Source organism: Strix aluco, chromosome 10, assembly GCF_031877795.1.
Source record: "Strix aluco isolate bStrAlu1 chromosome 10, bStrAlu1.hap1, whole genome shotgun sequence".
In the NCBI taxonomy this organism is placed as follows: domain Eukaryota; kingdom Metazoa; phylum Chordata; class Aves; order Strigiformes; family Strigidae; genus Strix; species Strix aluco.
In genome coordinates this window covers 19,376,661-19,510,097 of record NC_133940.1, presented here as the reverse complement: position 1 = coordinate 19,510,097, position 133,437 = coordinate 19,376,661, and the positions used below count along the sequence as shown (strand labels likewise).

Here is a 133,437-nt window from a genome sequence, read left to right as displayed (position 1 = left end):
TTGGCTCCTAACTCCGCAGGGTGTTGCTGGGCTCTGCAGAGCCTTGCCAGGGCTGGCTGCTGTTATCTTTGCTGTTTGTAGAGATCATCAAGAGGGCAATTGGGTGTAACAGGGACAAAGTTTCCAGAGATAGAAGATAAAGGTTATAATTAGTGTTTACAAATGACCAGGGTGGTTTTGTCCCCAGGACTGGCACAGCTCTTTCCCAGGCTGCAGGCGAGGATGCGCACCGGGTGGCAGTGAGCTCTGGCAAGGGCTCATCTCGCCTTGCCATGCTTCCATGGCACTGGGGGCTGCAATGGCCAGCTGTGTAAGGACTGGGCTGTTAAATCCTCAGACTTATACCCAATATTGCTCCTGGGCCAGTTGTCCCGAAAGCTAAACACATATGAAGAAGAATCGGAGATCGTAGGTAAAAATACTTATGAATGGCAGACTCTGGCATAGTGGATAGTACATTTGCTAGGATTTTCTAACATAAAATCATACACAATTGAATTACTTGAATTACTTTCTGGCTTTTATTTACTGCTCAACAGATAGTCTTATGCTTCCCCAGTACCCCGTGGCTGAGCCCTGTGCCCAGTTGCTGAAGGTCCCACATGCTCACGCTGCTCCTGACTAGGTGATGATAATTTTATCTTCTGTGACTTAGATGCAAACTTCCCCCAAGGACACCCATGAATCAGAGCTCACATGTCAGCTTGTCCCGAGCACCCTGTGGTGTCAGCAGGACAATTGTACCAAAATCACTGCTGATGTGTGGAAGTTTCCCAGTCTTTTGCCACTGCCAGGCTGACTTCTAGCATAAAGGGCTGTGTCTGCTTAAGTGAGTGTGCTGCTGCTTTTCTAGTTCAGAGGCCTAGAAAGCACTGGAGTCCCTCTCAGTTGTTTGCTAGCTCATATGCTAACAGTGCTGATGTTGGCAGATAGGTCTTGCTCCCACTAAATCTTAATATACTCACCGCAGACAGATATAGGGTAGATTTGCAGGCTCTGCAAAATATTACCAGTCTCCTAATTCATCTGGTCACCTAGGGACATAAGCTCTTAAAGAAAAATTATTTTTTATCATTGCATTGGAAAAATAAGGGCAAGAAATATGTTTAGAGAGAACTTGGAGCTGGTTCTCTCCTGCAGCATAGCCAGCGGAGCAGCCCTGGGCGCAGGGACAGGCAAGGGGTAGATGTGCTGGAAAAACTGCTGGTTCTGCATCACCCATGGGGAAAGGAGGGTCACAGTCAAGCCCCAAAGATGTGACTGAACCAAGAATGGATCCAAGGTCTCCTGCATCTCATCCCAGGGCTTGGAGGTGCTTATCTGTGTGACCATGCTCCCCTGGGATACTGAGTTTGCTGAGAGACAAAGATGATCAGAGGTGAAACTATTTGGAGCTGTGATGTGGCTTGGGAGTGGAATCAGTGGTCAGATAAAAAGAGAGTGATTCCCTCTGATTTAAAGTCCTAAGCACCAAGCCTATGCTGGTCTAAAAAGAGCAGGAAAACAGGAAAAACTGCATACCTTGAGCACTCACGCAGGAGCATCTATCTTTGCCAACTCCTTTGACAGCCCATTGATGTAAATCATGATTTCTGGTTCTCTTTGCAAGAACTGCTCCTTCCCAGCACTACAAACCATTGCTGACTCACCATTGCTGCTCGGACAGCTTCCCCCAGCACCCACTGCTGAAACCATCACGCGGTGGCACCCTGCACCTTCCAAGGAAGAGGGGTCACTGGGAGGTTTGGCCAGGTCAGGACTGTCTTGCACAGGCAGCTTTGTGCAAACAGCGGTCACACAGGGTAAGGTTTAACTGTGCACCAAGCTTACAACAGCCTGATCCTGTCCTTAGAGGTGTCCTGTGGCTTCTGCTGCAGCAAATTAGCATCTTGTACCTGTGTGTGTGCACATGCGTAGGGGCAAACACAGACATACACATGCGTAGGTACGCAGACACACACACACACATGCAGCATGCTGTTATAGCTGCCATGCCAGGAATTAATGCCAGGGAGGAAGGCAGCATGATGCAGGGTGCAGCAGGGGCTGAGCAGACCATGAGGAGCTGTGGCCCAGCTATGACCATCCAACCACTGTTTGTGCACAGCTTGGACAGTCGTACAGTGCTCATGTTCAGAGTTGCTTGTGTGTTTTGGTCTGGATTTCCATCACTTATATCTCCTTTTGCTTTCCCTTTCTTTCTCCCCTGCCTTGGTCCCAGATGGAGGCCCAGCAGGTATTCTGCTCCCTGGCGTTATCCCAGCATGCTGATATACCCTGTTGCTGCAGGCTGTTACAGAGCCTCCAGAAATTGCCACCACTCAAAATGGTGCAGGAGCACCAGGAGGGTCGCAGGAGGATGAGGAGGGGAGAGCAGCTTCAGGAGAGTATTGGCAGTGAAAGAAATCAGGGGAAACTGGAGGAGGGAGAGAGGATCCCTGCTATCAGGGAGCCAAACGCTATGAGGGAGCTCGAATCATCCTGCAAGGGGCTGAAGAAATGTGCTGAGAAATGCAAACACAGGGACAACCGGTGGAATGTGGTTCAGCACCCACCTCCAGGCACGGAGAAGTGGAAAAGGGAAGTGCTGGGAGATGGTTCATACCCAGCTGAGGGTTCCCACACAGCCCTCCCCAGGAGTCCAGATAACAACAGTGACAAAAGCCCCATAAATACCAAATCAGATCACTGCAAACATAGTGACAAAAATATATCAAGCAAAATGTTTCCTCAAGAAGGTGTGACAAGAGAAAGAGACATGACAATGTTGGCTGTGGCTGCTACTCTGTGGCAGGTGTGGAAACAGAGACGCTGGCATTTGCTGGCTGTTGATCACTATGTCATGGTGCAAGATGTGTGCCTGGGCTGTTTACACCAGCAGCGATGAAACAGGTTCGTATTCATGCAGCTTATGAGGCTGGCAGAGAGCACACGGTGCTATAACACATCTTTCCTTTCTGGGAGCATAGGAAGTACTCAGCACCAGGCATGCTGTAGGAAAGAAAATATCCCACATAGCTGTGAAATGTAGATGTGGAAAATAATTTCCCCGAATGGGCTGGATAGTCTTTTCCTGCTGTGATTAAGAAGACAAGGTGTTCTGACATAAAGAGACTTTGTAGAATTGTTTATGTTGGAGGGTTCAGGCTCTTGCTGACCTGTGTGAGCAAGACAGGCTGCAGCATCCTTCTTTAGTGCTGGTTTTCTTCTGTTTGCAGCCCTGATGAAGTAGTAGGTCTTCAGGAAAGTCAGATTTCCCTTTATTCCTGAGATGACAGGCCGGAGGAGTCATGTCTCAGAAGGACATAACCTGAGGTATAGATGACTATAGATGGGTGTTGAGACTTTCCCGTAATACAACTTTTCTGGTCCTTCAGCAGTCCCAGCACAGCCCTGCAGCCATGAGGAGAGGAGCAGTCAGACAGGGCTGCAGCCTCCTTCCTTACGGAGCTGCCCGGAGGTGCTCAACAGGGTATATTTTATGCAGCTGAAATTATTGGCTGGATTTTTTTTTTTTGCAAAGGCCAGTCCCACTCTGGGAAAATGCAGCAGGGAGGCTCCTTCCCGTGGCCCAAGAGGTGGAATGAAGAGGGGTTAATGTCCACTGGGAGATTGGTGCCCTTTTGCTCCCAGCACAGGGTGAGCCCAGACTGGACCCTGCCTCCATCCCTGCCTCCATCCCTGCCTCCATCCCTGCCTCCATCCCTGCCTCCATCCCGCAGGCACAGGGACATGATGCCTGGAGCTGAGCAGCCATGGCTGGTCCCTCGCAAGGAGGAGCCAGGATGGGCTGAGCAAAACTGTCAATGTCTGGGGGTTTTCCCTGCTTCTAGAACCAGAGCATCAAACAGGTTTGTTGGAAGTGAAATAGCCTTGGTATTTTTGTGGGGAGCTACCCAAAGTGTGAAACAGAATGGAGTGCAGCTACTAAAATGAAGGTGAGGTGCAGATTTGGTGCCTGCTGAATGGAGTAAGAAATGGCTGAGAAAGCCCTGTCTGTACCTCAAGGTGCCGTCCCCAAACTCAGACTGCGCATGGATTTGTATTCAAAGAATTCTCCTGCTGCTCTGATTTGCACTACATCATCTGCTCTAACAAATAAACCAATTTAATTACACAGACATGCTCTTTATTCATTCTTCCTGGCATACTGACAATTTCTGCATGTGCAGATGAGTTGTGTCTCAGCCTTTGCCAATGCAAATGCTCTGTCCTCTAAATTTCCATACTTTATTTTTGTCTGAAGATGCTCAGTGGATGTGTATGCTTTCATATACAATTGTTACATTTTTGTTTTCTCTATGCTCTGTCTCTAAATGCCTACAAGTGTACTGGTAGTTTCTGAATCAGAGTTGTATCTACTGTCTAGCGGAGCTGTGAGTTACGCTTTCCTCTGGAGATCTACTTTTGTTCTTCATTGCAGCTCATCAAAAGTCATGATCAAAGCAATGCACGTTTGCTGTTCTTGTAAGGAAGAATTGTAAGCAGCTTGCTTTGAACTGAATTTTGTCAGGTTTGAAAAGGTAATTTACTACTTGTGAAGATTAAAAAAAATCCAAAATTAATGTAAGTGTTGAATGAGAAACAAATATGTAGCTTTTACTAACATGGTTCTACAGAACACTTATATTTGAAAGGAAAGTAGAAATAGAAAAGAAAATAACATTACAGTGAAGGAATTACATTGCATACATTTTCTGTATTGGACCCAAATTCACACCAAAGTGGCTGCATTCTAAAAATGCTCACAGAAATCAGTTAGATGTCTAAAGATATAATAACACCACAAAGTACAGTGGTGTCTGGAAGTTATAACTTTATATATGCCATTAACACAAAGCCAGTTAATACTAAGAAAGCTTATTCTCCTGCTCCTGGCCATCACACATGTATTTAATAACCCGTAGCCGCTTCGCTGGACGCTGCCTCTCTGATGTGGCTCAGAGAGAACCCAGACTCTCTTGGGCTACAACCAGCAGGTCAAACTGTTTTGAACAGATTTTATCGGATATCAGTCTCTGGCTTATATTCCATTCATCCACAGAACAATTGCAGAGAGGACTCAGTTGGATGAAGAGAAGAATGAGTGTAAGGAATTTTACTTGGAGAAAAATAAAGCTGTTTTGTTGCACAGAGGTATCTGCTGGGTAGAGCAGGAGCTGGAAGTTAGTAGCTCTGTAGGCAGGACCCATGCTGGAGCTGGCTCTGATTTAGGGCTTGCAGCTGGGATTTCAGTATTCTAAATTTCACTACTAAAACTTTTGCTTTCCTGACCAGCTTCTAGTGGTCCCATGGCTTGCTGGGGCTGTGGGCTCAGGAGTTCATGGGCGACCTCACTTGTGAGCCCAGATTTACTGGTGCATGTATTTGCACCCTCCAGGACTGGGTTTCCAGATCTTCCCTCAAAACTTGCATCCTTTGCCACAAATGCACCATCTGCTTTCTCCAGCAGCTCTGTTACCTGCCCATAAAATGCACATAAAATGCTGAGCAAACACTGGCATTTGCTGGGAGGTCCCAGGGAAATGCTGTAATGCCCAACCACTCCGATGTGAGTCAGCGTTGCCATGGCAGTCACAGCTTTGAATGCTCCTGCTTTCATGGTTTTTTGCCTCAACCTTAGTATTAGTTTAACCCAAGTTTATATATATATCTGTGCTTTTGATGATAATTACTATTTACTTCTAGTGCCTTGTTCTGCTGCTTTTTCTCTTGATGGACTCTGGGTCCCAGACTCTTCATGGACTCTGGGACCCAGAGGAAATTAAATAGTCCATTGCTGTTCTCTCCAGTGCCCAGAAACATCATGTGGTGAATATTTGTGAACCTGGCTGGCCAGATGTGGGAGAACAGTCTGAAATGGGCCTTCCGAGCTTTTATGGAAAGAATCTAGCAAAAAACCCACTCATTGAATCACCTGCCCCATTCCTGGAGATGTGCTGTACTCTCTCATGCAAGAAGTGATGTTGGCAGAGGACAGAGACAGGCAGAGAAAACCAGATGGTAGCAGAGAGGAGTCCATGAGGGTGGCAGTAAAAGCTGGAATAATGGCAGTGGAAAGCAGAAGTGCTGGGTCACATGAGCCAGAGCCCTCCCAGATTGGTGAAGTATTTGCTGTGGTGACTCCAGGGCACCCCAGAGACTGCACTGCAGCTTGTCTGTTTAATCTCATTCTCTTTTCTGCTTTTACCTTGCCAGCAGGGAGTGTGTCTTATTCTGCCATCATGCTCTATTTGAAGGATAACACAGGGTGCAGCAACTTCCTGATGTACACTTCCATTTGTGCCCCTTTGCTGCTGAATATATTTCTTTAATTATAGCCAGCAGAAGCAACTTATTTGTTTAATAGTGTCCAGAAAACATAGCCGAGGGAGATCTCTGAAAACAGCCACAAAGCTGATAAGGATTAATGTTAGATGAGAGAACATTGGATAAGGCTATTCCCACATTTGGGTCAATATCTGCTATTAATAGCATGAGCATTAAGTAAATGAATATCATGTTATTATATGTTATCATATTTAATGAGAATCAGTATTTACTTTTCCTCTAGAGACTGCTGAAGACCACATTAATATCACTGTATGCTCTGGCAGCCAGGAGAGCAGCCTGCCTATCTCAGGGGCAGTGAGTTTAGCACAGCCATCACATCTGAGCTTTAAAAGGGCACTATGTGACCTATATGTTTTATTCTTAGACAAAGCTAACGGTATTTGACTTAGTCTCCACTGCTAGCAGAGAATACATTATCAGTGGGGATGAATCTCTTTCCTTCTACAGGTGTTGCTATCTGCTGTGGAAGCTAATAGAGACATCAGTAGTAATTTGTAAAAGCAGCTCCACAACTCAAATGTTGATATTGTTGTAGCTTATCCAGCATCTCTGGACCCCTGCTGTGCTCTGGGTGAGAAATAATAAAGCACCTCCTTAGCTGACACCTACACTTTCATTCTTACCTCCCTTAATTTCCTACATTAATTAAAAAAAATAATAATCCCAGAAATATTTAGGAAGTGCAGAAAGCCACCTGCATCCTGCACGTGGTGGACCAGTGTGCATGTGTAAACCCAAGCCAGAATGCTCCTTTCCCCCCTGAACAGCTGCCTTCACAGGGCTGCTTCCAAACTGTTGCAGCCTGGCAGGATTTCTTCCTTTATCCCTTTGCTGTTCATCAACTCTCCCCTACTCACCCACCACTCCAGCCCACCTGACACCTGCTCTGTGGGATCTCCAGGGCCAGGACTGCCCCTCTGCTTCCCCTGCAACGCCCTGCTCAGAGGGAATAAGCCAGAGGCTGGAGATGACCACCATGGAAATGAAGCCAAATCATATCCAGCAATAACTTTTGTGTAGAAACAGGAGTTTACTGAAAAAGTCTGGTTTTCTGTTTGCCACTTTGAGTCATGCTGTGGGTCTGGGGGAGCTAAAACTGCTCTGGGAATTCTTGAGGCTGTGCTAAAAAGAGCCTGATTTATTGTGCTTACTTTATAGGGGAGCAAAAACCTCTCTGGCAGTGGGCAATAAACAACCATCTATGGGGATGCAGAAAGCAGCAATGTTAAAGAATGTAAAATTGAAGATATTTCTTTCTTAATGATGCAGTTATTCAAGAAAGCCACTGAGCACTGGACATACCGCAGCACAGCAATGCCAAGCTCTAGATGAGCAAACTTGCTGGACTGACATTTGCACCAGCATGGGACAAGGAGTAACACCCTGCCCTAGGGAACTCACAGCCCCACTGAAGACTAAGAGAGGACCTATAGATACCAGCAGACAAAGCCAAAGCAGGGAACAACAAGCCTATGTTCTTTGTGTGAGAAGCAAAACTACCGGCGTGTTGTTTATCCCATTATTTTATGGACTGCTAGGCTGAAAACCAGCACACCTGGCCCTCCGCAGCGATGGGAACAAACCCGAGTCGTTTCCTGTATTGCTGCACTGAACCCCTGGGGATGAGGAACATCTGCGTGCTCCAGACAAGGACCAGCATCCCACAGAAATGGTTTTCCCATCTTGGGGAAATTTCCAATATTTTAGACTTTTCTGTTCCTTGTCAGCCAAAAATTCAAAACAAGGGAGAAATGGAAATTTTGTTTTGAACAGAGCTCCTTAAATCATGCAGCCTAACAGGCAAAAGGGGTCTTTGTTTAGATCTTTGTTCTAAATGTACAGCTTTTACCAGCTTTAAATAGCATCCTTGTAGTTGGTTATATACAACATTTTTCCTTCTCTCGGTTTAATTTTGGATGTGTACAGCTAAATGTTAAATATGCTTTACTAAGTAATTGAAATGTCATAGTCCTAGATTAAACTCCTCTAGTGGAATTAAATTAAAGGTTTCTGCTCCTGGTTTAGAAGAGCACAGTGTGAATGTTTTATAGCAGCAGCAAAGCCAGAATTACAGGTTAGCCTCCCAATCTGTGTGCATGACTAACACCAGGAAAAACAAAACCAGTTTGAACTTTTAAGGGCTGGAGCCAAGAAACAATGAAGGAGATGTAACTTATTTTAGATCCAGCTTTCTGCTGGAGGGAAGCAGCTCCTGCTACAGACCTGGGCTCTGGTGGCTTGGAGCTGGAGGTGCACCCTAGGAAGGACGCCTGGACCCTGTGTGGATGTGCTGTGTTCATCCCAGACATCCCGTGGTACTTGATTTGGTGGGACTGGCCTTGCTACTGCTCGCAGCAAAGCCTCTGAAGCTGTGCAATCACTTCTCTATTTCTTGCTGTAAGCAATTTAGGAGCTCACCCCATAGTGATCACTGCCCTGCCAAGGGCATTTCAGGGCCAGAGTTTTGGCAAATGGTCATTGGCTATAAGGGAAAGAAATCCCACATAAATACCTGTTGTGACTGTGCATCGTGTCCTCTGCACAGAGCCAGCTTGGAGACAAGGCATGCTCTCAGGTAAGTGTTTGGAGGAAGCCATAGGGTGTTGAAGGCCAGCCTTCCCCGTCACACCGGCTCTGGACCTGCTGGTGGCGAGAGGGAAGTGGCAGGGAGCAGAGGCTAAGGAAAAGCCTCCTCCAGACTTCCCTGTGCCCCAGCCGATCCTGGGAAGAACAAGAGGGTTACTTATGTCTGCTGCTGTATTTAGTATGTGAGGGAAATGCCCTCTCCAGCAGGAAGGCTGCATGCTTGACCCTCCTTGTCCCAGTGTGCAGGACAGCAGTGACCTTCACTGGAGGGGTGAGGGCCACATTACTGCTGGCTTTTGGGGACAGCATGGTGCATTTATCACCATCAGTCTGAAGCAACTGGGAGCCTGCCACCATCTTCAGTTCCGCAGTGGGATCCTCCATCCAAGCTCATGGCTGGGCAAGGGCTGGTGGCTATGGAAGGAAGGAGCAGAAATGCTCCCCACTGTGCTGATTTGGTTTTAAACTTTCATCTGAGGAATGCTGAGTCTTTCAATAGCTACCTCACTCCTCAGATGGGCCAAAACCACCCTGAGGGATTCGTCTGGAAGGTGCTGTTCTTAGCTGCCTCCCTTTCATTTCCTCCTCAGCATCTCAGCCACCTTTGTGACATGCCAGCAAGTACAATTTCCCATTTCCTTCCTCAGCTAATCCTGAAAGGGTCAATAAATAACAGGAGGAATCTTTTATAAACAGATATAAAGTACTCACATCTGTGGCATGTTATGAAAGTTATATGGTAATTTGTTCTCAGAGTATCTATTGGTATGAACAACATTTGGATAGGTCTGTGCTACAGGATGTCTCTCTTCTCTTTCAAGGTTTCCTCTGCAGCAGCGTCCTTCCTCCTGGAGGTGATTCCCTTGAGCTGGAGCTGATCAGAAAACAAACAAACAAAAAACTATTTTATATGAAAAGAGATCAAGCTGAATAAAATTATAGAGTTTTTTAGAAAAAGCCTTAAAAGGGTTAAGATTCTTCACCTAAAAGAACAGAAGACTTAAGAATCTTTGTAAATACACCTTTTTTTAACAGCTTCTTTCTAACAGGTATTTTGGATAAATGGCAACTATTTGGCCCGATCCAAATGTGTGCCAGCTCCTGTGTGCTTTGTGCTCATTGCATTTTCAGCAGTTAGACCAAAGGCCCACGACATGCGGAGCACCTGGTCCTGGCAGGGGCTGGCACCGGCACTGCCAGCAGCCACTGCAGAAGGCCTGGAGATGTCAGGAGCATCCCTGAGAACAGAGCAGAACTGGGGGAGGCAGATGAATGTGGTGCAGGAAAAAATCCAGTGCTGAGTATTAGTGATCACCTGGCAGAGTGGGGTGGGAGTCTTGGACAGTCTTGGGCCAGAGGATGTGGGAGAAGGAGGCCAGAGGAGGAAGGGGTCAATAGGGACCAAGGTCGGAGGGGTTTGAGAGAGGGCTGGTCCCAGCAAAGAGTGAGAGGAGGAAAGACTGGAGGCATCAGGTCCCCAGGCAGGCAATACAGGGAAAGGTGCAGCAATATGGGGGTTAATTCCAGGTGTGTAGCGGTTGCAGATATTGCTTCTCTTGGGCTTTCATGGGGTATCACAGCAGCTGGCTCTGCAATGACCAATAAATATCCTCTTTCCACAGCAGAAAAGGCAGCACAGATGTGCAAAGGGTCAATCCCCCAGCTGTGGGAAGCAGGACCTCTTTGTGGAGCCATAGCACATGAGCCAGGAGAGCCAGCCCAAACTTATAGTCCCTGCCTGGGTGTAGTAGCTCCAACTCTGAACCCTGCAGTGCAGAGCCTGGATGCATGTCGCAGGGCTGCTCTGAGTTACGCTGGAGCAGCTTATGCTAGCTGCTCGCAATGCCCTTTAATGGAAAAGTGCCTGCATCCCGCTCTCATGGAGCCCTGCTTATCTAGACTGGGAAATCAGGGCACAAAGCAAGGTCCTGTATTGCTGGTGCAGCTCCTGGGGTAGAAGTCACACTGGGAAACAAATCTTGCACTTGTTCACGGGCACAGTCTCACTCCATAGAAAGAATATAACCTGTGTCTACAATATTTTGCTGACCACACATGATTGCATAGCAGTCAGTAAAGACACTCCAGGCTAAATGCTGTATACTGGCTGATGGTGTCCCCTTACTGGGGCCGAGGTGCATGTCAGGACGGGCTGTTGCTCTGCCCGAGAGCATCAGCAGTGGAAAGAATGGCCAAGAGCAATGGCCAGCGGATGGGCTTGTGGGCTACGGTGGCATACTTGATGTATGCCAGAAGGGCCAGGCTGCTTTGCAGCAGCAACGTGCCAGCGCACGGCCAGCCTGACCTGGCTCTGCTCTAGCAGAAGTGTCTTGGGGACAGTGTGGTTGTGATTAAACGCACGATGGTCCTCACCACCCCTGTGCCTGTCGCTGGACCAGCACTGCGCACGTGGCCGTGAGAGGGGCAGTAACAAGCAAAGCCCAGGGACCGCTGAGCAAACAGGTCAGCTCTGGGCATGGCCAGGCCGTCAGCAAACCTGGGCGTTTTCAGCAGGGCACGGGGGCAGGCTGGGAGCCAGCGCTGCCGGGAAGCCAAGGCTTGGCCAGAGCCCATCCCGCGCCGGAGCCCATCTCCCGGCGGCGCGGCACATCCCCGGCAGCTGGCCGCTTCGCACAGGGCTGAGCCCCAAAATGCAGAGATGAGGGATGCTGAAAAGGGAAGCAAAGGCCCACTTGGGGGGGGGGTCAGCCGGAGAAGGGGGGTCAGCCAGGGAGGGCAGCGGCGGGGGGGCAGCCGGGGCCGGGGCGGCTCCGGGCTTGTCCCAGACGGTGGCGCTGGGTCCCCGTCGAGGCGCAGCCGGCAGCCGGCCGGGCTCCGCCGCCCTCCGCGCAGCGGGGCTTAACGCGGGCAGCCAAACGGCCAAACCGGCTCTGCGCTGCCCTGGGGTTTCTTCAGCAGCCCGTAAACTCCCGGTGAGCAACGGGCTGCGGGGGATTCCCCAGAGCAAGGGCATCTCGGAGAGGCAATAAGTTATCTGCGTTGTGGTGAAAAAAAGCAGAGGGTCATGGCTACAGACGCAAAAATACGGGAGAAGTGTTTTGTCTGGCTGAAATTACCGTGGTTTTGCTTCAAAGCAGTGCACTGCACTGAAGCCGCAGACAGCAGCTGCCTGCTGTGGGGTTCAGAGGCAGCTCCCAGCAAGGTGCCACATGGAGGACACGGTCCTGCCCATGGGGTGGGTGGGCAGGGTGCTGGGCGCTGGGGCGGGAGCATGAAGCCCCTGCACCCACACCAGGGCCTCTGCCCTTCAAACCTGGCCAGCCCTTCCTCAGCTGGGCTGCACAGTGGAGCCCCACTTTCAAACCCCGCTGGAGGCTTCGGGGCCACTAGTTCCCCTGGGTCAGCATGGGTTTGATGCTCCAAGGAGAGGGACCATGTCCTGCCTCTGGTATCTGATAGCTAAAGCTGTCCTCCCTCCAGGGGATGGCAAAAAGCACTAACTCAAAGCTGTTTCTTTGCCTCCACATGAGAGCTGAGCTTGAGCATGCTCACTCCCTGGGACCTTTCCACTTGCTTGTCTTTGCAGCAACTCTTGGATTGTTTTTGATCTTCCCTGAAAGAAGGAAGACCCTGGTAGCTTTTCCCAGCTCATTTCCAGCAGTTTGGTTCTTGGGTATCAGTTGAAATACTGGATGCAGCATGTCTGCAGTAAAGCAAGCTGAGGGCTGCCCCTGCCCCACGCACGGTTTGGCTTGGCTGGTCTCTTTGAGAAATGCAGAAGGCCCATGGGCTCTCCTGCACAGATATTTCAGAAAGACTGAAAGGCAAAATCTATTTTAATTGGATTAACTCTTATGAGTGTACCTCTGTTTTCTTGAATATATATATCACAGAGTAGTTTAAATAGATTAACTCGTGCAAGTTTAGGTCTGTATCCTGAATACTGTGGAATTAAGGAAATCTTGTTTTGTAAGATCTCTGGGAAGGACACTGATTCATTGCACAAAGCCCAGTTCTCAGCACAGGCTAGGGTCTGTTGGAAAGAGCTTGCTGTATTGCTTAGGTTGCTGGTTGGTGCTTATCTGCCCTCACAGTATCTTAAAGCAGAGCAAACAACATTTCACTACACCCTTCCTCAGGCAGGAGTGAAAGGTAATTCTGATGTGACAGAAAAGCAGCACTGCTTCTGCAGTAATGGCTTGGAAAAACTTAATGCTGTGGGGGCAGAAATGCAATTTGATGCAGTGGAAATGGAGCACCCCCCTTCCTTGGCGCTGGGACAGAGCAGCCCCTTGGTAGCAGGGGCAGGAGGGGGTCTGGCACTGGGTGCTGTGCTGAGGATGGCACCCATGGGTTTCTCTCCCACTCCTGCCACCTGGGTTTGGGTGTTTCCACAGTGCCACGACACTGCCATGTGCAGATGGCACCGCTGTGGGGGACCATGTGTACATGAACGCAAGAGTCACGCTGCAGGCAGGGGGGATATTTGCTGCCAGATCCCCTGCAGAGTCATTCTGCCTCTAGAGCCAAAGCAGCATCAGACCCCCAAGCATTTGGCATGCAGGCTGCTGGAGTTTTGTCTGAATACCTGATTTGGAAAGGCAGTTTTCAAGGCTGTGGTGGGCTGCTCCTCCCTGGCATCACCCTCCTCACAGGGTGATGTTGGCATCAGGAGAATGGGCACTGCTGCAGTGCAGTAAATCCTGCAAGGATTGCCAGGGCTAAGGGTGAGTGGGCTACACCCTTGGAACACTCTGTGATGTCTTGTGTGAATAACCACATTTTTATCAACTGCTGTCATTAATGTTAGGAAAATACCGCAAATGCAGTTAAAATCCTAGCAAACACTCTTGCTTGCAAACAACACGCCAGCCTCTAGATCTCCCAAATAATGTTGCAGAACTCAACAGAGGCCCACCCATGGTATGCTTGTCAGTGCTAAATCCACTGTCTGCCCTCAGCACAGGGTATATGGGAGAAAGCCTTAACACTGACGTCTAGAGTCTGTCTGGTGTCCTACAGCAGGATGGAGTCATGTAAATGGATTAACTCCTGCGAGTTTAAGGCAATTCCCTGTAACCAAAGGACCTCTGTACATTGTAATTGAGACTGGTGTGCACAAAGAGACCACATAACCTGTGTCGTGGAAAATCACATTCTTTATGGTTTTTATCTCTCTCCGTCAAATGCTTCTCTGCAAGAGATTTTACCATTGTTTCTCAGGTGTCACAGCTGTCACTGCTTTTAGATGTAAAACCTTGCAGCATAAGCAGAATGGATGAAAGCTCACAGAGCACTGCTCCAACTGTGCCATTTGTCAGGGTAAGCCATGCACCCATCTCTGCTTGTGCTGGCCTGGATCTGGCAGCTGCTGCAGGCAGGGACCTGCTTTACCCTCGCTTCTCCCTCTGGCTGTCAGGGCCATCACCTCCAATACGGTCCTGTTCCTTCAGTGCAGGCTGTGCATGCCCCACATGGTGCTTGGAAACACAAGATAGGATATTCCTGCCTTGCAGATTTTAACCCCTCATTTGTTTTTACAACAGCAAAATGAGCAGCTAATTCTACAAAGCCCATAAAGCAAGACTTGTCCTTTCTGGGACCGAGTGTATGTCCCAAGGCAGATAAGCTCCATGCATGCAGCACGAAGAAATACATCAAGAAACAGAAGAAAACACTTTAAGAGATAGTATCTGTGTATAAAAAGCCCAGTGAGTAACAACTAGTATGAACTTTGAAGTAAAGAAGCCAGAGCCTTCCCAGAGGAGCTGCAGCTGGATGTGTGGGGGGCAGCTCCCCAGGGCACGAGGTCTCAGAAAACCTCTTCTGGGGGCTCAGGAACACTGGCTGGCAGCTGAGCACATGCAATTTGCAGTGCTGTTCAGCAACAACCCTGAGGTGCCCTGCCAGTCTGCAGTAAAAGCAAATATTGACATTTTGGTGAGAAGGGAAGAGAAACTTGTAAATAGCATCTGGGATAAAACTTTATTTAAGCAGACAGAACCTTTATGCTCACAAGCAATGGGAAATCCAGCAAAGACCAAATGTCAGACTGTAGCCTTTAAAGAACAAGACAAATGACCACAGTAAAGGACACATTACAATAAGTAAAGCTGAAATTGTCAGCAGCCCTCAGAGCATTTGGAGGAAATAGAAGCTGCTTCTGCAGAACTCCAGTAGCAGCAGCCCCCCCATCATGGTACGAGGCACAGTACGTGCAGCAGAAGCCAATTTCTAGCTCATGCTACCGAGGATGACCCTGAGACAAAGGCGCATGATTTCTCCTCCTTCTCCAGTGCACGGTGATGTCGGCAATGTGCTGCTTCACAGCACAGACCAGCTGCACCAGGGGGATTTTCAACTGAGCTATTGCAAGGCAGAAAAGCAGTGTTTCTCCAGGGGCAAAACTATGGGGGCACACACACCAGTACCCCAATGCTAACACAGCAATGTTAACCCCTGGCACTGGTGAAGCAAGACAGGCACCCACCTACCTGGGGTGGGGTCTGAGCTGGAAGAAGCTTCTTTTTGTGAAATAGGCACTGCAGAGCACACTCTAAATAAAAACAGGCAAGGCTGAGCATGGCTGCATAACAGCATTGAGGCTTGTGGCATCCTTCGTGCCTGGGCAGTGCAGGTCCCGGCTGGATGTGCTGGCAGGGCAGGGAAACATGCTCCACGCTTTGCCAGCCATTCGCTTGTGCCTCTAGCTAGTACTAAAAATAGCTTACTTTCATCAACCTCAAGTTCATCACAGATTTAATTCATTTGAACAGAGCTTCGTCTAGTCTTCAAGGGGAAAATTCAAGCCTGGCTTATTGCATTTATTATTTATACAGGATGGAAATGCTTGAGGTGCAGGGACAGAGGCAGGCAGAGACTTCTCCTGATGGCAACTGTGGCAGTCTGTCCTTATTCCTGCAAATGAGGGTCGGGCCAGATCCAATCCTGTCTGTGGCAGCAGCTCTGCTGAACCCTGGGATTACAACAATGCTCAAATTACTTCCCATTAGTCAAGGAATGAATAAAGCAAGCTCAGTGAGGCATAACGCCCGTGCAAAACCCCTGCACAGCACATTGAACTGTGCACACTCACATGCAGAAATGACTTGTTCACCTCTGCGTAGGTGATGGCCAAGAGAATTTCACAGGGGGTGGCTATCGCAGAGCCATGGTCTCATGGATGCAGTGGAAAGTGTAGCTCAGTCTGTGTTTAACTCACGTGGGTGGTGGGAAGAGCAGCTTGTTAGGAAACACGATGTTCGTACTCTTCTTGGATGCATCTGGCCCTCAGCATATTGAAATTTAGACTCCAGTGTCATCTCAGTCATTTGCATTTGATTTACTCCTCAGTCAGGAATGATTTCTATATTTCTGCCTACTGTAGTTCATCAGATCTAAAGAATAACCGTATTGCTTCAACCTGAGGACTCATCCAGTTTTTTATGCTGATGTACACTGACACAAAACCAGTCAGGAATGTGGAACTATGGCAATATTTGCATTGTGCCCACTAATCTGAAGTACTTTGGGACTGAACTGTACCTGGATGCCCACCCCCAGGCTCCCCGGTGCAGTGGTGACGCGCTGTGCCGTGCCGAGCACAGGCACGCCTGGTACAGCACCACGGTCCTTATCAAAGGGAACATCAGGGCTCTGGCTCAGGGACTGCTGCTGCTCTGATGCAGATAACACCATAGTCCTGGCTCGCAAGGAGACTATTGTGGGAAAATGCTAATGTGACTTTTGCCACTTACTTGCTGTGGGCCAACACTAACAATAAGAAACCACAAATTATACCTGGCTGTAGAAAAGACAAAGGCAACTCTGCAGAGTGACTTCAGAAATCAAGGAATGTGACCCATAGACTTTCTGTAACGTAACAGTGTACAAATGTACCTGTACCCTCTGCCAAATGTCCTTCCAAAAGTCCTGGAGAGCCAACACCAATCTGTCCCCACTGCCACTGTAGCCTGTGCTGCACTGTCCATCAGCCAAGCCCCATGATGCTCGGGCAGCTCTTTGTTCAGCAAAGGTCAGCAGTGATGGGGAGGGGCCTGTGGAGAGGCTGGCAGATTGATATATTATTGTGCCCCAGATCAAGTCACTGTGCATGTATCATGCCTTTGTTAAATGGAAAATTAAAGGGGAAAAAAAAAAAAGTAAACTGAGAAACACCAAAACTGCAGTGGGACTACCTGCCCTGCTACAATGCCCAGGGAAGTGTCATGTAAGGACTCAACCTCCAACTTCTCCTGGGATGCCAGGCACCTCCTCAGCCATGAGCAAATCTGAAAGTATATCCTTGCCCCATAGATATGGCTGGATGTTTGCTCAGTGTGTCACATACCTGCTCACGCTTGTGGAGAGGCAGTTCAGGGCCTTCTGCCTGCATTCTCCTCATGGGACACAGCCCCTGGCTGGGTCAGGACCATGCTTTTCTCAACACAATGGTGTCTCAGACAGTGGGAGGATAGAGAAGGTTTTGATTTGATACTGCAGTGTGGCAGGCATCTGACCTTGAAGAGCTGGCTCAAAATGAAATATTTAGTTTCTTGGTGGGAAAGAAGTGTTTCAGCACAACCAGAATGTTCCAGTGGAAAACACTGAGTTAGTAGATACCACGTTATCTGCTAAGAAGGTTCAACTACAAAATACTGAGCTGACTCCTGCTGGCAATGCGCAGATGCAGTGGCTTTTCAGGGTTTGCTCAGAGTGAAGTTGCACCATCTTCTCACATGTGTGTAGATTCGTTTTGTGCTCTTTCGATTGTAACTTTTAAGATCAAGCAAAAAAATCGACATTGTTGAAAAAAAAATAATCCTGCCTGCCTGGTAGTTTGGAAGATGCTGCTTTCGAGGGCAGTGACTCATCTTTATCTACAGAGCAACAGCTTGTTCGAGCACTCGCTGTAGGGATTACAGATAGCCCAGCAGTGCTCAGGTGAATGAACCTGCCCTTTGGGTCTGTGTGCCAGGAGTGGGTCAGCCCTGGGGGCTGGAGTCTTCCTCCCGGTTTGGCCCCATGTACATCCTCGTGCCACCGGCTGCAAGGCTCCAGAGAGGCCCTCACGCACCCGTCACCAGCCCTTACACCTTTTTTTTCTCACCCACAGCAACGAGCAGACCTGGCCTTAGACCACAGCCATGTTGGGGGTCTGCAGTGTCCACCCCATGGAGCTTGGGGTGGGGAAAACCCTGGGCCAAGCTGCTTTCCCCAAGCCCTGAAACACCCAGCAACCAAGAGAAGCAGGCGGCATTGCTGAAAGGAGGACCTTGCATACTGCTGCCTGAACCCCTCCCACTCCCAGGGGTAACACTGGTGCTGATAAAAGACAATTTCCCACACATTCTGTAGTTTACATAGTGATTAGCTTCTATGCTAATTCCCAAGGGGGGTAGCTGAATTATAATTGGATATATGACGTAGCAAGGGTGTAACTTAACTCCTCAGAAGCCTTTTCTGAAGCAGATGGGTATCTTGATTACGCTGTCTGCGTTTCTAGTTTCTAGTCAAATGTTTGTTGAACATGGCATATTTGTGATCTGGATCCAAAGCACCCCCCTCCTGCAGCCGGGTGCTGAGGCAGCAGCTCTGAGCCGATGGGAAAAGCCACGTATATGCAGGAGGGTTCAGGAGTGGTGCAACAGCCCCAGGCGTGCTCCTTGTGGACGCGGGGCAACGCACAGGGACACGCACAGGCACAGCTCCACTCCTTGCTTCTTGGTCACAGGCACTGAGGTTTGAAATATTAACAGCCTTTTTTTTTTTTTTTAACGTGTTTTTCTAAAAACCTTACACAATAGCTGGGTTTTTTTAATTGACATTTTTCTGATCAGGTGATTAAAATTTTTTTGAAACTATATACAATTTCAATCATCCTTTGCATATGTTCTTAAGGAAATGTAGGAAAAAGGGGAAGGGAAAGACTTGAGGTTCACTTTCCCAGCTGGCAACTGCAGAGCTGTTTGGCTAGTGAGTGATGTTGGGGCCACAACTGTCAGGCAGGCACAAAGCAAGGGCAGTCTGGGAACATCCCCATAGTTCTCCTGGCCATAACTGCCTTCCTTCAGGCCCAAGGAGACCTGAAAGGACATCCCAGGCAGCTCATCTGATCCAGAGGAGATACCTCTCAAAACAAAACCCAGAGAAGACGGCGTCATGGCTGTGCTCAAAGCATGGCCCCACCTGCCCAGAGCATTTAGGGCAGCATCTCCCTGCAACCAGGGAGAGATTAATGTGGGATGGAGCACTGAACTGCGGTGGCGAACTCAAGCAGCTGTTTCAGTGATGGGTTACACGATAAAAGCTTTAATCATTGAAGAAAACAGAGAGGGATAAAAATAGCACTGAATGCGTGTAACGCTGTGGCACATCTGGTTATATGAGTCACTTCTAAGCACAGAAAGTTTTTTGAAGGAGCGGGACCTCTGATGTTACATTTGTGAAACTTTAGCAGACGAACTTAATAGCAGGGGAAACAACTAGAAAATCATCTGAATACAAGTTGGCACAAGGAACTATATATATGCTACAAATACTATATTGTCAGCAGAGATTTAAGGGAATAGCATTCACATCTGATTTCCAAAGAATCACTAACTTATTTTTGTCAAGCCAGTTTATCCTTAGGGAATAATTAAGGGAAAAACATCCCAGGGGCAGCAAAGCAGTATCTCAACAAACTCCTGAAAAGACAAGCTGTGATTTTAAAGTTAGAGGAAGCATTTAAAAAGGCATAATAAGTACCTGGCGAGTGCTTTAGGTGTGGCTGGATTTCCAGGGGGCTGTTTTCCCTTTGCTCCTTTGGGAATCTCTCCCCAGCAAGTGGCTTCACACCCACCCAGGGACTTGGACATGTCCAACCCAGAGCGGCCCCACGCAGCAAGAGCTGCAATCAAAGGCAGAGTTGGGGTGTTATCTGACTGACCAGTGCTGACAATAGCTACCTCTGATTTTCCCAGCATTTAGAGTCTCTTAAAAGGTTTATTGTCACTGGCCTCTTGGAGGTGTCAGCGTGTCTAGTGATGAATGTTGGACTGATGTCCCCAGAGACATGGACTCTTTTTGCTTTGAATTAAGCTTAAATAGATAGAATTCAAGAACATCTACCTGAGAAATTACAGGGGAGAAATCCAGCAGAGAATACAAAAGCAAGGTAGTAATGTTTGTGACAGCTTTTGAGCAGAAAGGCCTGGAGATTGCGTCTTTTTCCTAATTTTACGCTCTTGGTTTCATACCTTTCCTTGTATCCTGAGGAGTGTTATTACAAGATATAAATAGCTGGCACTGAGAACAGAGGAATAGCTTTGTCTCTTCTACAGCAGAGACAATATGTACAGAGCGTTAAGCAAGCAAAAACCCCTTGAAACTGATGAGATTCATTCATGCTTGTAAACACAATTACATTCTGTGATGGTACGTCTATGTTCAAATAATCTCAATCCCAGGCTGATGGGTGGATGAAAAGGGACTACTCTTCCCTTCAGGTTCCTGTGAGCCCCAGGAAGATGCTCGAAGCAGGCAGAGTCCAGCCTCAGCAATGCCCCATCCTCCTTGAAGTGGGGCAAAAGCTTTGAACAGAGAGTTGTGAGGATATGAGAGTCACATGAAGCACTTCAAATTAATGCAAAAAACCATCATGGATGCAGCTCAGAGCTGCTGGATGGCTGCAGCGAGGGAGCATGTTAATGCCCATGGCCATTGGCGTAGCCGTGCCTGAGATGAGCTGGACAGAGGTAGCAGCAGCATGTTTCAGTGAGGCCAAGGCATATTTCAAAGCACAAGCTCAAGCCTGACACACTGCACATGTTTCTGCCTCCATTTACCTCCCTGTAGCCTTCTCCCTGCTTCTGTTGGCCATGTCTGTCCTACTTGTTTGACTATGCACTTTATCTCCATTTTCTTTAAAGAAATGAAAAGAATTCCTATTTGAGAGCATTTCCCCAAAGAGTGAAGCTGTGGCATAGAAAGTAAAAAGCTTTTGCAAAAATAATTTTTAAGTGTCCTTTTACAGGTCATGGCTACTTGTAGTAGCAGCAGCAAGAATGATGGAGGCCTCAGTGTAGTCTGTGAAGTTTCTCAATGATTCAGTGGAAATCATCTCAGATGATCATCTCAGACCCACATCTCCCTTCGAATGTTCACTGGTAGAGGCAGGGATCTGTGCTGTGCTGGGCATCATCTCTGTGTGCACATATTCAACCTGCATTTTCTCTCTGCGTATTTCCTTGCCTGGCATTTCAACATCTTGTTTCTGATCTTCAGTGTTTTATGTTGTAGATTTTATTGTTTAGTAGCCTCCAGAAGCTGTCACAGGTCAGCAGTTGACCTCTTTCAGCTACATTTTGTCTATCTCTTCCTAGAGATTTCCTTTCCCCAGCCAGCCATGTTTTCTCCCCTATCAGGATACTTGGTCTCTTTTTATTTATTTTATGACTTTTCCAGTAAGATACAGTATTGCAGTGAGCAGGCTTTTGCAGTTCTCCAGCACTCAAGTGCAGGTAGTAACACCTCTTCTGTGGGGATGATTTTCTTGGCTGAATTTGAGAGTCAGCTGTTACTCCTGTGGCTTGCAAATGCTCACAAGGGCCAAAGGCAACATGCAGGACACTGGCACGGGTCCCCAGGACAGCAGAGCTCAGTCTTCTGGGACCTCCCAAAGTCTGAAATGGCTCCTGTGGGTAGAGGGAACCTGGAGCATCACTTGTCCTCTGCTCCCACCGAATGGAGCAAGTGCTGGGAGCCCTTTGGGATAATTAACACAAATGCCCCCATTTGCCCTGCAGTGACCAGTGTCTTTGCATTTTTGCTTTGTGCATTTGCTATGCTCAATATTAATTGCTGCAATAAAATGCTGCTCTACCATTATTAAAGATTTATAAAATTATGCCTGTTTTATCTTGGGGCTCCCAGGAAGGAGCTGGGGCTCTCCTGGCTGTTCCCTGTTTCCCTTCACAGCATTCCCACCCTGGCCTTGGAGATACCCTGTGCTGGGGTCCCTGCACAGAGCTTGGGTGAGCCAGGACCATGTCTGAGCCTTGTCCTGCCATCGCTGCTTGCAGAAGCCCCCTGAGCACCAGAGAGGTGGGGAAGTGAGCTCGGGCCAGCCTTCAAACACTGGTCCAGGAGGGTGAGCAATTTCTACTCCAATGCCACTGGCTGGAAGTGGCAGAAGGGCTTAAATCCCTCCTCACCACCTCAAGGAGTGGAGCCAGCTGTGAGCCAGTTGTCACTGCCATGGTGCAAAGCTCCTCAGTGGCCTTGCAAGTGACTGGGAGTGCAGGAGAGAGGCCTTCTCCTCCCACTGAAGCTCACAGGGACAGGGATGGAGCGGGGATGGACGTGGTGCAGAGACTGCAATTATGCCTTGTGGGAAGCAGCTTCTGCAAAATCCAAATGTCTCCTGCTGCTCCTGGCGAGAAGCAGGTTCATATCAGCTGGGAAGCGTGATGTGAACCTCTCCTCTCAAATATTAGAGAAATCTCCTCTGGAAACAGGATACTGTCCTTTTGAAAAACAAAAGCTAGGGACTATTTTTAGCATTTTGATTTCAGAGGTCAGTATATTCAAATATTTATTGGATCTCCACTCTTGCAAGGGTGTGTCCATTTTATAGCTGCTCTGTGTTTCTGATTGTGGTTTTTCTCGTACTTTTGTTGAGTTCCAACTAAACCAGCAACTTTTACAACCCTCCTCTGCACATTTTCCATGTTCATGTTACATGTAGAGTAACTGAGAACAATAGTACTTGCAGTGAGAACTAAATCATGCTTAGAAGAGAAGAAGTTGCTGCAGTAGAAGTAGGTTATATTAAATTGCTGCTCAGGAGAGGTCAGAGCCTCCACTGACCACCACACTCACCACTGCCAGCACCTCAAGCACATCAGCAAGCTGTCAGGGGTGCTCTGGGGACCAGGTATAGTGGCCACACTTGTCTTTGGGGTGATACATGCCCAAAAACTCCAGGCATGGGGATAAGTGTATCTAATACCTTTTGGTTTCTGACACCTACTTTGTATTGTGCAGCACCGGGATCTAGACATGCTGTAAAACGCAGGCAGGATGAATTAAGTGGTCCAACATATATTCAAATCAAATAAATTTGCAGCTGCCACTGAATCATACTCAAAGAGTAATTGATTTGGGGAGCTACAAAGTGCACAATGACTCATGTTTTTGAAAGTGTCTGTGCTATTTATTTATTATGCTTTTTAGCATATATAATATTTATTTTTTGCTTTGGTTTCTGCAGGAGCTTTCTGCACCCGCAGTGTGTATATGCGTCTGCCTGTGGTTCATGGTCCCCGGCTACCTTGGATGTGCCAGCCTGGAGACTGCCTGCCATCTGCAGCACCAGGAGGGGAGTGGGGGGGGGTGTGGCTCCTTGAAAAAATCTTTTCTGCTGACACTTTGCAGCGGGACTGATGACACACATCCACTGTTGCTGACCAGATCCCTTCCCCTGAAGTGATGCTGATTTCTGTCCTGCTTTGGCTAAGTAGGGGCTCCACGCTGGTGGAGGCTTCTAGCTGGGAAGTGATGGGGGAGAGATGATTCCTTAGAATTCTTTAGCTGGAAAAAAAGAAGGCACATTTTTGGCATAGCTACCCTTCTCTTCTGAAACAAAAGCAGTGAGCTGAAGTGCCTAAAACCTCCCACCTAAAGGGGTTTTGCTGTTCATTTAGACAACCTCCTTAGAGAGGTGTCTTTCTTTTAGATTCAGATTATGCAGTCACTATCCCTCTTTATACTGAAGGATTATCTGTAAAACCTTGCCCTTACAACAGTCCTCATTAAAATATAGTTTACACAGAAAATACGTGCGGTCCAGCACATCAGGCAGTGCTTTGAGTGGTGTCACTTGGACACGGTCCACATTTCTGTGACCTGCCCAGGAAGTTGTACCAGGCTGCTGGAAGTGGCTCGCAGAGCCATGGGTAAAGAAAGAGACAATATATATAGAGGGATGATCAATTATTTCAGAGGTATGGTGGAACATCAACCATACAGTGAAACACTGAAGTTTGGTTTTAATGTCTTTCCACCTAGCTGCAGGCTACAATTCAATTAAAATTCAGATGCACTCTATTAAAGTGCAATTCCTTACCGCCCCTCAGGAGCTGCATAAGAAAAAGCAGGCAGCATCCAGGACACCTGCGTGCATTTCCGAGCATCAGCAACACCATGGGCAAGCATGAAGGATGCAGTGAGGCAGGAGTAGTAATTTCTCTTTTCAGGCTTCCTTGCTAATAATATGTTGGGACCAGTGAAAGTTTCTGCTGTCAGAAATGTGTGTTTTAACGATAGGTCTGTCGATGAAAAAAAAAATCACTGGAAGTACCTCAATGTCCTTTTTTCTCCTGAAAAGACCAGGGCCTTTAGGAGCTGCCTCTGGGGCACTACATACAAATGGCTCATGCAAGGAGAGTGAAGAGAGGTTTAAGCAGCTCAGAGCAGCTCTGAGAATTGGCATGATTTTTCTAATTTAATGAGAATCTTTATTTCATTTTGGAATAAACTGACTCTCTGCCAGGTGGAGTCACAGAGGAGTCACATCACCCCACCGGGAGTCACAGGCTGGCTAGGAAATGGAGTTGGATATAAAAAATACAAAAGGGATATTTAAAAAAGATGCTCCAAATTCCACCCTGAATAAAAAAAGGAATAAAGTCATCAATATTTTCAGGCAGCCCTGCATGGCCCAGCATGGCTCTGAGCATCCCAGCAGGCTGGAAACTGCACACAGCAGCAGCTGATGCCCCTCTGGGTTCACATCTGCCCACACAATGGATGCGGTTGGAAAGGAACAGCAAGAGCTCCTCCACCAGATAGTGGCAACTGTGCCAAGACAAGGAGGGGAGGCAGAGGTTAATGATAAATTTAACCCTGTTAAAATACACCTAGGCGCAACAGGGTGGTCAGCATCCTTGGGAGGTCACCTGCAATGTCAAGGGATCGTGCTCAGCTGTGAAATGGCAAAGGGTCATTAAAAGCACGGACTCGACAGGGTTGCCTGCAAGGCACAGGCCATGGACTGAGCACGTTGCAACCTCTGCTCCTGAAGGGAAATACAGAACAGTTTTCTTTTCCCTTCTCTGCTTGACCACCTGGAGTAGAGCTTCCCTAAGGATCCCTCCCTGGCGCTGAAGAGATTGCTAGAGAGTAGACATCCAGGATGTCTGAAAGAATAAAGAGTATCTGCTTCAAAGACCCCCCTGAATTCCCAGCTGTGCAGGCTCCAATCGTCACATAAAAAGCACTGTCATGGAGCCCAGACAACTAAACGCTGGAGAAAAGGCAATCAGGGCTTACTTCTGCACCTCTGGTTTTAATGGCACAAAGAGGAGCCCTAGCTGTGCTCACTCATCAGGTGCTCACAACTATTTCCAGGAGCCTTTCAAGGATATTTTGAAAATGCTTGCTAAGTAGTTTAATGGAAATTATTTTCAATGATGTGTTGAACTAAATGAAGTGCAGCTTCACTGACATAGACACCCTATATATTTGTATTACTTTCGATACTGCATTTCACTGTTTTGTGTATAGGTTTGCCTCTATACCCTATGTACAGACGTTCCATGTGATCCCTGTCTCATTATTCAAGAGTGATGTTTACAGCCATCACAACCCTGCAGCTGGAGCCAGCAGTAAATATGGAGTTTCGAAAGCAATTGGCTGGGTTCACCTCCAGTATTTATCGTGCTGCCGAGCACCTATAATTTCCCTGCCAATACTGAGGACCTGTAATTTACAACCCCCACTTTATGCTAATTCATTTTGTCTCATTGAAGGGAGGATTGCATGCTACTGAGAACTTCTGCCAAAACACAGAGAATCAAATTTTAAAATTAAAATAATATCTCCCCCCCTCGGCAACAAAACAAGCGGGGTTTTACAGCCGCTGGGGCACAGCGAGGAGGGCCTGTGGTGATCAAGGTTTCTGTCAGCATGGACCCTCTTTGCTGTGCCCCCTCTTTCTCATACGTAAAATTTGGGATGACCTATGGACAGGTACAGAGCAGGAGCTTTTGCTCATGCAGCCTCTACATGGCAGTACACTGTATGGGAGATGGACTAGAACTAGCGAAACTATGATACTATGGTCTGATTGCTTTTGTTTACGGCCAAATGTGCCTCCCTAAATGAAGACCATGTTAGAAAGCTCGTAAAGAGGGTATATCTCTGTGGTCAGAACAGACGTCTCTGGGCAGACCTTGCATAGCAGTCAATCTATTCAGGAGCTAGGCTGTGAACCTTGCAAGGAGCTCAGGTTGTTTCTCTTCCGATGTGTGTTGTGTTGTATCTTTGTGAATTTTACCTTCCTTGTGCCATTTACTCAATGGGAGTCTCTAAAATTCGCCTCTGTCCTCTCTGGTCTTACAGATCTTGGTCTTACCAATTAATTCAGTGTGCAAGTAGATGAAATGTTCCCCTATTGCTAAAGTATGGGACTGAATGGCTTCTTTGTTTTCCTTCCACGGTCAATATCCTTGTGCTGGACAGAAAGATAAGGGCACAGACTTTTAGTGCAGTCACAACTCAAAACTGAGGATTTATACCCGTACAGCTTCTGCAGTAAAATACCCTGTAATGAGATAGCTGGTTTCATTAGATTCTGCTGATACTGTGCACACTGCAGTATCTCAGTGGTGCAAGCACATTTCACGATGATTTGTTTATCTCTGAAGAAATAACTTAGCAAATAAACCCTTCGCTGTTGCTCCTGCAGTGCTGTTTAGCTTTAGTAGATGTGCCTAAATCTGCCTCAAGGCAGGCGAGCATGTGAGTTTGACATGTGCTCCCTTGCTTTTGGGAATATCATGATGAGGCACTACATTTTATCTGTGTCAACTAGAAACTTCTTTTTGAAGCATTACTTTTGGAAATGTCCACTGGATGGTCTTGAATTGTTCCCCTGACTGGGTTTAGGAGTAGCTCAGAGGGTACTAAGATTCTTTACTACTGGGTGAGCTCAGCTGATGAATGGAGTACTTCCACATCACTGACAGTTACTAAATTTGCTCCACTTGGAACCATTGAGCTGTTCTTGCTTGGAGACAGAGTTGTTAATGTGTTTCCTGACAGCAATCAATAATTTATTTTATATTCATTGTGATCTCTAATTGGGAGTGAACCTAAAGATGGATTGCTTGGATATAAGAACTATTGATTGCTGCAGAAAGCCCACTTAGCACCTTATGCTTTGGAGAACAAGAGTATACAGTTGCTTGCACTGCTTTTGTGATGTTAGGGGAGGTAAGAGGCAGCTCTGCCAGGACATAGCTAGCTTATGTCATAACCAACTTCGGTCAGATCTTACGATTTTCACATAAGCAGTGCTCCAGAGATCAGCATGAGTTTGCAAAAGGCAAACAAAATCTGTTTTATAATACTTTTTTCATGGTAGTAAAAACAATATATGACAGAAGTTGGTATCTCGTTTAGATATTGTAGTGATAAATGATAATTTATTAAGACATACAGGGGTTGTTAGAGTTCCAAAGTTTCTATCCTTAGTGCTAATTCTAAGGAAACAAAGGTGTGTTGCTTTTTTTTATATGGAAAGAAATTCGCAGGTAGCAAGCTAGCATATGGATAATGCCATGTGCCTTGAGCGAAAGAGCAGTGCAGTGCTGTACTGCAATGCTATATCGCCTCATCAAAAGCCACTGCTCTCCCTATTGCTCCAGGGGAAGTTATATACATAAGCCCTCCATCTGGCACAGATCACTTTTCCTGGTTGAACTGTATTGGCTGCAGCAGTTTCCTCCACTGGTATTTGTTCCTTGTCCATCCCCACCTGTGGGAACAGGAAGGAAGATGAAAGTGATATTCTTTACCCTGCCATGTTCCTGGCAAGATGAGGAGTGTTGAGCTCCCTGTTTCCTCTTTGTGATAAGAAAGACCTGTATCACCAGTTTTAGGATTAAAATTAAAATTTTAAATTAAAAAAAAAATTTTTAAAATTCCTGTCATGTTCTTGAAGCTGACCTGCGGCCATATGAGAGGATTTAGTACCATTTGCCAGCGGGGTACAAAAGCATGTAAGTGTGCAATGATAAATTGTTTAGCCTGGAGAATATACAGTCTACAAAGGTGGAAGTAGTTATCTGCAGTGACTAGTAATCCTGTGCAAAAAGCATTGCTGCAGTCATTGCCCAAACTAGAAGAACAGTGAGGACTTGCAGAAGACATTGATCAACCCAGCATTTCTGTTGGCTGCTAGAACTTGTATATGGTAAATGAGAACATAATTATTTCATAAATCATAAAGCATCCCCATGCTGGCACATCAAAGCTCAGTGTTGGTACATTCTGCTGTACAGACATTAAAAAAAAAAAAAAGATTGATGGGAGTGATATTAAAAGCCCTGTTGTAGTGCATTTTGGAAACGTGTAGAGCTGAAGCTGAGTATTGTATTTTGCTTTTTTCCTCTGACATTTGTTGTAAGCATTTTTTACTTGCACTATTTCACTTACTGTCTAACAGTGAAAAAGAATTAGGTCTGGCTATTTTTTTTCCAAGATAGTAAAAGCTAGAAAACAAAACAAACCCTGGAAAAGAGACAATGAAGATACAAAACTAGCTTAAAACACCACAAGATAACAAAGACTTTGGACTTTCTGAAAATCTTTAAATTCCCACCCCTCTCTGGACTGTCTCAAAACATGTATAAGAAGTCAAGAAAAAGAGTAATGTAAAGAAATAGTACAACTAAAATATTATGTTGCCTCACTCCTCTATAAATATATATCTCAAAACAGCAAGCAAGGAAAGACTTTACAAGAAAATTCCTGTACAACTTATAGATGAAGGCTGATGTGGAAGAACACCTGAATTACCAAAGAAATGGCTTGACTGAGTCCTGCACCAAGTTCTCGGGCACAACCTGCAGCCTTTCCCAGCTCCCCTGATGGCTCTCTACCATGACTAAGGAGGAGCACTCACTGGGTGTTTGATAGTGATATTTTATTGTAATATTTTATAGCATAAAGAAACCTATTTTTAAAATAGCTATTCCTCCAAATCTAAAATTCTTCTTCACCGATATTAGCTGTAGGAAAACATGCTAAACTCCAAAATGACATTGCAGGAAATGACAAGTTCCACAGCTATTTATTTTCTTTGAGTGAAATCCTTTGAGGTAAGGGAAGACTTGGGGCTGGGACTGGCATACTGCAGTTGGTAAAGGCTTGTTATTTGTCGGTGTTATGTTCCCAAGGAAGGTTTCCAAAACAATTTAGTCAATTGAAGATGAGGAAGTCCTTGTCACAAATTTAAATGTTGCAATCATATAAGAATTTGTAAGACAAAGCGGGTAAAACATTTGTGTGCCCACCATGATAAGTTATACCCTGGGCAATGGACCTCCAGCAATGAAAGGGAGAGATGGACTGTCTGATCCTTGCTTCACCCATTTATACAAAGCTGGCATGATACATCAGGTAAGATCTATTGGTATTTCTTAAAAGAATAACTCAATCAGCAATCTTATGAGTTAAAAAAAAAAAGGATTAAAATGTCAGTGTTACTTTTATTTTACTCCTTCATGTTCTCAAACTATAAAGGTTATTGTAGCACTGGACAATGTAAGGATGTAAGTGGCGTATTTAGGTCAGATACTGTCTTTGTAGTTGCTATGTTAAATTTTGCAACCACTCCAAATTCCTGAGGCACTTAAACCTCCACTTGGACTGGATGGCCTCCTTTCTGCCTGAATGTTAGTTACACGCTGTACTCCCTGCAGTAGTCATCTCTGATTTCCCCATCTTTCCTTCCACTCCTCTCACATTTCATTTATCTTCCCGAACTCCTAAGGTTTGGATCAATTGTACCCTGAATGTTTTCTGCTTTTTTTTTCCCCACATATGATGAATTTTAATGCTCAGTGGCCAAAATAATTCCCCTTTCCTACATATTTTAATATTTTGACTGTGTCTCTCCAGTGAGATGCTCCATTTACATTGGAAATGTTTCTCTGAGAATAGCAATGATGTTTATGTTGATTTCTTCCCTGTTCTGCTGCAGTTTTGCCTGTTAGAGAAGGGCAGGTTGTCAAAACAGCCTGTGATTCTCTGCTGCCCCATAATTATAATTTCCATGGTGGGAGACTGTATGGAGGGCAAAGAGAGATGAGACATTAAGAGGGTAAAGAGAGATGAGACATTAAAAGTGGTACCAGCAAAAATTAGTCTTTAGGTTGGTGTTTCACCCTCATTTTTACATTTGTGAAAATGTCTGTGGATGGTGAAAGAAGGTTGAAAATCAAGGCTTGCACATGCAGGGTATGATAATTGTAATTTAAAATGCTATTGCCTGTCAGCACATACCAGGCAGTTACTTCCTCTTCCAAGCACAGGGAAAAACTCTGATATCTGGTAGGTTTGTAATGTAAAGGCACTGACTCTGCAAGGAAAAACATTTCAAATATCTTTTTCACCCAGCTTTAATATATGTCTAGTGTCATTTTCTTTTGAGGGCTGCCCGCAGGTATCTGGGCAGGCACAGCCATGGCTCAGTGAGCTTCAGCTGGCTCTGATCCTACCAGTGCTGAGATGGTGAAGAAAATACTACTATCTTCCTGCCCTAAAGCATGAGGCTGGAAGCTGGCATTTCCATTTTCCACTGTGGGCACCTAGGGTGTCTGGTGCTTGCACCTCTGTGCAGAGAGGCCGCGAGGCTATCTTTCCTTGCAGGAAATACCTGGGAAATTTGAAAGGCTTTCCTTGCTGGTGTTCTTGGAAAGTGGCTGGTGCCTCCTGGGTGCTGCTGAAAGCAGAGATGGAGTAGGACGACATGGTAGAGCACTGCTGGAACAGTGAACCTCCCTCTAGGGACTGTTATTTGGGTAACCTCCTTGGGGAAATTTCCAATTCACACTATGGGAAAACAGCAAGAATAGGACATAGGTACGCTCCGCTCTGAAAAGATTTTTTATGAGGCTTCGCCAGCCTCAGCAAACATGATTTATTGCTGCTCAAATCCCTTTCTCCCTCTCGAAGGTTGGAGTAATACTCACGGAGCTGCTCCAGATGGTCGGCTGCCGAGCAGCTTCCATTTGCACATCCCGGCCTTCAGGATGGGATGCCAGCCTGTGGGAACAGCCATGAACAGGCTTCCTGCACCCAGCAGATGTTACTTTTTACTCCAGGTTAATAAAATGACTTGGAAAAACCAGCTCCATAGGATTTGTTGTGCATTAGCGAGGACAAGAGTAGTCGGTGAACTTTGGATATTTACTGTCTATGGCTGGAATCAAGCTGTCTATAGCTGGGCATGAGGGGGAAAGTTGAGGGCTATAAAAATACTTAAAGTGAATTATTTTTTATCACAAAATATTTTCCCTTTTATTGCTTGACAAATATGCACCTCGCCTCTCATTTTAGAATGATTTTAATTTTGTGAGGCTCTTATTGTGTCATGAATATACAGATCTATCCAACACAGAACATTTTCAGTATAGAGAAAGTATAAATCCTGAAAGAACTGTTTTCTAAACTGCAGAATGCAAAAGGTAAGAGGAAATAAGAAGTGCTCATGCAGCAGATGAGCTCGCTTCAAGAGCTGGAGGCAGATAGATGCTCCTCCGTCTACAGCATTGCACTTGGAGAAGGGGTCATGGATGGTACAGTTCACTTTGGCAGGCGATGCTAGTTGAAGCAGCTGGAGAAATGCTGCCTTAAATACACGTGTATGGGTATTCCCACTGCAGCTCCTCACAGGCTCAAATTAAGTTCACCACTAACTATCTGCAGAACTGCAAATAGTGATTCTACCTCGTCACAAGCAATTGAAGCTTAATAGAGCTTAGTTCCTCTTCTACCCAAGTTCTGCATTTGGCTTCATAATAGATTCTGTTATAATTTATGGCAAATGTTGAGAGTGAATTGCTTCAAGCTCAGGTGCTGGTGGGTATGTGCTATCTTTTCTTTTTAGATAAAATCTAGTTGTAAAATTTCTGAACAGGAAATACTGTTGCTAATGGATATTGTTCTCTCTTTATAATCTGTAATATCAGTGCAAAATGATTGCGAGGTGGATATAAACATGCTCTGTCTGAACTGGTAATTTTTTTTCATTCTTTATACTGCTGTTAAATGCCGAAAACATAAATTGCCACAGCAAACTGTCTTCAGTATAGTTATCAGATGTCAGATTTATGAGCATAAATACTTAGAATGATGTTTTGAAAGGAACTATGCTATAAGTAGACTTTAATAGGAAATGTTTGTGATTACAGTCTTGCGGTTAAGTTATGTATAAAAACTTACTTTGTAAATAGCTTTATATTAGTAATTTTTTTTATTTGTCTTGTGTTTATACTTTGAGATGTCTGACAGAGAGTCTACAGCAAATTTAATGTGGATTTCTTGCAGAGAAAAACAGAACAGGAACATCAAAGCTTTGTAGAAAACTTGCCTGGTTTTCAGGGTGGAACTGTTAGAAGAACACTGGAGTGCTATTAACACTAGATTAGTCTGCCAAGTCCTTAGCAGAAAAAGTGGGCATATTCAACTGTGAAATGAGATGGAACCTGGGCTGTAAAAAAAATACTTTCTGCCATGTAAGTAAGCAAAGAGGGTCAGAAGGTTTCTGTGTGGTTAGAATTGTGGGTTTGAAACTTGGACAACAGCTGATGTTAAATGTGCATTGGAGACGTTACCTTGCCCTGGGAGCAAAAAGAGCTGCAAGAGCATTATATCTAGAGAGATACATGTTTTATAGCTAAAGTCTATTGAAATGGCAAATTTAACTTTCTTTCTAATGGAAAGAAATAAGCAAAAAGATAAAATTCTCACTATTACAACCAGCCTTTTGTATAACATTGTGTGTGAGCACATTCCAAGACTGGAGTTACTCTGTTTGGGAACATTTGTGATATATCTAGTGTGTCACTATGTCCATGTCTCTTCTCAGCAGATGTGTTCCTTGCAAAGTTTTGTAAAGATAAGTTGAGATTGGTGCTGGCTCATGCAAGAGGTCATTTTCAAGGACAGATGTAGGAAAAATATACACAAAAAATTCTTTCTTCTGCAAATGAGATACTGAATTTCTTGTCAGCTTGAGTGTAGTTATGAGTTAGTTCTCAGTAGCTGAATTTGCTTCAGTTAATGATGTGAAGAGAGCAGAATTGAACCTGAAACTGCCCATAGCAAAATCTGTTAGAGAGTTCCTTAACCAGAATCTCTTTCACTCTGAGATAGATTATGCACTGGCTTTGATAAGCCAATTTCCAGATAAAAGACAACTTTAAAAGCACGCAGTGTTGGAGGTACACAACTCTCAAATGGGGTTGTATGGTCTCAAATGTTGTTTAAACTTTCCTTTAGGGTTAAAGCTGGCATCTTTCAAGACAAGGACTTCTACCAAGCTGAAGTTACAGAGCTGCTATGAGAAGTTGGTTGCAGCCTTCACTGAAAGGCTACCTATGACTTCATAATTAGTTTTGCGTCAAGTTCTGCCCTGAATCGCATTGCTGAAATTCCTGTAACTTCATTAGGGTTGACTGGGTTTAACTAAGGCATTATTTGCCCTGGGATTACCTACAGTCAAAAATTTGCTGAATGTTTGGGGTTCAGTAATTAAAGGTGTGTTTACAGGAAACAATACAGGCAAACAGCAGAAGAAGAACAGTTTCCAAATAAAAACTGCAGCCACATGAAAGAGAGAAGAGGACTGTGAAGAAACTTCAGGGTTACCATCCTGCAGTGCTACAGGAGCAGGTGAAGCAATTCTGAGTTTTCCAGTAACAAATGCTATGGTCAGGAGAGCAACTTGGGGTTGGCCTTTCACTTGCTAATAATGCTGGTCCCAAATTAATCCCCTGGAGAGCACAAGAAGATCCTCGAATTATAGAATGGTTTGGGTTGGAAGGGACCTTAAAGACCATCTAGTTCCAACCCCCCTGCCATGGGCAGGGACACCTTCCACTAGCCCAGGTTGCCCAAAGCCCTGTCCAACCTGGCCTTGAACACTGCCAGGGAGGGGGCAGCCACAGCTTCTCTGGGCAGCCTGTGCCAGTGCCTCATGACTCACAGTAAAGAATTTCTTCTTTACATCTCATCTAAATCTACCCTCTTTCAGTTTAAAGCCATTACCCCTTGTCCTATCACTACATGACCTTGTCAAGAGTCCCTCCCCAGCTTTCCTGTAGTCCCCTTTAGGTACTGGAAGGCCGCTCTAAAGTCTCTCCAGAGCCTTCTCTTCTTCAGGCTGAACAGCCCCAACTCTCCCAGCCTGTCCTCATAGGAGAGGTACTCCTGCCCCATGATCATCTTCGTGGCCCCCCCCTGGACCCGCTCGAGCAGGTCCATGTCCTTTTTATGTTGGGGGCCCCAGAGCTGGACACAGCATTGCAGGGGGGGGTCGCATGAGAGCAGAGTAGAGGGGGAGAATCATCTTCCTTGACCTGCTGGCCACGCTTCTCTTGATGCAGCCCAGGACACAGTTGGTTTTCTGGGTTGCGAGTGCACATTGCTGGCTCATAGTCAGTTTTCCATCCACTAATACCCCCAAGTCCTTCTTCACAGGGCTACTCTCAGTCCACTCATCATCCAGCCTGTATTTGTGCTTGGGATTGCACTGACCCATGTGCAGGACCTTGCACTTGCCGTTGTTGAACTCCATGAGGTTTGCACAGGCCCACCTCTCCAGCCTGTCCAGGTCCCTCTGGATGGCACATCCCTTCCCTCCAGTGTGTCGACCGTACCACACAGCTTGGTGTCATCAGCCACCTTGCTGAGGGTGTACTTGATCCCGTTGTCCATGTTGTCAACAAAGATGTTAAACAGCACTGGTCCCAACACCGACCCATGAGGAATGGCACTTGTCATTGATCTCCACTTGGATATCGAGCCGTTGACTGCAACTCTTTGAGTGTGACCATCCAGCCAATTCCTTACCCACTGAGTGGTCCATCTGTCAAATCCATGTCTCTCCAATTTAGAGACAAGGATGTCATGTGGGACAATGTCAAATGCTTTGCACAATTCCAGCTAGATGACGTCAGTTGCTCTTCCCTCTTAACCACCAGCACTGTAACCCCATCATAGGTGGCCACCAAATTTGTCAGGCACAGTTTGCCCTTAGTGAAGCCATGTTGGCTGTCACCAATCACCTCCTTAATTTCCATGTGCCCTAGCCTAGTTTTCAGGAGGATCCACTCCATGATCTTGCCAGGCACAGTGGTGAGACTGACTGGCCTGTAGTTCCTCAGGTCTTCTTTTTTTCCCTTTTTAAAAACGGGGGTTATGTTTCTTGTTTGCCAGTCAGTGGGAACTTCACTGGAGTGCCACAACTTCTCAAATATGATGGATAGTGGCTTTGCCACTTCATCCGCCAGTTCCCTCAGGACCTGCAGATGCATCTCATCAGGTCCCATGGACTTGTGCACCTTCATGTTCCTTAGGTGGTCTCGAACCTGATCTTCTCTTACAGTGGGTGGTTCTTCCTTTGCCTTCCACATCTTGGATGGTGTGGCTGGAGCCCTTGCTGCTGAAGACTGAGGCAAAAAAGTCACTGAGTACCTCAAATCTTTGCCATATTCCACATAACCAAGTCTCCTGTTTCCTACTGGAGAGGTCCCCTAGTCCTTAGATGTTCCCCCTTCTATTTCCCTAGGTGTTTTTGTACATTTATCACTCGCCTTCACTAAGTCACCAAGGATGGTTGCTGCCTCTTGCTGTCCTCCCCGCTCTTCCAGCAGCTCTCCTGATATGACATGCTCCCGGAGTCAGCCCCTGCTGGCAGAGCTCTTGTCCCTGTGTACCCCAGCCCGCTCATCCATCCATCCATCCATCCATCCATCCATCCATCCATCCATCCATCCATCCATCCATCCATCCATCCATCCATCCATCCATCCATCCATCCATCCATCCCTCCATCTCGCCGCTGCCCCGCGGGCACTGAGGCCACGCCCCTTTCCTGTCCCCGCGCTCCTTTCGCCCCGCCCCAGACCCGCCCCCTTATCTGGCCCCACCTGCCGCGCGTCGCCCCCCGCCCCCGCCGCTGTCTCTGAGCGCATGCGCACAGCGCTTGCCCGCCATGTTGGCGCGGGCGGTGACGCGCGGTGCCGGGAGGCGGGGCCAGGCGGCGGCGGGCGGGCGGGCGCGGGCAGCGGGGCCGCGCTCCCGGGCCGCGCTCGGGACTTTGGGAACGCTCCGGAGCGGGGCCCGCGGCCGGGGCCGGGCGGGCAGCCGCAGTCCGCAGGTGAGGGGGGTGCGCCGGGACGCTCTCCGGTTCTGCCCCGCTCGGGGTCCCGCTGGGGCCGGGGGCCCTGTGTCCTGCGGGGCCTGTGCAGCCGGGGGTCGCGGGCCGGCCGGGGCAGGGAGCCGGGCCGCTCTCTGTGAGCAGTGCGGGGCCGGGGCTCCCTTTCTGCCGGGGGGGCTGCCCTGAGGGCAGAGAGGAGGCAGCGCTGTTTGCAACGGCGGGCTCCCAGCGTGCGGGAGGGTTCGGGGGTGCCCCGGTTGCACTTGGGGGGGGTGGGGTAACCTCTGTGCAAGGGGAGGGCCAGCGTGTTGCCATGGGGGGAGACCCGGTTTGTGAGGGAGGAAAAGAGGGGGAGCCCTCTTTGCAGTCGGGACGAGGGGGAAGAAGGAGGGGTGCTCCGTGTGCAAGGGGGAGAGCAAAAGTGTGCGGTGTCTCCGGGGGGTGTCAGGTGGTTGGGGAGGAGGAGGTTAGCGAGGACAGGCACGGGGGTCTGGCAGGGCGGGGGTCCGGGGTAGGAATGGCAGGAACAAAGCAGGGCCTGACCCGGCTGGGGGTCACAGCTGGCGGTTTGCTCCGGGACGGGGCTGGTGTGCTTGCTGCCTTTCTGAAAAAGTGTCTTCAACTCTCCTTTTCCAGGCATTGTTTTGCAGTCATTGTATTCGGTTTTTTCCTTCCCCCGACCCTTTCTGCTCGTCAGGGTTTATTGTTCCCTGGTCTTTAAATAGGCTGGTCGAGGTCTGGGTGCAGGAAGGAGTTTTGGAGATTAGTTCTGAGATGCAGCCATTAGAAATGGGGATGTACCTGTAGGTTATAATTAACTTGACGGTTTCCTCTTCTCCCTGTTCCTCCTGCATAAAATTTAGGCCAAGCTCTGTTTTTACTAGGTACTGTTCAGGACTTTTCGCCTCTGTATGAAAAGTGCGATATTAGCTTGAGAGCCCTTGGAGTCTTTGCTTGGGTCCTCTGCGTAATTCAGGGTACACAAGGTGCACTTCTGTTTCAGTTTTGTACGGCAAAGGGCTTTTTAGCTTGGATGTTCTGACTGTTAATGAAACTGATGCTGACTTGGACCTGCTGTGAAGTCTGCAGCAGAAATATGTTCCTTACCCATTTAAATATGGCTCATACATTTGAATAGAATGCCACAGAGGAGTCTTCCTTATTCTTTCCCCAGTGAGCTACACATAGAGATAATGCTAATGACGAACCTTCAGGGCACTCTCCCCACTTCTCTGATTTCATCGTAAAGCCTGTTCTGCAATCCCGTTTAATACTAGAATACGCTGCAGAGTGTTGATAGTAAAAAAAGTTTGCGTAGTAACTAGGATTAAATCCTATCCTGAATGCACTGTGATTCTGTGATTTTCAAAATTGAGCTTTTAAACATTTTCTTCTGCTTCTGAAGTTCAAAAAAATTGTAGTGAGCTGCCAGCAAAAATTAGCATGCTGCTCTGCTTCAGAGAAGCAAGACTGTTTCTAGTGAGCCTTGGCTTGACACCAGGTGTCAAAAATGAATTAAAGTGACTTTACCCCAGCTAGCATTTTTTACATTATTTTAAAGAGTTTCTTCTCCTCTTCTGTAAAAGATTGACTAAACTGGAAGTCATCTGAGGCTGTAGTTCAACTGTACCTAATCTGTGGCAGTAATAGTGGCTTGGGGACTTCTGTGACTTGTGGTATCACTGATGCAACTTCTGGTGATGCCGGGCATGAAGCAGATCAGCTAACTTACCCAGCCAGAAAAAAAAGGGTCACGCACAGACTCCCTGATCCAGTTTGCAGTGCAGTCCTGCAAATGATAGCAGGGCATGTCTGGGGAGATGATGAGCTCTGGGATCATCTTAAACAGCCTGTGAGGATTTGGCTCACTCAAATCGGGGCTGAGCGGGGTGAAGCAGAGAAGGGAGTATGTCCAGCTGATATCGCTACAGAGGCAGTGTGTGGGATTGATGATGAATCCTTCATTAAGCTCTAAGGGGGCTCAGAGGGGAAGTGAAATACAGCTGCTGCAGAAAGGGCTCCTGTGCTGGCACGTGAACTGGCTAGAAGCACGGTGAGATTGAGTGTACAAAGTAAAATCTTGCTTTTTCCCCCCTGAATTGTAGTAACCTTAAATGTGTTTTTTTTTCTTTTGCTACAAGCTGAGAAAAATGTTGAAACTTCTTAAAAATCAACCAACTATCTTATGTTGAGTGTATCTCGGTGTAACATGGTACTTGTATATGTTTCTTTGACAGTGGTGATCAAGGCCAGGATGTCTGGATTTAAAGGCATAACCTCTGCTGTCTGAATTAAAAGTTCCAATGATGTTACCTCAGGGGCTATATGTTCTATTAGAAAGGGGCAATTCGTTCACAATGCAAAGAAACATCTTGGTAGAGACTCCAAATTAATTTGCAATGTGTTCTGCTAGGAGTGTTTCTTCTGTCACTACTATATCACCTCCACAAACACCACAAGCAAAGCTGTCAAAAAATGCTATTTCGTGGTTGTTATCATGCTGAAGTAGCTGTGAGGCTTAGCACATGGCTTTTTTTTCTTTACTCTTTTAGTTGATATATCTGTGCTGGCAAAACTTTCTGAGAAACTGCACTATGGCAAAAATGGAACAATTATGAAGCATTTGTTTTAGGAGCTAGCAGCCTCAGAGTATTCCGTGTTTGTCTGTTTCACTGTATCAATAGTACAAAACTTTTCTAATGACTCAATAGCTTATGAAAGCTGACTTCGATGGCCTTGGGCTAGGTTCACAGGGATGGATAGATGCCTTTATCATAGATCTGGCATTGTGTATATGGGTGTCAGTGTGAGTGGGAGGTAAAAGCTTAAATAGATGGGGCAACATATGTTCTGCTTTCCTTTCAAGGGTCTCTGAGCTTTTTTTAATTCTCACAGCTGTATTGCATTGTCAGAGTACTGGATGGAAACATTTTTATGGTTTTCTTTTTAACTGTTTGTGATGCAACAGGTTTCTTAAAATTGAGAGGTTAGAGCTTTATGGATAAATTAAAAATGCTAGTGTAGAAGAAACTTTTCTTCATGTATTTGCTATCCCTAGGCACAGTGTCTTTGCTTAATTACTTCCTAGTTTTTCAATGTTAGATAGTAGTCTCTGGAAGAAAAGGCGTGCTTTCAGTAGTCATTCAGGGCAATTGGTAAATTTACTGGTTTAATCTGAATTATTTTCATAGAACTTTGTCTCTAAGGGGTTCACACAGCAGTAAGTGTTTTGGGGTGCAAGCACATCTCCGCTATATAGTGCAGATAGCCCGTGTCCTGTGTCAGAAGGATCCAGCAAGGGAACTAAGCTGTAAGTGCCTTGAGATGGGAGATACAGGGAATTGCAATGTGTGACTTGGTGTTCGTGACAAGAGTGTGTCAGAAGTGGATTTCTTGAAGATATCTTTAGGATTATGAGGTAAGGTGGCATCTGTTTGAACCCAAGAGGAGCTTGCAAGCTGGGACAAAATTGAAGTCTGATTCCTTTAATTGACCTGTGTGTTTCAGAAGACTAACACTAAGAAAATTCAAAAGATTTTCCATGTTCAGTGTCCAGTAGTGAATTTGATGTCTTCTATGCCTATTTTGAGAAGCTGTTTTCAAGGGAATCAGGTGTAATAATTTTTTGAAGAATACACCAGCTACTGATTTATGTTGTCAGTGTTTTTGCTTTAAACTTGGTGTGGGAAATACGTCATTTTGCTTCCTTTTGTGGAAACAGTGCTTTGTTGTAAATACTAATGACACTGGTCATATGATTTCTTGGGGCTTTTGTTTTAACTTCTTTGTGACTGATGCAGCTGCTTGGTGGTGTGTTCTATAGTTGTGAAATGTGTGAGATTTGTTTGGCAATGCCAACAGACTCTCCATTTTTAAAGCTATTCTGCTTGGTTTCTTTAGTACAAAATATTTATAATATGAGAAAGCTTGTGTACAGGTGAAAGTAGAAATGAAAATAGATTGTGAACAGAAGTTTTGCTTTCAAAGAAGTTCTCAGAGCCCTGACTTGCAGTTGCTTAAATTTTGGGAAAAACTTAAAACCTTTTTCTGTTTCCATATTAAAGAGCATCAGTCTTACCAGGTGCCCCATGTCTATTTGAACTGTCAGGTTATGTGTTCTGCTGTTCCTTTCCGAGGGACCCTGCTGTGGAGGAGTACCCAGGCAGTGGTGCACGTGGAAGGCTATCAACAGGGCAAAACTGCTGATGTGTTTTTGTGCAGGTGTGGATGGGACCAGAAGCGGAACTGAATGTCAGTAGTCTCAAAGCAGGAGGACTATTTATGCATGATGTCAGACACCTTCCTTTGGCTCCTGCCTACTGGTGTATGTACTTGTTTGTCCTGCCTCTCGGAAGTCTCTTCATTTGCCTTAAGGTGGGAGGTATGAGCTGCTTTAGGATGGAGGTCCTGTCCAGGCTGTTCCACCTTAATAGTAGAAAAACAGTTGGTGCAAAGCATGTGGGAATGTGTTGCACAGGCTTCCTGGTTAAAACCAGGGATGGAATGATTTTAGTGCCTGTCCTAACTTTGAGGACCTAAAAGTAAATGTTTGAACAGGTATTGCAGTGCTCACCATCTCAATGTGTTAGTCCTGTTATGAATGTAAATTTTCAGCTTTGCAGGAAGGTGAGGGAAGAACTTTGTTCCTTTATTCTTGGAGAGAAAAATAAACTGAAAGGGCAGTTTTATCAGTCTGTATCATTCAGAAACTGCAGACCAGCGTTTAGCAATATGACAAATGAAAACTGATGCGTTGTAATTGAGCTTGATTACACCTCCATCTGGTCATGTGCAAACTGTTCTTATGAGGAAGGTGAGGTTCCATGTCACAAAAAAAAAGCAGAATGAGATGTACAAGTGATAATGATTAAATATTAGAGAATTGTGTAGGTTGAAGAAAGCAAGGATAAACATGTGAATTTCAACTAGTTCCTTTTTCCTGATTATTTTTTGGGATTTCCATGTGAGTGGTCTGTTCTAGTGTCAAGTTGAATGTGTTCCACGCACGTTTCATTTAGCATCGTGGGAACTTTGATTCTTTTGAATAACTGACCTTATCAGATAATGCTAATGTGAAATAACCATCAGTAGGTGAAGATGATGATCTGAAATATCCAGCAGCTTTTTGCTGTGCTGGCACAAAACCCAGCTCTCTAAAGTTGAAGCTCTGCTTGCGTTATACATTATTGTAGAACATTTTCTATGTATTTAGATAATTCTGTAAGAAATGCGAAACATTTCTTTTAAAATTTAAACTTATTCATAAACCTGTTATGGATTGAACATTAACCAGAAGATTTGCACTTGGAGGACAAGATCTGATGCTAGAGGCTTTGGAGGCAGTTTGATGCTGCAGGTACCGATGCATCTCTGGGTGGTCCTGCCTTGTGCCCTGACTTCCTGCTGGAGCTCCCTTGGCAGAGCTAACGCTTGTGTTACTTCTTTCATGCTGCTTATCTCATGGGAAACTAACCCACTCAGTAATGTTTTTATCAGTTTGCAAACTCACCCTGTGGCTACACCTTGCTATTGCTCTCACAGGTGGAGACAGGAATGATGTGGCTGGAGGTGAGTGGAGGGAAAGCAGGACTGCTTCTCCCAGCGGATGCTGGGAATGGAGCATCGAACTCAACGCTGCAGGACTGGGACAGTGCTCTCACTTGAGATTAGTCATGTTTCCAGATGCCTTTAAAGATACATTCCTGGGACTGTTGTTCTTCCACTAGCTTTCCACCTGTGTAGGAGCTGAATGATCCACGTAAATTCATGCTTTCAGTAAAATCTTTACATGAAAACATGAATTCTGCACTACAGTAAGGTAGGGGGAAAGCTTTTGTCTCTGCTCTGGAGGAATCAAAGCACTGGCATGCATCCTGGTCACCGATGTTATTTGGCTTCTGAAGGAAGTCAAGAGGGAGAAGTGGGCTGCTCTTTTGCCATGTCAACTTTGGTTTCTCAGTGCCTGACTCTCAAGTAGCTTCAGTGTTACGAAACAGTCATGGTTCTGGGCAAGTTTATGGCTGCCCACAGATTTTGAATAGAACAGAGGAAGTGAGTAGCACATCTGTTATTTAAAGAAAGCCATGAGTGGCACTAGAATCCTACAGACGTTGGCATGTATTCTGTATATATGTATTTTTTTAGAAGCTGATTATCCACCACGGGGCCAGAGTCATAGAAGACTTGTATTAATAGTTTATCCCCCCCACCCTCCCTCCCTGATCATCCTTCTGCTCACTGCTAGCAAGTAACTTTAAGTATTAGCAACTAGAAGTTACAAAATACATATGTGGTTGTATTGCTGTCACTTAACAGCTATATTTTATTGCCTGTTTATGTTGGAAGCTTTTAACAGGAACAGAATGTAACCAGTTTTGTTCTCTTTAATGTTGAATTTGTAATTTAGCAGTGATGTTGTTATATCTAGAAATTTAAGATGGGCTCTTGTGTTTGCTGTTCTAAGCTTATTTTTATACAGTGGAATTAAATATTTCCATCAGGTGTGAGATATATAAACTAAAGCCTTCACAAGCTTATACCTTCAAATTGGAAATCATGAATTAAACACTTGAGCTACAAAAGAATCAAAGAATCAACCTCGATAATTTGATAATATTGAATCTGAATTTACTAGATTGCTTGAGTTGCCTTACACTGAGTTGCTCCCTCAGTGGCTATGCAAATCAGACCAGTCTCTTGTGGCTGCTTACATTTGTCACGGAGGAGTAACGGTAAATGCATAAGCATTCGCTGTCTCTGTTCTTCATTGGACTTGGGCAATATAAAACACTGACATCTTTAATGGTAGAAGGGCTAATGTGGGGAGTTTTGTAATCCAGGTGAGACTTGGTACCACACCTGAGTGTGAAAATTTTGTCCTTAATGTCCAAACAGGGAGTTTTGTTATTTAAAGGAGAGCAGTAATGGAATGATTATGTTATTGGCTATCTTGGAGTTGATGGAAGTGTCAGTAACTCAACTAGTTGCCTTAGTGATGGTGGTGGTATCACTTGCTATGAGACAGCCTGGCCCGTGTCTTTGCAAGTTGGCTAATCTTTTCTGGGAATGGTTTAGTAGCTTATCTTAATGTAAGGCTGAATACATGGTGGAGTTTGTAGTGGGGCTCTAAATGGGCCACAGTACAACTCCCCTAGCATCTTCTTTTAGCAAGAGACTCAGAGGTTGTTTGTGTTTAGACCTTTTTTCCCTACCACGATTCCTTAATTTTATTTTTTTTCTTTATTAATCCAATGGTCTTGCTGATCTATATACCTGATGGCATGCACTTCTAGAGAGTTTGCTATTTTTAGCTGATAGTAAATTTCAGGATTTCATACTTTTTTTTTAAAAGAAAATTTTAATCATTAGTAAGAAACTATACTGTATAGCCTTTAATGAGTACATTTAACTTATGTTAATACTATTCTATCTAGTCTATTGTCATAATTTTTTTTCCCCCTCTAAAATTGATGGTACTATTTAAGAGCCACAGTAATAGACCAAGATCTTGGTGTGATAGTGCTTCGCGTGCACAGACCAAATAGGCAGTTTCTGTTCCCAAAATTTGTTACGCTGCTATACTCTTTCACCTGTTATTTTCATGGGGTTTGTGTGTGGTGGGTGGGGTAACAGAATAACAAAACATGGTAGGCAACATTTTAGCATGCGTGTAGTCTAACTTTAGCTTTTTCAGCATTTAACATTTTAGCATTTTTCGCCTTCAAAACTTGTAGCCCTGAGGCAACTTGATAGATTTTACCAGCATCTCTTGCCTTTCTTCAAGGGCAGAGGCTTGCACGCAGTGTTGCTGTCAGTGCTCACGTGGCTGACTCGGCTCGAGGAGCTCTGCAAGTTGTATCTTCTCTGAGAGCTAGGGGAAATTACTTGCCTGGAAAGGGCTGAGCACATGAAAGCAAAACTTGCCCTCACACTTGTGTGATAAGTGTGCCAAGAGCCCTAGTTTCTTTTGGGATGCCAACAGGGGTTTCTTGTCTGGTTTTGCTGTTGGCCATCATTCCTGGTTTGTAGAAGGAGTAAGTATTTCAGTGAGGGGGCTGTAAACCTGTACCTCTGACAGCTGAGACAATTATGTGAGCTCTTTTGCAGAGTGCCAACCAAAATAAGCCGGGGTGGTTTAAACAGCCTAAATAATCACTCTTTGTATCAGTTGATCCTGAGTAAATAGGTTAGAAAGTACTTAAGAGCAGCTCAGTTGGTAGCCTTCTGGCAGAGAGCAGGGACAAGCAGCTGAGGGTGCTGAGTTCTTCCATGGCACAGCTGTATCTAGAGGAGATCCAAACCCAGGGCAGAGGTTCACAAGCTAAAAGGCTGCTTGACAGAAATGCAGCTTCTCCCCTGCAAGTAATCCTGCGATTACAAGTGAAGTGGGAGAATCCCAGTTCATTGTCCTTATAGGGAAGGATTGTGTTTTGTGGTTAGGCCGTTGTGATCTGCTGGTGTGGAGTGAAAGAAGTAGTGGTTAAATTTAGACATGGTTTATGGGGATGCAGGGGCTGGCTGTAGTGCTATCCTTGTTCTGCCATTGCTGCCAGGCTGGTGGGTGCTGTGGGACGTGGCGTGGGGCTGCTCTGCAGCAGTGTCCTGTCTTCCTCATGCACGTACAGAAAAGTCCAACCTGTGGTTATAACCAGCTCCCATTACTAGTTCAGATTGTTTATTCATTAATAAAATTAATGGTAGGAGGGAGTTGGGCTGGAAATGTGAATGTACAAGAGAAGAGGTTGCGTGGCAACACTTTACAGTCCCAAACATGGAGTCAAGAATAAATAATGGTGGAAAAAGAAAATGGAGGAGGAAAAAATGAGTGGGTTGGAGGAAAAACGCTATCTTTGTATTGAATTTATTGTTTCAGTGCCATCCCAGATGTGTCTAACAAGTCTGACATTGTTTGAGGTTTCCATTACTGAGAGCCTTTCATGAAGCTCTCCACTGTAATGCTTGTGTGTGTCACTGGAGTAGCCTGACACGGCTTTGCAGAGATGCAGGTTATGCAAAATGCTCTGATAGGGGATGGTGGGAAGCCTGGATCCTACTCCCAGTTTTAGAGGGCTTCTTGTCCCCACAAACTACTTTCTAACTTACTGTTTTTCTGGCTTTCTTCACCAAAATGTCATAAGAGGCTTCCTGATGACTTGTCTGTGTCATCACTGACACGTTAATATTCTTGTAATTCTGGAACATGCGTCTTGCTGATGGCTGGCATACATAGATATGCATCTGTAAAAAGCAAAATAATTTGAACCATTTTAAGGAGGAATATCAAAAAAAGCCAAGCTTCATGAAATAAGACTGCAATAACCTCTCTAATCTTCAGGTAACTCCTTTGTTTTGGTTAAGAAGTTTGAATGTCTCCTAGTGTTTCATTTCTTATCTGTTACTATTGGTTAACTTGCGGTTTCCTATGTGATTTTGTTGCCAGTATTGTTTCATTGTTTTAACTGGATGAATAACTTCAGGTCAGTAAGGGCTTGTAATTGAAAAAAGTATTCCTTCATTGAATTGTAGAAGTGACCCTCACTTATTGGTGCTAACTGAATGTGAGAATACGAGTTGCCAAGTGTAATGTTTAATTTTTCTTCTTTTCTGAGAGGAAATGCAGAGGAAGCAAAAGCTGGCAGTGTTGTTGCCGACGTTTCCTTACTCCGCTTTACACTAGAATGAATAAAAAAAAAATGACTGCCATTACAAATGACAATACTGTTAATTGCTCTTTGCATTTTGGGGGAACTTGCTGCTTTTTTCCTTTTCACTTGGGATTGCTATCGTTACAGGATTAAAAAGAAAAGCAGTGTCTCCAACTCCTGCTCTTCAGTTGTTCATTCTGGCCAGTAAGGTGACTTCCAAAGGGCTGTGAAACTTTTTGCTGCGACTTTGTGGTATTTCAACCCCATTATGACCAGTGTTCTTTTTGCCAGCCCAGCCAGATAATTTCCTGCTGTGATAGCAACTGTGGGATGAATTTATGAAAAGCATGCTCGACTTAGTATCATGATGCAAGGTGTTACTTATGTTAGGACTTCTGTACCTCCTGTGACTTGTATGCGTTTAGTGATTTACATAAAATGGTGGCTCTACTTCTGAGATATACAGAGAGACTGTCTGACTAGTTTAAAAGCAAAAATTAGCTCTGGTTCTTTTTCTTCTGCACTATTGTTGAAATTGATTTTTATTTGAAGCTGTGGTCTTGCAGTATAAAATACTTTGTATACATGGAAAAAGACTAGGACGCTGCAGATTTGTAGTGAGTGATGTGAACTTTCGCTCCAGGCAAGAAGTGGGCCTATCCAATTTTCCATTCACAGTGGAGATAGAGCTAAAAGAGCTGCAGAAGCCAATAGTTAACTCTGTTGGAGATGCTGTACCCTGCAGTTCTTTAAAATAACATCTACAGTGAATAATAGTGTGCAAACGTGTGTGACAATTTTTTTTCTCTTCCTGAACCTTGTTCTAGATGTCAAAATTAACCTGGACTACTTGGGAATGGCGAAACATAGCCCTGGGATCCTGCCATGAACAGTAAGAAAGTTGAGATGCTTTGTGTATGCAAATAATTATTTTTTTTTAATGGCTAAACCCCAGTGAAACTGTTCCTGTTCAATTAACATAACTAGGCAACACACTGTGTAGTTCAATATGGATGTGCTGCCAGCTTTTTGTGCAGTTAAAGAGACAGTACAGTAATTCAGAGGGGTGGCTCAGTAGGGAAGCACTCTTTGGGAAATGGCTCTGGGGAAGTCTGCAGCCAGTATGACACTGGAGGTGGGAAGGCTACTAGGGGTGGTGCGTTATGAAATGATTGAGGTGGTAGCTGCAGAATGCTTTCCTGCAATGTGAAATTATACTGTGAGACTCCATTGTTATCTAGCGTATGATTGTATCGAGACTATTGTCATGGGGTATCTTAAACACAAATTATTTTGAAATGTGATTAGACAAATTAGTGGAAGGAAAAAAGTGAATTGCGGAGTGGTAAAGACTATGTTCTGAATGCAGTTTGTGGGAAGGCACTAAAACGCTGGCTGAGGAACGCTGCTGGAGTGCAGTGTCGTGTTACTGGCATCACTCCTGAATTGGCTGCTGTTAGACAGGTAGCTGGGCTAAATAGGTCTTCAGTCTGACCTTTCATATCTGGCTCATGTGTTGTGTTTTCCTTATATGAAACTTAGCATTTAATAGATGTTGATTAAATGGTTTATGCATCCAAGAAAGCAGGCACCTTTAAAGATATTCTTGTGTTGATCAAAATACTCAGATACTTTTGTGTTGTTGGTAGCCTGAAACTTTCTAATTTGAAGGATACATAAATATTTGTGTATGTACATGCTCTGTATTCTTTATATAGCTTTTTCCAGATGTTGCAGTAGGCATCCTTAAATTGATGCATTGAAAATTATTCTGATGAATTTTCCCAGTACAAAATAGATGACTTATGAGAGACTGTGTGGGTGAGTAGCATGCTTGTAAAGTGTAAATTTTCAGCAGACGCTATTGATGCTATTTGTCAGCCTTCACTGGGACAGAAATTAGAAGGCTTTTGTATTGTTAAATATCATGATTTGGATATAGTCAATTGGAAATGAACAGCTCTTGGAAACTCTTGTATCTAAATTCTTCACAGCAGTTTAAATGTTTAACATGCAAATGTTCAAATGAAAAATATTTTATTTTCTTTTGTAGACCTCTGACCATGTCATGTTTAATTCTTCCATAGGAGCAGCGTTTTACCCAGGGCTTTCAAAAGCTGGTTGATATGCTTGAAATGTTAGGCACTGTTAATATCTTGAAAATCTTAGAACTCTCCTTTGATGAAAATACTGTAATTATTAAATTGTTGTGGATAAATTACTTAGTAGCCTTAAGTCATTTATTAGAACAATTGATAAAGACACAGGAAGCTGTTTAGTTCTTTGTACAAAACAGTGTATGTAACACAAGGAGATACTGTTAAGACTGATTGCTTTCAGCTTAGCTGAAAGAGATAAATGTATATATTTGTAGATTATGAAATAGTTTTGACATCTTAGCAGAATGCAGCTAAAGCTTCAGCTTACTTTTTCTGATCATGGATAGACTGAGCCAACAATTTAAGCTGTGCTGCTTGGAAGTAACACATTCATTCATTTTAAACTGTCCTATTTAACAAGCTTCACTGTTTGAAAGGTAAGGCAGGGAACTTTCCTGTTCGCAGGTTTGCTCTGACAAAACCTTATGATTTCTTGTGGAGTTGAGAGCAAATGTATGTAATATCAAAATAATTATGCATGTACAGTGTAGTTAAGAGGAATTTTAATGATTCTTGAGACAAATTGGGACATCTAGAATGGTCTTGGGTTTTTTGTTCCCTGCCAATCAGTTATCTAAAAGTTGTGTGGCTTCTCTGTCTCTTCTTTTGAGGTGGTTATTGGAGCCAAAAGAGATGGACTGTTGTACTGGTGTTCAAGGTCCTTGTGTTTGGGAGGTTCTTAATGTCCATTTCTAGGACAAGTAGCATTAGAAATCCAAATCTCATCTTGGCTGTTAATCCTATAGTGTTAGAAAATGTCCACATGCTACTAAGTAATAAGCTAAATTACCAACATGTGAAATGCATCTTATTCAACACTCATGTCATTTGTTTGGCTTATGATAAGCCACTGAGTGGTGTGTGCTATGTTGTGCTCTGGCTAGCCTTATGACCTAGCGTTCCCTGAATTATCAGTTCAGTGGTTGTGTCTTTTTAAGGTATGTTCAAAATAGCTGTTAGAAAACAGAGGAAAAGTAATGCCTTTAAGTTCATCTGCAACTTGGTGTTCCCTTAGCTTCCATCTTCACCCATTAACAGCACTCCAAAATTAGTAAGCTTGCTGATAGTGATTGGTGTTTGACATCATGCTGACTAACTTGATATAGAAGCATTTTTCTCAGGCCTTTATTTGCATATGTAGATTTTTTTTTCCCAAGGATGTGGTTTAGATGAAGCCTGCAGGTAAAGGATGTGGCTGAGGAAAGTAACAGCAGGTGTGAAGGCTCAGAGTTTAGTGGAAAGTGATTCCAAGGTGGCTTGTCACATGGTGACACAATGAATGGTGGCTTAAGAAATACCATGGGTTTAATTTCTCAGTGAAGGAGGTGGCTCTGATATTCTGGTGTGTGATATAGGAGAGGGGTACCTAAAGGTTTTTATAGCAGGAAATGGGGAAGTAGGCTTTAATGTTCTGGGCTTTTTTGCTATTATTGTCAGATAATGTATGCTGTCTATCCAAAAGTCACTTCTGAAGACTGGAACATTTCAGTCTACTGAAGTGTACATTATTTTACTAGGAAGCTCCACAGGATTTCACCTCCTATTGTTATCACTTATTTTCAGTCTGATGTGAACTGGCCTTTTCATTAACCTTTCTAGAGCAGTATTTAGTTGATTGCCTCTAAATCTGTGACATACACTCCCCACAATGGAGCTCCTGGTAAATGAAAGCAATCCATGTAGGGTAAGAGTTGTAACTGTACTTTCAGAGCTCTTGAGAGATAGTGATTAAAAACCTTCCTCCAGTTGTAACCACAGAGGCAGAAGCCCACATTGACTTTAACAGAGGAGTGGCTTGGAAAATGCTTGTAGTCTGGACATGGACAAACAGAAGTGTGGGCATTGTCATCTTTAGGGACCTGCTCTGGATTGTGAGTGTGGGGATAGCAGTGGGAGGGCAACAGTATTTTAAGCAGCTGCCGCTGCCAGACCATCTGGGTGCTGCGCACAGCTCTGAAGGATGCTTGGAGCTGCAGCTGTGGATGAAGAAGAGGTAGTGCAGATGTTTGGGCCAAGGGCAGAGGAGACAGAGCAGCTGGAGCTGCTATCCAAGCAACAAAGCTGATGTGAAGCCAGGAGAGTTACTAACCTGTCAGGTCTGCATGGCTCTGCCTGGGAGCTGGCTTGTCTCACCGGTGCTTTCCTATGTTTTGGGACACTGGTCCCTGCTGCCTCCTTGTCCCCTCCCTGTGCTGGCGCCTTAAAATCACTGTCACTACAGTGTGTTTTCTGCTGCCGCCTCCTCCTTGTCCCCTTCTCCCTTGTCTCAGGCTGGGATTGCTGTGTGTGGAGCTGGTCTTGTTAGGGTTCAACCTATTTAGAGAAAAGTCCATTCATTTCAGGGAGTTGGATTGCTGAAGCTCCTGATTTTGAGAGCATAACATAAGGGCATCCAATATGGCATAGCATCTTCCCGTTGCCTATGGTGCCATTTTAAACTGCAGGTGTTTTACTTGGATGTGATTTATAAGCAGTGTATTAATGGTTCGATCTTCTTGAGAGAACTGTTTTCTCTTGCTATATGATTGGAATACTATACTGAGAAGCTTCATTTTTATACGTGAAATGTTGCTGAAGACTACTAAGCTTGTGTGAACACGCTGAAGCTTGGTTTATTTTGTGTACTTAAAATAGGTTGAATAAAATTTTTATTTAACATTTTTAAAGTACATTAACAAAGGACATTATGTACTTGCCGTTAATGAGCATGGTAGCATTGCTTTTGGTGGGTAAAACTTATTTACTTAATACAATTACTAAATTTCTGTTAGGATAAGATCTGTTCTGCTACATAGAGTTGTATTTCAACAGTTTATTTGCTTCCTTCATGACACTGAGTTTCTCAAAATGCAGTATCTCACCTGACTGAAGCAAATTGGTAGCTTCAGTTGTATCTTCTGTAGTCTAAGATACGGGGTTTCTTTTGTGCATGGACTTGATCTTTATTGAAAATGTTTAAATACTTATATAATACTAGTTTGTAGGTGGAAAATAGTAATGACTCTACTTGTTAATTATTGATTATCAGGTGATATTTGATATGTGCTAATGCTGCTCTCAGGTAATGCAACACGGGTGCCTGTTATAAAAACTGGGAAGCTATGCTAATGTCTAGAAACGCGTACAAAGTTCACACTGAAAACTGCCTACATCAAGCTATTCTACATCCTACTTTTAAGATAGGAACTCATTTTTAGGCATATACTTCTCTGTATTTGGAGAGAGATTCTCTTATTATTACTTCTTATTTAGAGGTTAAAGCAGTTCTTTGAAGAGTACAGTTCAATGTCAGATTTAATCAGCTGCCGCTAAAAGGAACAATGCTGCTTCCTTCCGCTCTTTGCGCGGTTGCTCAGTGGGTGCCGGGGACGTGTGGCTGCCACCAGGTGAGTGGGATCACCTTGCTTGTCTGATGGGAGGCAGTGAGTGGTAGCTACGCTGGGTGCTGCTTGCCTTCCAACAGCTATTTTCTGCTGAATTGTGCAACTGCTTGGTTTGTTAGGTTCAGCAGAAGGTAGGCAAGTGGTAGTTAGGTTGAACTAAGTGTAATGTGGAACTGTATCCTTCATTAATGTTCCCAGGCTAGAATTTAGCCTCTTGCTCCCTGTGGATTTAGTCAACAGTCTGTTTTTCAGCAGTTCTGTTTTGTTATGGTTTTAATTTTCATTGGCTACTGTGCTAGAGAAAGGACTGCATTAATGTTGTAGGTCAGGCTAAATCACAGCATCATCCGGCTTTGTGATTTCTGAGCATCGTTTGAAAACAAATTGCTTCCTGTAGAAATGTGTTTGCTGAGGTCTGTCATCTGATCTGACAAGTCTATTTTTCATGTTCGCTGTATGCTCATATGTTTGCCACTGAGGATGAGTGGGCTTGTTCATTTAATGGCTTCCTAGACTGTGCCCCACACACCTTATTGTACAGTCTTTGACATGTCTTGTGTCACTTATTTGATGTTGTTCCTAAAGACCTGACTAACTGATACAAGTAACGTACGTAAGCCATGTGCATAGTCTATCAACTCTGAAAAATCTGGAGTGTTCTGATAAAAGATGAAATACAGGCATAAAAATAAAACAAGTTACTTTCACAGGGTGTCTGCTAAGTGAGTTGTGTGCACTGGCATATGACCAACACATGTAATGTTTTTATTTATTTTATAGAGTTGGAATTAGAAATAGTTTAATTTCTCTCTGAAATGCTAATCAATTTTACATGAGTCTGAACCACACCCCTTTTAAATTGTTTTCTTAAATTCATCCTGAAGGTTAAAACAAATATAATAGGTTATAAAGGAAATGAATCGTTATTCATAAATATATGTACTTGCTTTTGCATATCTGAAATAATGACTGCAAAATATAACAGCAGCAACAAGAGCAAACACCACAAACCAGAGATCTGAGGAACTTGCACACCAGTGAGAAATTCAGTCCCCAGGTCCTGGCAGGGGGAGCAAGTTAGTGCTGGTGATGAGATTTGTCCTTTCTGTGGATGTAGTTAGTAGCTGCAAAGTTGTAAGTGGAGGTGTGAATTTTTCATATTTGTGTGTTGAGCATGTAAAGTCAATAGTGAGGATGGAGAAGTTATAGCAGCTCTGTTGTTACAGTTGGAAGTTAACTAAAACTCTTCTGAGTATGAAAAATTTTATTTTTAACATGGAATTTGAACGATCTGAATTTCTCTGGTATTGAGACTTGATAAGTATTCCTCATACACTTACTGAGTTTTGTAGTTTATTGGAAGAAAATCCATCAGTTGTTTTAGAACTTGTGTTCATCAGCTTGCCCACCCTATACTATTTGTTTTTATAACCTTTAGTTTTCTCCTGTGTACAGGAAAAAAAAAAAATGCCTGTAGCATTTCTCATGATTTTCTACTGCAAGCCAGCCAGGCAGCTCCGCAGAGGTAGTTTCTTTTGTCCCATCAGCAGTGGTTTTAAAAAAAAAATGCCCCAAATGTAATAAAAAGAAAAATTCAGCTTTCACCTTGCAGTATAATTGGCTCAGCTTCCTTTCACAAGCAGAGTAATGTGAGCGGATAACATAAGCTGTTTTGCTAAAACCTCGTCCCAGAGAAACCTTCAGGGAGGAGTTACACAGATAGAAGGGATTTAATTTTTGAAGTCACTCTTAATAGCTTTTTATTTGAAGCCAGGCAGCAGGGTTAAAGTTATTAAAAGTAGTACTGACTGTATATAAACAGTTTGGCCAGTCTAATGTGTTAAACAGTCTCTGGAAGAAGTTGAAACTGATCTTTTCAGGAATTCAGGTCTAGTTTAGTCAGGAACAGCAAAAATTTACTGTATGCTACTAACACTTTTTTCTTCAAAAACTTTAAGAAACTTGCGGCTAAGTTGACCTGGAGTGACCTGTTTAGGGAAATTATGTAAAATGGGAGGATTAAAAAAAATTATTTTTATTTGTCATCAATAATTGAAAGGTTTATCTTCCCAATTTTTAAGTAAGCTGTAGTGAACAGTATAGTTGATACATACAGATAAGCAACCCTATTAAGACCACATCAAAGGAATGTGGTTTTGACCTCAATGAGCAGGTGTATGGAAAGAAGATGCTTAACTATATACGCAAACCCATCTGTAGTGTATGCTTGCCCAAGAGCAGGCCAACTTCATTTATTTCTTAGCATTAATTTAATCCCAAACTTGAAGTTTTGTGAAGTTAAGGACCACCTGTCTTTTGATCCCTTCATATTGTGATGTAGTGTATTTGCCTCATCAGAGGAGCTTGTGGAAGGCCCACAGGATGGTAAAACAAGGAATGAGGCTGCAGTATCCATCCTAATTACATTAACCACACTGCTCATCACGTAGGACTTTGCAGATAACTATTTCTGAGAATGATGGTAGGAAAGCAGTTCACATGTACATGTACTCTTTGAACATGTTTTATGATGGAGGACCGATAAAACATATCCTGTTTACTCAGCAGACTTCTTTGAGAGGAAAACCTGAAGTTTATTTGAAACAAGAGGATGTCCCGAGGTGCAGCAACACCAGGAGTTAAGAACCACCTTATTCTACCAGCTGCTCTAGCATCAGTGGAAGGGAGTGGGCAAACCAGATGCTGTTAAGCAATTCTGTTTGCTGCCTCCATTATGGCATGTTTAAAGTATTGCAAAGCACACACTGAGCTTACAATTCATGCTTGTAAATACCATGTGTGATTTCCTTCCACTAAATGTCTAAATCTGCTTTAACAAAATAAAAGTTTAGACAGGCTCCTAAATTAGCATTGCTTGTGACCTACTCTCTGAAGTCAGAATTTCATTTGTAATGGTACAGAGCAATTAAAGGGGAAAGGATGATTTGCAGAAGTTTGTTTTCTGTTTTTATATATAACTGACCTGTTATTTCAAATCTGTTACAGATTTACTGTTTTGTGACCATATCTAAAAATACTAATTTACTTTTGTATGTTAAAAGTATTAAGAAATAGGAATTTCTGCTTTGGGCTGTGAATTAATAGTAAATTGCTTTAAAGAAATATTTAATTCATACAGCTACTATTTTTTTATCATTCACTTATGTTTATCAATTGAAAATATAAAAGACCAAAAATCAGAAGAGTGGCTTTTTTCAGGGGTATTGCATATTTTATATTTTGCAATGCTTGCTGCTAAATGATGTCAGCAAATTGAAATGTTACAACTGTTTCACTGTCCCTTCAAGTGGAAATATGAGTTCACAATCTTGAATATAGTCTGTAGTCTTTCATTTTGGTTAGTGGCTGTAAGATATACTCTTGAGACATAAAAAAAATTAAACAAGGAGTTTTTTATCAACTATATTAGATCTTAAAAATGGAACTCATTAAAATTTTGGCCTCTTCTGTACAAATTAATGTGATTACATCTTGCACATAAATAATTCGAGCTGTTTCTCTCTAAAAATAAAAGGTGACTTTAATGAGTCACAGCTTCCATTATAGTAAATTGTTCATGGGATAGGCAGGCTCAGGAACAACTGGGTTAAACCAAGAGATTATTTGAAAAATCTAGGGCATGTGCTCTCTCGGTTCAGTTGATTAGTTTTCATAATTCATCCTTGTTTCCACAGCAAAGAGCAGTGTAATACATGCAAACAAGAAGCAATTTTCTTCCTTTTGTGCTCCTTTATCTCTGTAATTTTACTGGAGAAAGTTAGTGAAATGGGGAAAAAGTCATATTGTGTGTGAATGTTTAGAATGAATTTTTGTTTTGTGAAAATCCATGGGATCTGAGAGGCAGATGCTATTTTGGGGTGTCTGTCTGTAACTCTGCTTCAATTCTTTTCTGTTTGACTACAGGTGCATGAAGAACAGAGGAGATATTTCCGCTTATCAGAGATGATGTGGAGAGACACTTTGTGAGTAACTGATGTGTGTTTTTGAAAAAGCCCAAAATGCTAATGTGGGAATCTTTCTTTTTTTCCTTAGAATAGCTGTGGCATTTGCCTAGCGGTTTCATTTGGTTCTGGAAAGCTGTGAATATAGAGCCCTTCATGGAAACCATAAGACAAAGCTGATCATTGAAATAAAGAGCTGGAAGACAGAGCAATAGAATATGTATGGTTTCATAAATGATTAACCATGATATCTAACTTTTCTAGAGTGGCTTTTACTGTTGACTGCTGAATGTGATCTAGACATCAGTAAAAACCCCTGACATTGGAACCTGTAGTAGGGTTCACTTGGTACTTACAGAAGGTCTTCTGTTAAGCTTACAGGTGCTACCTATTGTACGTGACAGGTCATTAACACTTTATTGTCCTTGTCTAATTTTGATTGGAAGTCTGATATATTTGCTGTGAAGAAGATGGGAACAGTAGCAGTCAGTAGCAGCTTTTCTGAAAGTTTTCAGTTCCTGTCTGCTGGACCACACAGTGTTGTGGGAGCATGCAGCTAAACTACGCTCCCAAAATATTACAGGAAAGGAAGAACCTCTATGACACAATATAACTGTACCTAAATAAGTATTTAAAAGATTTACTTTTGTGCAAACAAGGTCACTTTTTCTGAGCACAATTAGGTGATGCAGTGATATCTGTCAGATGGACTCCATAAATATGCTGTTTCTAGCACTGTAGACTCATCAGCCAGCTCTTTCCTTTGGGGCAATTAGTCCCAGTGTTTCCTTTTTTTTGCCAAATTTCCAGTAACAGTTGAGAATTAAAGCAGCATGTTATTTTAGGATTTTCCATGATAGCCTTCATGCTTTTTTTTTTTTTTTTGTTTTAAGTGTAATATGAGTAATGTGGTTTTGAGAGCTTTGTTTTAAACCATAAGCTTTGATACTCTGGAGCTACTGCTTTATTCTAATGATAATTATCTAGGAGAATGGTGTCACAACATTGTGGACAACTTCAGCGCTTTTCTTGTCACTGAATAGCTCACGTTAGAAGAACTGTTACCTCAGGCATCTTAATTTCTAAATATTTTTGCATTTGTATTAATGCTACACCATGAAAATTCTGTTCCTACATTGAAAAATACCCTTTTATTATAATAGACTAGTAATTGCTTAAACTCATAGGTAGGAACCAGTTTGGGTTCTTAGATGGGATTTGCCTTTTGTGTTACCTAGATGTAAGGAAAATATTTTAAAATGATCTTTAGGCTTCCCTTGTCCTGGAGCCCTTTGCATATTTTCATAGATAGGGTTTTGTGATTTGTAGTTTAGTAACTACTTTTAAAAAATTGTTATTAATGCTTAATTTCTTCCTTCTGGGATAAGGTTTGGCATCTGCAAATAGTGGCTGGCAGTCTGTCTTGCTTTCAGTCAAGAGAAAATCTGCTTCAAGATAATACTGGCTTGTAGTCATCTTTCCCTGGCTTCTTCCAGGCTCTGCTTGCCAGTTCAGGAAGGCTGCGGGAGGATTTCTTTTATAAGTCTTCTGGCCAGGTGCTGGATTCTTTATGAAGCAGCATGAGAAATCCTTTGTCTGATCCAGCTGACTTGCCCAGGAGATAGTGTTGATTTGATTGATGTACTCTGTGACCTTGAGATCACTCTCTTGTGGCCAAAGTCTGTGAAGACTTTGACACAGTTGGCTGAGTAGCAGTGATAATATGAATATTATTTAATAATAATACAACTTTTAAGAATAATAATTAATAATACTTTTAACAAAAATATTACATTGAGACACATTTTTGTGAGTAACCAGAGTAGTGGATTATTTGAATCCTTGGTTATGGCACACGTTGTTCTCCTTGTTTTCAGATTCTGGTCAGGGCTCAAGCAGAGTCCCTGGATTAGATCTTGTGGGCAGAGATCTTCCTTCTGCAGCTCCTCAAACTGCTCTGGTCTGCCCCAAGACAGTCATCTTTTGGCAGTCCCGCTTCTGACCCAGTATATCAGGTAGGAGTGGCTCAGGGGTCTGCTACTTCCTTAGGCTGCTTGCTTCATGGATGACCCTCTTCTTAAGTGTCCCTGTTTAAATTCTGCAAACTCAACAACAGAAATTGCTGTTAGTAATGAGGTGAGAGGATGTGACCAAAGACTTGGTTTGGTTCATATTCTTCTGTTTCAACTTTCTAAGCTGCTTCCTTAGGACAAAGGAGCTTTTTCATGACTAAAAAATCTTTACCCTTTAAAAAAAAAAAAATTCTTTAAACTCTTGCTGTAGCTTTCTAGAAGGGTGAACGAAGGAAGTAGAAGTTGCGTGGTCATCTGGTCTCTACAGGCTTGCATAAGTTTGATGTGCTTTAGACAGGTACAGTGTGTTAGACAAGTACAGTTGTATTTAGTTGCCAGCTAGGTATCACTCTACAGAGCTTGGAAAAATTTGCAGTTGAGAAATAACTTCACTTTTTTTAATAAGTCTTAGTAAAATTGGAACTTGATTGATCTCTTATTTCTTGTTAAAAAAAAATGTTCAGGTATAAATGTTCCAAGTATCAGTCTACATACCTTAAAATATTTTCATAGTGATGCCACAGTTACTGATAATGCATACACTTTTCTTTTGAGTGTGTTTACAGATCTTGACTATATTTTAGTGTGGTAAATTTCAGAAAAGGCTCTGAAAAATAGGCAACAGTCTTGTGGGGCTAGTGTTTAATTTGTACAGACGGTTGCTGTTAAGGACCTTTTAGTTGCATAGCAGTCAGCTTTTCCTGGTCTTCAGCATATGGCTGCGTCAGGTTGTGTTCTGATACTTAAGAGAGAGGATAAGGCTTACAGCCAATGACACCCACTGTGAACAGTGTTTCTGGATTTGCCTACATTAAGACTCCTCTGTGTCAGCATTAGTAGCTGCAATAACAGGTAATATCTGTCTGCTGGTTTCATTAGTTCTTGTGCGATTATTGCAAGGGTGAGTATGTGTAAGATATAATGGGATAGCTTGTGAATTGAATAGTTTAGTCCTTGTGGTAGGATGGAGCTGCAGGAACTGGTTTCTTTTCCCAGTTCCACATGATCATAACCTGGGCTTCAACCTCTGTGCTGTAATATGTCTTTCTGTGAGTGGCATTTATACAGTTATATACAGTTTGTGGGATGTATATTGAAAATTGCTATTTACCTGTTACTGTTGTTTTTATCATTATTATTACTGTGCAGTTATGAATGTGTGGTATTACTGGTTAAAGGTGGAAAAATGTTTTGCCATTTGAATGCTCAAGCAGCAAGCTTTACAGGGCTTAAAATACATACAGCAACTTAGTCCATTAAGTTAAAAAGTGGCTTTGCTCATAAAGTGAGAACATACAATAAAAGTTTTTTCATTTAGTAATATTGACTTTTACATTCATGTACTTCAGAAATATTAATTCCTAAGTATACTGAACAATATTTAACTTAAAATTGTAGAAATAAGCTACTTCAACTAAAACAGAGATGCACACCCATTCCCTATGCTGATTTTTTTCCTGACAAGCTGAATGAGGGTGCCTTGTTCTACTTGACATCTGCCTGTGTCTGTGTAAGTCTAATTTGTACAATAGTAATAGGTACTTGAGCTGTGCCCTCATTAATCAGTAGATTAGGGGTGTATGTGACAAGTTGGACACTGAAGGGACATGTTGTATCTAAGCTGTTCAGTTTCCTCATGAATGGACTAATATGTTCTGTTGGCCTTCCCTGATCTTAGTAACCACATAAAGCTTTATGCTCTTAAAATAACTGACAGTGAGCAGCTGGTTTCTTACCAGGGCTTTTTTCACTCCTAGTGAAGAGAAAGTGGGATACAAATGTCGAGTCCTGTGTTCTTCTTGGAGATAGTACAGATTTTTCTTGTATTTGCTGGATTGCTTCTGTGTGCTTTTTTTTTTTTAAATGGAATGCTTATCTAATCAAACTTTTGTCAGTGGAGTCTATTTCACCACTGTGGATTTATTAAGTATAGGTGGTGATGAATGAGCTTTATGCTGAAGTTGTAGCCATAGGTGATAAAGGCTTTATGAGGGATGGAAAATGCAGGTGAAATGCAAGTCCTTTACAGAACACTGAAGATATGGTAAATATGTAAGGACTCAAATATTTGAAGAACACTTGTACATCAAATTGATTAGATGTTTTTGGGCCAACTAATAAGCTTCATAATATTTTGATTCATCTTGCCATAAATATGTGGTTTGTTGTATAAATCCAGGCATGAAACAGTTGATCATGAGTGCCCCTTCCACTACAGTCTGGAGAGACATGTCTCTGGGGTCTACTGGATGTGAAGAATTGGTAGGGAAGAGCTGTCTGGCTCTGCTCTCGATGAGGCTGTTGGCTACAAAGCTGTAGCAGGCAGGCTGAGGTGGTTGTTAGTTTAGACACAAGGTAGAGGTCAGAGGCACTGTCATCTTCAAGGTCATTGGTGTGGAAAGAGAGGCTCATTTGAAATAGATAAACTTTAGAAATGATGTACAAAGAGACGAGGGACCTCTGATGGGGCAGGCACAAACTAGTGGATTAGGGTTTCAGTAAAAGTGTTCTCCAGGTATGTATTGTCCTATGTGTGTCACTTAACGAGTGTATTAGCAGACAGGTCTGGTTTTAAACTTAAGTTACATAACTCTTTATATAAAATGCCACTCTGCGTTTCCTTTGAAATTTAACAATGACTCTGGCATTGTCAGACTTGTCACTCTTAAAGTTCAAATTAGGAAGCCCATAACTGCCAAAGCACAGATTGACTTGAGAGCCTAGATCTGTTGTGGCACAGATGCTGGTGTACTTAGGCAATGAAATAATCCCGTTTTAGCTCAGGAGCACAGAAGCATGATTGTGTTCCTGCAAATGTTATGCAGAGGTTGAAATTGCTGAATGATTCTGAGATTATAGGTTTGATTGCACTGAGACTACATAAAGGTTTTTCTTTCCCCATGTAACAGCTCTAGAGGTTTATTTGCTGTCTCTGCAATGTCTTGTTAGAGGTTGCTGTAGCTATGCAGAAACAGTGTGTATATTCTGATTTGGTGCAGGCATCCTGGATGGTTTTGGGACATGTTTTAGGATGATGAGGGCATGGCAGTAGATCTTTTGGAGCATTGTACTCTGCATGGTGGTAATGTTTCCATTGTCAGCTTGCATCCTGCAGGTTAGAGTGTATTTTTCACAAGCCAGATGTTCACATTTTTTTAACAGTGCTCCGTGTGCTGTAGAAGCTAGTTTTGCAGAAGAATGGTTTACATAAGACAGGAATTACTTGCACTGATTTTAAAATTTTAAAATATGGATTTGTATTATGGAGTTCAGTGTAGTGGATCCTGTTCTATTAAACAGTCTCACTTCCTTTTTAGTGTATGTGGCTTACCTGAAACTACATTGCTTATAAATGGCATTTCAGGAAGTCTGAACTGATCCAGCATATGCCTACTGCAGAATTTTAATGAACTCCTTTGTGTAATATTAAGTGTGTTGGTTTCTTAGTATCAAAGCTTCCTTAAATTTTAGACTTTGTACAGTTTCACACAACTTTTGTTTTTAATTATGATCTCTTGTTTTTGCTTCAAGGAGCCAAAAATGAATAACTTTAGAAACAGTTTGTTGATTTGTTTTTTTTAGATGTAGTAAGGAACATTGTCATAGTCTTTTTAGTTAAAGAGAAAAATCCATGGGGAATACTTTTTAAATGCTTGTCTGATGCCCTCTTTAATGCTTGCTCCTAAGCAACCCTGTCTCAACAGATGTTCCATCTGGGTGTTTGCAGCTGGATCAGAGTAGCCTCTGATGGAAAGGCCTGAGTCTCTGCTGTTATCATGCTAGCAGAGTGCTCAGCAATCAGCTTGCATCTCTTGTCATGTTTAGTTTTGATGGCTTTTGATCAGAGATAGTGAACTTTTTGTACTGGGTTTGCAAGAGGCAAAGTGCTTCCTTAACAGTTGCTGCTTACTTGCACTTGTAATGTTTATCTGTGCTATTATAGAATCATAGAATGATTTGGGTTGGAAGGGACCTTAAAGATCACCTAGTTCCACCCCCCCTGCCATGGGCAGGGACACCTTCCACCAGACCAGGTTGCTCAAAGCCCCGTCCAACCTGGCCTTGAACACTGCCAGGGAGGGGGCAGCCACAGCTTCTCTGGGCAGCCTGTGCCAGTGCCTCATGACTCACAGTAAAGAATTTCTTCTTTACATCTCATCTAAATCTACCCTCTTACAGTTTAAAGCCATTACCCCTTGTCCTATCACTACATGACCTTGTCAAGAGTCCCTCCCCAGCTTTCCTGTAGCCCCCTTTAGGTACTGGGTGTCTGCTATAAACTCTCCCAGAGCCTTCTCCAGGCTGAACAGCCCCAACTCTCTCAACCTGTTCTCATAGGAGACGTGCTCAAGCCCTCTGATCATCTTCATGGCCTCCTCTGGACTTGGTCCAACAGATTCATGTCCTTCTTATGTTGGGGATCCAAGAGCTGGACACAGCACTTGAAGGTGGGGTTTTGCCAGAGCGGAGTAGAGGAGGAGAATCCCCTCCCTTGACCTGCTGGCCACACTCCTCTTTTGATGCAGCCCAGGATGCAGTTGTCTTTCTGTGCTGTGAGTGCACATTGCTGAGTAATGTTGAGCTTCTTGTCAACCAACCACCCTCAAGTCCTCCACAGGGCTGCTCTCAATCCACTCATCACCCAGCCTGTATTTGTGCTTGGGATTGCCTCAACCCATGTGCAGGACCTTGCACTTGCCCTTGTTGAACTCCATGAGGTTTGCACAGGCCCACTTCTCCAGCCTGTCCAGGTCCCTCTGGATGGCACATCCCTTCCCTCCAGCATGTCGACCGCACCACACAGCTTGGTGCTGTTGGCAAACTTGCTGAGGGTGCACTCGATCCCACTGTCCATGTCACCAACAAAGATGTTAAACAGCTCTGGTCCCAGTACCGATCCCTGAGGGACGGCACTTGTCGTTGCAGTCTTGTCAACTGCACTAAGTCAACCTCAAGCTCCTGGTTCATGCTGCAAAGGCTCACAGATAGTTTCCCTCACTGGAGGCAGTCTTGTGTTTTAAAAAAAAAAAAATAAAAATTAAAAATTGAAGAAACTTATGAACTTTGTTATGAAGCAGATTTCTCATTTTTTACTTCATATGACAAACTGACTCTGACAAGTTTAGATCTTTTATTCTTTTGAATTTAAAGATGCCGTGCTTTTGTGGGTACGTAAAAATGCTGTGAAAAGTACAGCTCTATCTAGTTTGCTGAAACTTTCCTTAGATAATATGTTGTTTGAATACTTACCTGACAAGCAGTGATAGTATATACAAAGGTAAAACAAAATATCTTTCATGCAAGGTGCTTGTAACTTGGAGTGCAAAATGAGAGAGCAGGTGCAGATGAGGATCTATGGAAAAATCAAACTGAGTGACTAAGAAGAAATACTTGCAGTATATCAGCATATCAGCACTCTGATGGTCAAGTGCCATGTGTCATTGCTGACTTGGTTGTTACTTTGAGGGAGAAATTATCACTGCTTTTTTTTAAGGCACCTTTGTGCATAAGGGGTTACATGAAAGAAAACAGAGGTGCTTGTTGGATGGTTTGGCAAAGGTTGATCTAATTAAGGGGAATAAATGTTGCTAGAACAGCAAAGCTGAGCCCTGAAGGGCATTAAAAAGCAGCTTCTCATGCTTGATTTGGTGAGAGAAGCGGGAGTATTGGATGGATAAGCTGTAATAAAGTGGCTGAAGATGTAAGGCAAAGACATTTCAGAAGTTACAGAGGTTTAAGAGATGTGGAGCTTGTCAGAAACCAGAATAATTCAATTTTATGAAAGATGGATTTTACCTGAGTAGATAACAAGGGAGAAAAGGTTGCATCTTGAAGATATCGGAGAAATATTTCTGGAAAAAATTGTTGTATATTTGAGACTAACTCTTTAGACAGGCAGCACACACTGTGAAAGATGGGGTGGTTTTTTTGCAGTTTATGGAAATTGATTTGATGACAGAAATTGATAAAAGCAATTGATCGATGTAACCTCATTTGTTTAAGGCTCTTGCTAGCCTGAATGTGTAAGTTCTTTAGAGAAACAGCACCCTTTGTGTTTCCTATATCTTCAGTCTCTTGCCAAGGGAAGAGGTCTTGAAAACAAAACGCTCTTTCTTTACTCCCCCCAGCAAACAAATTACCAGTCAGGCAGAATTGCACATCCCTAATAATGTAGTACTGCAGGCAAGATGAAAAGCATAAAAGTAGATCTGTCCAAAGACTTGAAGTATGGGGGTAGAAAAGAAGAATTTGATATAAATATTGTCACATTCACCCAAGGGCTTATAGTATTAAAATGTCTGAAGACTAGTTCAACTTCTGAATTTCATTTTCATTCTTGATGCTTTGTTGGCAAAGAGAGCAACTAGTAAAGTTAAGCGATTCTAATTTTTTTAAAATACAGAATATTTTCATTGTCTGGAATGCTTTGTAGTGACGAAAGTGACTTAATATTGATTGGAAAGTATTTCAGTTCATAACACATTTTCAAGAAAGATTTTTAATAAAGCAAAAACGAGTACCTCTGTCTTCTCTACAACTACATTTGAGGTATTTGAAACCTGTGATGAGATCCTTCTCAACCTTTTCTTCTCTAAGTTGAACAAAGATGAGTAATTAAATAAGAGGTCAATTCAATTTTCTCATTCAATTCACTGTTTGTGCTTCAAATTAGGCCCAAGTCTGCTATAATTTCTGTTCAGACTTCTAACAGTTGAAGAGCAGCGAAGTTTTGGTGCACCGAAGCTTTGGACCTTGCTTTGAAATGGAATACTATGATTATATTTCCTCCTAGATGTGCTCCTTCGTTTATAAAGCACACATGAATACAAGACAAGTTAATTAGAAATTAGCATCTTAGATTAGATCCTGTCTTTGCAAGCCAAAAGAAGACTAATTGAAGCTTATGGTAGTCAAGGGAGTAGCAGAAATACAGGCAACACAGCTGAGCAGTAGAGATACATGCCGAAAGAGTTTGTGTGCACTAGGTTTGGGGAAGATTGGGATAAAGGCAGATTTTTCAGTTGATGAAATTTATTCTCGAGTCCGTTTTCTTTCTTCTGTTGTTGATAGCCTTGACAAATTTCTTTAAAAACCTCAGAAGGTAGTATGGAGATGGTCAGCATGCAGATACTGTCGTGCCTGAATAGATTTTAGGATGTGGCTCATTGGCTTTGTGGCTTTGTGACTCATTTTTATTTCTTCAAACAAAACCCCTGATTTTCTTATCAAAAACAAAAGATAGACTCCACATATCTTTGGCAGCTATTTGCGGCAACTTCACGTGTTCTACCATGTTAAGCACACTTCGGTGTGGCTATTTTCATCTGAAATGACGTATTACATTTTATATCCTTTGGTCAACAGGGGAGTTACTAACCTGGGCGGCATGGATCATTCTGTGCTCAGAGGGGAGGTGTCAGCAGTGCTTCATGACAGGTATGTTGCAAGTGTCTGAATTCCTGCAGAGGTATCAGTGGGGCTTTTTCAGGATGGCAACCTGGAAGCCTTTTTTCCCCATATGGAAAACTGAGGAATTCTGGAAGAGCTAATTAGCAAATGACTTTAAGAAACAAAAGGAGCTAGTTAATGAGTTGTAAGCTAAGTTGTTCCTCAAATAATGTGTTTTTCCTCAAATATGTGATTTTTTTTTTTTTCCAAACAAAGCTTTAGTCTTAATGGCCCAAGATTTCTGTGGATTTCTAGTCCAAGATTTCTGTGGATTTTTCTGATTTAGTTGATACAGCTGCACTTGCATCTGCTTTTAGGTATGCAAAGACCAATTATGGAACAACAAGGCAGCGATAGTTACTTATCAAATCTTTCTTTGTGCTGCTAAGATCATTCCCGATATGGCTGGAGAGGGATTTCTGTCTTGAAATATACTGAAATCAGCCATTCTGTCTTTCTTGATTACACTCCACCTGCTACTTCATCTTTTTGTGCTTATTCTTTTTTGAGAAAGCAAACCCACAAATTTAGGGCAAGAGTAGAGACGATCACCTTGTCCCGGAAGAAATTCTAGAAGAAGAAGGAAGAATTTCCTTATTTCTTTAAATAAAGTTCTTAATAAAAGAACAGTTATGTTTTAACTAACTGAACCTGATTTCAGGAAGCTATAAAATTGTTTACAGTTTTATCTTGTGCTGTACTCGGCACACCTGTAATGGTAGATTTGTCTGATTCGATTAAGTGACTCATTTTTTCAAAGAAACTAAAAAAATCAGTATGGTTCTAGTGCAGTATCTTTCTATAGAAAATCTTTGAAGATATACTCTATGCCTTTGTTCGTTTTCATGCTTTTTGTAGTTTAATTAGGAACTTGATGATTATTTTTCTTTTTCATTTAAGCTTAGATGCCTTAAGTTTATAATGAAATAGCTGCTGGTACACAAGTGTTTGGCACTCTATTGTAAAGGAGCTTCATCATGCCAAGAATGTTAGTTTTGATTTGATTTTTTTTCTCTGAGATTGGGACAGGGATCTGCTGGGTGCTTTTCTGCACTGCTATATGAACTATAGCAGCAAGAATAAGGGTGTTTCAGTAGGAAAACAACACTGGTAGGATTTGTTTTCCCTTGTAGGTCGTTGAAAATATTGCTGCATCAAATGGAATTGTTCATGACTATCAATTTTCTGTTAATGCCATTAAAGACTTCCACATTCTTCATTTTTGATTGTTAATGACGTTTAAACCTTTAATTTAACTAGGTTAATATATTTAAAGAACTGTTTTGAGCATTCTTTGTAAGCATAAATGTTCAATTATTTCTGTTCCAAAGGTTGTATTGACATTAAGCAACTTTATTTCTTAGCAAGTTTAGTCTAAAGAAATCTAATAGAGCTGTTTCTGTAGTTTCATTGACTGATCTTGTGTACTTTGGTCTTAGTCTAAACAGATATTTCATGGGACAAGAGTTTAAATTATTGAAGTTATGTTTTGGCAGTGGCTAAATCATTCTTGAAGAATGATCCGGTTTATCAGTATGCTGCTCTCTGCTTCTGAGGGGATTTTTCACTAGTTGTTTGATCTTGAATTAGAAGCAACAGACTTTCTGTTTTGGGGTTTTTTTGTTGGTTTTTTTTTTTTTTTCAAAACAGGCACACAAGTGCCTTTTGTCTGCTGGATGCATTTATGGTGACTTGAGCACATTCAGTCTCAGGTTTCACTTTTCAGACTTCCATATGAGTGAAATTCTTGTATACTGTTGTCACTCAGTGAATACGTACAGCCTTTTAGTCACATTTCTGCTTAGCATAAAAAGTGGCAGTTCAATGAATAATGCTGTAAAACTTGAAGAAAAAATTATAAAAGCTTTCCCTAGAGCAGAGTTGCTATGTATGTGTTCTCTGCATCTTTAAAAGCTTCCAGTCTCTAGTAATCCCAAACAGTACTTCTTTATTCCATCCTATCTCCCTCTAATTAATCTGTTGTACTTGATTTTATTTAGCAGTCATGCCTCTCTCTGTAGCAGTGATGTTACATGTATTTTCTGTCCTTCTCATTAGGTCCATGAATTCACTTATGTCCTTTGTTCTTAGGCATGCGCACTTGAATATTTTAGAAGTAGTATGTTTTCATTTGAAATGTGAATGTTGGCATTTTCATATGAAGCCTTTTGAATATATTCATGTAAGAGCTAAAGTTAGAAAATAAAGAATTGGAAAAAATCCAGTGGATTTTTTTGAGGAGATGAGAAGTTTCTTATCTTATTTATTGGACGTTTGTGTTGGTCACATCTGGTCTCAGTATGGTGTGTATGACAGTGTTTGTGCTTGTTTAGGAGGAAATGATTTCTTAACCTCAGTGGAAGAATTAACCTCTTCAGTAAAAAGTCTTTCTCCAATAAATGCTTTTAGCTTTCTAAATTAACTTCTTTTAACCAACTACTCCAAATGACTTAAGGTTTAATAAAGTAAAAACTCCCAGCCTTAGTGTTGACTTAAATAAAATCTCTGGAGTTTTTTTTCAATATTGACTAGGTAAAAGTAATGTTTTCTTTGTGATGATGGAGTATTTGATGATAAACCAAAAGTTGATCTTGTATGACTACCAATTTATGTGCAGGCTTGATGAATAAATTGGTAACGTTTACCTCTGTTAAAAATTTTTTTTGCATGAAGAAAGGAATGGTGGTTCAAAGTATTAACACCCTCTTGCATATTTAAAGCTTGTTTCCAGTTTTGGTTTCGGTGCATTTCTGGGTTAGTTGCAATTAAACTTCCTCTGTACATGGTTTCTGGATCCTAACATCTGTCCAAATGTACTTTTAGTGTATTGTTTGTAATAACAGTGCTTTTGACACATGAAATGTTTACAACTTGATCTTGATGTGGGCAACAAACAGGTTTGGATCTAAAAGTTTATTTTCTCTCTGAAGGAAGCAAGGCTACTGCTTTTAATGGAATGGGTAAGTTTGCAAACCTAGCTGCTTGGAAAATCTGGATGGTTTGTACTGGTTCAATACTGCATGAGCAGTTTTTGCTGAAAAGGTACAGCTCTGGAAAGTTCTCCAACTGGTGACATGCTGTTAGTGCAATGAAATCGTGCTGATTGTCATTTTCCCTTTTATTTTTATATCTCTGTCTTCTGTCGCTTGGGTGGATATGTATTGGTTATAACTGTTCTCTTGATGGCAAGTGGTGGGTGTAGTGTTATGAGTAATTGTTTCCCTGCTCAGTTTGGTGTTTGAGTGCATCAAGTTAAAAAAGGGAGCCTTTATTCAAAGTGACTTTATGCTTATAAGGCGCTTTAGAGTCCTAAATCTAAAATAAGCTACTTGGGGAACATGTATAGCGTTCTCCCTTTAAGGGAGAATGGGATTTGTTTTTCTGCACATAATGAATTTGTGCATTGTGACCCTATAGTTAAACTGGGCATATCACTTTTGGGTACTTACTGGCATAATTCTTAAATCGATAATGCATAGAACATTCAAACACTTAAATCACTCCTGCTGTTTCAAAAATGAATCATTTTAATAGGCAGTTTAATCTGCTTTAGCCAGCAGCTGATCATCTAAATAAACATTTTTGAAATAAGTTGTCATCTTGAAAAGCAACAATACTATCTTTAAATTCCATACTCCCAGAACATACTTTTTGGTGCTAACTTTCAGCTGTAATCCATGTCCTGTGGTATAGTCAAATATGGAGGAATCACACTGTTCTTTATTCATAAAGGGAAAGGGAAGAAAACAAAACTTTTCTGTTGGTGCATCTGATTTTATTTCATTTTGCTGATAAGAAATAAGTCACCTAATTTTGAAAAGGGAAGTATACCTTTCTTTGTGGGTGCTAAATAGTTAGTTGGTACTTCCTACATTTGAAAACAAACAAACAAAAATCCCCCCCCCCCAACCAACTGAAGGGTGTGCATAATACTTGTGCCTTACTTGAAGAGGAAAAAAACACCTGAACACCAAAAAAACTTGCATTATAAAACCTAACCAATCCAAACCCCACTTGTATATTCTATATTTTTTAATGCCAGAGGTGTTCTGTTTGTATGTTCCTGTGTGCAGCTTGGTCATACATTTCTTCTGATGATGCCATGGTCCTTGGACATCTGGGATGTGTCTGTGATTCAGGTTTTAGTTCACTTGGATGCAAAATAAGGCATTTCTTAGAAAATAATTGCACAGTGTTGGAGACTATGCTGGAAAAACAGGATATCCAATCTTGCTTGGGTGTTCACTGTATGGGGAGACCAGTAGGTTTTGCATCTTAAACTGGTTTGTTTTAATGAGCTGCATTTCAAGCTTGCTAATGTTGTTAAGAATATCTTGTAAAAATAGGAAGTGCCAGGTTATTTGCATTAGTGCCCTGCCCCGGACAGTGAAAGTTGGAGCAACTATTAAGTTTTCACGTGGTCTTGAAGCATCCTGCAGGACCAGCGAAGACTGAGGGGAAACAAGCTCAGTTTGCCATTATGTTCTTCTATAGCCTGATGACTACCAATCCTATAAACAGACGCACACTGAAATCTGAAATCCAGGTATCAGTATGATTCCTGTGGGTTATAGGAAACTTAACTGAAAATAACAGTGCACTGTTAATATGCAGATGTATTGTCACAGAAAACTTGCAGCTGTAACAACTACTATTCTGCCTTGTTACAATATTATGTGTATATTTATTCCTGACCTTCCCATGACATGCCTGAAACCTGAACATTTTGCTAATCTCCTTCCATCTTCCCAAGCTGTGTTATCACATCCAAGTTCATCATGTTGGAGTCCAAATGTTTTCAGCATGCAACTGCCCTGTTGCACATTCCAGACTTCTAGTTTCATTCTTCTGTTCGAGCTCACCAGTTACAGGCTAGTAGAATCAAAGCTGACAACCAGGTGAGTGGAGGTGTATCAGCCAAGGATCTGAAAGGAAACTTAATTTGAAGTGAATGTGTTAAGTCTTCAGATGCTCTCAATTTACTTCTGTTGTCCCAAAAAGCATAGAGGTCATGTATCAACAAGTCAGCAAGTTCCTCAGTACCTCAGCTGGACAAGGATAGCAAAGCCATGTTTGCAGTTGCTTAAATGTGGATCGACGTGCCTTGAGTGAGTCAGAGCGGTGTGGGAGTAAAGCAGAACATGAGAACTGAAGCAGAGGAGTTTGCAGGCCTTATAAAGCTGTTTTCTCCTGGCTAAAGCAGCATCTTTGGCTGTTGTCTGGGTTCCTTTTTGCTCTTGCAGTGAGGTTTTCTCCTCTCTTGTTCTGTCTCCCCGGTAATTAGCCCACCAATGTGACTCTGTTCAGTTCTGTTTTCAGATAATTAGAGCTGGGCCCATATAGTAAACTACATAGTAGTCTGTCTTGGGTTTTGCTTCAGGGGCTTTGCCAGGACATCACTGGTCTGTCATTGTAAACCGGAAATCCTTTTCATTGCTGCTGTTTAGTGGGGTGTGACAAAGACCTTGGCTGATGAGGAGTAATTACGTGATGCATGCTGGCTTGATCTGAAGTTGGACTAGCCATCTCTCTGCTATGCATGGTTTAGGAGTAATGAGGAGTGTTGTTTTAGAACAGGAATGGCCTTGTTCTCTGGACAGTTAACGTACTGGGTTATAAGACCATTTGCAATGCAGAACTTGGGAGCAAAGGGAAGGAGAAGGAGGGTAAATGAACCGAATCACATTACTGGAATCTGCTGTTAAAAAGATTTTATTATGTGCATTCAGCAAGGGAAAACTAATGCTCAATTTTACTTAATTTTACTTTTGCCCTTTGGATTCTGTATGCTTTCATCAGATTACAGTGATGAAGTAAAAGCTTAGTCACACTGTGCCTTGTGCATTGTTCTAGGGTGTTGATAAAAGATAATAATAAATAGACTGCTTATCTGCAAGTACTAGATTTAGTTATTTTACATCGAGGTGCTTGCTATGATGGCTGAGAATCCTGAACAACTTCTTAACTGTTTATTAAACGTAATTATTTAACATCTCTGGTAGTCTTCAAAGAGGTCTTTTCTTTTTAATAAATTAGTATTTTGTGCTTAAATTGAGTATTGCTATTGTTCCCCCTGCTCCCAGATCCCTGAAAGCCCATTTCAGGACTCAGCAAAATTTTATCATGTTTTAAAAAAAAAAAAATTTCTTCCCAGCAGCTGCTTTTTGTGCAGCAAGGTGTTGGTAATCTGCTTATGTTTCTAGTTCAGTGAAAGAATCAAAGAGGTATTTTTGTGCATGTTGTTGCTTGATTTAGGATATGAGCCAGAACATAAGTTTGCAGAAGTTTGATGAGAAGCACTAAAGAAACCACTCTTCTGTAATACTGTTTATGTCAAACTCCTGTGGTCCAGCAGTTGCTATAACTTGGTTTCCATGCATAGGTCTATTATTCACTGGACAGTTTTTATTTCGGTGTTTACAGAGACTTGTGGCAAATGTTCATCTTATCTAAAGCTACCGACTGCATTTTGCTTAAAAGTTCAATACTGACCCTATTGAATAAATACCTGGCTTATTGCCCTGCCTTCCTCCCTTCCTAATCTGACTGCTGTATCCTGTGCTTTTGGATTTGGAGTAATGCTTGACTGTCTCAGCACAGATTTCCCAGGTGCCCCCAGAATTATTCTTGCCTCCTTTTCATGTTTCCAGTATATGCTATTCAAAGGCCTCAAAAGCTTCAGCTTTCAAGGATTTTAGTGTCATGAAAGTACTGAGTTTATTTGAGATTGCCTTTGAATTGCTAGACACCAACACTGTTTTCAGTTTAAGGTTCGAAATTTAGAATCTGTGTTCCAAGTGAGTGAAGAAATGTTTTGCTAAACTGTAAAAATCTGTTCAGTGGCAGTTACAAATGTCTGTAAATACATGGGCAGGCAGGAACAGTTCAGGCATGACTGATGTCAGTGCTTGACTCCCTTTTTTTTAAAAAAAAAAATTTGATTGTTTTATAACACTTCATTAGGTGGGATTATAGCATCGCATTTTCCAGGCAACACTTTGTGCAATATGCAGCAAGACTTTGTTCAGGTGGCTACAGGCACGTTACGTGTGGTCTGAGTTACTATCATGATTCTTCTGAAGTTCTTCTGTGCAACTTCGGTGTTATGTTAGTTATTTCTGAGGTTCTTGGAAAATCTTTCAGGCAAATAAAGTGGTGTTGCAGCATGACTTCTGGTGTTGTCTGTGATGACAGTAATGTTTTGTACTTTCCATGATGTGTGTATAGAACACGTGTGTAAGAACACGTTAGAGCAAAGCTTTGCTTAACGCAAGTTTTGCTTTGTTTAGAGATCCAGAAAATGATTATACAATGGGATACATACTGCAAAGAGCTGAATATATATAGCTGAAAGAATATGCAAAGGCTTGTGGGGAAGGTGTGATGAGCAAGTAGAGATGCTTATAGATGTCCCTGTATTTCAGCTGTCTTATGTTGTTTCTTCTGCTTCTGTGTATGTATCCGAGCATGGTCTTGGATTTGTCTGATATTTACACCAAACTCCCTAATAACATTTTAAATTCAAAGTGACTGGAAAATTATAGCCAGAAATATCTAATTTGTGGATCAAAGATTGTCTAATGTTGGAGAATTGCTAGATGTTTGTTTTGTGAGCAACAGTGGTGCATCAGAGTTCACGCACTTGAAGTCAGTTACCCACATAATTTATTAATGTTCTTTCATACCTAATTCTAGGCCTTCTTTCTTCTTTCACTGAAGATGCACTGCTTTTTCTGCTTGAGAAACTGTTGGTGGAAATTTGACGTCTAGAAATCGTTTTATATTGAAGGCTTAGGTTGGAAATGATCAATAATTTCTTGAAACGAAGTCGTAGCTTAAATTCATCCTTCCTTGTGTGCTTACCAGTACAGAATATTTTGCATAGATCCAGGTGTAATACAGAAGGAAGGGTGTTTGTATTTTTTCTTACATATCCATACATTTGTCCTATTACAGTATTAATGATGCTTTGGTAGCAGGAGGTAGGGTGAGGAAGTTTGATTGCTGGCCTTGCATGTGACTCTGAGTCACCTACTGTGCCTATTGGTACAAACCACTTTTTTTATTACTTTTCACAGTTGCTTCTGTGAATCTGTCGTGAGAAGAAGTGGTTACTGAAAAGCTGATGGTGTGATAGCTGAAGCATGTTATGTGAAGAAGTTTCCTCTGGTTTTTGTCACCAGACATCTGCTAGTTTCATTTGAAGCTTTCTCTTTATTGTGTTGGAGAGCTGGTGAATAATGACGCCCTGTACACCTTTACCGTGCTTTTTGTGACACTACAGACTTAATGTATTTCTTCGTGCCTATCTGCCTTCAATGCTGTTAAGTTTAATCTACAAGTTGTTCCTTGTACAGAAGCCATTTCGCAAGTTTGCTCATTGTTTTCACTCTCTGCCTTTTCAGCTGATGAGATGGGGCAAGGAGCAGAATAGCTTGTATCTCAAACCAGGTAATGTTGGGGAATGATCCTGTGTGTTTGTCAGCAGGTAGTACAGGCTTAGGAAATTTAAGGCTGGACACAAGCTAGTACAAGTTACTGATTTTGTATGAATCAATGGGAGCTTAAAAAGTAATATTTTACATCAGTCTCTTACGTGAAGTGGCTTTTCTGATTATGCCGTCTTTTTCCCATTTAAAATGGAATTTATGAAAATGAGTATTTGTCTTGTAGAGCAGTTCTTGTGAATACCAGAAGGTGGCATAACTGATTTTCCTAAAGGTGTTTTGATTGCAAGAAATACACAGGATACTACTAAGCTTATTTTAAAGCTGTTGGTCAAAGATTGATCTAAGGAAAGATGGATCAGTTTAGCACTTAATATTTAAGGGAGGTATTTAATGGTATATGTGTTTTGCTGTCTTACAAAATGTGAAAACTGTGGTGGGATTCATGCTTGCTTTTATAACTAAAGTTGTTGAAATTGGAAGTAGTTTAACTGAAGTGCAGGATGGAAAGAAGGGGTTGTCCACCTTGTGTGCAGTGGAATTCTTTTCTGAAGTGTTTTACGCAATCCTGGTTTCCCATGAACACATTGTTTAGATATTTTGCTTTACCAGTTTGCAAAATGAGCCCAATTCCTGCCTGTTTTAAGCTCTTCAGGTTAGCTGGTGCTATGCAAGAAGAAATTATTAATGTGGTAATTTACAGTTTTATGCTCTAGCAACTCTAACCACATGCAGATTTATAGGTGTACCAATGTTAAGTGTTAGAAGCAATAAGTGGAATGCAAAAAAGACCAATAAGCATTTAAACGAAAATCTGTTTTCAGCATAATGTGTATTTTGTTCTGGCAAACTGGAAGCGGTCTGTGCAGTGTTGCCATGCATTTAGTGGCAAGTTGGTGTAATAAGGAATTAGGTAACATTTCACATGATGCTTGCTTTCTTTGAGAAGTCTGTCTCTGGCACAGTCATCTCCACTGTGGTGTGGATTAAAAGGTACTTAAATATACCTTAAAAGCAGGTATTGTTTCCATTCAGAGATCCAGGGGAAGTTATTTGTAGAGTGAGTGCATTGGGTACAGTTGACAAGGTTTTGGTAATGGGGGTATTGGTGCAGGGGTCCCCTGTGTCAAGACACCTCTGGGGTTGATTTTTGCATTAAAACCTTGTTTTTGTCCAAATAGTTAAATTAATTCGTGTGGAACAACACCAAAACTTTTGCACTGCTGAGACATACGGAATTTTTTTCTTTCCTTTAGCTCCCTCTGGCAGGCAAACACCTGAATTACAACTGTTTTATTTTAAACTACTTCAGAAAAAGGCTTGTCCCAACTCAGTTATCACAGTTGTTTGGTGTTGTATATGTATGCATCAAAAAGATATTTTCAGCTGTAGAAGAGTAGAAACTGCAGCTGCAGAAGGTGCTGAAATAGATATTTCTGTAGCTGACTTTCGTACAGTTTTTTTTCGTGTCACAGCTGTGCAATGCCATTTCACCCCAAGGACCTCTATTTATCTATTGATTTTTTTTTTTTTACTGTAATGTGGTTTCTCCTGAGCCTGCTGCGATTCACTAGAGCAGCACAGATGAGAGCGATGTGACTGTTTTGTGTAGAAGTCTAGTGTTATTTGCAGAATTGTTACTCTATTTTTTGCTGACTTAACTGCTGCGAGGGCGGGTAGAAGGGAAGTGGTGCAGCGCTGCTGTTGGTAGCTGTCACCTGGGCTGAGCCCTTTGACCCACCTCTGTGCAGTCCTCTCCTCAGAGCTTTGCTGATTTTATCTTTTTTTTTTTTTCAGTTCTGTGTTTCTGAAGGACAGATTGCCAGAGTGAAGTGATGTAGTCACATGTACAACACTATAAAGCTGTAGAAAACTGCCTAGAGTGTGTGGTGTGGTGTGGTGCTGGTAAAATGGCTCAGCAGTGGGACCTGTAGAAGCTGCTACATGGACATTTCTGAAAGCACTGAACTTCAATTTTTATTAGGAGTCAGATGTTTGAAGTTTTATGAAATAAAGGTTTGTAAACAGGAGACTTTAAACTATTTGATTTAAATATTTCACAGTTTTTAAAAATCTAAATAAGATTAACATTTTTCTGTGGGCCTTTCTAAAACCAGCTTGTGCTTAGACTTTTCTTGCTATGTACAATTATTTTAGGCAATTTATTTATATCCTTATTTGATCCTAAATTATGTGGATAGTTATGTTGTCACTAAATAGGGATGTTGTAACTGCGAAGTTGTTCCAGTGTGCTAAGTGAATATCTTAAAACTGTCACTTTAAATCTGCTTTTGGAAATGAATTCATAGCTTGTATGTTCGCCCACCATAACAAACTTGAATGAAATAAGTAATGTGTCTTTGAAACTTTGCCTAGGAAACATACATTTTTCTTTAAATTTATATTCTCATAGATGCTAGAGAAGAAAGCAGTTTGTAATTTTCTTTCTATAATTATGTGGGAATTTTGACATTTGGTGAATTAAAAATAGAATATAATGGTGTATTACAGAAAAATGGAACTGTTTAATGTGAAGTGTCATTTTTCTGATCATGCCTCTGGAAAAATCTAAATGTAAGGTATACATTTTGAAAGGTTTTTTTTTTTTTAAATGTTAATAACCACTAAGATTGTGTTAATTCTGTGGCATGAACATACTGATTGTACACCCTCCCTACACCCCATTCAGCTGAACATTAAGGGTTGTGCCTCTTGAGTCCTCTGGTTAACACCAACCAACAGTGGGAATTTATAGAAGACCTCTTTTTGCTATAGAAGATGACTAGATGTCTTCTGAAGAGGTAGTATCTAACTCGGCAGAAATCCTGCAATTAAAGCTGTACCATGCACTTAGGACTGCAAGGATGGTTACAGATATCACTGAGGTTTAAATCCTCCTTCAGCTGCAAACATGCATCTTGAGTGTCTTTGCTCCTGGCCCACTCCCAAGTGATGGAACCTGTGGAAACTATCCATTTTTGCCGATATTCACTGCTGCTGTTAGGAATGGAAGAGCATCAAAACAAGAGACCTGGCTACTTGGTTTTGCTTTCCTTTTGGTAACAGGTAGTGGGGACATTATCACCGGCTTGATTTGCTGAGGGAGGACCCTGAGCAAACAAACCAGGGTACTCCCCCATGTGTCTTTTGTGATGGAGTCTTTGGACTATACCTACCTTTGTCAAACGGGAGGAGTTGATTCCTTATTGCCCCTGGGTTAAAGGCAAAAAAAAAAGGAAGAAATTTAAAGTATGGGGGTTTAGTACAAGACTCCCTTTGTCCCATGTGGCCCATTCAGCTGTTCCAGTTTCAGTACTGATTCCACCTGTTCTCATGGCATTTAGTTGGAATGATTTGTGGACTTGAAACTCCTTTTCTAGTGTAGAGAAATTGTCCTTTTTTTTTTTTACACTGATTGGGGGAAATACTAATATTAGTGATAAATTTATAACTGCACTTTTTGCTTAACTGCATAAACTTTTCATATGCATTCGTGTGTGAAGGCAAGCTGAACTTCATGAAATAGTAACTTGAACTTAAAAATTTATATCTAACATGCTTAAGACTATCTGATGGCAAATAATTGATTGGATATAAGTGTCATATTTTTGTGACTCAAAGGAATCCAGCCAGCGGCTGGACAGCATGGTGCAGCAGCTTCAAGTCTTCTCCTAGAAGACACATTCCTGCTGTTTGTTGGCTCCCAGGTTGCACACAGCAGTTTCTGACAACCCGGACTTGAACCATCAGCATCTTTCTTGAAAACTTTTCAGTCTTGCTCTCTGTCAGTCTTCCCCAAGGGACTCTGGCCTTCAGATAAAGATGTCAGACTGCCCACATTGGAGATGTTGTGGCTTCTGAGTTAGCAGACTGGATCCATCAGAGATGACAATGCAGTGGGAATTCCTGTGCTCAGAAAAAGTTAATCTTGTTGTCTTTTAAAGAAGTTGAGTCATTACAGAAACACACAATAGGAGCAGTAATCGATGTGCTTTATTCTTGCCTCCTCATGCCTGCTCTTTTCAGTAGGGACTGCTTTGCGTAGGTGTGCAGGACCACAAAAACTCACTCTGGTGAATAAAAGCAGTAAGGTTTAGGGAGTGCGAAATGACTAACAGATTCCATGTAAATAATAGAAGAATGAAAGAAAAAGCCTACAAGCTTTTATTTTAAGAATATTTTCAAAATACTTCAGTCAACACATGACTACTGTAATTTGCAGTTTGCTGTCTGTGGTGCAAGAAATACTGAAGTTGTTAGTGGCTGGTGCTCAATCCTAGCCTTTTAATTAGTAAATTGTTTAATATATTTGCATCGTATGAGTCAGATGTGTAAATGTGTTTAGGCATACTTAAATTGTGCAGCCAACAGACCATAACAGCCATGGAGAAGTTGTTTAGAAATAAATTCTTTGTAGTTCAGTTTGCCTTAATAAAAAATAACTGTTGCTTCAGACCAGTTATTTTCAGCAGGGTCAGTCTGGCTGCTGTGACTGTGTGTTCAGATTTCTATAGTGATTTATTATATATAATCACCTGGGGAAGATGAGCACAGTTCTCTGAATAAATTGGTTTAATTCAAAAGCATTTCTTCTTAGTGGTATGTTGTCAGCAGAGTACATGGACTTACATCGCAAGTTGGGAACCTTCATTAACTCCTTTTGGTTTTGTCTCCTACTGAGTGTTTTAAGACCTTATTTTACCTAATGCCTTTTATGTAAGGGTGGTTTGCCCAAGCAAAGCTGAATTTTTATTTTTTTGCCTGTTATAACCTGTAGCTTGTCATTAATTTAACAGTGCATCTTGTCTCTTGGAAGTGTGGGGGTGTTTTTGCTAGAAATCTTAATTCAATTTTAGAGCAAAGCCCCCTTCAATAATACACACAAGAAAATGCAGGGCATCCATAAGTGACATAAAATGAAAACTACTTGCATGGCCAGAAACATACATTTAGGAATAGATTTGAGATATTTCTGGGACTCTGTGTAGTTACAAAATATACCCAAAACTGAATTTAATATTTTAATAAATTAACCTTCCTAAATATTTAAAGTGTGAATAATACAGGGATTAGGTTTGTTCATTTCTTGCGTGTCTCCCTTTTCCTGTGAGTTTGTGGGAAGCTGACTTAAAATTTAACCTAAGTTATGTTTTTTAAATTGCTTTAAAAGTATTTGATTGTGACCTGATAAGAAATGATGTGGGGTTTTTTAACTGTTTACTGTGCTGAATAATTTCAGAAATTTCATACTTAGACTATCAAGGTTTTTCTTGTTAATGAATGATACAAGGGCCAGGGTTGTGAGTTTTTGAAGAATGTATGAAATGGAGAAGCTCATTACTCATCATGGTTACTTCTCCGTCAGCCAGCTGCTGGCTCTTTGGTTTGTTGAAGAATGTACTTTTTGGTAGTCTCAAAATCATGTGAGAACTGAAGTCTTTCCTAACTGAGGTGTCTGGGAAGGAAGGGGAAGTAGTTGTGTCAGATGCAGGGCAATACATATATTTGTCATATATATATATATATATATATAAAAAAAGTATGTGTATATATAGCTTGTCTACATATATACACATCCTATATATATGAACACATTATATATAGAATGCATATGTATATTTATGTATAAAAATACTTTTCACTGAAATGATGCATCCTAAAATGTTACTGCAGCAATTTCCTCATTTATACAGGAAAAAATGCTGAGTGGGTGGATGGCAAACTGCAGTACTTCTTATTAAACATGTGGTACATGCCCTGACTGCTTAACTTAATGTTTAAAGATTTGAGGATTTTTTTTTTTCCTGTTTTAGAAATGGCCTTACACATATTGCTATAGAGACAAGAACCTGTACTGCTTACAGCATTTTGACAGCAGGAGGGGTTGGCTACAAACCTAGTTTATCTCACTTCTTTATGCTTTACAATTTATGATTATTCCTTGTTCCTTGAGCAGTCAGCCCAATTTAAAAGAATTAAATATATTTGATAGCAACTCCATTCCATTTATGAGTCTGTGTGCATCTTGATGTCTACAGTGCAATTGCTTCCAAAAGATGTTGTAACTTAAATTTGGTGTCTGAGGGCTTTTTCCCCCCAGTTATTAAAAAAAAAAATAATTTCCACAACATAGCAGATAGTAAGTCAAAGTACATGTGTAATTCTTAGAACTGTCTTCAGCTATTTTAGAGCTTCTATCTTAATTTACTTAAAAATTCAATTGAAAGTGTTTCTTTGTAAGATAGATCTTTGAGGTTTCTAGAAAAGTTGTAATTTCGATAAAAATATTGCCAGGTGCATATTGCCAATTTTTTTCTGTACATCAATATTTGGGGAATGTTACAGTGTTGCTGTGAGGGGACTGCAAACATAATTGCACTGGTTTCCTTTGGATTCTTCTTTAGGCAGAGATTTGCTTTCCCTTCGTATGAATTTTGATATGAATATTTTCATGATATATGTTCAAAGGAATTGTATTAACTGACTCGTGTATATAGGGCAGTACTGTCAACACCATCTTTTAATTATTCTCTTACAGTAATTGGAACAGCTGTAGTTTGATAGATTGAAAAGCCAGAGGTAAGGGCATGAAGGTATGAGGAACATCCATGTGAAGGGGAAAGAGCTGAATAAGGAAAACAATTAAACGATCACACTGTCAATTTTTTAGGGATCCTGAAAAGAAATGTTGTGCATCCTTATTTGCTCCTATTCAGTTTCTAGATTTATGCCTTTACAGCCATATTTAAAATGCTGAAATGATTTGATATTGAAATGATTATTGCATTTGAGCTCCGTGGCTTTGAATATTTTACTGGATTTGGGGGTTTCTGTTTTTCTCTTCTGTATCAAAATGGTCTTGTGTAGTAGTATGCATGAGCTCAGCGGGATGGTAATTGTAAGATAGGCAGCAGATCAGAGCAGTTCCTTCCAGTGTGAAACTGAGTTTCTGCATTCAGTTTGGAGTGAGCTTTGCTAGAGCTAATATCATAAAACAGGTTTTATATGACAACATATATCTGTTTTAAAATGGAAACATGGCTTTGTATCAATGAATTTTTAGAACATAGGTGTTGGGGAAAAGAATCTCAAAAGTCTGAAGATGTTCACTGGTCTTAACACCACCATTTTAACCTATTTTTCTGTGTTGCTGAGTCAGGCATCTTATATGAACAAACACTTTATCAGTAGGAGATAATCTAATGTTAGAAAAGGTATCTGTGACACGGATATTTAGACCTTTCTGTTTACATTTCTAGATGAAAATGGGAGATGTAAATCACACTGTCACTGTAACTTTGAACATTTTTCTTTCTGTAAAGCTAAAAAAAGCCTGGGGCTCTGGAAGTGCAGAAGACTTTTCAGGTCACGCTAGAAAGGGTTTGCAAGACTTGAGAAAGTTTCCATATAGCTTAACCCTATTTCCACCTAGTGCTTTTGGTTCCTCTGATACTTAGTAGAGGAATGAAAGAGAGAGGTAAGCAGCTTGTTAGAGCGTGACAGCAAATCTTTTAACCGCAGCAAATCATTTGACTGAGAAATATTTTTTGGTTTTGTTTTGAACAGTTTAAGGACTGAAAAAGAAGTTAAACTCAATCTGTGCAAACTGATGGAAATCCAGCGGCGTGTCTACAAGTTAATGTTTACTCTGCTTAGTTTTTCTGCAAAAATTCATGTGGCATTCCAAGACTAAGAATAAATATTTTCACACTAGTATAGTTTTACGTTGCCACTGGGTTCTGATACATCTTTCTGTCTGTGACTTCCTGCTTTGAACAGCCATGATGGGAAGTCTTATGGGAAATGCAGATACGGTTTCAAAACTTTGTTGGAAGTATACATGCCAGCATGTATACATGCTGACTAGAAATGTAAGCATACTGGGCTGTAATGGTTGGCCCTCAATACCAGTTAATTTGGGGATGAGTGGCAAAGCAATGTATTATGAGAACAGAAAATGTAGTATATTCAGAGGGTGCAGTGCACTCCAGGAGATCCAACTATTTTTCCCATATTTTTAAATGTATAACTAAACTGTTATTTTGAAGTCTTAATTAAAATAACAGAATAATATACTGGATTTTCTGTTGTCTTAGGAATAGTTTATATAAAGCACAGAATACATTTAGTTAGTCTTTTCCCTGGTAAAACACAATTGATTTGTGATGTCAGGAAGAAAATGGTATTTGATTTATTTTCTTTTTCCTTACGTGCAGATAGGTGATTCATTTCTCACGTGGCAGTTCTTTTGCAAGTGAAAAGCATTTGCCTATTTTTAGAGTACCTGGCTCTGCTACTTCCTTCAGTTCTGCATTTTGTACATTGGCCGTTTGATCAAGTTGCATGTGCTGGACAGTAGGATGAGATTAAGTTGGGCAGTGCTTGGGGCTTATATGCTTTAAAAAAATATTTACTGTTATTGTTCATTCTGTAATGGTTTTAATTAGGTTACCTGTAAATTAAATGGAAAAATAAATGGGCACAGAAGCACCCAAAGGAGAAGTAGGTATTTGAGGACTAGGGTGAATGATCTTGTTGGAGTCAGAACTGAGCAGTAACTGATGTCTGTGTATGTGTTGACTGATTTAAATACCAGTCAATGCTTGGAATGACTGTGTGGCTTGAGTTGGCTTTTATTTTACTGGTCAAAAGGGTATTCAAGAATTACTTTTTGTAAAGTGACCCACTGATTGTCCTTAGCCTTTTATTTTTTATATTAATAATGCTGCTGTTAGTGAAGAAAATGAGTAATCAGCTCCTTGGGGTTGGCAGAGCAGGGAGATACAGAATTTAAATGCAGTTACCCGTTGGTTGCACTGGCTGTGCACTCAACATGAGGAAGGGAGTAACAGCATTTGCTTATTATTTTAAGACAGTTTCTGTATGATGGCAAATGCAAAAGAAAAATTGAGTGTATGAATTCAAAATTGTGATAGTTTTCTTTGTGGTTACAATAGCTGCTATCTAACATCTCTTTCAACTTCTCTGCACTGAAGGCCTAAAAGTTAAGGCCTGATCTCGTAGTCTGGTGTTATGTTTATGTATGAGGCTGTTGCACGCAATATTTACAGTGCGTGCAGACAAGCATGGCTGTTGGCATGTAAATGCATGAGTTCTTTTAATAAAAGTAAGGCTTCTTTATGCTAAAACTGCATACTTGCTCTCTGCAGGGCTAGTGTTTCTTAATATTTATAGCATATAAACACTGTTGTCCTACACAGCAAATGTCTGTTCAGCATTCAAGTAGCAGTTTTTGTGAAATTTGTTGCCTGTGTTAATGCTGCTCATGTGTAATTTAGAACTTTGTCAAAGAAGTGGGAGAGAGCTCCTCAATTGTTTGTCAGATAGGTGCATCTGGTTTTGAATTAGTCCTTGGCTCTGATCATCCTGGGTTATTTTAGTTCCTTGCCTGTGGTTATGGTAACAGCTTCAAATGCCCAAAACTATTTTGGGCAAACATTTTCAATAATAATGATCATAAGCAGCAGTTATTCCCCAGTGATTTCATCCCCAAAATAAACTTAACAATGTAGGTTTCACCATTATGAAAAACCTATCAGAGTGTTATTAAATGTTATTAAAATGTTTAAATTTATAGAAATTCTGTTCCTGGTTCTATATTGCTGAGTAGAGTGTTAGGTGTTGGCTTTTTTGTGATAGGATTAAGCTGTCCTGATGAACAGAAAAATTGTCATGCAGTACAAAGACTTCTGAATTCTCTAGATTAAGCATCATAGTGTTGATTTGGTCTACTGTGGCAATACATTAAAAGTGATTTTTTTTTTTTTTTTTTTAAATTTTCCTGTGAGGGAGTCAGTATAGTTGAAGCTCTACCTTCTTTTCCCTAGGAACCTGCTGTGCTTACGCACAATATGCTTTTAAATTCTCCTTTCCCTTTTTAATAGCTTGCCTTCTATGCTTCCCACTGTCATCAGCCCCAGGAGGTCACCAAGCAGAGCACAGAGTTGCAGAGTGGTCCCTGATGGACACCTGCGTGACCGTCTGCTTCGTCAGTTCTTCAGGCAATTTGTGAGCTGCTGGGGGGGGCGTTGAGAATTAGATTGTTGATAGCGTCCCTACAAAGACTGCTATTAACAGCGTGCTACTCTCTGCTTCTCTACTGCAGAAGACAGAGTGATATTTGTGTTCCCATAGCATGTTGTAAAATGCATGAGATTTTGCTCATCCTCCCTGGAAATGAGAATAGGAAAATGAGAGCATCCTGAACCAGAAGCTATTAGAAGAGCATGCAGAAACCTGCAGTGATTTGTGCTTTATTTTGTCTTCCTAGCTATGGATTAGAAGGACTGATTTTTGCAATGGGCTTTTTCCATAATGGCATTCTTGTATTGTTTGGTCAGAGCTTGCACAGGAGGAAAACAGGCTGCTGAATTTAGTCACTGATCTTTATTAGCCGTGGCCTAAGGCTATGCTGAGATTTATATCCCATTTGTATTGTTGCAGCTCAAAAGAAGAATGTTCAGAGGATGACAAGTGTATTCTGAGTAGGTATGTTGTTTCACTTTCATATGAAACCCATTTTTTTTCTGCTTCCATTGGTCAGAAATGAGGTTAATAGGAAGAGAATATAGTACAGTGCTGCAGTGTCCCTGTTAAGGTAGAACAATAGCATCAGAAACAGTTCTTTAAAAATTAGCTGCTTTTATTAAATAAAGCTGCATTGTGCTGGTGTGCACAGTGCAGTCTCTTTTTTTTTTTAAACATATACTGCAGTCAGCGCTTCCCTAACGAGGTGGCACTATTGTTGAGTTAGAAGGATAGAATCATCATATTGCTTTAGGGGACAGCAGGATTTAAAAGGAGATGCCTTGCAGCCCTGTTTTACAGATTGGAAGCATCGGTTTAAGGGCATTGGCAGAATCATTTCCTCGTTCTTAGCAGCAGCCACTGCTGTGTCAGTAGTGTGTGGAATGGAAGTCCTAGTTGGTAGTCTGTTATGGAAACGCTGTTTACTGTTATTGTAGTACCGTGGTGACAACATGCCATTGAAATGGAAAACGAGCTCTCCTGCTATCTGGAAATTCCCAGTTCCTGTGCTTAAAACATCCAGGTCATCGCCACTTTCTCCAGCATACATGTAAGTGAGAGAAATGAGGATAATAAGGTGGGATTGCTTTTGTGAGACTACCCTGTGGCAAAATACCCTGTTATATATGAAATGACATTGGCACTCAGAATTTTACCTTGTTTTCTATGTAGACCCCCCAGATTTTATCCTGGATGTTTCATGATGGATGTTGTGTCGAGTCTTTCCCTCTTTGTTGAAACGTAGAGAAATTGTGCAGAATAAGCCATATTCGTAATAATACTGTATATGTTCATTTGAAAAGTTTGTGTTACTGTTAATTTGTAGAGATGCTCTTGAATTGACAAGTTAAGCTTTGAGGCAGGTTTTCTTTTTAATGTATATGCTAACATTTCCTCCCCCTGACTTACACTTGGAAATGAAATATGAAATCACCTGCTGTATTGTACTGCACTTTTGTTCGTGTAACTTCTCATATAAGAGAAATCGTCCTGCTTTGGTCTTGTTTTATTAAGTCTTAGCCTTAATACAGATTGAATGTCTTTTTACAAAGTTACAGTAAAAACTTAAAACATAAATATAAATCGTTCATATCTGAATACTTATATAGTTATGCAGTATGTCCATGTAAAGTAGCTTCACATAAAAGAGTATTTTAATACACATGGAAGTAATATGCCTTTGTCTTGCCAAATCTTGATGGAGCTTTTGTTCACCTTTTGTTGGTGTGAGTTCTGTGTTAGCATATACAGGTGGCTTTTTTCCTTCTGTGAAATAAAACTGAACATAGGGTACTGAATTGCTTCTGCCTTTGTTTAAGGAAGCAGCTCTTTCAAAATGAGTAAGAGTTGCTTTAAAATGCACAAGTAGCAATGTAGATGACTTCCCTATCTGAAAATTACTATAAAGACTATTACTTTTCAGTAGTATTCCAGCCTAATACCCACAATATTAGTACTTTTAAGCTTGTATTGTCTTCTTGCAGATAGGCTTTTGCTTCAGCTACTGTAGGGAGGACGTGCTGTAAGAAATAGGTATTTACAGGTCCTCTAAATGTCGTCTTTTTTGGTTGTTGCTGAGAATTGCCTTGAGAAGCAGTGGAGCTGAAACAATACAACACTGTATGCGTGGTCACTATTGTTCTCAGTCAGAAAGGCTGGGGTTTAAGGAGCTAACCTGGCTGTGTAGAACCTGTGCTGTGCATGCTCCAATTTAAGGTTAATTTTCATGGAAGTGCTTCATCTTTTTCACTCACTGGATGCATCAAATGTGCTTAAGGTTACCAGAAGATAAGCTATTTCCAATAAATTGCTATTTATTCTGAGTTTTTAAAAAATATGACTAAATACAAAGAGTGTGTCATGATAAAAAAAGAGTTGTGAGGCTTTTGAACCTATTTCAGGGAAGCTTTAGCATTGTATGTTATGCTTTTGTTTTTTAAACTGTAGTACTTATTAAATGCAAGAAAAATCAGAAGCAGGCTAGTCTGATCTATCTGCTGCTGAAACTGAGCATTTCTTTTGTGTGTTGCCTTTAAATGGCTAATCTAGCTCTGTGTATGCTCTGGCTTTTATGATGGGGATCATGTAGGTGATTATCTCAGTGTGTTGAATGTATGTGAACAGGTTTAGTGATCGTGCTTAACTATATGATGCTAAGCTTATCTAGAGCATGAGAAATATGTGATCAGCAGCCTTAATCATCTTTTTATGACTCAGTGTGTCCTGGTGTTTATGGAGATGTTTCTTCACTGGCACACAGTCCTGACATTAGCAGGACTCTTAAATGTAAGGTTAAATTATTCATATACTTTATTATAAAGAATGAGAAACATTACAAAATGGCACCTATTTGATTAGGCAGTGTGTATCAACTGATAAAAACAGTCTTGTAATTTAGGTTGACCAGTAAAATAGGTGATGGTATTCATTATCTTCATTGCAGAGATTACAGTAAATTTGCTGATGTTTTACAATCTGATGTTTTTCACATTCATATTTAGAAGTTTTCTTTCATAAGTAGTACTCTGCTGGCAAAAGGCTTGTGTTTTGAGTAAAAGATTCAGTAATAAGTGGCGTGTGAAATGGAACATATAGTGATGTAAAATAAATGACCATAAAACTTTAATTCACAGATGAACACTTCTGTAGCTGGTATTTTGGATCTAGACTATACAAGGGTGTAATTGAGCTTTTAATCCCTTTAATACTTGACATCTTAATCTTATAAAATAGGTTTGTAGTATAATTTGGAATGTAGAGAGGTCTTAAAGGTGAAATATTTTTTGTACCTGAAATTCCGTTTTTTCAGGTTTTTCAAGTAAAGTTGACCTTAACTTTAAAAGCTTCATCCTGCCTGTGATTCAGAAGCAACTTATCCAGAGGTTAAACTGTTGTCAGGACACATAGATTTTATTAGTGGGGTTTTTTTGTCTGTCTACCCGATACCTGAAGTCTGCTTTGTTTCCTTGTATTAAAATGCCGAGACTGGCGATTACGAGCATGTTTGGCTTCTTGGATGAAGCAGGCATCTACGTACCAAGTACCACTGTAAAACAGTTAACTTGACTGCAAGCTGCTCAGCTGGGGCAGTTTAGCTGCACTCTCTGCTTGAAAAGTTTGTGGCAGTTCCCAAGGTGGGGAATGAGTACAAAGAGCTTGTCCCAGAGCATTCTCTGCTGTGGGAAACTTGTGGCCGGGTAATATAGGAAGTAAAGGACCTCCTGAAGTTGAGCTGATGGCTTTGTAGGTGAGGATGGGGTTCTGTTACTGGGAAGTCTGCTAGTTTTGCTGGGTGTGGTACTGCTTTCCTGGCAATGGGAAGGAGCAGCAGTGAATTGCTGCCTCTTGGCTAGTGGTTTTGTTTACCACCAGTTATTTTTTAGGGATATTTTCAGGATATTCTGTCTGCAAGAGGTAATTTTTCATGTTATATGGAAGGTGAAGGGTCCCTCTGAAGGGGAATGCAGACATCTTCTGGCTTCTGGTGGAACTGGTTGATGGAGAGGTCCAGTGACATTGCCCAGGGAAAATTAGATAGTGTTAGAATTGGAGCACTGACATGTGATCAATATATGTAACGCAGCCTGGCTTAGTGCACAAGTTAGGAATGTGCAGATATGTGTGCATGCACATGCCTTTGTCAAGCTGCTTTACATTTTCTTTCATGACACTTACGGTGTTGGGGTTTAGAATATGGATTCCTTTTGTCAAAATGAGTATAAAATCTGTTAACAGCAAGTTTATGCTGTGCTAGTGAAATCATATTAATATTTGCGATTATGTTAACTATGTGGGGACAGACCTAGGTGACTTAATACATTATGTGGGCAGGTGAGCAGTTTCAGCAAGTGCATCAGAGGAGAGGACAAAGTGAATAATACTGCCTTGGAAAAGTGGTATTTTTTGGCATGTGTATTGACAGCCACATGTTAAAAACAAAAAAAAACCCCAGTGACTGACATAAGCAGAAGAATTGAAGCACTGCTTCAGCGAGGGTGAGAACAGTCCAGAATTTGGTTGTATAGAACAGCTTTGAAGTGTAAAGGAATATACGTCCCAATGATTGTTCATGGGTCATGTCGTCTCGTACATTAAGAACTAAGAGAATTCTTTCTTTTTCACACTAGCAATGTCATTTATATTTTTTTCCAAAGTTGTGCACGTCTTCCATTAGCATGAACAGATGAAATGTTTGTGGAAACTCTGGAGATTAAAGTACTATGGTGGACATCTGCAAAGTATTCAATGATGCAAAAATACTATTTTCAAAAATACTATGATAAAGGATTATTCTATAAGCCTATGTCATGTGAGAGTTAGCTGTTTCTGTAAAGTTAAATGTTCAGTTAAATGTTTTTAGTCTCCAACATGCCATGTTTAAAAAGAAATAAAATTTAAAAAATTCTTGATGCAGAATAATCTGCTTGTAAATGTAGTGCCTTCTATCCTTTTACATGGAATAGTGTGTTGAAACTTTAAATGAAACTATCTTTTGCATGTGTGTTCATAAATAACTGACTAATGTTAGGAGAAATAAATGTGATATTCCAAATGTATTGCTATCAAAGGGTTTGCAACACACTCTGTATATCCTGAGTCATGTAGTTGCGAAATTTGTCCGATAGGAAATGCTTTGTGGTAATGGAAATCAGTTACTGTGCAGAAAAGTAGAATAAATTGTTAATACTCTGGAGTAATTAGCATTAGTTTTAGCTGCTTATATAGGTTATGTAGTTAATGCTTTTGTGTCTTATTTCAAATCTCTGATTTGCTCTACAATGAGCTCTTTGAATTTATGCTATACAGTGATACATACTTCAATGGGAAAAGGTGTGTATGCTTAATTCATCAGACCATCTGTATTAGTTCTCCTCTGTGATACCACCCTATGTGTCTCTACTGTCTTCATTGGTCATTTCTAGTAAATAAAGCCTTTTGTTGGGCTCTTGAGCATTTGACAGACTGCATGGTATTCACACCAAAACAGACTTGCCTGTCTTTGGCAACATTTCCATTTTAAGTAATTACTTCCTAGATATTTAAAATTTCAACATGTTGAAAGTTAATGTGCAGGTCACCCCCGATGTTTTTTAAAGTAATCTGACCATCCATGCAAACAGATGAATTGCGTGGGTGGGGAATAGAAGGGGTTTATGTATTATAAATAGAAGACTGCTTTTAATCCCAGCAATTTTGTGTATAGAGTTCTCATATGTTCTTGTTGATCTTACTTTTGCATTTTAAATAATAGGCATTTCAGTAGCTTATTCTGTTTAAAATGTGACATTTCATTGCAGTAATAAACTGGCAAAAACAAGGAAAAAAATCGAAACCTGGCTGTCATGAAGTTTCTCAGTGCTAGTGTTTTTTCTAGGTAGACCTTTATAGCTGATGCTGTGGTTTACAGGTCCTCAAAATTACATTCTCTTCCTTATGTAGCATGATATTGCAGTATTGACATTATGTTGTGACATGCTAAAGCATCTTTATTGAATTGTCTTGAATACGTTACTCAGCCTATTCTGTCAGAATGTCAATTCTGCCAGTTTGTCTTTTTTGCCATTATTTCCTTGTTATTGTGGAAAAATCTTGTTGTGCAATCACTTTCTACCCACTGGCTTTTCTAGCGTTATGCAGTATTTTCTGTTGAAGCTTGGATGGGGATACCTATGGATTTTCATAAAGTACTTGGTGAATATTGGTGTTTTAAAATAATAGTCACTTGTTCTAAATGGTAATAGTGGGAATTGTAGTGTAATAATGTGTAGCTATAACATTAAAGTAGAAGTGCACATCTATATTATTGCTGTAATATTTTGTCCAGCAGTGACTGAGATTGTTGCAATATCTAAGTTGCAAAAATGTATTTTTTTCATGGGATGGACAAATCACCCACACCTGTTGCCTGACATGCTTAAACTCTTTATTACGTAGGGGAAAAATTATTTAAAGTAATTAATGCCCCCCCTACATTCTCCGCAGGAGACTGTAATAAAGGAATGCTAAAACAACTGTGAGAAGTGACAAAGCAAGAGGAATGGTAGAACAAGACCTAGGCAGCAGAAAGAGCAGGAGTTAATTACCAAACCCTAAAGTCAGAATCTTGTTCCTTCCTTTGCTGGCTTTTAAGCTATCAAAATTATTCTGTATGCTACATAAGGGGAAAAAAAAAAAGCCAACACTTTGGAGAGGATAGGAGGTTCCTAATTCTGTTACAGGAATACAGTGGGATATATGTTCTATGACCAAATCTTGAATGTGCAGGTGTCACCTGAGACATATATAGATTTTTGTCTTTAAGGAATCATTCTGCAAACTTAACAATTTCTATATGTATGAAAAGTAACTTTAAAGACACATCAGGTAGAACTGTAATCTGCTGGTGCGTGCAAAATATTTTTCTTAAGTGCTCTGTAATGCATAGGAAGTACTAAGCTGCCTAGCAAAAATTATGACTTGCCTTTTGAACGCTGAAGACCAAATACAAAGGTCAGAGAATAGGATGTACAGTGCCAGTCCAGCCTAAACTGTGAAACCTCTGAGTGACTGTTGTATTTTACCTTTTTGAGTGTCAAGGAAATAAAGTAGTTCTGCTTCTGTAGAAGGGATACAAAGCATGTGTATTTGCTTTGCTTTTTCTGTTTTTAATAGTAGGAATCAATAGACGAACACCAACTTTGGCAAAAAGTCATTAGAGAACCGTTTCTAATTTAGCATCATTAAACAATCTCAGTCTGCAAATTTAAGCTACAAATGGCTCAATGAATGTAAACCCTTTGTCAAATAGATAAATGTGGATGTGATACTAAGGCTCCCAGAGAGACTAAATACTGTTAGGAACAAAAGCTTTATAGCAATGACTGAGCCAAATATTGCTTTGTTTCTGTGGAAAACAAATTTGAATTAACCAGCGGGCTGTAATTAAGCTGCAAACAGCTTGAGACCTCTGATAGTTTAGTTGTTTAAGAAGGAATTTTGAGGAGCATGTTTTCTGTCTGTGTATCCTTGGGAAATCCTACGGAAATGGTTGATGGTGTTGCTCAGTCCTCTTCTGCTGGCTTTGTGGGACCTAATTTTGTTCTGGCTTTGGTCATAGTGTGGCCTTGCTAGGAAGTGATAACAAAAAGGTTCAAGTGATGCTGGGAATATCCTCACATCTGTGTTGTCCTTTCCACTCAGATCCATTGGCCTTTGGAACAGTGATTGTGTGTTCAATAATTTGAGTGTTTCTAGTAGTAGTCATCATTCTGTTGACATCATGGACTTGCCTGGTCAGAAACTTTTTGTCAAGATGGTGATTGTGTGTTGAAGTCCAATGAGACTTGACTGGATTAAAAAAACCCCCAAACATTAGTGCATAAATGTTAAGCCTTTAGTCTCCAAAACTTTGCTTCTGGAGTAGCTGAAGTAGGTTACCTTGAGCCTGCCCATGGTTGAACAATGTTCGGTGTCCCTGTCCTTTGAGTCAGTTTGTATATGTTGTTCATCTCATGGCCTTGCTACCTTTGGTGATTGTGCTTGCAGAGGTGCTCAGGCTACATTGCTTCGGGACTTATTTCCCCTTTAGTCACCTTCTTAAGCTGGTCATTGCAATGAGCATCTCATGCTGTAACTGTGTCCGAACAGCAGTTAAAGCTGGCAAGCTACCTGCCTCTGCTTGCTGCCCATCAGCGTGTGTACAGAAACGATATTTGTCCTTCTCTGATTTTGGGGACTTGGAAGGCTTGTATCTTCATCTCTTGCTGCCCTTGGCCAGAGCCTTGTGAAAGCAAAATGCTACTTCTCACTGGTTTGCTCTGCTTCTAGAGAACACTCTTAGTTTAGCGGAAAGGTGAAAAATGGATATAGGAACACCCCTTTGTTTTATAACTTAAGAAACAGTAAGGTTTATTTTATGCTTTTCTCCTGAAGTAGAGATTTAGAAGAGCTCAGTATCAAGTTACTAAACAAATGTTTAGATGTTCTGCTGTTACTACTGTCTTTCTAATCTATAAACAAGGTCAGGTGTAAAAAGTGAGATATTAAAATATAAACATCAGAGCATTGCCCAAGGTGGGCAGTTAAAATGCGGTGTTAATTCACTTGAGGTAAAGGTTTGCAAACTTGATAAATGCAAAGTGTTTCTAGTTATGTTATCGGTTCATGTGTTAAAAATACAGCCTTTAAACTGTTTGGTAAAAACAGTGACATCTGAAGCTGATAGCATGGGGCTATCGGCCATAATAAAGGAAAAAAAGGCATGATTCCTTGTGCGTATCACCTTTGTGGTATACACAAGTGATTTAGGTCCTGCCTTCCAGTGCTGTTCTCGTGTTCATCGTGCTTTCAGATCTTTAGCAGCAGCCTCTGTCGGTACCTGTATGCCCTCAAAGCAAGAACTGAAGTTTGCTGAACATGTTGGTTAGTTAAGAGGAGTTACCTTAACTTTCTCTGTCAACCTGTTGGAACAAAAATGACCTTTTGCGTTTGTTTTTTCTTCTAGCTGGAGTCATATGTCTATTTTAAAATGTAAAGTTGCATTTCCTATACAAACTTTTGTTGTATTTTTGTAATAAAAAATTAACAAATTCTAAAACTGTCTAGTTTTACTCGGTTATGGATACCACAAAGGAGTTGTTAGAAACTCCTGCTAGAAAATAGTAATAAAAAGATGAGATGTTATTTTAGGGGAGGACATGTGGAAAAGTAACTCTTTGCCAGAAAAAAGGATTTTCTGAAATTGTATGGGTAGAGATACAGAATGGAAGAAATGTGAAATACCATGATTGTGTAATTTGTTCATCTGCATGATATTAATATTTGAATTTCTTCATAGAAGCATTATAAGCTTTTCTTTCATACAGTGCTGCCATATCAGTTATGCTTATTGAGCTCCTAGGTGGCCATGTAATTTGTTGGGGAATTCCTAAATTCATTACTCACGAAGCTGGAACATCTGTTCATAATAGGAAGACAGTAAGCTAGTCAATACTTAAATTATTTTTTGGCAGACTAGGCATACTAAAATACTTGTTGGCAGATTATGCATACAAAGTAAAGAATTACTCTATATCTAAGTGTAAATGAAAGTTTCACTGTATTTCACTGGCCTTTTCATTAAGAGGTTCATCAGCAAAATACATGCATAGCCGCAAGTATAGAATGGCCCTGTAATATACCAGATTTTTTTGATAGATCATAAAATAGTAAAGGTTTATCTTGTAGTAAGAATATCTTAATATAAAATTGAAGTCTGGTTCTTTGTTTGCTCATAAATACCAGAGCACCGGCACATGCCAGGAGTGATTGCTGAAGATGCCATTTACCAGTGACCAGAACACTTCCAGTCATGGTTCATTGGACAGTAATTTGACAGAGAAAATAAGGTTATAATCCTTTCAAAAACAAGCTATTGAGCTTCACCAAATTAAGAATTCACTGTCTGGCCAATATGGCTTTGGCAGGCTTTTACTGAGTTATGTAAAGACTGTGGGTTTTAAATAAATCAGAGAACATGCACTCTAAAATATCTGTAGCTGTAGGCTGATCTCCTTACTTAGTTTTCAAAGACTGCACACTATGCTCTGACAGTTTCAAACAGATCAATGGTTTACTGGTATAAATGAACAAATCCCCAATAATATTCATAGTTGCCTTGTTTCTGTTGCACCAGAGTGAGTTCAACTACTTCTGAAGAAAACATCATAACAGAATATTGTTTTAGATCATTCCTGCCACTGAGCTCTGTACAAAATGGCAGCTCCATAATTTGAATGTTCTAGTTGAGAGTAAAACTTGTCATAGTTTCTTCAGATCCTTGCTTATCATGGGTCACCTGGATGCCTCTGAACTGTTTTAACAGGTTAATATTTGTTAAATGCTTGAGAAAGCAGTTCGCCTCTGTGAATCATGTTGTAACTCCAGCCAGTTAAAAAGTATTTGTCAGTGTTTACTGGAAAGTTCCAGTGCTTAAAGCATATTTTGAAGGAACATACAAATAGCAATTATGCTAGAGATGATGAGATATCGGAACAGGTTGCTGAGAGAATTTGTGGCTGCTCCCTCCCTGGAAGTGTTCAAGGCCAGGTTGGACAGGGCTTGGAGCAACCTGGTCTAGTGGAAGGGGGGTGGAACTACATGATCTTTAAGGTTCCTTTCAATGCAAACCATTCTGTGATTCTATGTGGGCACCTGTGTTTGTCAACAAGCCTTCAGCTAAGGATTGAGTAAGGTTCAGATTCTGGGTCAAACTGCAGGGTCTTGCATCCCATCCTGGTCACAGGGTTAGTGGTTCTCCTGCTGTATGCGTATTTCAGTTTCGCCTTTAAAGTCAGTTCAGAGTTTCCATAATTCACTGCAAGTAATCTGTAGAGATTTGAGACAGAATTGGGAGCAGTAGTAGACAGAAGTCCTGTAAATACTTTGGTCAGTCTGTGTGTTTTCAAATTACTTTTTTAGTATTCTCCTGGAATACTAAGCTCCTTAATGTTTGAGCCAGTCAAGATATTTACTTGTGCTACTTCTTTATGTGCCGGGGCTAGCAATTAACCCTAGAAACTCATGAAGACCCATTGAGATGTTTTCCAATCTTTTTTTCATTAACAGAAGTTAACCATTCTTGTTGCTACCCCACCATATTTTGTCCTGTGTTCTGACAAGATTTAGGGGGTTATATACCTGTTAATATTTAAAAGCTACTGAACTTGTATCTTTCAAATCCATGAAATAGTAAATAATACTACTGAATTGTTCCAATCTGAACTCTATTTTCTCCACTAGGGTGGTGCTTAGCTATGGTTCTCCTCTGCCTGTGATGTGAAAAAACGCTTAAAACCCAAACAAACTAAAATCCCCCAAACCAAACCCGGAAAAGTCAGTGTAGCTTTCTGCTAGCTCTGCAAGACTCTTGAACTATTGTTGTATTATTTTTTTTTATAGCTCAACATTTGGCTTACAGTGGTCTTTCTAGTTCTAAAGTAATTGCTAATTACACAGATTGTTAAAGAGGGTGTTCAGGTACCTTTTAGTAGGTGAACAAGATTTAAAAGAATACCTTTAGAGAGAAAACAAATGGAAGAGAATCTAGTGGGCAGTCATCTACAGAAAGAAAACTTACATCTTTTTTTATAACGGTAACAAGCCAAGAAATGTATCTTCCTTGAAAATTGTCAGGAAGTTAGTAAATAAAGATATATCATTAATCTCCATGTAGTGCACACTCCATATTTCATCACTATAAAAATACCACTTGGAAGTACTTGGAGGATTAACTTGGAGTCATGAGAAAAGCACGTTTATAGCAGAGAAAAAAATATGCTGTACTTGAAAGAATCAACATAAGGTTAGAAAGAAAATTCTGACTGACAGCTTATTTTGTGATAGCAAGTAATTAACCTCCGGTGCCTTTCTCTGAACTGCGAGCCGCTGCTTCCCAGAGGCTGCAGAAAGAGTCAGGCAGCTCCTCTGCCTTGCTATTGCAATGTTAATATTCATTTCACGTTAAACTCCAGCATTCCCTTGTTATTAACACTATAATGTTCAACCCCCTCCAGACCAAGTGTATGCATTGAAAGTGGTGTTAATATCCTTAGAGCAGCTTGTGAATTATCGCTACATATTATTGTAGTTTTAGCCGTCTCCTCCAACTTTTGTTTTTAACTCTGCTTAAAAATGCTACTTCTGCACTTCTTGTTTAATGATTTCTATTGATCAGAACAGTAAAATTAATTAGAAAATGAATTAGCTTTCTTCTTTGGTAGTATGCTTAATTGTGATGTACTGTACTTAAAGTAAAAAAAAAAAAATCGATATGTTTACATTCATTATTATCTAATTAATTATAGTGCTCACCAGACCTATGTTAATGAATGTAAATAATGCCTTTGGTAAGTGTCCAAACAAGACAGGTGTATGTACTGTGTTTTTGCTGGGGATTTGGTTGGATATAAAGCATGTTACCCGTCTGTTCTGGGTGTGAATGGCAGAGTTATTTCTGAATATTCACTTTACACCCCCCCGGATAAAAGTTATATTCTGAATAGTTTAAAATTTCTTTGCAGAGTAGTTTTAAATCACTCTCGTTGTATATGATATAGTGCTTGGGTTTTGCTGTTTCTCTGTGTAATGCTATAAACACAGTGCGTAGAAGCTGTTGCATTTTCACTTTGTCTTAGAAAGATGGCTTTCTCTTGTTACGTGAAGATAAATGCTGAAACTGGTGCAAAGCCAATGACAAACTCGTAACTTCTGGTTGCTCCAGGAGTGCTCTTTCCCTCTTGGTGAATGCTACAAGGCTGGGATTCAGGGGATCAGCGTGCAGTTGCCAGGTCTCATTGCTGACTTGCATTGTAACTTCTGCCAAAACAGCTCCTGAATGTCACTTTCTGCATGATGGGAGAGGTACTCTGCCTTCCTACACTATTAAGCTGTAGGTAAAAAAAGGTGGTGTATTTAAAACAGAAGTGTAAAAAAAAAAACAAAAAAAAAAAAACAAAAAACAAACCAAAACACCAAAACCAACAAAAAAACAAACCAACCAAAAAACAACCCCCCAAACACAACCATATTGTTGCTTAGATATAAAGAAAAAACCAGTATAGGAATAATATAATGTGGTTATCTTTAAGTTTATTCTCGTGGAGTCATACGTGGCCAAGTTATTGTTTGAGACTAGAACAGTAACATTTATTTTCTTGTGGATTTTTATAGTGTGGAAGGTTGGCATTTTTAATGTCTGATTCCCATATGCAAGTTCCTGCACATATGTAATGGCAAATGTGGAGGAGAAATAGTGAAAATCTTTTCTGCAGAAGAGCAGCAAGTTGTGAGCTGTTGAGCTTATATTTGTGATATAGGTATTGGACAACTGTCCATTATGTATTGAAAATCAGGTAGGGGAAATAACTGCTTATAGCCACACCTGGTATGTTGAATGCCTACTTTTAAGTATTGCAAGTATTTTGAAATATATTGTAGCCTCTGTATTGGCTGTGCAGTTGTATCAAGGTATCTTGTGCTATAGAGGACCTCTGAGGACAAAGCTTGGGAAGTTGTCTGTAAGATGGCCTGTTCAGAAGAATGCTTACAGTATCACTGCCATTCATGGAATAAATGAATCACGGTCAAGGTCTTTGCCTTCATTTGTAAAACTTACGAAGTATGCTGACTGTAGAGAAATAAGTAGCATGGTGTATGTGGCAAACATGGTAAAAAGCCCACTCCAAACAGCCAAGAAAGTTGGTTTACTTGTATGTTTCTTTTCCTAATGATTTTAACTGATGTTTACATCTTCTATTTTCTTCTGAGTTTAGAAAAAGTAATTTAAAAGCCTCTTCGTAAAATGGCTATCTGATCTGACATTTCAGGAAGGCCTTTCAAGAGCAAATAGCCAGATTCATACTAGTTGAGTCTGCAGTTCCTTTCCACTCATGCTTACAAGTTCTACCCACATTATTTTACATTTGTTCTTAGAAAGACGTGTACAAATTTAGAGACTGGCTGTCCTTTGAAATTGTGTTAGACTTTCCTTGGTGTGTTTGTATTAAAACTAAAATGCACTAAATAAACCCAAACCTAAAACACCCTAGAAGAAGGTGAATAAAAATGTTTTGGGTCATGAGCTAGCAACTACTTCGCTCCTGTGCTACATTGTTGGATGCCAAAGATAGTTTGGAGAGCACTTTTCAAATGTACACCCTGTAAAACTTTATTTAAATTACGCTCTGGCTTTGTTTTATGAACTAGAGATAATTCTGGTTCAAAAATGACTCAATTCTTGCATGCTGTAGAACATCCACATTTAATTTTTTCAGATGTCTGAGTATTGGGTTGCTACCTTAGAAGCCGAAGATATTGAGATATACCCTTGTTCCTACAATCTGTTGTTATGTCTGTGTGCATAAAATCTCATGGTTTCAAACCCGTGTATGCTGTTGAATGGTGAATTTGTTTTGAATATGTTTCCATAGCTGACCTTCTGTACCCATGGGTTTGAACAAAGCACCTCAGTGCTGTCAGAGTAATGTGTGAGTTTCAGAAACTGCTCTACATAGTCTATGTACCAAAGAAGGTGGGGGCAAATACTTTTTTTAAAAAAGAAACAAAACTTTTTTTTTGGACAAGAATTTTATGAAAATTATTTTTCATCCGCAAACTCCAAATTTGTCCTTACATAGTGATTGCAGTCAAAACTGGGGGAGGGTGGGGTGGTGGAATTTAAGCACATTCTGGTTACTTAAAGTAATTTCTGAAACTAGCTTGGAGGCCAATGTTTTTACCTGCATGTTTAAAATTTGGAAAACTTCCTGTGTCTGAGATTTGCAGCAATTACGTCAAATGGCTACGAATCTTTTTGTGAAACATGGGGTCTTTATTAATAATGAAGATGTCCTCACCTATGAATTAACAGTTCAATTATGTTTGCTAATTAATATTGCATATATATGCATTATAGTGCTATGCATGCTAGTAGGTAGCACATTAGATCATGGAAATTGCAGGAACTAGTTATTGTTAATATTTCTGGAGATGAAATTTATTTACATTTTATAATAATTACAGGTTAGGGTAGTTGGAATCTCATATGCATATCTCTTTATGTAAACCTAATTTACATCTCAAGATTAAAATGGAAGGCTAATAATACTTTAACAATTCTACCTAAAATTAGCCCTTCCTATCTAGATTTGGACAGTAATTGTTTGGAATCACAAACATAAGTATTGACTTCACACTAACAAATCTTAAGTTAAGATTATGAAGTGGTTGCCTGCAGTTGCAAAATACTGCATATCATGTCCTAAAGGGGTTGTTCTAGTTGTGTGTTTATAAAGGTAGCTTATAGTTACAGCTTGAAACCCCACTATGTATATTTTCTATTATTAGTTCATACTTGAGCAAGATAGTGGAAGCCATAAGAATTAAATTACTGAACTTTAATATTACACTTATGAGTTTCAGTCTCTCAGCTTTTCCTTGGCAATTTGGTAAGATAGTTGATTTTGAAAACTGGATGAAACCCCTGCAAGCATCCTACAATTCTGAAACCACATTTAGAAATAAGATAATGTGGAAGTGTCTTACTTGGGGAGGTGGGGGTGAAAGGAAAAGGAAAAATTCATTAGCTGAAAATTTTTTTTTTTTAAGTTACGCTGTTTTAGGGACTATTAACACTTCAATCTCTTACATTAGCTGAAGGGGACCACTAAGGACTGCTCTTGTCATCTGCTGATTTTGAACCTATAGCCTCTATGCTGTTATGTTTCATCCCAGAAGACTCTCGGTTTAATACACAAGAGCACTGAAAGAAAATGAGTTTGGTCTTAAGGTTTCTTTATTCTAATCTTCTTAGATCTCTGGTGGAAGAGGAGGATCCTCATATGAAAGTATCTCTTGGTAGCAGCGATATGGGCATCTCTGCCCATCTACAGTCTTCTAAGACAGGGACCACAAGATTTTTCACCAGCAATACTCACAGTTCTGTGGTATTACAGGTAATTAAAAATTTTTGTGTCATGGTTGATCTGTACTGAGAATTTTAGCTGCTCTAAACAATGTCTCCACTCAATAGACTTTATCAGACTAGTAATTCCTGAAAAGCCTCGAAAAAAATGCATGTTAGTGTGCCGTGCTGACAATGCCCACAAGCAAGCATGATTTGTAATTTCTTTTCCTGCAAGTTAAAGGTTTGACTTTTAGCAACAGCTTGGAAAAAAACCCTGGCCTTTTCTTCAGGTTGTATCCCTGTCCACTCTCAATTTCTAAGAGGTAATATCACTTAAACTGTGAAGTGACAGCTGTATCAAAGAAGCTCACTTGAATATAATAATGTAGTTATGTTAGGCAAACACTTGTACCAGCTCTGTGTGAAAGCTGCCTTAGGGTTGTGATGAGGGGAGCTCCATGCTCCTTCACATCCCTAAGGTGACAGAACCGTGACAGGTTTGGTGTAATGCCTTGTGCTGGGTCTGACTATATGGCACTACCATATGGTAGAACATTTCTCTAATGAATAAAAATGTTATACTCTCTGAAGCCTTAAGAATTTAAAAGTAAAGTCATTTTATCTTCTCATTTCTGCTGGAGCTTTTACATGCCATACAGAGTCAAGCTTGCATAGCTCTTACTGTTTTCCAATGCAGTCTTTCTCAGGAGTGCAGATGACTGTTGTATGACATGACTCCTTGGAGAACTGCCACTTATTTTTTTGATTTTCTGCCTAAATAAATTGCTTAAGTTTCGGGACAAAAATGTGATGGGTGTTTTTTTGTTGGGTTTTTTTTGTTGTTGTTGTTGTTTTTTTTTTAAATTCAGAGAAGCTAGTGATTCTTTTGTTTTAGTTTCTAAGGCTTGGGTGCCTGCGCATAGCTCTCCCTTGTTTGAACACTAGGCAAAGTGTTCAGCTTATTTCTTCCGCATTCAATTTTTTTCTTCAAAATTTGAGCAAATGGAGAACTGGTAGTTGTAGAGCCTTATTTGTAGGAACTATAGGCAAGTTGAGTCATTGAAATACATTAGTTTTATATAATCCTGTGTGTTGGCTTCTGATTTATTGGAGCTAATAGCTCATTTTTAAATTTGCACTATGTTCTTTTCTGAGTGATACATTTGAATATTAATTTCTACTTACCTTTGCGGTTCTAAAAATACAGCCTTGCTTTAAGATATCTTAAATTTTAAATTGTATTGGCTGATGCCAAGACTTCTCTAAGTGTTAAATCTATAAAGAAATATTTACATTCTTGTTAGTACTAGAAAATGCCAGACATGCCTGGTTTTATGTTTGAGCTTCTGTTCTGCAGTGTGTGAAGGAGGTGAGTATTCCACCCATCCTCCAGTATCCCCAGCCAGGCATCCCTTTAGAGGAAAATCTTACTCTAGGGTGCTGTTGTAGATGACTTTCTTTTTTATTACATTTAGCCATTATAAGTAATTCAGAAAAGCTCAGATACATAATGTGAGCTTATTTTGGAGCTTTTGCCATGTAAACTTTGGTAATAAATTTGATAATCATGGAACCCGGTGACAGATTTCCTTTCAGCTTGCAAAGCACTTAAACTGGTACAGAACAGAAATATATCTAGAATGTGTATGTATCCAGAAAGAGTAGGTCCAAAAAAAAGGTGTCAGTCCCTACTTGAAAGTAATTTAATTAGTGGAATAAAGCTATTTTCTAAGGTCCAGGGTACTTTGCGTTCTTCAGCCGTTTCTGGACAAAAATAATTATTCTGCTTGTTTTCCAATGAGTAATTATCATTGAATATATTAGAGATAATGGTTGTAAGATGACAAATTATTTCTTAGTGACTTTTTTGAACTACAGTACATATGTACATAAAAGTAAGTATTTACATAAGGGAAATGAAAGAGATTCCTACTCTACTCCCAAATCAAATGGATGCTTCACGTTATGCTCTTCTTGCAGGGTTTTGACCAACTGCGAGTGGAAGGTTTGCTTTGTGATGTGACGCTTGTTCCAGGAGATGGTGACGAAGTGTTTCCTGTTCACAGAGCAATGATGGCTTCTGCAAGTGATTACTTCAAGGCTATGTTCACAGGTGGTGTTTTTGTTAAAGTAATGCATACTGCTATCTCCAAATTGCCATCATTCGGACGCTCAGACACGTTCAGTGTTGTGTGTGAATCAGCCCAGGACTGCAAACAACTCTCTCTGCTGTTGCATATGGGTTTTTAAATTAGACTTTAAAATTATATTTTAATTTTGTATAAGTTTATGAAATTATTTCAACCCAATAAAAATGATCATATAAACTTACCTACATGTCTTTTTTAGGAGGAATGAAGGAACAGGATTTAATGTGCATTAAGCTTCATGGTGTGAACAAAATAGGCCTAAAGAAGATCATTGATTTCATTTATACTGCAAAACTTTCCCTTAACATGGACAACCTTCAGGACACTCTGGAAGCTGCCAGTTTTTTGCAGATTTTACCTGTTTTGGACTTCTGTAAAGTGTTTCTTATCTCTGGGGTAAGACTTTCTACTTGTTTCACATTTACGATGATTAAGGCCTTGATATGATTTATTTTTTTTTTTTGGTATAAGAACAATGACTATGTAATAGTCAAAGTTACTTCTAAAACTTGTCATTATTTATAATTCAGATTCACAGAGAACAAGTTTGCTTTGTAGTTTTCTTTTTTCTTCTGAGTGTTATGTACAGTGTGAGTTTGATATAAATGTTACCCACATTAAAATTCTTCTAATTCTGAAGTGTATTGCAGTGATGATAGCACTAATGATATTCATAGTTCCTAGATTCCTTACTAGATTTCTTAGTTCATGCCCTTACAGTCTGTATCCTTCCATAAGAAAGCTACTTGGTGAGTTAAACTGAAAAAATAATAGAAGAGCGAGCTCCTGTTGCTGTCTGTCACTTTCTAAAACCTTTTTGTTTTGAGGAATGAAGCCCACAATTGTAGTGATCATCAGAGACCATTACATCTTTATAAACCAGTGAACTTGGTCACAGTCCTTCAGAATAATACATTCTCTAAAGGGATTACTAGTAGGGGTGTTACAGAAATGTTGGTTATATGAGAAGAGTAGCTACAATGATTTTATGTAGATTGCCATAGTTTGCACAACTAAAAATGACTTTGAATGCCTGCTAGGAAATGTTTTTTCACAATCAGCAAAATAAGTGCTTTTGTAAGGAGGAGACAGCCCTCACAGTAGCAACCCTCTCCTCTTCTACCAATAATGGTTAATTAACCAATAATGGTTAATTAAAACAATAATACTTATGTAGCACTGTTGCTTTTGTGCATTTGGAACCAAAAAAAAGTTTGCCCTGCAAGGCAGTGTACTGTAGTTCCAATGTAGTACAGTTGATTTATCGTCTAGGGTTGCCCTGCTGATTTTTATTTATCTCAGGTCCTGAGCCTGCTCTTGGGGAAGGGGGAACTTTGGCGATAACCTTTTTTTCTCCTCCTTTCCTTCCCTGTTTCAGACTTGGTGTCCTGTTTTGTTTTGAGGCTGTGCTTTGGAGACGAATGCCACACTCCCTTCAAGTTGAATGTCAAACAGTTTTGCAGTTTTCTCTGTATTAAAAACAAACTTGTTTTTTTTGCAAAACCAGGAAAGCTGTTAAAGATTCAGCTTGTCAAATGGTAACTGGCTTCTTGTGTAAGCCTTTTGCTAGGTTCTGTCTTCACAGGTGGGAAAAGGCATGTAAGGGAAGAGATGTGACATGAAAACTCTCCCATTTATCTGGCTTCAACCTCTTGTTAAAAGCATTGAATTTATACTCCTCTGTTTAATCTTATTGTTTATTAAGCAGAGCTCATGTACACATTTGATCAGTTTGGGTGTGTTTCAGGCATTTTATTTTTTGGACACCCTTTGCTTAAATCTGAGATATCAGAGGTTTCAGGGTCTCATTGTATGACTGCACTCATTCTAGTGTTACAAAATGCATGCAGTAAGTAGACTGTATGTTTCAGTTATGTTCACTTTATTTCTATAGTTAAAACAGTGCAATCTCAGAATACGGGTACTGTTACCTGTTTTCTAACTTAAACACAGTATATAAGCAATGCCAGCATAGGATGCATCAATACTTTTCCTAGTTCTTGCCCTGCTGTCTTGTATTAATATAATTCTTTGTCTTGCCAACAACAAGGAGCAGCTACTTTCTGGGGCTGCCGAACGGGAGAGCTATAAGAGCTGTGCTGTCAAAGCAGTTCTACCTAGAGAGACACTGGCATTATTTTGAAGTTACCTGGAGGTTTTCTGACGTTAATGTTAATTGCTTATATCCCAAACTAGAAATCTCACTTTGCCTGTAACAGGGAAACTGGTGTGTTCTACATGAATTATAGTAGTATTTGGAATTCAGCTTTCTGATAGTCTGTAATGAGAAATAAAGAAGCAGGGATTCCCATTGCTCTTCAGAATACAGGCTCAGAAATGTGACTTCCCCAATGAAGACATGTACTGGGATTTATGCAAACAAGAGGACTCTGAGCTGCTAATAGCAGCAATCTGTTTCAGAAGAAAAGTGTTAGATGCATTTAGGCTCTATAATGCTACTGTTTTGCTTTTAATTTTGGCATATTCTCTAATTGGCCAGTTCTCTGAAAATCTTGTGATAATGCTTCATTAATCTTAGCACACTTAAATCCTACACAACCCATTTTATGTTGCTCAGGGGTGTTTTTACCTTCAAAACGATGCAGTCTGCCTCTTTGGGGTTGATGTTACTATGAATACCGACTTGGAATAAGGTGTTGTTCTTTTGAATCAGGGATTTGGGGCCGCCTCCCTCTGATGGGAGATGAGCCCCAGGGACATGGTGTTGCCCTTCCTATTTTCTGGGTAGGGCAGCTGTTTGCTTATTTTGCTTTCTTTGGGAAACAGCTTCTTTCATCTTAAATTGTGTTATTTGGACGAATTTTTTTCATTGTTTAAAATGCTTAAGTTCTTGTTTTCTGAAGGTTCCTTCGTTGACAGTGTTGACTCAGTCACTGTTTTGGTTCAAGCAAGAATCGTCTTGTTTGATACTACATTTTGAAAGAATCAGGAAGATGTATTAATTTTCTTAATTTTATTGATTCTCTTTTCTGAAATACTTGCATTTATACTGGTGTCTAAGGGAACATAATCTCATTCATTGTGTAACTGTAGAGGAAGTACAAAATTAAGTTTGTGCTGTTAGCCTAGTTATGTTCTCAACATCCTTGTATAAAGAATTTTTGAATGAACTTACTTCTGAATTTGTTGGAGCAGGAACAAAAGTTGGTGGGCAAATAGGTTGGGTTTTTTGCTTTAATTACCATATCTTAGCCTTACAAAGATTACTCCCCATTATACTAGTTTCACTCCATTATTGAAGGAGCATTTCTGTAATTTAAATGAGTTTTCTGAGCAAGTCTTGAGCTTCTGTTGAAATTAGCTGAGAGCAGCATCTGAAAGCTGATGTAACCATTCCCAGACAAATACTTAATTGTATTTGAATTGTCTAGGGAGTCCATTATTAAAGAGATTATGGAAGTCAGTTTATGTAAAGCATAATGTAATTGTATTACTTCATAAGAAGGTATTGGAAATATTTACAAAAAACATAAGCTTGAGATAACAGCTTAATTTGTGTAAAAAATAGTGAGATCTTAAAAGAATGGTGTATGTTGTAGCTGTCATGTAAGTGTTCTTTTATTTGTTTTGCATTTACACCCCTCCTGTCAAGTAGCCCATTACTCTGATAATCTTTGTTCTGCAGCCGAACAGACTCCCAGAGAAACACTGGAATAATTCCTAAGATATTTTTAGTCTTAGTTTTAGTATTGGTTTTAAATATTTATAGCTATGTGATACGCTAGGTCTACTCCCAGGTTCACATTTAAATGAGCCATAATGTAATTAAAATTAATAGAAATGCCATGGAAATGTTTTCAGAGTAGCAAGTGCTAGAGAACACCCAATGCTGGTTTTGCAAAAGTAGCAGCAGTGTACAAAATTGAGAAAGACGAGAAACCTATCCAAGTAAATTACAGCACTTGGGAAAATCGCACTGTAATGGGGAAGAGGATGTTATACTGTGATTAAAGAAAACGTTCCAAAACACTGAAAATTAATGTCTTGGCTGTACCTTTCATATAGCTGCATAAGAAAATTTTATTCCTTCTATAATTGCGCTTTACATTTTCATAACAACTAGCAAATTATCAAATATTGAGGTCTCAATATTTGGAAGTCTGTCTCATCACAAGACCTTGGTTAACTGAGGATGGAGCAAGATGGGTCTCTGTTTTGTGGGAGTGTGGGATCTAACGCTGGGGCCAGCTCTGCCAGCCACCAGAAATCCACCTTTTCTAATGTGGGGGTATGACTGATTTTTGTTTTATGACTTGGTCAAATTTCTGTGCTGTTATTTCTGGACTTCTATATATGGGAGCCCACAGAAAAATTGAGGATTTCAGGGGAACGTAAGCTCTTTTAAACTTAGACTCTTTGAAACACCATGTTAAGTGCTTTCATGTCATAACAGTCATTAAAGCAAAAGAAAGTTAGGTGCCTAAATATTTTCTGGTACTGAGCTTGAGGACTTGATTTTCTGTGCATGTTATTTCTCCTGAGTTGTTCTCCAGCATTCTCATACTTGCAATCATTTTGTTCTGTGTCCAGTTTTCTAGTATTTTATAGTCAATTAAGTTTTTACCAGAACTTGGGAAATGATTGCTTCAGAAGTTCAAAGAATTAAGTCAACTGCTTTCTTGAGAAAGTACTTTGGCTTTTGTATTTGGTTTTTCAGGTTGTAATAATACTGTGTTGTGCTTGACCGACTGTTTTTGAAAAGCTTTTTAGTATTGTCTACAACTTTGCTTTGTAATGAGCAATTACAATAAGTAATGTGAATGAGCAGCTCTGTGCAGAAGTCAAAGCCCAAGTAAAATAGGGTTTATTTAAAATTCTTGACTTCTTAAGAAGTTGCTTAGCTGCTTGACCAGTTATGGCTTTTAGCCGGTTGTGTGTACCTCTACTAGTTACTGGATTCACCATACAGCCAGTCTCATTTTTGTCTGATATTTCCATTCCTCCTATTAGCTTCAGTGGGATTTCCAGATGTAGCAGTCCCTTCTGTTGATGAACTCCTGATGGACTGACTTCATAGAGAACGGTTTCCACAACTCTCACAAGTACCATAGCATAAGTCAAACTGTTATTTTTGAAAGTCAGCACTTGAGTAACTTAAGTGCTTAAGTGTTTAAATAGCATTATTGTACTTGTAACACTGTCCAATTTTTAATATTAAAGTGGAGTTGACTATTGCATTTCATTCTGTTGTAAGATTACTTTTTGTCTCAGGACTTAAGAATCTCTAGAGTATATATTTTTATGACTGTGAAATCTTTGCAATATAATTTAGCCTGGTACTTTGATTGTTGTCTTAGAGCACAGTAAAATGGGTAATAGTACTTTTGCCAAGGAAAGTAACTTTTAAGAAAACATTTAATATAGTACCCTGATTTGAGGTGAGGGGTGGAATTTGTTAGTGAGCCAAAGTGCACCATTTCATAAGAATAATGGGGAGTACTTACAATCATAGTATAAAAAAAAAAAATCCTGAGTGCAGTACAATTCCAGTAGATTAATTAAGGAAGTAAAAGGTAAATTTTCTGAGAACTAGAGGGTGACTGGAAACTTCTGATGTCATATTCATCAGGCACTAACAGTGTGTAAAGTGTCAATAAATTTTTCAAATGTAAGTATTCCAAGAATATATTCAATTGCATAGATTTACAGTGTAACATAGTTATGACAATGTATCAGCCGGACGCATGCTGGGTACTTGATAACTGGCATTATTCTGCAATAGGTCTAAATACTTCATTGCGACCTGAACACCACGTACCAATGGTACGTAATCTATACATTTTTTACTTTGATCTTTTGACTTTTAAGTATGCCTTTTCTGTACACAATAATATCTTTCTGTCTGCTTATCTTGATGTGGAGAAATTGCTGCATCTCTGTAGTTTGATGCCAGTAAATGTATTCCAAAGTAGGTTTTAAATACAGTAACTGTATAGCAAGAGTTAAGATTTGTGGTACACTGCCAGCTGTTTAAGGGGTGATTTTTCCATTGTTTTATTTTTATTATACAGCTTGAAAGAAATTTTAGAAGTAAGAATGTCCTGTTTCATTTACTTAATTTAAGGTATGCTGTTACTTCTATTATGAGGTTCATTTGTGTAAATTTAAAATCCTTAAAAGGAAATGTACAGAAATTGGTTTGATACTGACTCAATAGTCAAAAGAAGAAAAAATGTTTCTTAAGTATCAGAGAAGGTTTGTATCAAAATATAATCACATCAGCTAGCAATAGACCTATAGAACTATGTGGTCTGACTTCTAATACAAAATTAATTTTCATGTATATTTAACGGATTTTTTTTATGCCAGAACTTCTGACAGTTTGCCACACATTCATCTTCTAGATAGAACCTCATTAGAGGATTAGTGTTCCTGGAGATGAAGAATAAGATTTGGAACATTTGACTGTATCAAGGTGTTTCAGGAGGTGTGAATGAAGACTTTTGATGACTGCAGATCTTAACTCTAGGGCAAGTTAGATCGGTTTATAGTGAATTAAAAAAATCTCCTATTCCCATACTCCTTAGACTTTTGAGTTGTCTAGTATTAAAGGGCAGTGATCAGATTGAGTTATACAGTATTAAAATCTTGTAATCTCTCTCATGACCAGAAGGTCATTTGAAGGTTTTTGAATTCTTAGGCTGCAATCAGGTCATAGTCCTCAATCTTTATAATCTTTTTAAAAATAACCATGAGATTCGGAAGCTTAAATTCTTTTGACATTACAAATGTAATGAGAATCACAAAGTTGTGGAATTTGTTGACACTGAGTGGGACTGACATGCATAGAAACTAGAAATCATGTGTAAATGAAGCTTGGATTAGAATAATGATTGGAATCAAAAAGGCTGCAATTCTCAGCAAGAAGCGTTTGAAAACTGATTTGTTTTGCGCATATACCATAGAGCTTGCTGAAATGAATTGGCTGGGTCCACTGGAGACCCACTTTAAGTTATGTCCTGTCCCTCCCATCGCTCTTCCTCTCTCTGCCTTGGATCCCAAGTGACCTCAGAAATTTAGGAGCCAAGGATTTAAGAAAGGTAGATGCAGCAACAGTGTAAAAGAGATGGTTACCAAGATACGGTCATTCAAGTATTGAATTAAATTAAGGTATGAACCATGATGCTGAAGCATTTAATGGGCTGGGTATTTCTAGGGGTAATTCTCCTCAGTTCGTTATTTAAAAAAAAAAAAAACCCACAACGATATACTACATAATACACTGTCCTTGTCTTATTTTTGACATGTACTTAATTTTGAACATATTCCGTAAGCGCACCACCTTGATTTACTAAAGATCCAATTTTGTTTGTTTCTAAGGAATGTATTCATGGGAGTGAACACTGTAAATTGTCTAATTTGTGCCATTGGAGAGGTAGCTGTGCCGTTCTCTTTGGCTGCATTATGACAATACAATTTTAATAATGTTAGAAGATGTCTAATGGTGAGACCTACGTTGACATTATTCTCTGTAACCTTGGGCTGATCACCTCTCCTTAACTGTACTTTCCACGTGTCTCTTACAAAAATGTTTGCAGAACTTTTCAAAGATGAAGTGTTGTATAATTGCTATGTATCATCATTCTATAATGTTTTTGACATAATTAATATATGCCATCTGCTTGTTACTTGTCTCATTTCTTCAAAATAAGGAATACATTGGGTCTCCCCTTGCAGTCATGAATATATACATCGCATTGAATATTTATTTGCTCACGTAAATCACCTTGAGCCTTGTAAAATGATGAAATATTGCTGGTTCTGTAATATTCATTAAATTCTGCATTATGTAAACACCAAATTAAGAAAGTGTGTTGATTCCTCTTTCTGTTTACTTAATAGGTTTCATTGGAAAACTGTGTTGAGGTTGGGCGAATTGCCAACACGTACAATCTCACAGAAGTGGATAAATATGTTAATAATTTCATCCTGAAGAACTTCCCTGCATTATTAAGTACTGGTGAATTTGTGAAACTCCCCTTTGAACGTCTTGCCTTTGTGCTTTCAAGTAATAGCCTTAAGCACTGCACTGAACTTGAACTCTTCAAGGCGGCTTGTCGCTGGCTACGGTACGAGGAGCCTCGGATGGAGTATGCTGCAAAGCTAATGAAGAACATCAGGTTTCCGCTGATGACGCCCCAGGATCTTATTAACTATGTTCAAACAGTGGACTTCATGAGAACTGACAATACCTGTGTAAACTTGCTTTTGGAAGCCAGCAATTACCAAATGATGCCATACATGCAGCCGGTTATGCAGTCAGAGAGAACTGCCATTCGGTCGGACAGTACTCACTTGGTGACGTTGGGGGGAGTGCTGAGGCAGCAGCTGGTTGTCAGCAAGGAGTTACGGATGTATGACGAAAAAGCTCATGAATGGAAATCCTTAGCTCCCATGGATGCACCAAGGTACCAGCACGGCATCGCCGTGATTGGAAACTTTCTTTACGTAGTTGGGGGCCAGAGCAATTACGACACGAAGGGAAAGACGGCAGTTGACACGGTCTTTAGGTTTGATCCTCGCTACAACAAGTGGATGCAAGTCGCATCTTTAAATGAGAAGCGCACCTTCTTCCACCTAAGTGCCCTCAAAGGACATTTGTATGCAGTCGGTGGTCGAAATGCAGCGGGTGAGCTAGGTGAGTGTTTCTCCTGAAGCGTGGCTTCTTGCCTTGCTCTTTAGGCCTTGAAATATTGCGCCGCCCTGTGAATGGGTGGAGAGGAAACAAGCTAGAGTTGTGGGTATGCAGCTTCTTTCTGGAAGTACTGCAAATACATAGAGAAATTTGTCTGGATAGTATTAGCAGTTAAAAGGCTTCCACAAAAAAATTGCCAAACACATAGATCTTGTGTATTGATGCATAATATCTGATGTCTTCACCTTTATCATCAGACATGAAGTAACTGTGTGTATGTATATAAACACAACTATATAAAAAAAAAAATTCATTACTTAAGCTGAGAAACCAAACCCACTCTTTTCACTCTTAAGGGATACATGACTTTCTAACTGAAACTCCCTGTTCAATGAAGGTTGCATTTTAAAAGATGCAAATTTTCTGGAATAATCATTTTGAAATGCTAGTAATTTTTCTTAAACGGTAGTCTAATAACTGAGTGATTTGTTTCACTCACAGATCAGTGAGATCCAGATGTTATGATATTCTGGTCTTTCGAATTACTAAAAATGTTAGATTTTGCCTGTGATCTTGTGACTACACAGTTAACTTATTTATATGAATGACTCTGTGCTGCTGCCTCCTTTTTTCTCCCTTGCAAATGATGATTCATTTTACTTCAAAAAGAAATAAAAAAAATCAATTTCAGGGACATAAGATGGTTGGAAACAAAGAACAAATACATGGCAACTTTTCATTTAACAAAAGATTGTAGAGGATAGCCTGTATTAATCCACTGCATTTTCCAAAGACATATTGGTTGGCATTTGCAGTTGAATCTGGGAGTGTACACTCAATTGTAAATTTGTCTGTGCTTTAAAATTGAAATGTTATTATGCTTGGAATTTTAGCATAATGTTGCATCTGGTTTAGATACAATATTTCATTATTTTGTTTGCTGCTTTCAGCCCAATACTTAATGGTGTCTTGTCAAGTCTTTGTGGCAGTAGCTCTTGCTGCTAAGATTTGCTTTTTAGAGATGCACTGATATCTTTAGGTACAGTGAGAAACATGTTTAATTGAAACAGTAATTTGTAATTTGTGCTGCAGCATCTGTGACACTTTATTAATGCATCTTCATCATTCACGTATACTTTCTTAGGAAACGTGGCACATTGCTTCCACTACACAAATCTGGACTGGTTTTGCTAGAAGTTTAAAATTCATTCTAGTATTTCATGACATGAGATATTTAAAAATGCCACCTGTTTCCAAACAACATGGGGAAACTGTTTTGCAATAACTTGTTTTCCTTAGCAATTTTCTGATGCAGATCCAGAGGTTTTCAGAGTTTTTCTTACATGTCACTTTATCTACCTGACAATACATACTAAAAGCAAGCTTAATACCCTGCAAAAGACAGATTGTACGAACTAATGTGAATTGATCTTTGAGTATCAGAAAACCTGACCTTCATTGAGCTTTCCTAATGGTATGAATTAATAGCCGATAATCAGATTGCTGTCCTTATGTACTGTACCATCTAAAAGAGTAGGGTTATAAGAATGTCAGTGAAAAAGTTGCAAGTCTAACAAAATCAATATGTAATAATACTGTCACTAAGCCAGTGCAACCTGTGTGTACAGCAGGCTTTTTAAGTGCAGTGTTTTTCTTAAATTAGATGCAGGCAGTATCATTCTACTGACCTCAACAATTCTGCAGCCTTAATTAAAATACAAAATCTATTACCTGTCTAAAATTCTCTGTAAAGATATCATTAAAATGCTGCAATGATTTCCACGTGGACCTGAAAAATGTCATTGGATCATTCTGCGGAAAGAGCACTCTATAAATGTGAAATATTGTAGCTGTCTAATGCTTTGATTTGGGGCTTCAGTTTCGTTTCTTGTTAATTGCGAGGCAAGTCACTTTTCATTTTCATGTTTCTTTCATAAACCTTGACAGCTGAAAGATGAAATCCTGCTTAAACTTCCCATTCTCTTCAGATGAGAAAAACTCTCAAGGTTTTCATAGAAGAGCAGGTCAAATGTGTGTTGGACAAGTATTAAAGAAGTTGCCTTTGGGTTCAAACTAATTTCAATCAGTTGTTGGAGAGGAAAAATTCCCCAAACCTGAATTCAGCTTTCCAGAAGACCAGCTCTTAGAGAAAAGGACCAAAGGATTAAAGTTACTAAAATTATCTTCTTTTATTTTTTTTTCTCCTGACATTCACTGGAATAAAAATTATACTCTTCTGAGGTGCTCTATCAAGCCTTTCCAAAACAGTTTTCAAATGTTTAATCATCTGAGATCTTTGTAAATACCACTTTCTACCTCAGTAGTATGTGCTTTTAGCAGTAATAAACAGCTGCTGTTTTAACAATGCATGCCACTGAGAAAAGTTTGGTTCATTGGTATGGACGAGTGAATTTGCATGTATGTGGTAAATGTATCTTTGGAATTAGAATACAGATTTTTCAACCCTGTGACAATTCAAGGCTTGTGTAGAACCATGTACCACTCCTAGAAGGGATTGTGCATAATTCTGGTTGGTGGTTCTTAAATGTCAAAGCAGGCACCTGCCAAAGATATTCCCAGAAGGCAGAGGCAACAGCACTCTGGCATGAGGAGGAGACCAGCCTGGAGAAGGCAGGTGTGCAAAAGACAAGACAAGACTTTTTGGAAAAGGAGACAAAGGGAAAACCAGGTGCAGTTCACAGAGATACTCATGAAGCAGAGTTCATCGGCAATCTCCAGCTGTGCTGTTGTGCAGAGTTTTCTCAGACAACTAGCTTTTTATAGCTCTTTTTAAAGAAGTTCAGTTGTGGCGCTTGATGCTGATGGCAGAAGCTGTGCCTTTAGGTATTAGAAGGCTTGTGCATTTAGGTACTTTCCAGATATTTCAAGCTCTGATGTTGATAGGCTTGAGTGGAGTTTGAGTTTTTTATATATGGGCTTTTCCTAAGCACTTTAGGGGATGTTGGGTTGCAGCTAAACCACAGATTCGTTGATACCTTCATCATCGTGCTGCAATAAAGACAGAAAGAGAAGACTCCTAGTCCAGGGCAGGACAGTTAAGTATTCTTCTGGCCCCCTGCCCAATGAGTAGGAAGGCATTTATTTTCCAGGTGCCCTCTCTGTGTTTAACCCTCAATTCAAACAACTTCTTGTTTATGTAAAAACTTCTCTTGTTAGTCTATATAATATATATATTTTGAATTTTGGATAAGAAGAAAAATAAGCATCATTACCCAGTTGGGCTCTTTGCTGTCTGTGTAATACTGTGAATATCAAACCAAAGTGTGAACCAAAGGACCTCTTGCATAGGAACTTACTTTGAAGTGGCTCCTTGCTGTGCTAGGGACAGAATTACTCAGGGCTCTGTTTAATTTAACAAAGTCAGTTTTGAGTTGTGCATAATCAAGCTGTGTTATAGAAATACTATAACAAAATTAAGATCCCATGTTTTGGGACATCCATCACACACAGTTGCCAAGTGCTGCTGTAATAAACCTCAAGACACATTAGAAGCTACTGACAGAGAAGTGGTAAATATCTGTATACTCCTCAAATAGCATCACAGATGGCACTATAAAATGAGTGCAGACTGAGCATCCCTTGGGACTGCCAAAGCTTTGTGTCTTTTTGAGATTGCTTAATTCTATTAAAATGAGGCCTGTCTTCCCTGGATTATGGTAATGAACAGATCACAAGTTCCACTGTTAAACATAAATAACGCCTGATTTGAATTGTTCATGCTGTTGGGAGAATGAATCCATCAATTTCATGCTATATAGGATATATACTTAGGTTCAGTACAGTAGCAGTTCTTTTGAGTGTTTTGTGAACTGTGCTCTGTCTGGAGTTGATGCATCATCTCCAAATGAGGCATCCTGATGCCTCTCTTATATTGACGGACACATTCAGTAGCTGGAATTTTCAATATTTTTTCCTTTTCAGTGCAGAGGGAGATCTTGTGAAAAGAGAGAAATGGAATGATCTTGCAAGGTAACAGGAAAACAGTTATGCAGAACAACCAAACAGAGCAGTAGGGTTTTTTCAGCGGGGAAGTGATTACCTTTGTTTTAGAGCATGGTAGACTTGAGGTTTGAGTTGGGATGGTTTCTCTGAAATACTGTTAGACAGTACTGGTAATGTTCGAGAGAATTTTGAAGCCACATCAGAAGGTGAGGGATCTTGGACTTGACATCATCCTTTCTCAGATAACTAATGCCCTCACAATGTGTGATAGTGATGTTTTATCTTCTCTTGCTAAAGTGATCTTTTGGCTATGGTTTCTCTCTTAAATGTAATCCATAGTGCAGAGTGAGGTAAACAGTTGTCCAGTGTTGAATGTCATCTTAATCTGGTTGCTGCTGGCTTTGCGATTGCTTTGTACATACTCTGCTCTTCCTGTCCTTATAGTGTATTAGAAATTTAAGTTCCCTAGCAAGGAGTGGAAGCACTGTGGTGAAGAGGATGCCTTTGTTTTTGTGAAAGCAAGTAGAATGATGATTTCCGTGCAGCATAGCTGTAAACAGCAGGTCGGAAGGGTCTGCTGTCAGGGTAGAACTGGGACAGCTATAATTACTCGCATGTCAAATCTGTTTTTCTCTGTTCTTGAAATTTCTGCACATCTTTGTTTTCTTCTGATTGCTAAATAGAGCGGAGTAGAAAGGAGCTTTCTTTTTTAGAAAAGAATATTGGAATGGATGAATACATTTATACAAGAGCGAGCACAGGTTTATTTGGGGATTAGACAAATACTGCACATGGTGTCAAGATGACAGTACACAGAAATACAACTCATAGATTTAATTTTAGGTGTAATTTGTGGAATCAGTTCTTTGTGCCTATACCTTTATTTGGGCAAGAGGCTGTCTCCAGCATTCACTGGCTTTATGACTGTATAAGTCCTTGATGGATATACAAAGTCTGCAGGATGTCAGATAGAAGAAATACCAAAATTTTCATTGTAGAAGGATGCTTGAATGCCTTTTCAGACTTTTCTTTATGTGGGCTTTTACCTACCTGTACATGTGTGTAATGTGAAAGGCAGCTCGAGGCTCATTTTAAATGGCTGAGGAAGGAGATTGCAGTAACAAGAAGGCTGGATTGTAGGAAAGTGTTTAGTGAAGGATTGTTCTCCTAGAATAAACTTGGGAACTTACCCATATTGGGTAGTTTATTTAAATCACAAATTTGGCATATTAACAGTGGTGTGTAAAGATGTTTAACTGTAGTTACTTTGCAGCAGTTTTTTATTTTTTGTCCATCTTGCAAAGCCTTGAGGTGGCTGGCATAACTGGGAGTATGTGTGCAAGGCACTCTTACAAAACCAGAAGCATTTCAGGCTGTCATTACTATTTTTAAACAGCTTCAAGAATGTGAAATTAATAATTTCATATTTATGAATCAACGTGTATAATTTGTTTTGAAAGAAATAGGAATTTAGTGGATTTTGCCTCATATCTTGAACTGAATGTTCTGGACCAGCTTTTTTCTGTTTTTTGTAAACTTAAGTTTCAGCTCCTGGGTAGGGAAAAGATAAAGATAATCCAGTGTGCTCTAACAGTTTAGTGATTCTCATGTGCAATATAGATTTTCTTTTTTTAATAAATTATTATTTTATTTTAACCTTACATGATGCTGAACTGGTGGTCAAACAGTATTCCTGACACTGGAAGCTTCTATTTTGAGTGTGTCTATTTGAGATACTAATTGCACGGAATTATGAAATACCATCCTGTTTTGCAACAATAAGGAGGTTGTGTGTTTTACAGCAGCTAAAAGATAATTCAGAAGGTCACTGTAATGCACTCTTTGCTAATTTTTTGCTTGACACTAGGGATCTTTTGAAGGTAGTCTGAGACCATAGATACACCTTACTCTTCCAAAATGCTCCGAAGGATTTTTTTTTTTTCTTTTTAAAGACAGATTTAGAGTTTAGGGTGAGGTACCTTATAATCACTGTATGAGAGTTAGTGATTGATACACTTTACTAGCCTGGCCAGTACTGCTAGTTCTGCAGGCTTATACAAGCACTAACTAGTTTCTGTCTTTAAAATGTCAAGTTTCTCAACTTCTAAATTTTTTTTTAACTTTCAGTTGATGTGTAATGATGAACTGTGTCACCATTGCTGATCCCATAGAGTTGGCTCAGATTTTCTACCCTTGATTGAATAAAAAGCTTGTTCTAGAGCAAGTAAAATACCACTTTCAAAAACAGTTTAATTTTGTACGCATCATTCATAAACATCTCTCTTCAGAGACAAAGCATTGTATAACAAGCATTAGAATCTGATTCTTAATTTTAATTACTTAAAATGAGATTTAATTTGTCTTTAAGATAACACAGTTATTGATAATTGCTTTGTGCATCATAAGGTCACTATATTACACGGTTTTTCAGGATCTCTTGCCCCTCTGGTCATATCGTACTATTCAAGCTGCCAATCTCTACAGCTTGCTCAGATCCATTATTAAATCTGTTTTCTATTTTTATTCTCTGTGCTTACTGCGTACCCCTTTTCCTGCAAACCCATGTCTCTTCCATCCCACTTCGAAGAGAGGATTCCTTTTCAGAAATGTTTTCTGCAGGGACATCTGGGCTCTGGGTTTCTTTTTAACCTTAATACTAACCTCTGCAATTTCTGATTTGATAAATCCTTTGATCATTTTAACATTAGAATTCACAAAGAAAAGTACACAAGTGGAGCGGTGTATCGACGCAGGTGCTGCTTCTCTCCATTTGAGATTCAATGATGTTTCATCTTGTATTTTTTTAAAGCTTGGCTTTTGTAAACTGTTTGAATTAGTGACTTGCATATGCTGTGCTGTATGTTGCTGTGCAAGTACTTAAAAGATTGCAAGATAACAGAAAATTAGTGAACAATTGCTGCCCCTTTTTGAGGGCATAGGACCATTTCAGTGCAGAATACCAAGAAAATCTAGCCTGGTTTTCTGCATAGGTGGGATGTTGCTGAGGATGTGGGTCTGAGAAAAATGTTTTGGTAGCCAGATACATTGATCATCTTTGAGACAGGTTTTAAGTTTATACCCTGTCTCTCTACAGCAGACACTGAAGGTACTTGTACAAGAGGAAAGGGTAGAAAAGCTGAATTCATCCAGCTTTTGTCATTTTCTCTGATGTCATACAGCTGTACCTTGGGCAGGGTTCATGAGCTGGGGCAGGTTGTGTGCCAAGCAGGAATGGGAATGAGACAGGTGGAAGGCAAGAATGCGGGAAGGTTTTTTCTTCCTTTTTGTTCCTCTGGGATGGCACTTGAGGTTTTTCTGTATTGTCTGTAGACATAATGCTCAATAATTCCCTTGTCACTTTCTCAGCTGAACAATGTTTCTCATTGATACTTCCTCTGTTTATGAATATATTACTGCCACTGTGACTGTACTCAAAAACCAGACTGCCATGCTAGCTTCAACACTTTTATATTCTCATTTGTTTTAAACAGCCACTGTGGAATGTTACAATCCCAGAATGAATGAATGGAGCTATGTCGCAAAGATGAATGAACCCCACTATGGTCATGCTGGAACTGTGTATGGGGGATTGATGTATATTTCAGGTAAATAATTCATTGATCGTATCTCTATGAAACAATTTCTTATCTAATTTTTCCTATTTCAGAGGGAGATAATAAAAATTAGTCTCTGGTTGCAATGGGTTTGCCAAGGTATAAGCAGTGATACAAATTCATATGAAGCCATTCAAATAGCATATATACTGCAGAGTCTGAGAAAATGATTTTATATAATTTACATTAATAATTTACATAATAAAAGACAGTTCTGACCTCCAGAACAGTTACTCACTTTAACTGTCAGAATAGATTTTTTTTTTGGTGGCAACAGCACATATAAACATTTATATAGCAATAACTGTTAAACACGTCCCCTCTGATACATTTTGGAAAGCACTGGAAACTTTAATACTTTAAAGAATGTCTGCCTTCATTAAGCTAGTGGAAAGGGATCGGTGTTCATGTTAAACACAATATATGAATTATTTCTGTACTTTCACTGGTCTTTCATTTGTAATACGCTCAGTCCCATATGTCACCGAGGTCATAGTTTCGTTCCATTTTTTTCCAAACTGGGGGCAATAAGATTTCTGAAAATCTGGTATCTGCTCAGTTTCGAAAGAACATTCAGTTTCTGTGAGCGATCTCCACAGAGATCACAGACCTGTGTATGTTCTACTGTGATTTTAAGGGATATCCTCTAAGAACTAAGCTGACTTTCAGGGCGGGAGGTGGGACAAGGTTGCTTAGCTGTAAAGAACTGGTGGGGAAATGCACTGGAGCAGATTGATCCTCAGGGTATTTCGAATTGGGGAGGCCTGTGTGAGTAGACTAGGAGGGATTTGTTTTAAAATTTACCATAAAATACAGTTTACTTTTCTATGAGCAAGTCCATTAAGCTAGCTTCTGATCATTGTGCTGCTATTTGTACTTTTTTGCCCATTTTGCTTGTTTTACGGCAGACAGCACATGTATATGCTCCCTACTGTGTTTTTTCATATGGATGCTGTGTATTTCCACACCGATTCTTCTTTTCCTCCTCCCATGAGTCTAGATGCTTTTGTGGTTGAAAAATGTGAAGATTGGTTCCTTTGTCATTAAAGCCTCTTCTCTCTGACAGAATCCCAAGTACTGCCACTACTATGGCTGTCATTAAGTGTCAGGGCTGGACAGTCCTCCTGTTTTTTCTGTATTTAATTCTTACTATCCAACTGAAGAATTAAGTACTTTCTTGCATAACTCCTGTCAACATCATGCCATCTGTCTGCTAATAAGCCAAGCGTGACAATTCAGTGTTGAATGGTTAGCTCAGCAGGAGGTTGTTTAGTAGCAGTGTGTTCTCCGCATGTATTCTAGCACCTCGAATATAGTTGCGTTATGATCTTAAACTATAGCTACTAAGCCTACAGTGTCTGAAATTGGTGTGACTGCTTTCTGACCTGCCTAGTGACCTTGCAGAAAGGTGGGACATTCATCCACTGATGGGAAATCATCCTGTGATTTCCCCTGAAGCCTCTCCAACTGCTTTTGCAGGGAACCGTGGAGAATGTAAACATAGAGAACACCACAGGCATCTATTAACAGAAGAATCTTTGAAATCTGTGTTCTTTCTCTGTCCTTCTTCAGTTCAAGTTGATTAAAAAAGTTTTCTGAAGAAGATGCTGCTACGTGATAGAACCACTTAAAACACAATAGCGTAGTATCAAAATTTGAAAGGGAAACGGATTCCTGTTTTCTTGATTGTGAGAAACAAAGCTAGCAAACTGAACAAATGTAAGCAAAGAAATAATTTTGCCAAAATGAAGCATAGGTAACAATTTTTTGTTCTTTTAATCTGCCAGTATCATCTTAAGTAATGAAGTCCTGTATGAGACTTGGCTTCTTTCCATATTCACATTTAAAGGAACAAGGTACATAAAAAATGTCATTTGAAGTGGAGCACATACGTGGTAGTAATCTATGCTAATGTGAAAAGTTTTTAGGAAAGGCTGAATTCATTCATGAAAATGTATGTTTCTGCTGTTTATTTCTTATTAGGGTGAGCACTGCTCTAACATGTGTTTTATTTCTCTAGGGGGAATTACCCATGATACTTTCCAAAAAGAACTTATGTGTTTTGACCCTGACACAGACAAATGGACTCAGAAAGCTCCGATGACAACAGTCAGAGGTCTGCATTGCATGTGTACTGTAGGAGACAAGCTATATGTTATTGGTGGAAATCACTTTAGAGGAACGAGTGATTATGATGATGTCCTAAGCTGTGAATATTATTCACCAACTCTAGACCAGTGGACTCCAATTGCTGCCATGTTACGTGGGCAAAGTGATGTTGGGGTTGCTGTCTTTGAAAATAAAATCTATGTTGTTGGAGGATATTCTTGGAATAATCGGTGTATGGTGGAAATTGTTCAGAAATATGATCCAGAAAAAGATGAGTGGCATAAAGTATTTGACCTTCCAGAATCACTTGGTGGCATTCGAGCCTGCACTCTTACTGTTTTCCCACCGGAGGACAATACAGGGTCGCCGTCTAGAGAATCTCCTCTTTCAGCACCTTAGAAACATCCCTTGACTTATGATGTTGTAGTAACACCTTTGCACTGCATCATGGAGTCTATTATTTTTCTTCAGTAGTTTCTGTTAGGCTTAGCCTACAGCATTTCGTACAATTACTGGAAAAAAAAAAAAAAGACTTTGGCATTATTTGTGCTGTTTGTTTGGCCTAGAATGTTTGTCAAGTGGTTAACAAAAAAAAGATGTACTCACCCGAGCCAAATGTTTAACAAATGAGAAGATATTGTCTATAAAATGTATGAACTAGGTACGTTATTACTGTTGTGTATTGGGTGTGAGGTACCTTATAGCTTACATTTGGGAGCCCAATGAGTCAAATTTGAAGACTTTGTATTGAACACATTCTTTCACTAAATTTCATAGTTGAAATCCTTTTTCCTTTCATTTTTGACTGTCAATTACAAGGGGAGGTAGACTACATCAATGTGAACTATGACAGAAGGTTGCCAAGGGGCCTGAGCTACCTCCCTATTTTCACAGAGTATTTTTGAAAAATCTGTTTACCCACCTGACTTTGTGGGTGCTTTCAGAGCATGTGAAGTTTCTTAGGCAGAGGGGAGAAATAAAATAATTTTAAAATACTAGCACTATACAGGAAGCGGACCTTGTAGAGGCCGGGAGTTTTTTATAATGTGTTTTGAGTGTTTTTCCTGAGTCGGTTGAGTGATGCTTCAAACAAAAGATTTAAACGTTTGGATTTTTTAATTTGGGTTTTTTCAGGAATTGGCTTCCGCTTGCATGGGAGCACTCACTATTAACACATGGGAATTCAGTACAGTTGTATATTCTGTTATATGCCTGCACTGAATATAGGTAGATAAGGGCTAGAAACATTAACTTAAGCCACTGAATTTGACCAAATTATTCCATCAGATCAAATTTAATCTACCTTTTCTCCTTTGCTGTTGAGATAACTTGCATAATGTGTCCTCTGTATAGTCTCAGTTAATAAGGTTATTTAGCACAAAGTGCAGCTTCAGCGAGAGAGCTGCTTTTGCTCAGTGAACTTGGACTACCACATTTTACCTTCTTTTGTTCAATAAAACTTTTAACTGCAGTTATTCAGTCTAAGCTACCTCATTAATGTATTTGGTTTTCTTCCTCTGCCTCACTGTTTCCAGGATACACATTATGTATATCTGTGTAGGTAGATTAATTTGCTAGGAAACCAATGCAGAAGTGATCATGAATGGGTATTTTTGACCTACTTTTAAGAAACTGTTTTGGCCTGACGTGTTCATTTTATTGTTAAGGACTGATGAAAGAACAAACTGTCTTAATTTTTTTTTTCCCTTGGAGAACTACTGCTTATGTGTGCAGCCATGCAAACTTACAGAAATCTTTATCTGCTCCAAAGTACAGTGCACTGCTGACAAATTGCAGCTCTGAGTGCTTATAGAAGGCTGATACCATCGTGCTTGTACTGAACTTCCCATCGTATGTTACATGTGGTTTTGCTGATGAACAGTCAGAGGGGCATCATCTGGGGAAAACTGTTTAAATCAGTTAGCTTCTTTTATTGTGCTGCCTATTACCAATAACCATGTAAAGCTTAATAGACTTTTTTTGGGAGTATGCTATTTGTATTTTGTCCCTGCTTGATGCATCAAGCAGCAGTATTACTATGGTGTCAATTTTGGAAGTACTGGTATTTATTCTTTATGCAGTTTACTAGTAATGATCACTACCAAAATGTATGTGTAAGCTTTAGGTTTTATAATTGTTTTGGTTAAAATCAAAAGCAATTCTTCCTCTTTAAAAAATAATCTTAATTCTGTGTAGCTGTGCAAGGTTGTTACAGGTGTTAATAGTGGCACCAGTGGATACTCTTGGAAAGTAGCCAGTCAAGATGAATTGACTCATTACCTTAAAAATACATTTCTAATGCTGTGCAAAGCACCAGATAGGAGAATGTTGCTCTGTAATTTAAGTATGTGTCAGTCATTTAAGTGTCACGTGCTACTAACTTTTTTTCCAGCTCAAAGACCAGATTTTAGAGCCTGCTTGAGTTTAAATCCCCTGAAATCCGTTATTACATTTCTATTTCATTAATTAAACTAAAAAGTAGTTGAAGTAGTTGCAACTTCTTTTGGATAATGTAAATATCCTGCTGCTGTCTGTATGCTGGGAATGAGGAGATGCTCTGTTTAAAAGTGGGTATCTTCATTGGTATTCTCCATTCAGAAGAAGCTTCGGGTGGGTTCTAACCCTTGTGAGATGGTTGTAAGTTAGGATGTCAAAGATTTGTGTCTGAGCCTTGTGAATAGCCCAGGAGTTGGTGTATGGCCACAATGTATTTATTTTTTTTTAGTGACTCATTATCTATTCTGCTTAAAGTGGAAGAATTCTTTTTGAATGTCATTTTGTCATCAGTGTTGGACATAGCATAGTGGATTAAATGTAGTGCTTCAATCAAATTAATCTTTGAGGTTTTTTCTTGTATCTCCCTCTGGATTAAAGTGTTCATAATGACAGTTAGTATCTACTCACCAGGATTGAAAAGCAAACATCAAAGATTTGCCAAAACCTGCAAGCTGTTTTCTTCTGTAATGCAGTGTAAAATGACTTGATGCTCGTTACATCTTTCTTAACCATAGCATAACAAACCCTTTCCATCTCTGAATCCACAGCTGTACATATAGATACAGCAGATACTCGATCTCCATTTTCAGTAAGGCTGCTTTTATGAAGAGTAAACACATCATAGTATCTAGAGCCAGCAGTGTCCACCTGATAAGCAGCTGCTTCTTTTTTCATAAATTTTGAATGCTTTCATTTTTGCAGTTGTATCTAAATTAGAAAAGCATCTGGATAAAAAGCAATTAGTAGATATTTGACCTGAATGTAAGACTACATTAATGTGCTATCAGGGAGAGCTGTGGCAGCTGTCTGCCCTCTCCCAATGATGGCAGACCCACACTGAAATCTCAGAATTCATTTGGACTTTGCTTTTTTTTTTGGTGCCCAATTAGCAGCAAATGCCAAAAGTGCTCACTTCTATGTGGAACTTTTCATGGCTGATATCCCTGCAAAGAAACACAGCACTCTGACTCAAGACATCTGGGGTGACATTTCCCTTGTGCTGTGTTTTGAAACCGGACAAGAATGATGGGGAAGAAAACCTTGGAAAACCCAAATTATTTGAAGTTTTTTTGCCCTATTCATGTAAGAGCTGATCATTTGCAGGTGTCCAGTTTTCTGTGGTTCCACTTCCTTTAGAAAGTTGTATGAAGTCTAAGAGTTTGGCCCAGGAAAGCGATTCATGGCAGGACCCAACCTATCTTGGGGCATTTGTAGTCTTGGCATTGTTGGGATAATGGAGCTGTCATGAAGGGGTGAGAACTGGAGCAGCAGAAGGCAGCTGGCGGCCTGGCCTGCAGCTCTGGAGTTCCCTTGTGCTGAAGAATCACTGTGAGTCTTAACCCAGGACAACAATGAGTTGTTTTCTCATACCAATGCTGTTTTAAAATTGCCTATTCTGTTTCTGAGGGGGGGGAATCTTCAAGGAGTAATATATTAGTCAGAAAGCTCAAACCAATAGCCTGATTATTTAGCAGAATAATGGAAACCTTGGATTAGGGGAGTTTGCATACAAATAAATAAAATTGTCCCCAAAGGCTTACAGTCTTAATCTGATGGGCTGATTGGACATACAAAGATAATTTGGTGCTGCAGCAATAAGTGCAGTACAAGTGTCTGGAGAAGTTTATAGGCAAAGATTTGGTGATTACCTGATCTGGAAAGTTCAGGGCACTTTTTTGCAGAGTTCACTCTACTTACTAGAATTGTTGTTCCTTCTTAAATTATCCTCCAGCTGGTAATTACCTCATCTTTGCATTGGTGTCTGACTCTGCCAGCTGCTAGTTTTTTAATTCTTCCTTCTGTAGCTGACCTATTTGTTACCTGCTCTGCTAGTCAGAATTGATACAGCTGAAGCTTTTCTAGTGGCATGGTCCCCATGTCAAGGGAGAAAATAGCCCATTTCTGGTATGTAACATACTTTGAGAAATGTAATCATAATTCAGCTTGTGCATATTTGGAAATATATAAGCAGTTTTAACCTAGTAAAAATTGTGTGTGTGTTGAAGGAGTAATGTGTGTCCCATTTCCTCTTGGCTTACACCTTACATGGTGTTTTAGTTTGTGCGTAGTGATAGATTACCCAGAGATCTGGAGGGTGAGTCAAGCTCTCTTATGTAGCACTTTATGCTTTCCATGCTCAGCGAAAGTGTTCTTTACTTGCACAGCATATGTAGCTTATCACGTATTTTTTTCTTTTGTATTTTAGTTGAAATGTGAATGATAGTTCTTTGATACAGATGTGATAAAAAAGTCTTAAAATGCAGAGTTATGTATGCTTTGCTTAATGATAAAGGTTTTGGTCCCATGAGTATTGCAGGACCCATTCAACTATGAAAAGGTGACCACAATTTTGAAAACAAGCTAGGGAATTAGGATGACTTTACTGACTGGCACCAGTTCACATGTTCTTGTTGACAGTCTTTTGCAGACGACTAAGTGAACTTTTCTCAGTCCGTAGGCTCTATCTTTTGATGTCCAGCTCTGCTGGATCTTCTGATTACCTATTCTGGGGAAAATGTGGTGGGATTTGTTCCACAACATATCTGACCCTAAAACAACATGGCTAGTTTTTGTCAGGAATTCCAGCATTAGTGATACACAGGAGTCCTCTGAGAGTTTATTTAGTGACCATGAGATTTGTAGAAGATGCAGCCCAGATAACCTGGGGGTGGTGCTACACCAGGAGCCCTGCATGGTTGACATTCTAGAAGGGATGATCTGGAATGGGAATTACTGCCTCCTCTGTGTGTTATTTTGGATCTTGAATGCTGGGTTTTTTCCCCCATCTTTGGGAATGTTTATTGCTGCTATTTGGGTTTTTCACTTTTTATTCATGTAATGAGTAATGCCCCTCTGAGTCTGTAGTGGGAGTGAAAGGTTCAGTTCTTTCTAAGCTAGCTACATGCTGTCAGGCTATCCACATATTCATTAAAAAGTTTTCTATTTGGGGCTGTTTCCTAAGCATTTAGAATAATTCGGTTTGCAATGTGAAAAGACCTCAGATGAAAATGTCTTTGGGACTGGAAACATGCAAAGCTAGTAAATTTGCTGAGTAAAATTACAGTTCTAGGCAGAAAAAAGCATTTTTGTAGTGTTTGGCATGGTTCAGGGGTTCATTTGGACATTGAGCTCCCACAGACTGTCTGGACTGATATATATATATATATTCTTATTTAATAATTTGTAGTTGGTTTAGGTGAACCCAGGCTCTGTTGTTCATACCTGCTTGCACTCTTGGCTGGCCTGTCGCTGTGTCTCCCTTAGATCGCAACATTCTGCGTTGGCTGCAGTCTGTTTTCTCTGGGCAAGTGTGAAAGCACCTCTCCTGGTTTCCACGTTGCTTGTTGATTGAGTTCCAAAATAAATCTGACCTTTTGATTCTTCTGTCTAAAGTATGTTGTGGCTCTGGCCTGCTAAAGATCATGTGGAGCTGGGGAATGAGGACCATGGCTTTGACATCTAATTCCCCACCAGCCCTTCGCTGCCCTGCAGGCAAATATTCCCAAACCCAGCTAAAATCCATGTGCAGGAGGGAAATCTATTAAGGCTGACCTAAAATTTTAGTTACCCTGGCATCTAAAGACCACCAGAATCTCCTTTGTCCTCTTTTCAAGGAGGGTTGTGTACCAGACTGCCAAGTCTTCTGGAAGGGGGCAAATACAGTAACTCTTTGGCATGCAATACTTCTTTCCTGGCCATTGATTCTGCCCTTCTGTGCCCGTATGGAAATTGCAGGAGGAGGGGTCGGGGTTTGGTCATGCTTTCCAGATCCCAGTAGAGAGCGAGCTTGTTTACTCTCATCTGTCTGCACAACACTGTGGGAGAAAGACCTGTAGGAATGCTTCAGATTTTAAACCATTAACTCACAGAACAGTATCAATAATGAAGCAAAAAAATAAAATTGGTCCATTTTAACATGTGTTCCCCATATCCAGGATTGTTCCAAAATACTTGGCCTCTGTTGAATTAACAGTTTTGCCTTTATTTCTCTTGTTCAACATCACTGTAAAAAAATTGCTTGGTTTCTTTTCCATTTGTTTTTCATTGCTTGTAACCTTTTCTTAGAAGTGTGGAAATAATTTTCCTTACGTGTTTTATGCACTGAAATAAACACACCACTGATCACCTAAGTCCCCTCCCCATGTTTCTTACACAGTGCCTGACAGTGTATCTTTCCATATTTTTACCCAAACCTTTGACAGCTGTCATTAAATATTACAAAGTCATATAACTCCTGCTAATGGGCACAGGCTCCTGTGCTGCATCGCTAGGTATGGGAAAGAGGCGTTGCTCCTTTTCTTAACAGTAGGATACACCTGAAAAAATAATTTGCTTTGAAGACCTGACCTTTATCTGACATTTAAATGCAGATTATTTTGGCCTGTGCTTGTTAACTTCAGTTTTGAATATTTTATTCTTTCAGATATAGCTTTGCAAATAGTACCTATGTAGCTCTTTTGCAGAGAGTGTGTATTCCTTGCTAATAGGTGGGTAGAGCACTGGCTTGTGAGGTTTCCTCAGTGCCTGCCTGCAAGGCTCCAGTTCCACCCACAAAGGTTCCTTCGGAGTGATGCTCTCCCAGCTTCAAAGGAACAATCTTGTGTAACTAAAGAACCTGCACCGGGGACAGGAGAACTGAACTTGGATGGAAAATCAAAGCAGCAGCTTAATTGCAGTTAAGAAAGAAAAGTCAACATCTCAATTTGAAAGCCTGTGTTTCTAGAAAGGGGAGGGAGAGTTGCTGTCCCATAGGCATGTTTTGTCTGGAGTTCAGGGTATTAACAATGAATGGATTCTTTCTGTAAATAAAGACAATTAAGTAAATCCCCCAGTCTGTCCCCGAAACAGAGACAGATTGCTTGTGTTGATATGCAACACTATTAACATTTGACTGTGTGTATATATGGGATGTCTCAAGTGCTCATGTGTAACAAACGCCTCACTTTTCTGCTGTAATCCCATGAATGATGCCCTAGTTCCCATGAGTCACAGTGTGTTCTTTACAGTTGATTCTGAATAATGTTTTAAAATTATATAGAATATTAGAGAATATGCTTTTGGGGTATTTTAAAACCATTTTTAAAGCAATTTTCTGTATCTAACTATTATAGCTTTATTGCATTTACTTGAACCTGGCAGACACAACATGAAATGCCAGGTTTTGGTTCATCATTCAGGTTTTTTGGCGCCGCTGCTGCTGCTTTTCACTGTAGAGATTTAAGGAGGGGATGTTTCGTCCTGTGGCGAGAAGCAGCAAAGAAAAGGAAACATCAGATGCCAGGCAGATTATAGTGTATGCTGTCAGCACCTCTGCAATTTGGGACAATTTTATGATTTACAATCCTGCCAAATTTATCTTGTTTAATAACTCAGGAGGTTTGCATTTGACCTGCAGTGACACAGTGCTGGGAAAGGAAAAAATCAAACATCTTTGCGTTATTCCCCAGGCTGTGACTTTTGTCATATGCCGTGGAATAACAATGCATGCCCATGTGCACCGAGGCCCCAAGCCTCAAATCCCATTTCTGTGCACCTGCCTGGGGGACAGGTCTGTTCCCCACAGTGAGAGCAGCTGCCTCTGCCCCGCCTGGTGCTGGAGCCTGCAGTGCTGGGAAGCTGAAGGTCAGTGGAGGGAGTTCGTGAAGAAGACAGGGGCTGGCTGTGCCCCTCTGAGTTTGTGAAGGCAGGGAGCTGGCTGTACCTGTCTCAGCAGGGATGAGAAGGCTCATAGTGTGGCTCCTGTGCAGACAGCAGAGCCCTGAAAATCTCTTCATCTGACAGAATGGAAGAAGGTTTGTGGTTGGTTGGTTTGTTTGGGTTTTTTTAATCCTTGATTGTTCAGAGGCATAATTTGAATCTTGGCTCTCCAAATCTTAAGGCAAATGAGCTGCAATCACTGCGTGTGGAGGTCACTGTAAGAGCATGTCTAGATGAGATCACTCAGTTTTAACACTTTTCAGACACTGATTTTTGGAAAGGGTCAGGAGTTTTTCCCCCATTTTCTGCAAAGTCCTTAAATATTTCTTGAACATTTTGTGTGTCTGATTCCAGGCAGGTTGGGGCATGCAGAGGCTAAGTAGTTAGGAACATGACTGAGACCTCCTCGTGTCACCAAGCCTATGTCCTGTACTTAGGGATGCTGATGAGAAAAAAGCTGCAGCCCTCTTTGCTCTCCCCCTCCTTCCTCCCCAAAGAAAACCCATCCTATTTGTAAACATAGATTTTCATTAGACCAGGCATCAGATCTGGGAGTCTTAAAAAGATCTCTTACATTCTCCATCTCACTTCTCATTTTTGCTGTCTATTCTAAATTAAGATGAATTTTTTTTAGTCTTCCGTTAACACCATGTGGCATGAGAAACCATGCCATTCAGTAAACAGCTGCATCTTGCAGCTTAGGGTTACTCCAAAAAATGTACTACTTAAGGAATCACATTTCATCTTCCTCTTCCATATTTATAAACTTATAAATGTGGACTTTCTGGAATTTAGATAACTTGATAGAGATGACGTGTGCCATATGGTTGCTGGGACAAATTCCAGCTTCATTAAGAGTCCACCGACTAAAGGGAAATAGCAGTTACTATTTTGAGCAGTATAAAATCAGCCTATTGATTGGCAAACAAATTAAAGATTACAGGAGTTTCTTTTTGCAGAAGCCCCTGCTCTGAGTCTTCTCCCCATGCCCCACACAGAGCTGACTTTGCAGTTTCAAGCCATTAAACCCTGTGTTCATCTTGCTACTTGGCCATTGGAAATGGGTTAGAATTAAGCAGAGGAATGCTCGATGTGTAAGATGCAAATACAAAAGCTAATAAGCAAGCGAAACCTCTATATTGCTAAACCTTACTGGCACAATGTTCACTGAGTGAGGGAGGGACCTGCTGGAGGAAGCCCCAAATGTTGCAACTGGTGGGCAAAACCAGTGCCCTGAGATCAGGAGCATCATGAACCTCCAGTGATACGTGACCTCCCAACAGTGGGGCTCTCCAGCTTCACAGTAACAAGCGCTGCTGTTTGTCTGAGTTCTGCAAGCAGGTTCTGGATGGAGATCTGGGGAGAGCAGGGCCAGAGTCTTGGAGGGGCACCCTTGGCCCTGGCTGCCCATGAGCTGAGTTCAGGGACTAGGTCGTGGTAGACGGGTGTGATACATCTTTATTTTCCCAATTCTTCTGTTTGCTAAAGGAAGACCTTTCTCTTTCCTGTTTCTATTCAAAGCCACCTGAAAAGCCTGTGTTCCCTTATGCATGAAATGGGAGCAAATAATTTATGACACTCTTCTGATGCTGGTTATCATCTTAAGGTTTGAAGGACTTGTTTTCTCCGACTGTTTATTGATACTATTTTTTTTTCTCACAAGCCCTAACATCTTGTGATCTGCCTGAACGTCAGGTTCAGACCTTTCTGATGTCAACAGCAAAGACTATGCTGTTAAGTAGCTGTATTGACCACACATGGAAGGCATAGGAGAACCTTCTGAGGAAGCACTGTTTGTTTTATGGAAACAGTTCTTGAATTGCTGCAAGTAACTGGGCTTGTTGCAGGAGTAAGTGATTGGAAGTCTGGTGTGGTACAGATTAAATGTTTAACACGGTACAGGCTGCCCCTCCTGACTCTGAACCATTCCTGCTCAAGTGTGGGAGGTGGCTGCAGCCTGACTAGGTGTCCCATTTGGCTGGTGCTGAGCTTCTGCCACACTGAAATAGCACTGCCACATGTGGGGTGAGAGGGCTTCCCCACCCTCCAGATGAGTAACCACTCGAAGTGTGGTGGCATCTCTACCAGCTGCGTTCTGAGCCAGGTGATGCTCGTCCCTGTTGGTTAATGCCTCTGCCAAAATGCTGCACATCACTGCTGCGTGCTGTGAACCATCAGCCACTGAACTACCTGTGCTGCTCTTGCAGAAGGTGGTATGCCCCTTGCTCAATTGTTGGTGTCTACTCGCTAACTGTGGACTTTATTCATGTGTTTTGACAGCCTTCAGTAAAAATACTCAACCAGACTAGTAAGTAAAGCAGGCTGACCAGGCCTGTGACCTCGTTCTCTGTGGATCCCGGACAGCACGTTCTCAGATGCATTACGCTGAGGTATGAATATCACATAGTCTCATGTGCCTTTCAGAATTGGAGAGTAATGTTTTGGAAGCACCTGGTCAAAAGAGAGCAAAGTGGCTTGTTCTCTGGACATGTTACTTGTTGATTTTTTTGTTTTTTTTATTTTTTTGGTTTTTTTTTTGAGAAGCCAAAGCACGTGATTTCAAGGCCCTAGCAAGGGAGACCCCAGGTATCTGAATTTACTAACAGTAGAGATACTCATTTGAGTTTGTTAAGCAATTTCTTTGTTTTTCCTCTTCCTCCTGGTCCCTAACACTTTGCTTGGAAAACACACAGATGGCTTCATGTCTGACAGCTCAGAATATTGGAGGGGAGTATTTCCCCACAGTCACCTCTGCTCCTGCAGATCAGAGCAGTTGTGGCACTCCACAGTGCCAGTTGCACGGGCTCCTGTTACCATAGTACTGTGGAGGTGGCATCAAGGAGAAGGTCACCAGTGCATGAGCTGAACTACAATAATTATTTTAGTAACTCCGCCAACAATAGTGGAACTGAGCTGAAAATGTTCCTGTCTGAAAGAGTCGAGCTGCAGAAAGCCACCTACTTTTTCTCTATAATTCAATAGAAACTGAGCCTGCTCCTAAATGCAGTCAGTTTTGAAACCTAACCTTGCCTGGAGTTGCAGGGGTTAATGCCCATCTCTACTTTCAGGTGAAAGCTTCAAGACTGGCAGGTATGTGGATTCATGCAAAGTATCTTGCAGTCCTGTTGCTGTCTTCTGCTGTGCTGTCTGCTCTGTATTTAGGCTGTCTTGTCTTGCTAATCACATCACATCTGTCAGCTGTCTGTGGCTAGAAACAAATTGTAAACAAGCTATCAAGGTGGAGTGGGATGAATTGTTAAAAAAAAAGGCAAAAAACCGGGAATGACTAAATAAAAAACTTGAGTAGCTAAATAGCAGCTAAATGTTCTTTCTTCCATTTTTAGTGTTTGTTCCATCATAGATGATGGATGATGGTTTATATATCAACATTTGGTTGTAAAAATGAGCACTACAGTGGCAAATATGACAGTTTCATCCCTTCTCATTGCCTGTAGGAAGTGCTTTACCACTTCTCAACAAGCTCCCACCTTTGCTTTCCATCATTAAGACACTGGGAAGAGGTGCAGTAATACAGTGGCAACTTGTTCTTAGAAACAGTGGAGCCCTACCAGCCATTTTGCCAGCAACATTTGTCCTATTCAGACCTTTTAAATTGCCTGATATTTTTGTGCTTCATTTACCAGGTTTGCATAATAGGAGGACTCTGATATTATGATTGCAGTCAATGTAAGAGAAAATATATTCTTTAGGCACACAAGAAAGCTTTACAGTTTACTTCCTCAGTAAAAGTAACTTTGGTTACTAATTAATAGTAATTTTGGTTACTTATTAGTATTATCACCAATAATTGTGTGTTCATAGCTGAATGAAGTGATAAACAGGAAGGCTGTAACAGGGGAACTGGTTTCCCTCAGTTGAAAAAGATGCAGTGTTAAATATCAGATGCAATGTTTTATGTTCATTTAAGGTCCATTTTCCTTCCAGCTCTGCTGAATGATGTGAAACAAGGTGAGATGTTTGTGTGTGGGTCACAGATCAGATTTACATGTCTTGATGAAAAGCTATTTCAAGTAATTTTAGGCTCAGAAAAAAAACCTGGAGCATATTCCTTGCATTACTCCAGGCACAGGGTGGTATGAGTTTTGTTCACAGCTGTCACCAAGCAGTCAGGGAGCTTTTTCTTTACCAAAATGTGATAAAATTACTGGTAAAATGAGAGTTTTATGAAAGCTACAGTGATTTTTAAAGTAATTTTAGTAAAAATACTGCTTACCTTCCAGCCTGTTTGATAGGTTCTTAGGGTTTTGCAGCTTAAAGGTGGTGGAGGCCAGGGAAGCAGTCAGGCCTTGTGTATGCCCTTTTGCAAGGCTGCCTGGTACCCAAGAGCTTCCACACCCTCCCAGGGCACAGCTCCCTCCAGGCAAGGTGGCATCTCGCCTGCAGCCAGGCTCGCTGCAGGGGTGCACAGCCTCATCTCTCGCAGCCTCTGTTTCCATTTGTGAGAGGGGCTGGATTCAGCACTCATCTTGCCAGCGGTTTTGGGCTGCCTCTGTTGTTACTGGCTGCTCCTCACTCAGCCGTGCTGTTTGAGTGGGTGGTCTCCAATCTGGATGCCTTCTGGAGAACATGAGAATTACTTTGGTCACTTCACATCCTCCATATAGAAGCTAAATGAAGCAAAGAAGGCAAACAAGCTCTTGCATGCACAGTGGTATTTGCTGTCTAACCAGATCCCAAGAGGGTCCTACTGCCAGACAAAATCTGTGAGTCTGGGGTTTTGGGATTATTACTTGTGTTTTTTTACCCCCCCAGAGAGTTGTCCTGTATTTCAAAAAGCTTCATTACATTTCTTCACTGATGGGTAATATTTGTTACAACAATAAAAATAAAACATGTTAGTGTGATTGTTTTTGTCTTTCTGATGCTATTTTGCAAGGTAACTAGGTGCTTTCTCTCGTCTATAAGCCATCTGAACAAATAGCTTAGTTGCTGATAAATAAGGGAACTGACTTTGAGGAGCAGGGAGGGAGAAAGGGAGATCCAGATTTGTGCCACAGCTGAGCCCAAACCAGTCCCATGACCAAGCACACTTGTGGGAGGTGCTTTGTATAGTCTTAAGAATTCCCACTTTCTTGCTTTAACACTTCGGTAAAAATTACCTTTTTTTTTTTTTTTTTTCCCCCTTTTTTCAAATTAGGCCTTTGTGTGAAAGGGCAATGCAGGTCTTGTGCTGCGTCCCACAGGCTGGAGTACTTCTGCAGGGATGATGGGAAAGCAACACCCACTTGGGAGAAATTCGACAAGCAACTGCCTGTAACTCAGAGGCCAAGTTCTTGTAACGAAGAGATGATGGAAAGCCATAACTTAAGAAACCAAAATGAGCCTGGCGTAGATGTAGAGCACTTTGGTGAGGTGGTGTTTCCAACTGGCACATAACCCTGCGAGGCTGGTACGGTTTGTGTCAAGGACCTCCAAGAGGTGCCATAAAGGGAAGGAAAGGACATTGCTGTGGGTACGATGCATGGCCTGAGCATGATGAGGTGTAATTGTCTAATTTATACATGCACAAAATTATTGCTTGCTTTTGCAGGTAGTGGTTTGAGGTTTTTTCT

General features: G+C 40.6%; 1 protein-coding gene across 9 annotated transcripts; it reads left to right on the top strand.

The window, feature by feature from the left end:
* The first annotated feature begins 36,007 nt into the window (after positions 1-36,007).
* On the top strand, positions 36,008-126,297 carry KLHL13 (kelch like family member 13). Of its 9 annotated transcripts, XM_074834660.1 has the most exons (10): positions 36,028-36,094; positions 46,566-46,630; positions 55,205-55,263; positions 64,680-64,751; positions 99,087-99,228; positions 101,160-101,292; positions 101,529-101,725; positions 109,193-109,988; positions 117,440-117,553; positions 119,583-126,297. In XM_074834660.1, the coding sequence occupies exons 3-10, from the start codon at positions 55,244-55,246 to the stop codon at positions 120,068-120,070; spliced, it is 1,962 nt and encodes a 653-aa protein (XP_074690761.1). In that variant the 5' UTR covers positions 36,028-36,094; positions 46,566-46,630; positions 55,205-55,243; the 3' UTR covers positions 120,071-126,297. The 9 variants fall into 9 exon arrangements, with proteins under 9 accessions (XP_074690764.1, XP_074690761.1, XP_074690766.1 ...); XM_074834665.1 differs by lacking the exon at positions 64,680-64,751; XM_074834664.1 differs by lacking the exons at positions 36,028-36,094; positions 64,680-64,751 and adding an exon at positions 45,153-45,428.
* Positions 126,298-133,437: the final 7,140 nt, after the last annotated feature.

What these genes read in the sequence shown, in the direction of transcription:
- KLHL13 (XM_074834659.1), top strand. Translation starts at nt 84,211, where the DNA reads ATGCCATTGAAATGGAAAACGAGCTCTCCTGCTATCTGGAAATTCCCA. An exon ending in AAGTGTTTCTTATCTCTGGG is followed by an intron (nt 101,726 to 109,192) that starts GTAAGACTTTCT and finishes TTTACTTAATAG; the next exon opens with GTTTCATTGGAAAACTGTGT. An exon ending in GGGATTGATGTATATTTCAG is followed by an intron (nt 117,554 to 119,582) that starts GTAAATAATTCA and finishes TTATTTCTCTAG; the next exon opens with GGGGAATTACCCATGATACT.